The sequence below is a fragment of the Amblyomma mixtum genome, chromosome 3 (assembly GCF_055824585.1).
Source record: "Amblyomma mixtum isolate Tamu chromosome 3, ASM5582458v1, whole genome shotgun sequence".
Taxonomy (NCBI): domain Eukaryota; kingdom Metazoa; phylum Arthropoda; class Arachnida; order Ixodida; family Ixodidae; genus Amblyomma; species Amblyomma mixtum.
The window spans coordinates 50289918-50434096 of NC_143014.1; the positions used below are offsets into that span (position 1 = coordinate 50289918).

Genomic DNA, 144179 nt, shown 5'->3' on the forward strand with positions numbered 1-144179 from the left:
ATGAGAGAGAGAGTAGTGCACAGTAATGGGACGACATCCCGCCAGTAACAGAATATGAAATAAAGAAAGCTTTAGGAGCAATGCAAAGAGGGAAAGCAGCAGGTGAGGATCAGGTAACAGCAGATTTGTTGAAAAACGGAGGGGAGATTGTGCTAGAAAAACTAGCCACCCTGTACATGCAATATGTTATGGCCTCGAGCGTACCAGAAGCTTGGAAGAACGCTAACATTATCTTAATTCATAAGAGACATCAACGGCTTAAAAAATTACAGACCGACCAGCTCACTGTTCATTGCGTAAGGGGCATTTACTAAGGTAATCGCTAACAGATTCAGGACAATTCAGTCAACCATATGATGAGTTAGGCAGGCTTTCGTAAAGGATACTCAACAATAGACCATATTAACACTATCAGTCAGGGGATAGAGAAATGCGGAGCATATTGCCCACCCCTACTGTGATTACGGGACATTTGACTCAGCGGAAACCTCAGCAGTCATTTCGGAATCAGGGTGTAGAAGAGCCTTCCCAGAAAATGCACAGACGTCCTGAGTATGACCTCAGGATGCTCAGACGTCCTCAGGTTGTCTCTAACTGGTCCTCAAGCAGTCTAAGTGGGATCCATTTGTCCATCCGTCGCGCATGCTCAGGATCCATCGTATTAAAAACCAGGCTAACAAACACAGACAGAGGACGAGATGACACAAACGAAAGGCGCTGAACTTACAACTGAATTTTAATTCGAAAGTAAGCAGTCATTACCCTTACACACACTTGCGTAAAGACGCCTTGTCAAACTCAGGTGCACTGCAACCACCCACATGCGATAAAACCGATAAAAACTGAAGAAGAAAGAAGGAACAGGAAAACCCGTTCCAAGGCACGCGCAATTACCTCAACCCCGCTACCCACAGTGAAGCATGCTCATTTCCCTGCATGACAAGTAAATCGAGGTTTTGCTCTCGCATCCCTCGCCCTTTCCAATAATGTGGAATGCTTCAGCAATCTCTCTTGTGCGCTGGTTAGCATGTACAAAAAGCACTGTGGTGTCAACAAGAAACGGAGAACAGTTACACGCGAGGCAGTGTTGTGCTACATTTCTATTTTCTTTGCTGCTGACGGAGTTGGCATGCTCTGCGAGGCGAACATTGATACATCGCCCGGTCTGTCCGATGTATATACGCCCGCAAGACAGAGGGATAAGATACACAATGCCCTTCCTTCTTACAGGCAACATATTTGTTCCCATGCTTACTATTGCATAGCTTCTTACTATTCTTCCCCTCGCGTTTCCTCTGTACTGCAGCCCCTACCCTTCCCAGTTTATTGAGAGCAGAAAAAAGCAAGCTTACCCCGTATCGGGCCCCTACTCTTTTAAGCCAGTGAGAAAGGGCGGGAATGTACGGCATAACCGCCAACTTCCTTTCTTTTGGACCAGAACAAAGTTCTGGGGGGAGTCCGGACGTTTTGGACATTTTTTCCGCACAGGACACGATAAGAGCCTCCGGGTAACCTGCACCCTTGCACCTGCTGACCTGTGCGAGGAGGCTGGCTCCCATCCTATGAGGGCGAGATTTCTTCACGGCGGCTCTTAACAATACCAGTTTTTACAAGTTCATAATGAAAAGAACTGTAGTCGAGCAAAGGTTGCTCGCTCCGAGGGGAGTACTCCCAACAGACGTACGTGCTTAGGTTCAAGGGTTAGTTTCAAATCCAGAAACTGCAAGAATCCTCGATGAGGAACTTCATGCGTAAACTCTTGCCCCGACCCATTGCGGGCAAAAATATTAAGAACGTGAGAAATAATTCCTGGGCACGGAGACCTGCCTAGTATCAAAAAATCGTGGACATAGCGGAAAATGCGAGTGTTGCTTCCGGCCAGCTCTTCCCCCACTAGTCTGTCAACCCTGCCTGGAAAAATTTTACTAAGAATGGGGGCTACTCTGGAACCTATGCAGATCCCAGATATTTGCAAGAAAACCTGACCATCCCATACTGCATACGTATTGTTAAGGTAAAAAACCAACAGTTCCAGGAAGGACGCAGTATTAATTCCACAACCGTTTTGAAAACTGCATTCATCATAGTCATCTGTGATGCACTCCTGAACATACCGCATAAGTTGAACATGTGGAAGCGAATAACTATTGGCAGATGATTGGTTTCACCTTTCTTTCCAAGCACCTATCGGCCCCTAAGGTTAATGACCCGTTCCTTATTCCCAACTCGGAAACCTTTGCAAACCTTCTCCTGAAAGAGAATCCTGCCTCATGCCTGGGTTCTAGCATTGATGTATGTTGATTTGTTCAATTTGCATCCACATGTTCAACTTATGCTGTATGTTCAGGAGTGCATCACAGATGACAATGATGAATGCAATTTTCAAAACAGTTGTGGGATTAGTACTGCGTCCTTCCTGGAACTGTTGGTTTTTTACCTTAACAACACGTTTATAGTGTGGGATGGTCAGGTTTGTTTGCAAAGATCTGGGATCTGCATAGGTTCCAGAGTAGCCCCCATTCTTAGTAAAATTTTTCCAGGCAGGGTTGACAGACTAGTGGGGGAAGAGCTGGCCGGAAGCAACACTCGCATTTTCCGCTATGTCCACGATTTTTTGATACTAGGCAGGTCTCCGTGCCCAGGAATTATTTCTCACGTTCTTAATATTTTTGCCCGCAATGGGTCGGGGCCAGAGTTTACGCATGAAGTTCCTCATCGAGGATTCTTGCAGTTTCTGGATTTGAAACTAACCCTTGAACCTAAGCACGTCTGTTGGGAGTACTCCCCTCGGAGCGAGCAACCTTTGCTCGACTACAGTTCTTTTCATTATGAACTTGTAAAAACTGGTATTGTTAAGAGCCGCCGTGAAGAAATCTCGCCCTCATAGGATGGGAGCCAGCCTCCTCGCACAGGTCAGCAGGTGCAAGGGTGCAAGTTACCCGGAGGCTCTTATCGTGTCCTGTGCGGAAAAAATGTCCAAAACGTCCGGACTCCCCCCAGAACTTTGTTCTGGTCCAAAAGAAAGGAAGTTGGCGGTTATGCCGTACATTCCCGCCCTTTCTCACTGGCTTAAAAGAGTAGGGGCCCGATACGGGGTAAGCTTGCTTTTTTCTGCTCCCAATAAACTGGGAAGGGTAGAAGCTGCAGTACAGAGGAAACGCGAGGGGAAGGATAGTAAGAAGCTATGCAATATTAAGCATGGGAACAAATATATTGCCTGTAAGAAGGAAGGGCATTGTGTATCTTATCCCTCTGTCTTGCGGGCGTACATCGGACAGAGCGGGCGATGTATCAATGTTCGCCTCGCAGAGCATGCCAATTCCGTGGAAGGGGGGTTTTCCTGTTCCTCCTTTCTTCATCAGTTTTTTTTTCGGTTTTATCGCATGCGGGTGGTTGCAGTACATCTGAGTTTGACAAGACGCCTTTAAGCGTGTCTAAGTGCACAGAATAACTGCTTACTTTCTAATTAAAATGAAGTTGTAAGTTCAGCGCCTTCAGTTTGTGTCCTCTCGTGATTTGTCTGTGTTTGTTGGAGCTGGTTTTTAATACGATGGATCACCACCAATTCGCTCAATCCTCAGTTCTTCATACTCAGGATGTCTTGAGGATATGTTTAAGGAAGTTTTCAGTACTACTTCAGGATATGTATCAAAACCTTTCTTTTTTTTCTTCATGGGAGTGCCGTACTCAAAGCTAATGTAAGCGAAGGTAAGCAGAATAAGCAAGAAGAACGGGTTTACCAAGGGCTACAGATCTAGAGGAGCTCAAGAGTTGAATTCTACTTCGTAAATGGAAAAGGTGAGTAGCCCAAAAATCTAAACAGTCCAACCCCATCAGAAGCACGTGATGCATAAGAACAGGTGCAAAAGCAAAAATATCTTAAGATATTTCCTCAAGACATATAATATTTGGGGTCACAACAGTTACCTTCATTAGATCACTATTGTAAACAGATATCGTTCAATAAACCAGCAATTTTTAATAATGAGAGCCGAGTGCGAGAGATAAAGCTGGCTTGATCTCAGTTCCGTTCTACAGTACTCCTGCGATAGGACGACTGCAGTACATTTGAGAAATTTTCATCCTCGAGCCCTTCAGCGCACGCCGAGCACACGCTCTCGGCCACCTGCTCTGCTTCCGGTTTTTCTTTATTGTATCCACCGCCGTTGCCTTGGCCGCTTTTCATGCTAAGCGAAAATAACCATAGCTAAAGAACGCATTTAGTTTGCAGAATGCCTCATTACTTGTGTTTATGTGCAGTAGCAAGGTGGTTGTTGCTCTCTAAACACAATATCTAACAGAGGACAAAGAAATAGGAAGTTGACTTTGTTATTAAGAACACGCGCAATTTAGGGCGTCTTCAGGGCGACAAAGAAGACCGGAGAAACGCTTTTGATCGTGCGAACGTGCGAACGCGCAACTGCAACGCGCTGCGCAATACCATTGTTTCAGTTTCAGTATTCTTCGTCTCCGCAAGGTGGCTGTCGGGCTTTTCCGGTTCCGTCGATCTGTCAGGAGCACTGTTCGCTTCGAGAAGCGTTTGTATGTTATGGCGAGGAAACTAGGAGGTAAGCCGAGAAAGCTTTGTTTTCATGCAGTCGTTGGGATTCGTCGTCAAAATATGACTAATTACCGCCTTGTTGCTGTGCGCAAAAGTCTGCCTTGCTGTAACGCTGCGATCCTTTGCCTATGTTGCGAAGACTAGGCCTAGGGTTCTAGCAACTTCGATCCACGTTTTTTCAGTGGAATCTCCTTGCGCTTTTTCTTGGCCCCTCTGGTTGTATGTGCGCAGTTGTACCAGTGTTCTCTGCGCTACGCAAAAGTTAGGATTGCAACGCGGAACTGCAGCTTCGTTTAATTCGAAGGTTTCGGTTTCGCGGAGTTTACGATACAGTGTGGGCGTTGACCTCATGTGCGAAGCAATCACAGAAAGCGAATGCGACTGACGCTGCTCAACAACTTTCACTTATCGCGTTTGAGAAATGTCGCTGCTCCAGCTCGTTCGCGAAAACAATGCACCGCGATATTACCGTGCGCAGCATCGATTATTACTTTCTGCGCAGGAACGGCACAGATCGTTTATATTTATTTTAGCGGCGTTTAAACATTGACTAGTTCGAAAACCCAGTTGCTACAAGTGTGCCTCGGTTTTCACGCTCTTTTAAGTAACTGTTCGTGTTCGTTCGCTAGGCGGAAGCAGGTGGCTTTTGGAGAAGAGGGCTGAGGAAAGCTGTGTTTTGCCGGGCCCATTCGCTGCTCAAGGCCGGACGTGGAGAAGGGCCGAAAATAAAAGTAAATCACGTTATCTTAAATTTTGTAAATTGTGCTGTGTGATTAATCCAGTGTCTAACGCAGCCGTCTGAAAGCCCTGTGCGGGTGCATCATCCCTATCGAGCCAAAGTGCAGTGAATTTCGCCTGAGCGGAGGCATGAACGTATTCATGTCGTCAAGAATGCTGCCGGCCTGGTTTACGGCACTTGGACTGGAGTGCTAGAGCACTGCTTGTTCTTGCGATAAAAGGGATGTTTGGAACAAACACATCCGATTTGTAAGCGCTGCCTTGGAATGTATAATCCACTATGCTTTATTGTCTTGTGTAAGGGGGCAAGTTCAGTGTGCAGGAGCGCCTGCAGTTCTCATATTTATTTTTTCGAATAAGTCCTGCCTGTGCCGCCGCGGTGGCTCTGTGGTTATGGTGCTTGGCTGCTGACGCGGAAGACTTCGGTTCGGTCCTGGCCGCAGCGGTCGCATTTCGATGGAGGCGAAATGCTAGAGCCCTGCGTGCTATGTGATGTTGGTGCCCCAGGTGGTAGAAATTATCCGGAGCCCTCCACTACGGCACCCCACGTAGCCAGAGTCGCTTTGGGACGTTAAATCCCATAAAACCAAACTATAATAAATCCTGTAGGACACAGTGACAGCCGTCTGAGACATGGTTTAAATGTTTTCATGCTGTGCATGTGTCGTGGTAAATGTAGTGACAATTGTGAAGCTAGACCGGGTGGTCAGGTGACTTGTTAACCATAGTTGTGCTTGAAAAATTATTATTTAATTGTAAAAAAAAAGGAAACTCAAGGATATGACAGGGCAGTGCTACAGTACAAGGCCCCACAGTGCAGAGAAATTTAGTGTAGCACTGTCATTTTTGCATGCATGTGGAAAGCATGGGAATAGAAAAAAAAAATAGAGAAAGTTGGAAGAGTGTTTGAAATCAAGTTATTTACATTGTCATTGCAAACAATTGCTTGAATGATGAGTGTATCTTCTCATCATCCAAGTAATTTGTGCACCATATTGATATGCATGCCTGCTCCCCGTAGTCTGGCATCTGCTCTTTGTTGGCTGAAACAGCCTGATGTTGAGTATTTTAACTACTATACATATGCTTATCAAGCTTGGTGTTCTGTGTTTGTTTTGCATAGTTTGAGAACATGAACCCTCACTTAACCATGACGCATATACCATAGCTTGAGAAAATAATGCACACCTTACCAATAAACATTTTTGCTTGTGATGCTAACCTGTACGTTCATAGGCTCCTAGCGCCACTTACCTCAATGGTGCTGCATCTTTTTTAGGTCATCATGTGACGGCTATCTGTAAGGACTAGTTGTGGGCATATTCGATATGACATGTGTCAACGCTGCATCTGGGCATTTCAACTCCCTCCATGGGTTGTGGGTGTTGATGAATCAGAGCAGGCTGCAGGAGTCTGTTACTGACTTGCATGAATTTTGTAATTTTTTTATGACCATACATTCAACTTCGTTTTCAAAATGTGAAATGACGTGCTGCAGTGGTCCAGTAGCTGTAGTGTGCTGCTCTTGAGCATGAATTTCTGGGTTCAATCATAGCTGCTGTGACTGCATTTAGGTGCAGGCAGAATGCAAAAGAGCTTGTGCACTGAGGTTTAATTTAACATTTAGAAACTGCAGGTAGTCAAAATTAAACCAGAGCCCTCCACAGTGTTGTGTCTCATAGCCTGGACAGCTCTGACAGCCAATCATCCATTAATTTGAATCAAATATCAAAGCCTTCAAAATATTTGCTATAGGAAACTTGTTTGGAGTGTGGTACAATGGAGCATGGCTGCTGTTGGTTGTTGACAGTGGCCATACTCTCTACTTGAAAGGTACATACTATTGGTGGCCAGTCATGCCTGCCATTTGAACTTCAGCTGCATTTATGCTCAGATGTTGGGATAGGTGACCAGATGGTGCTACATCTGGTTGTTAAAATGGAGTGAGATTGTGGTGAATAATGGCATTGCCTTTGTTGGAGGCGGACATTTTGAGTTAGTGTTTCCTCCCAAGCGTTCATATTGATGTTTATGAAAACATTATTTGTTGACGAAGTTTAGGACAGCAGTGTTTCTACCGTGAGGTTTGATGTCTTGTGCTTGTGGAAATGTGAGCCACTTGCTGTTCTGTACAGTGGTGACCAACCTCTACATTTTTCATGCCTTTACAGTGCGCTCAATTTATGACACACACAACAATGTCGCTCTTGCTGATGGTGAACAACATGGTCCTGAAGACCTCAAAGAGAAAGTAAGTCTCTGAATCCACAGAATCAGCTGTTCTGCTGCTCGAAGGTATTCAGGCTCTGTGGAACTCGCCTCAGTTGATTCAGCTTAGGTCAGTTCCCAAAAAGTGTAAACAGACAGCTGTTAATAAGAAGCGTGATAGTTTAGTATGAAGGTGTTGAAATGCCTCCCATGGTTGTAAGTAGTGAAAAATGTTGCTTTTCAACATAATTGTTGAAAATGTAGCAATATGATGATGTCCTTGAAACCTTGCTTGTTATTTACTTTATCAGTATTTTCTGGAATGCAATATTAGCCACACATGCCAATGGTGAATGACAGACCTGCAGCTGATGGTAGGCTGTAAACAGTCAAATTTTATTCTGACTGCAAGTAGGGCTGATGTCTTGGGTCGTACAAGATCACCCCTACTTGGGCAATGTTTTCAGACTGGCAAGCATGGTGAACTATTTACAGAATTGCATTTTAGTCCTGCTGTTGTAGCGAAGAAAGGTGTTTATGGTCTCTCAATGTCAGTATGATGTCTGTGCGTAATCTTTGCTTGAAAATGAATGGGAGTAAGTAAGCTTTTTGAAGCTCCCTTTCCAAATGGGCTTTGTTTATTTGCAATCTACTGTTATCAGTTTAGAGAACAAAGGAGTCTTCTTTTTGCTTTCAGCTCAGCAAAGTCAGGGAAGTGGTCCCAAGCATGAGCAAGGACCAGATATGCATGGCCCTGAGGACTTATGACTATGATGTCAATGCTACTATAACTGCAATATCTGAAAGTACGTATTTTGTTGTCATGCTTGATGCTTGCCTGTTGAGAAGAGCTGATTGATTTTATGTGAAAATTGTTGTCTTATACATGTGCATGAATTTAAATGTATGAATTCGACGAAAGGGAATATTGATAATATTGGAAATAAGTGTGTATGTTTGATATCATTCATTGAATTGAAATTGTTTAGTGCGGTGAAAATTGTGCTGCCTTGCAGCATCCGTATGGTGATATGGTTAATTCCGCCATGGTTAAAAAAAAAAAAGACATATAACACCTTTGTTTTCTCTAACTTTATTATGGGACATTGGTGTGGGGCACAGCAAGCAAATCTAACTACTGCAGATTATTAATCGTACAAAAACGCTTTTTGAGTTTGTATCCAAATTATCAAGATCCCCATGCAAATTTAACGGCTCCACTTTTTCAGCACTATACTGTACTGCGGGCCAACCAGGTTTACTGCGGGCCAACCAGGTTTACTGCAAGAAATTTCTACAGGTTATACAACAGGAAAAAATGTGCATTCAGCAGGATGACATAAATGGTAGTGCGTATAATTTCAGATGTACGACGCAACCAACACCTAAAATAGGAGCAAATTATGAAAATGAATTGTGTCTACCAGTCAGTAGATACACTTAATAAATTTACAGAAATTGTTAACAATGTCTGTTTAAAAAGGCATTCAAAAAACAGATAGAGGAAATATTGTTTACACTATCTTAACGTGCTAATCGTTTTTTGTACATGCCAAGTGCTTGTATTCAACTTTCAGTAGTGTCTACTGTGCATTTAACTCTGCTTTGTGTGCATATCTGTGTACTTATTGTGCAAGTTGCTCCCTCAATATATTTTTTGTGTGGTATAGGTTGGTGACTATGAACGTGATAAATGTGGAGTTTATGCTATTGATTTCGTGCAAGGGGCTGGGACCTCAGTCAGGCATCCGTATGCCTTTAGTCCCAGGCGCTCCTCGTACCTCAACGATGAAGGAAATAAATGTTCAAATATTCAAAAAGAAAGCTCCTTCTTTAAATGTACAGTAGCGTGGTAGCGTGGCTTTTTGGTCTTGTTCTTTGGGCTTGTTCTTTAAATGATTAGTTAAATCTATTGATGTGTGTTATTTTAATTGAGCATGCTCTTTCGTATGATTTTGTAATATATTTGTAATGAGTGAAGCTTTACTGTCAGTGACTGGTAAATTTACCATTCATTATCTATATATATAAAAAAAAAACATTGTCATAGTAACATTAAGCGGTGTTCTGTTTGGCGCCATCTAGCGTGTGCATGCCGTGGTGGCTCAGTAGTTTTGTCGTGCGGCTGCTGATCCCAAGGTCGTGGGATTGAATCTCGGCCGTGGCGGTTGCAGTTTGATGGTGGTGAAAATGCAAGAACACTCACGTACTGGGAAAATGTGAGTGCACACATGAAAAAATCCCAGGCAGTCTAAATTAATCTAGAGCCCTCCGCTGCAACATCCCTCATTGCCCATGCGTTTCCCCTGGACATTAAACCTCACATAGCACCACCAGCGCTATTCAGTATAAAAGGTACGAGGCCTGCCTGAACAACCATGAAGTCAGCTATAAGTGAAGAAAGCAATAACTTAGTTGTATGGGTTTGATTTGCTTTGCACATGCCTATATGGCTGCTGTTTGGTTGAACTCGTGCCAGTTTTTCAGCTACTGCAGTGCACGCATAACTTTGCTTTCACTTATAATACAAATGGTCGCCACAAGACAGTACTGACAGGGTCAAAGGCCACACTTCTAATAGCTGTGAGGTCTTGTTGCCTTTGTCTAAAGTATGCAGGCTGCTTTGCAAGTGGTTTGAGAATTTTCCAAGCTATGCTTCAGGGCTTTTTGATGTTTCATACCTCTGGGCAGTGAGAAAGACTGTGCCTCTCACTTTTTACATTCCCAAAGTGGGAACAGCATCACAGAAGGTTGACAGTAAAACTAGAAAATTGTGCCAGTAAATCATGAAGGGGTCTGCAAATCCTCCACAGAGGTTACTGCAAAGTCCCCTATATTTAGGGTATATGCCTTGAACTGAGTTGAAGGTGTATGCCCTGTATACTCCTTTATCTCCTGTATTTAGGGTATGTGCCTTGAACTGAGTTGAAGGTGTATGCCCTTTATACTCCTTTAGTGCACAATGTGGGCTAACTGTCAGAAAAAAAAATGCATTAGTACTGCAATTGCTCTGATGCTGACTCTGAAGTAGATAAGATGGTGCCTATAAGAAGTGTATAATTGTTTTCCACCACTTTCAACGTGCAGTTGCATTTTTGCGCAGGACATTTGCTGAATATCAGCACTAAAGAGTTGAACGCTACACTCAAGATGAGTTCTGAATACTTTCTGGGAGGAATATCTGGAGCACAGATGGATTTAGAGGGTGCACTCTGCTAGTGGATAGAATCTTTTGAGAAGTCTTAGGTTTTCTGTGACTGCAAAACATGGCGGTTGCTTAACAAATTTTTGCAGAACCTTGCAGCATCTCCTCTATCCTTTCTGTGCTTGGGAGAATGCTTTTCAAGGCCATTGGGTGCGCGCTTTGCTACCGCCTGCAGCTGCCGCAATGAGGTTCTGTGTGCAGAGGATTCGGGAGGCTGGTGCCTGACCGGCCGCGCTGCCAGTGCAAAGCCTGTTATTGGTGCAGCAGGCTCTATTCCTGTTTTTCTCTAGCTTTCCCAAGCGTGTTTCTCGTACTTCAGAATATCAGTGCTGTGCACCATTATGCAAGTCCAAAGAAAAGGAGAAGCTTATCGGACTCTCCTTTCACGAAATACCCATGACCCGACACTGAGAGAGTTGGCTTTTCGGTATTAGATGGGAGCTTCAAGGACAGGCTCGAGCTCATGCACCCCATATCGGTTCGTTTTCTGAGATCAGTTCTCTTTAATTAAGTGCTACGGACAAGCATGACACATACAATCCTTTCACAGAAATGCCGCAAAATAATGCGTGGAACTTCAGGGTGGCTTGCTTCACTGAGGTGTGAAAATTGGCCTTTACAATGGGCTAATTTTTTCACTTATAACAGATTCGAGCCATAGTCAACGCTGGCCAACCTGAAAATGAACCTTTTATTTATTTGTAATGGTGTAATGTAACGTGGTAACGGTGTAACGGTTGTAACGGTGTAATGCACAATCTGCAGATTGTGCACCGTTTACACATTTGATACCACTGATAGTGGGGTGCAATTTTCAAGCATTTGCTTGTGTTTAAAGCCAGAATTGTAACTTTATTTTTTAGCAGTGACGTCTGTACCCTGCGTGCCATTGTCACAGTAAGCTCTCGGCCGAATGTTTTTCTGTACTCACAGTTTCCTGACACTGAAAAGTAATAGCTATGTCCAGCGATTAAAGGGCTCAGTGATCAAATGATATTGCTCGTAAGAATGGTTTGTGACAGCCTTGCACCCATTGTTTTATAAGTCTTGGCACTGTGGCTTAGAACAGCGAAAGAGCTGTTTTTCACATACCATTATGTGCGAATTGGTGAACAGGGGATTGCGTGTTGCTCTGGACATCCTGTTCAGAAGGGCACTTAAGGGAAAAGTATATAACAGCTGTATCTTAACGGTTCTCACCTACGGGGCAGAAACGGGGAGGCTAACGAAAAGGGTTCAGCTTAAGTTAAGGTCAACGCAGCGAGCTGTGGAAAGAAAAATGATCGGTGTAACGTTAAGAGACCACAAGTGACAGAGTGGGTGAGGGAACAAACATGGAATAACGACATCCTGGTTGGAATCAAGAGGAAGAAATGGGCTTGGGCAGGGCATGTAATGTGAAAGCAAGATAATCGCTAGTCCTTAAGTGTAACGGAGTGGATCCCAAGAGAAGGCAATTGTAGCAGGGGGCGCCAGAAAGTTAGGTGAACGGATGAGATTAAGTAGTTTGCGGGGATACGGTGGCTGCAGATTGGAGACGCATGGGAGAGGCCTTTGCTCTGCAGTGGGCGTAGTCGGGCTGATGATGATGTTAAAGAGGAATCTGAACTCATCTTCTTACCGCGGGAACTCGATTTGCACGTTCCGAGCATTCTTAGAAACTTCAAAGTATTGCCTTATGCGGCCGATTCCCCAATTTTAAATCTAAACGTCCCGGCTCCCGCCTTTTTTTGAACTCATCGCTGAACTCATCAACTAACGTGTGGAGCGCCTTTCAGGCAGTTGCGTAGCGACTTCGCTTTTGCTTTTATTTTGTTTTTTAGGTTTCCATGAATAAATATATCCAGTCAAAGATAGCACAGCTGCAAATTAGGCCTACGGAAATAAAAATATGCGTGGACTGTTTGGTTTTGCCGATCGCTATATATCACTCTGCCTATGGCAGAGCGGCAAGCCGACATGGGACTGGCTGAAAGTCACTGCATGCATTGGCTGACTTAGCCTACCGTCAGTGGTGAGGTCAAAAGGCGGGAGCCGGGACCTTTAATCCGATTTAAATTAGGGAAATCGGCCGCACAGGACAATAATTCGAAGTTTGTAAGGATGCTTGTAATGTTTAGGTTGAGTTCCCGTGGTAAAAAGACAAGTTCAGATTCCTCTTTAGTGCACCTTTATGACTTCAGTACTTACGTGCTTTGAATGCGAAAACGTCTTTTTCCTCGTTTTGCTAAAATGTTTTTAAACACATTTAAACATTTTTTTCCGCTTCCTTTCTGATGACACTCCTACCTATTAGCATACAGTTGTAGGGCAGTGGATATACTCAGTCCACCTTTGTTCACCAAAAAGCAGAGTAGTTTTGTGGCTGATGGGTTGCATGTTCGCCTCACATTCTGAAAGTCCTGGCTTCAGTATTCCGCGCCTTCAGAAGGAATTTTATTTCTTTGCCTAGTCACATGGGTTTTGGGATGCCCCTTTTTCTGGACATCTGGTTTCATTGCCTGAGAGGTATAATGCTTTTGCATTAATAACAGCTTTATGTGCTATTTTGCATGTGAACTCCAAGCTAGCGCATCATCTGCTACACTGGTAACCGGTAGCGTTGCACCCTATTACCTGGGTTTTAGTCCAGATAAAATAAATAAACAATTATGCCCTTAGTAGCATGCTTATTCATTCTTGCTCATTGACGTGCCTTAATTTTATCGCTGAAACCGCACTGGATAGAGTACTCCGGTGCACTTTCAGATAAAACAGACGCGGCAGTGAGTGCAAACGGATAAGCAAACTGATTAATGGCATCTGTTTTTATTCTATTTTCTTTTATTATTTTTTTTATAAACAATAAAACCTGGTGAAGTAGGTGTAATCGCTGCACCCTGTGGTCCACTTAATAGGACGCCAAAACATTCAGCATTAGCACCTAGCTGGCAAGCGATATGTGCAGGTGAAGGCTGCTTTCAAAGAAGAGCTTGTAAGCTAACAGACAGAATGCTACCAGAACATATCATATGCCTTGGATCTGTCCAGCAGGAGCTTTCTTGGCTGTTAGCTGCCGTGGTGGCTCAGTGGTTATGGCGCTCGGCTGCTGATCCGAAAGACGTGGATTCGATCCCGGCCACAGCGGTCGAATTTCGATGAAGGCGAAATTCTAGAGGCCTGTGTACTGTGCGATGTCAGTGCATGCTAAAGAACCCCAGGTGGTCGAAATTTCCGGAGCCCTTCACTACGGCGTACATCATAGCCTGAGTCGCTTTGGGACGTTAAACCCCATAAACCATAAACCTTTGTTGACTGTTGGCACAGCAGACGACATGTGCAAGTTGCGCAGCTAGAAGTGATAGCAGCGAGCTACTACACATGCTGCTTGACTGGTTTGGGTACTCGGGGAGATATGTGCCACCGAGTTTCCTATCATAACGCTTGTGATTGCACATTAGAGAGCATAAAACAGGTTTGAACAACCGAGTGGCTCCTAATGCAGCCGCGGCCTGCATTTTTGCGAGGGGCAACGTCGGGTGGTTGTACTGGCTCCTGTGGCCAGCACCCTTTGGTTCCTCTCCCCTTTTCCCAAGCACTGAAAGCATAGAGCAGGTACTGAACCTTGTCAACATCTTGATCATGTTTCATACTGCTGTGCAGGGTTAGTCAAAAGATTCTTTTATGTCATTTACGAGAAGTACCTTACTCGTGTTTCCTGTATTCTTGGATCATAGAGTTATAAATTGCAGAGTTTTATGACCTAAAGCTACTCACGGGCTCTGAGAGACACCTTAGCGGAAGGCTTCAGATTAATTTAGACCACCTGGGTTTCTTTTAGCGTGTGCTGAAATTGCACATCACTTAAGTGTTTTCGTTGGAATCCAGTTTCACGATTTAGCAACCAGTAGCCGAATGCCAAAACCACTGAACCACCGTGGCAGGTCTCTTTTGGATCATGGATATACATTGTATTTCTCTGTTTGGATGCCTCATTTTTGAGTTACCCATGAACTAAGCTGTGTGCTTAGCTGTATGCATGTCATTTTGGAAGAAACTTTCTGGCACAAATGGTAATTAGTGGCTGACAGTAGTTTCTGTGCATTGCTTCATGCAGATGCATTGCTGGCTATGGCACATTTGTGTTGCTACCATGCTGCTTTCAGAGCAGGCTGTTTGGCTACACACCTGCTTTAAATTTAATTTTAGTGCAGTTTCTATGTGCAGTATCTGTATTTCAGAAAATGTTATTGTGCATTGTTGAAGTGGTAAGCCGGGAATTTAGGAGATAAAATTTGATGCAGTTTGATTCTAGAACTGGAATAGACAAAACCAAATATATAGCCAACCCTGATTACGTGTCTTTACGAAGAGATCATCCACTTAAAGTTAAAGAATACAGATGCCGGACTGACCTTTTTAAAATGTCTTTTTTCCCTAAAACGGTTTCGGAATGGAACAAGCTGCCTGAGGAAGTAGTGTCCATATTATCAAATGATTCATTTTCTTCCATGCTGTGACATTTTTTATGTATAATAATTCCGTGTTCTTTCTATCTCATTGTTATCTTTTTTTGTAACCACCTGCATGAGATAGCATTTGTGTACTTTTTGTTCAACCCCCCCCACTGTAATGCCAGACAATGGCGCTGTGGGTATGATGATAAATGAAAAAATAAATGATGCACGTGGGCTGCCTTTCTTGCAGTATGCACCTTGTTTTCAATTATGCCTAGTCTGCCCCAAACTTAGGCATTTGTAAAAAAAGAAAGAAAACCTGACACCTTTGAATGTTTTCACCAGATGGACCTGAGGAGGCGTTGCGCGAATGGAACTGTGCTGGAAACAAGGTTAAGGTAATTACTTTGCATAGTGAATCTAGGTTGATATATGGCATGACCTGTGCATGCTACACTAGAGTAATTTTGCCTATGCTAGTTTCTAATCTATCGCACATCTATAGTTGCTGTGACTTGCACATTGTTTTGCCCAGACTGGTAGGGAGAATTTTTGCGAGGCTTACATTTTTTGTAGCTTTCAAGTCCTGGTTATGCCTTCCTTATTTGTTTTCTGATGTGCTTATAAAGGCCAGTATAGCAGCAGTTTTGTGTCTTTTTCTTTTCTGCTTCTAAATGTGCTTCCTGATGGAAAAAGGTTCTTTCTTTTGGTTTTCAAACCTTGGAAATGTTCGTGTGCTGTTGTGCTTTTCAGGAAGCACCGTGTCTAGCATGGGGCTGTGTCTGTGAGTGCATGTTGCAAGTGCTGGTATTAATGGCTTTGAATGTCTCCCCTTTTGAAGCTGGCCAACAAGAATAGGAAGCGGAAGAAGAAGCCCAAGAAGGAACCAGCTGCTGGGTCTGTGGTAGAAAACCAGGATGCCATTGCTGCTGGGGACAGCAAAGATGTGACCTTGGGAAAGCTGGAAGAAGAGAAAGAGCACCTGGAAGAGCAGCTTTCTTGCACCTCCCCTGAGGGTAGGTAGCCTGGCTGAGTCACCTAGTCTTGTTTCTTGAAAAAAGTGGTTGTTGAGGGTCTGACAGGATTAAAAATTGACTCAAGTAAAACAAGAGTTTGAACTAAAAACCGGCCTGACGCACATGGTAGCCACATAAGAAATATGCAGTTAGTAAGCCGCGCTGGCATCAGCTACATAAGAGCAGCAAAATTTTGCCCGTGCATAGCAGATATTATAAGCCTCCCATACAAGAAAGAGTATGGAATGGGCATTCCAGCATACTGGCTTGCTCTATGCAAAGCTGGAAATTTTCCGCGTCGAGTGCAAGCTGCTGCATGTGGCTACCTTGTGTTCATTCATAAATGTACTGTGTTCTTGCATGTCCTCCTGCCTAGCTGTGTTATTACCCTTACGGATAGTATACCGTATTTACTCGCGTAATTTGTACTTTTTTTCCCTGAAATTGCGGCTTCAAAAAGGGAGTGTGCAAATTACGCGGAGATTTCGTGAACACGTCCTAAAAATTCAACAAAAGTCGTAATGCGGAAAGTATACGGTATATTGCCACGAATGAGTCGACCCCGCAAATCACACCCCTCGCTGGCCAGAAAAATAGTTGACTCCAAACATAAGTTGATGCATACCCACGACCCCTGCCTGCACCCACCCCAGGCCTACGACTTAGTTGCTCAAGTTGTCCTAATTGCCACATGATGGCATGACGGTGCGTGCATAGCACAAAGCGGGCAGAGTGGGTGTGGGAACAAACGCTAGTTAATGACATCCTAGTCGAAATCAAGAGGAAGAAGTGGCCTTGGACAGGGCATTGTGAAGGCAGGACCAACTGCTGGTCCTTAAAGGTAACTGAGTGGATTCCAAGAGAAGGCAAGCGTAGCATGCAGTTGGCAGAAAGTTAGGTGTGCGGATGAGATTAAACAATTTGACGGGATGTTGTGGCTGCAGCTGGCAAAGGACAGGGTTAATTGGAGAGACATGGGAGAGAGAGGCCTTTGCCCTGCTGTGGGCATAGTCAGGCTGATGATGGTGATGCTTGTGCTTTTTGTATTGGCTGCTTTGGTGGGTTTTTTGTGTCTGTGTGTATGAACTGAATACTGTAAAGACATCATACCGTGTTGAGAATGAAGAGCTTTTTCTTTGATTTTAAAGTTTTGAAGGCTGTAAATTTGCTGCTACTCTGAGAGACTGCAACAAAAGTAATGCTTGTAGAAGGCTTGCTGAGCAGAACAGCATTCCTGCTTCTTATAGTTTTGTTGCCATTAAATAAATGGCAAAGCCAGTGCATCTTGTTTCTTCCCTTTTGATCTTTTGCATTTGGAAGAGGTAACAACATTACTTTACTTCTCGGCCTACTTTCAGATGTGCCTGTGGGCTCTTTTAAGCAAAACGGTAGCGAAGTGGAGAAGTACTCTGGAGTGTCCTATGGCTGGGGTGACGAGCCACCACCAGAGCCGTTTCAGGAAGATGAGGCCAAACATGAAGTTGCAGAGATTGAATCCAAGAGCAGGTGTGTTTGTAGTGGGTGCTCCTTGTTGCTGGATTGAGTAAGAAGCTCTAATGTGGTTTTACATGACAGCGCATGTAGCTCGTTCGGTCGAAAAGCCGTCAGCATTGTAGTAGTCGGCACCACGTGTCGGAAATAATTGATGGCTGCATAAAAAAAAAAATCGTATCATAGTAATTTTTGGTTCTAGTGATTGATGATTGGTGTTTGACAGCGATGACGACCTAATGAAATAATTGTAATTAATTGATTAATTAAAGAAATGAAAAAAATTGGAAAAAGTGGGTTCAAAGGTTTCAAAATGCTCAGAATGAAAAGCCAATGCTTGATGATGGTAATTAAGAGAATCTAAAGGGTGTAATTGATAAAGTAATTAATTGAAACAATTGGAAAAAATGGAAAATGTGTTCATTTACACCACCAATACGTGCAACATGCTGTTGCGTTCCACTCTTAAAGGTGAAGCTTAAGCGTCCTCGAATTTATTTATTTTTTGCATTTCTTTGCTTGTGAATTTTTAAGTTCTTGCCATAGTTTCTGAATGAAGTTTTTTTTTACACTGAGCTACATATATTTATTCACAGGAAGACTTGTTTATCGCTGACATCTCCAGCAGTTGTCTGGTTACTTTGGATGTACAAATGAAGAGGGAACAGGGCAGCAGAATGAATGCAGAAATTGAAAGGTCATGATTGGTTAAGCATAAATGCTCACCGTGATGTGGCAGTGGCTGTGTGGTGTTCAGCCATTGCATGAGATTGTGAGTTACAGCTGCATGGCATCGAGTTCCATCATGCTGCAGTGCATGGAAAATGAAATTTAGTGCAATACAATATGTGCAATGATATTGGACCCATAGCTAGGAATTAGTTCCGGGTTCATCACAATATAATACAATACAACATAATTGCAGCACACAGAGACGAACACTTCTGTTCTTAAAATGAAAATCAGAAATTTGCGACATTTTCCGGGAAAGTGCAGTAATAAAAACAAAACAAAACTTGCGAAACATTTTCATCTTCACAAAAGTTCACACCATAAATGCACATATTCATCAAGAACATTTTGAGGGATTGTATGAAGTTTATTTGTGTTTTGACATCATTAGGAATGCCATTCCGGATTAAAGGTCCATTCAGCTGTACTAATCTTTGCTCATAATTAGGGAACCCGCGCATGCAGAGACCATGACTGTACTCTTGCACCAGTGTACTCTGCTGGCAGTGGACAGCCCGTGTGGCACTCCAAATTATTCTGTGGGGACCTGTACACCTTGACAAACCGTGCTATGTGCATCGGCATTATTGCAGGAGCTTAGAAGTGCGTAATAATGCTGGCAGCATTTTATGTCTTCTTTATATTCGTTGTGTACATTCATTATATTAGGGGGTAAATTGATTCATCATTGCCTTTTTTGGACTTATCATTAACGTTGGGTTTTGTTTGGCGGCAAGAATCTTTCGCATGTGGTCAGGATGAAGTGTTATTTTGTGTGGTTGATGAAGAGCTTCTGCAGAAACTATCATGATTTCATGATGAACAAAAATAATTTCTGCTAGCTTGTGAAATTTAATTCCTACAAATCGTCCTGAAATCTCAGCATGAAATGTGATTGCAAGAAATCAAGTTGTAGCATGTTTGAAGCATGTAGGTCTTCACTTCCAGGATGCAGTAATCATTTTTCATAAGGGACAGTTATAGTTTAATTCACTTCCGTGGAGTGAAATACCTCTGCTTCTGCATTCTGTATACTTTCTTATGTATCTTTAATTTGCCTATATAAATTTGCTTCCGATACTGTAAGGTAGCTTCATTTGTCATGTGCATTTGCTTACTGTTGACATGCTTTATGATTTTTTGCAGAGTATTAATTTAAGTGCAAATGTTTAAATGTTCAAGCTTCTATATTCGTGTGTTCTTTTTTTTTTTTACCTACAGCAGGCCATTGCATTCGCATGGCAGTGGCCGTTCTAAGAGTAGCCCTGATGTCAAATATGGGGATGGTTATGAAGTAAGCGCTGCTCCTTCAGGCAGTAGCAGTACCCTTCCCAAGAAAACATGTAAGTGAAGCCAACACATTATACATTAGGTGCAGTGTTGTGTTGCTCCATGAAATGGTTTCATTTCTGTATATTGTATTTAGAATGGTGTTTATGCTCAAATGGTTAAATTTGATGTGTGGTCCTTAGTGTGTGATTGCTTGTAGAAATAGAAGCATATTCTCATATAAAAGACAATATTTTGCATATTCCTAAGCCAGTACATGAGATATTGGGATGTCCCACTTGTTTAGGATAATTATTTCGTGCATAGTAAATGCTTGTGAATGTTACGTTTCTCAGAGCTAAGACAGCTATTGCTTTGTTGTTTTCTACAAATATGATAGGTATGCACAAGACTCGCGGTGCCCGTCAACTAATTTTTTGGTGAAAGTCTGAACTGGCCTGTGACCCGTTTGAATTCATCTAAATTATTAAAATATTGTGCATTTGTGTAAACGGAATATTGTTCCAAGTTTTAAGTTTTATTCTTACTGGAATGTATGGTTGTTCCTCCAGTTCTGAGTTCAGCTGTTAGCACTTCATAAACCGTAAAGGTCGTGTACTTGTGGCTTCCAGCTCGAAATTTAGAGAATGATTTGGCCAGCAGGATAGGTGTGCAGCGAGGTGAAACACTACCAACAGGACAGTAGGATGATTGGCTGGTCCTTATATTTAACCAAAATTGCTCATGTTTCCTGCCATATTGTTCATTGAAACTGTGCTTTGCATTCAGCACATGAAAACCTTACACTGTGAACTGAACCTGGAGGATCCAAAAGAGAATTTTTATGCTAATTTTGCCGTGTCATACTAGCGTTTCTTTTTGTGCCTGCTCCTTGTGCTTACAAGGCTTGATGAAGGGCCCAAGTGCTTGTGTAGGTATGTGTGCATGTGGGCTGTTGTGTATTATTTGGTTAATATCTGTTTTCTTTACTTCTGCACACAAGCTATCCAGGATGGACTCGGTACGACGCTTTTCAGCTTGTGTTTCTGCTCAGGACTCGGGAAGGACCAAGTGCCTAACTCTTCTGCCGTTGCATGCACTGTCTGTTTTGTAGGCCTTGAGAAATCCCTGAAGGATCTTTCTCGCCAGACTGTAGCACTTCAGAGGGTGCAAGTTCTTCTGGAAGAACAACTCACGAAAGCTGAAAAAGCAATCAAAGCTGCGTTTTCGGAAGTACAAAAAGCGTGAGTGTTGTCTCCAAGCATCTTGTTAGATGAATGACATAGATGTTCAAGTGTTCAGTTGCCAAGATATCTTGCGTGTCAACATTAGGATATAAAAATAACAAAGGAACACAATATTTTCTTTCTTTCTTTACTTGTAGTGGTAGGGAGCAAATAAGAAATTGCTGTGAGGTGCGCAAAGAAATACTGAATATATAGATGGTAGTAGCAAAAGGCGCAAATATGTAATAACTACTGCCTTCCTATGTGGTGTGTGTCCTTTTTTTGAAACCGTATTTAGTAGGGGTGTGCGAATATTCGAAATTTTCGAATATAGTTCGAATATTACATTTTTAGTATTTGTATTCGATTCGAAAACCAAGTATTTGTGTTGTTTCGATTATTCGACCCGACTCGAATACTCGTATCTAGCCGAATATTCTATTGCGAGCACGGGAGTTCATTTCGGTCCGCAAGTCCTATCGACAGAGATATAACAGCATGGTGGCGCCCAGAGCAATGCGTAACGTTGGGCCATGACGTAGCTGACTGCGCTGGTGAGCTTCTTTGTGGCTATACCTTCGAAGCTGGTGTAGTCAGCGCTGTGCACGAAATACCTCGCAATACGTGCCAGTTCAGTGCCAAGTGAGAAGGCATTTTTTGTGGCTGGAGGAGTCGTTTCAGTTAGAAGGGAACTACTTCTGCCTGACCATGTGGAGCAGCCGGCTTTCCTTCACGACCACCTTTTATGTTTATTCCAGCAACGCGTTTTTGTGCTTATGACAAGCTAGCCTTAATCAATGCTGTGTACTAGCCATCTTCTCTGATATTTCCACTCTTCTAAGAATAATGTTCGAGACTTTGCTACTTTTTGTGTAGCCACACACACCTTTTGCCTTAATTTCATCACTGATAGTTGAACTCTGATGTTCTTGGGTGCTCAAATAATGTTTTGTGGTGGTTAAATGCGTCTGTCCTTGATTATTCGATATTCGATTCGATATTCGGAACCAAGTATTCGTATTCGATTCGTATTCGAAAAATTTGATATTCGCACACCCCTAGTATTTAGTAATGAATAACTTGGTGCATGTAGAAATTAGTTATGTTGGAAGTATTGACGTGGCTGATAGCATGTGGCAGTAACAGATGTAAAATTAGACGTTTTAGCGCACTCTGATGAAACCTGAATCTTCGCAAAAATTCCATAATTCTGGAAGATTTTTGAAAAGTCAAAGAGATAGAGAAAGGCATTTTATGGATGCATGCATTATCAACCTTCATATCTGTGCTGCAAGGCAATGGAATGTCATTAACACTCTGTAGGACAGGGGACAAATGCTGTCCCACTTTCTTCAAGGGCCGGCAAACGGACAGCAGTGCACCTGCGTACCATATATTTGTGTGTTAAATACCACCGAACTATCAAGCAAACCATTCGGCATGTTTTTATCTTTTGCTAATTGCCTTCCTTGGTATTCTGTGTGTTTTACAAGCACGGGTGTACAGTTCGATGTTGCTTATTCTGGCAGGAAAAACAAAGAACTTGAAAAATTGTTCAGCGTTAGAGCTTTTCTCATCTGTCAACTGCATCGTAATACTTCTTGAAGCAATTTTCAATTCAAATGGAAGTTTTCTTATACGTCAATAAGACTGAGGTATGGGTACACATTTTTACAAAGTCATAGGCACAAATGTGTACCCGTTTTTTCTATAAAACCAGTGGTCGAAATGGCTTAAAAGTGATGTCACTCAATTTGTAGAGTCATTCTGAGTGCAGTTTTACCATTTGTATGCATGTGAGACTTGCAGACAGCTTGTGCCTTATAAATAAAGTGTTAAAGCCCTTAATTCTCGAATTAAAAAAATTGGAGGAGACACTTAAGCTCTGTCTTAAGGGTATGACATGACAACGTAATGGGTTCATTGCCATATTTGCAGAAGTTCATTCTCTACTTTACATTCATACATCCCTGGCAATCCTCATACCCCTCCTGCAGGGCGCAGTGGTGCAGTGGTTAAACGATGCGCCACTGCCCTGCGATGGCAGGTGCTCCCAGCAGTGGACGTTGTGTGTCCCAGGTTGCTTTTCCCCAGCGACCAATCATTAATTTAACTGCGATCTGCCACGGTGGGCAGTTTGCTCACTGTCCGATGCACAGGTTGTGATGACACCGCAAGGTCACGTGGCCTAGGTCGCCCGCCTGCCTCGTAGGTTGCTCTATGGGGACCACCTCTTTTAACGCTTGTTATTCATGATGCGGCTTAATTTGAAGATAACTTCTTAAAATCCATTTTTAAGGCGCGAGGCCAAAACACAGGCATGGACTGGGCATCGTATTGTCATTATAGCATCAAGTGCTACCCAGGCTCACGAAGTCCTGCTTCGTTAGCCTGTCTCTAAGAGAGCTCTTGCACGTTGCTAAACAGTTGCTTTGTTTAAAATTTTTTGGCCACAGACATGGAATTGCTGCTCAGTAGATGGCAATAATATATATATATATATATATATATATATATATATATATATACATTTGCAACAAAATGATTTTAGTAAGAAAAAAAGTCTCATTTGGTAGTGCATGTTCAGTTGCTGTAATGTTTAAAAAATAATGAGCAAGAAGTTTAGCATTTTATCTCTTGCACAAAAACGAGTGCTTATATATGTATTGTCTTTTCCATTTAAAAAATGACAAAAAAAAAACAATGAGATTTTTGGCTGAGTAATCTGATCTGTACCCAATTTGAGCTCAAAAAGTGTTGCCCAATTTTAACCCCTCAGATTTCAAAAAAATTAAAACCCGAAACCAAGGGCCTTTAACCTTTTAGCATGCAGTGTGCAAATTTAGTGTTCATAATGAAATTAGATTTGCGGAATTATCTGTAGTGTTGCCATTAGCATGAAAATTGTATTAGCATGAATTTGCAGATTGGATGACACTGTTCTGAGTGCCTCGAAGGTAGCAAGTGGTAACATTCCCAATTCATATTTGTGCAGCTTGAGTGACCGGCAAGCGCAGCTTGAGGACGAGATGGAAAAAGTGCGGACCGATGCTCGTAAGTATTTTGGCATGACTTTTACTGTTGTGCAAAGTTTCTTTCAGGGGGGGGCATCTGGCCTTAGCACCATATAAGTTTTGATTGACAGACATCTTGCCGTAATAACCAAGCAAGCATCAACATGTGTAATGTAAGAGACTTGCTCCGATGTTTTCAGTACTAAATATACAGTCGAAACCCACTGCAATGAAATTTACTGGACCTCCGAAAAATTTTGCTCGAGTGGAAATTTCGTTTTCGTGAAGTTAGCCGGTAACAGCGACAATTAAATTACAATAGATAGTTTGGAAATAACATTTATTGCTATGGCCCAGTCAGCTATGGTAGCTTTCACCTATTCGGGCCAATTTTCGCAGTTCTGTGATGCATCCCGACCTTGTCTCGCAGTTTATCTCCGACTAATCTTTCAAGCCCTACTGGGATTATTCAAGCATCCTAAGATAGAGCGGAAAAGAAACAAAGTTTAACTTCTCAATTGGTCAACAGTTGTCCTCATGCTTCCGCATGATCACATCACTCCGGATATTGGCCAGTGCTATGCCGTCACTGTATGGCTGCACGTACTGCTGTATGGTCACAGATGAGTGCACGTGATCGGACAAGGCCTGATGGGAAGACGCAACATGCCATGGCAGGAAGTGCACAGCACCTGCTGCACGACGAACCCAAAAAGTGAAGGAGCAGATGGTGAAAAAGATGAGGCAGAGATATCGGCATACCTGCAGCAAGCACTCCACAAAGGCCTCTCCCATATCTCTCTAACCCTGTCCTGTGCCAGCTGCGGCTGCCACCTTATCCACGCAAACTTCCTAAGCTCATCCACCGACTTGACTGACTGCCGCCCCCTCCTATGTTTGCCTTCTCTTGGAATCCACTTCGTTACTTTTAACAGTAATCGGTTATATTGCCTTCGCATTACATGCCTTGTCCATGCCCATTTTTTTTTTTTCTTTCTTGATTTCGATTGAGATGTCATCTCGCGTTTCTTCTCTTACCCACTCTGCTGTCTTCCTGGTACATCTATCATTTGCCTTTCCATGGCTTGCTTCATTGTCCTCAGTATAAGGTCAAGCCTTTTTGTTAATCTCCATATTTCTGCCCCATAGGGGGGGTACCGGTAAGGTACAGCTTATATGTACTTTCCTCCTGAGGGATACTGGTAAACTGCAGTTCATGATCTGAGAGTACCTCTTATATGCACTCCATTCCATTGTTATGGTGAATTCGACTGGTCGATCCAGAGCAGCTTTTCTTTCTCCATGGTGGCAGATGTGTGTTCCACTGGTCAATCTGGATTGTGTTCGAGAGTTCTACTGGTCATTTCAGAGCAACTCATTCCACGATAGAACGCTGTTCTTTGATCCGCTTAGCCGTTTTTTTTTTTTTCATTTTTTTTTCTGTTGTATGATGCCATAATCACTGGTATTCATTTATGTATTTTTTCCTCTCCTGCTTGGACATACAAAATGTCCAAATATGCTACATTCTTAATGCCCACACCAATGGCATTCATCCTCTCGCATTAGTAATGTTTCTTATAACGACATGTCTTGCTTTCAATGTATTATAGCTAGATGTTCTGTTATTGCAAAGCAATCAGCAATTCTATGTTAGTCTATTTTGTAAGTATTTATGTGTTCATGCATGGCGAAAATCTATGTGACCAAAGATTGTGTGCTCTTTACCTGCTCGCTGAACGTCATCCGGAGCGAAAGCCTTTGTCAGGCACTGCAGCCTTTAGCTTTTGCTCCGGCTTTCTGTAACAGAAAGGAACAAATAAAGAGAAAGATAACACTCCTAGTGTGAGGTCTGTCATCTTGTTCTGGTCAACTATGATGTCTGGGAAAGCCTGTGACTTACAGAACTTTGCATGAGGCTCCTGAAGGGGCGAGTCGGGGCGCAGCAGCAGGGCAAGCGGTCGTGCAAAAATCGTGCCTATTGCATGGTGCATTGTAACCTGTGCACTTCTTAATGGGCATAATGGCCAGCGTGACAACAATCGGAGGGCCCCTGTCGTTAGGCCAAAAAATAGCCTGGCCACATAGTTTCGGTCTCTAAGCTTCACTGCTCGCCCGTGGTAATGGCAGCTTTCGGCCCGCTCATTCGCTGGTAGTCCAATTTGAGCTCCGCGTGTCTTACGGGCACTGACTAGCCCGTCACTGGTAATTTGTTTTCCTTTTTAGAAGCAATCTCACTGTTCTGATGCCAGTGTGCATTTCCCCCCTCACTTACGTTCGCATTGTTTTTCTGGGCACTCGTCACAGGCTTGTACCATCGGCTTATAGGTGATCGCGCTATGGAGCCACCTTCTAAGGCTTTAGCGCATTTTCGCATTTTCAGATGTTTTTTTCGGGGGCCACAGAGCGTTTTATAATTCGATCTTCAGGTAATCCGGGCATTTCTCTCATTCCCTTGAACTTCGTATTCATGAGGTTTTAATAACCATCATGTTATTTTTTGTTGCCAGTCTTGTCATTTTATGGATTTCATTTTGCATGACCACATTACAGGTTGGATACCGTTGTACTGTCTAATCAAGTAGTATACATTTCTGTGCACATCATGTTTTTTTATACACTGCTGAGTCAGTCCAGTTTTGTTTCAGTTGCAAAAACCATACACTATTTAAGAAAAGATAAGGGCAACAACATTTGTGTGTTTATCATCTTCTGAAATAATTTTTTTTTTTTGTGCTGAACAGGTATTTGATTCATTATTCAAAGCCATTTTTTCCTCATGTTCGTCTTTGATTTGTATTCGAAAATTTCAGTATTCGCATACCTCTACTTGTACATTGTAGTGTGTGTCTTTGTACAATGCAGCTTAGGCAGAGCTTATTTATGGTGTCGGCACTGCTCGCAGGTGCTATGCTTCAGCAACGCCAGAAGTTGGCTGCTGAACTGAAGGCCCGCAGTGAAACGGCCTCCACTCTGTCTGAGCAAAGTCTGACTGAGTTACGTGATGACATCAAGGTAAGAGCTAGAGCTTGCTTATCTAATAGTGTGTCCAAGTTGTCTTGTGCATTTAAAAGGCATATAATTGCACAACAGCTCCATTCTTTCTGTGTCTGTGCATGCATGCTTCTGTGTGCGCGCACACACACGCATGTGAAGGAAGGAAGCCAACAGTCACCGAAACTAAGGAGCATAGGGGAATGTTATTTTTTTAATTTGTTTTGTTGATCAATTGGAAATTAATAGTGTAATGATTTTATTGCTGAAAGATAATTGATTGGAAAGTAGAAGAAAAAAAACAACTTGCCCCAGTGGGATGCGAATCCGCAACTTCAAAATTTCGCATCCGGTGTTCTGCCAACTGACCTATGGCAGCGGCTGTCCAGTCTTCTACATTCAGGGGTATTTATGTTGTGTATAATCTAACCTTAAGAGTGTGTGCCAGCACCATCCTCGTCCACAGTGGCGGATGTATGATGTCCTGTGTGTGTGCATGCATGTGTGTGTGCGTGCATGCGTGCTAATAGGTTGCGCCTTTAGTGTTCTGCACTAAATAATTAAGCTAGACAGACATGGGATTGTATACGTAGAAAAAGGATGAATAATTGTGTGCACTACAAGTTCGTTGCACCAATGCCATTTATGGCACTGTCTCGTGCCTCAGATGTGCAGGGGTAATTTAATGGTAATAAGTTCCTAAGTCATGATATTATAATATTGCTATGAAGTGGGCAGCAGTTATGCATACTTTCGATGGAGCCGAAATTCTAGAGACTTGTGTACTGTGCGATGTCAGTGCACGTTAAAGAACCGCAGGTGGACGAAATTTCCGGAGCCCTTCACTACGGCGTCTCTCACAGCCTGAGTCACTTCGGGACATTAAATCCCCATAAACTAACTAGTCATGCAAACAGTGGGTACCACGGTTGAAAAGCGTGGTGAGTAGGCAGTGCAAGTGTAGACTAGAAGGTGGCTACGGATATGAAAAGAAGGCGGTGTGAGTCTTTAAGATAGAGAAAACACTGGAAGAGCTGAGTGGAGTAAAGAGTACAAAGAAGGGCAAACGGGCACAGGACTGAGAAGCTTGGAACACCGAGCAGTGGTGGAACGATGGTGACAGCAGCTGCCGTTGCGGCGTGCAAGGCTTCATGTATTAAAGTATCGGAGGCTTGGCTTCGCTCGATTTTGGGGCAAGCATCTAAAGCGGTACCTCTTAAATGACGTTGATGATCCGCTGCTTCTATATTTTAGCATGCCAGCTGCATTTTTTTCGAAGGGGGGCCCTTTGCAGTGGTTGACCTGAACTATGTGAGATTGCATTATAATTTTAATCCGAATATTTCTTATAAAATTCTCCCGAGTTCCTTCCTCTCATGCTATATTCCTGCAAATAAGATAAAATAGTCATTTTTCCATCAGGCTGTTGTTCCCGCTGATGTCCTTAACAATAACCTAAAAAAAAATATGGCTGCTTAGGACAACTCCACAAAAAATGCTTAAATCCACAGTTTTTTTGTGGAACTGTGTTACAGGCATAACTTATTTTCTGTGCAAAAATTATTTTTGTGTGCTAAATGATTTTTGTGATGCTGAAGTGCTGCTAGCTGGCTATCCTCATTGTTTCACATTGCAGTTACCTTGCACCTCATTGGAGTAAAATGCTGTTAAATGTCAACTTTTTTTACAGCATTTTGTAGTTGAGCGTAAGTATGATGAGGAGCTTGGCAAAACTGCAAGATTTGTGTGCTCAAAGGAGAAGATTGAAAAGGTGAGAAACAGCTCTCTTAGGGGCACACCTGTACATGAATTTTTCGAGGTAGCTATGATAAGTCTCTCATACCATTAGCTGTCTCTAATTAAAGCAGGTGAATCCAGTGGGACGTTAAGAGTGGGATGCATGAAATTTCTTGATTTTTACAAGTGGGTTATACCTAGCAAATCTGTGTACTCAAAGCAGCACAAGAAAAAAAATGTGTGGGAACAGATAGCCGAGTGTTGTCGTTTATTGGCATCCTGGAATTGTGCTATTCAGGGCTTGTTTTCCGTAAGCAGTAATATTTTGCTTACTTCAGTCAAGGTGTAAATTTCATTTCTTTTTGTGCACGGTTTGTTAAGGGGTACAAAAAGTTTAGTGCTGGATGTTAGTGCTTCCTGTGGTGGCTTAGCATTGTCTGAAGCCGTGGGCTTTTATTACATCAGAATCATGCGTTGTATGGCACATGGTGTTTGACGCATGAGTGCGGTGTCATTCAGTTCCTACTGTGGCAACAATGGGTCGCCTGGAGCAGTAATCTCAAATATCACTGTGAACGTGAGCGCCAGCGATGATTAGGTGAACATCCGGAGTTGCGTGCTTGTAAAGCGGGGTGAAAACGTCAACAACTAGAGGATCTTGACAAGCAAGCTCACGGTGCCTAGATCAGATACTGATGCTAGGATTGGGAAGTGTGCCCCCGCGAAGCGAAGGTCACCAGATGTAAGAGAGGCAAACCATAATGGTGCCACTTGTGTCTTTTCAACGTCAGTTCAGCAGTGACCCATTCATGTCAGCAACAAACTTCCAAAAGTGTTATGGATTTCAGTGGTAGCCGTGCACATGGCCACCTCATTTATCAGGGACATCTTAGAGATCCAGGTTAAGCAACTAGCTGGCATTGCAATTCGTGGCATCTTTGATGGTTTCTTGGTAATTTTCTTTTTTTTTATGTTGAAGCTGTTGCCTTGAAAGCACAGTAATCATGGAAATATACTCAGAAAGTTTGACAGACACGGAGTCGCAATTTTTATTCTTTATGTCAATATCAGTACAGCTGAAAATGTGTCACTTGCTGGCCAGTATTAAAAATATTAGACGACGTTCCACTAAGTGGCTGCCGTCGAAACTTGCTGAGTGGCATCCCTATATGCTGTGGAGACAAATTAGTTTCTTTGTTGGTCATTTAAATTTTATTTCAATTCCACATTATTGTTTTCTTGTGCTTTGCAGTTAAGAGTGTCAAAGTTCATTCTATATGTAATGACAAGCTCATGGTCAGCATGAAATTGGGTAGTGGGGATTGTTGTGTGCTGGTTTTCAAAGGCGTTTTTTTTTTCCTTTTGCTCTTTTTTTTGTGTGTGTGCTGATATATGGAGTTAACATGTCCTTTTTCACTTTTTTTAACACTCTGTCTGGTATCTTGCCCACTGAGGGCATTGGCATTGCATTTAACCAGAAGAAAGGCTGTGAAGAAATTAAGGGGTATGGTGTAGCCATACCTGCTATGGTAATTCGAAAAGTACCTGCATAATGTGAAAGCTAAACCTCAGTTTTATGAAATCTTCCTAAGCAGTTCTTCTGATCTTATAAATCTGTTGATTTTCTTCAGGCACAAATGAAGTTATGGATTGGCCACCGCAGTAGCTCAGTGGTTATGGTGCTCGGCTGATGACCAGAAAGACGTGGGTTCGATCGCGGCCGCGGCAGTTGAATTTCTTTGGAGGAGAAATTCTAGAGGCCCGTGTACTGTACAATGTCAATGCACGTTAAAGAACCCCTGGTGGTCGAAATTTTCGGAGCCCTCCACTACGGCATCTCTCATAGGCTGAGTTGCTTTGGGACGTTAAACCCCATAAACCAAACCAACCAAAGTTATGGATTGCTAATAGAACATGTTTTTTTTTGTTGGCTGATCTCTGGCTTGTGTAGAGTTGGTCTAAGTTTGACTGTAATAAAGAATTCTTTTGGCGTGCTAACTTCCCGCGTCTATAGTAATGTCACATGCAGTGTGGTGGTATTGCTGTGAGGTGGAGCTCATGAATGAAGATGTTGTTTTGACAGCTTATAATTTTTTTTTTTTCCAGGAAATTAAGGACTTTGGTCAAGGCAAGTAGCTCTTCCTCACAAATTTATCGTCATTTCAAATGGGTTCGTGTGCTCATGAATAGCTCTCTCTGTGCAGTGGTTCATGTGCGAGATCCTTACACATCGCGGCGGCTGTCACTGTCTTCTGTGGCAAGTTCAACCTACCATGATTCTGGATACCACCCGTCTGTCACGTCCAGCCCAGTTTACAGGAGCCAGTATTGTAAGTGGCATTTTAGTGTCACTAGGGCCCATAGTGTGTCATCCTAATCAGGTCCGCAGCACTGGTGTCTTCTAGCATGTAAATACTGCGCTTCTGTGGTTATTGCATAAGTTTACAAAGAAAGGGCTTGTTATTTTGCCACTGTGGGATGACTATTATTTGGTTTCTTTCTTTCAAGTGAAGTCTCCTAGGTTCAAAAAATGTCATCCTGCTTTAGGGCCAGAGCCCAGCACTGCCATTGTTGTAAGGCACTTACCGTATTTTCCGGTGTATAAGACGCACCTGCCATATATGGAGGCTGTCATTGGTATATAAGACGCACCCGTGTATAAGACGCACCCCAATTTAACCGGTTAGGCTAGTGAGAATGAAACACGCTTGCGCGACCATCGCGAAATTGGCAACACTCACGTTATACCCGCCCACGTTTTAGAAAAAAGAAAAAACGAAAGTGCTCTGCATTATGTCCATAACAACATTTTATTTCTACTTAAAACCTATGAAGTCTTCATCTGCGTATACGCTATCAAAAAGTTCGCCCATTTCTGGCGGCAACGAGGCTGAAACATTCTCTTCGTACTACGTACACGGAGCAAAGTTGCAAATGGTGGCTAAAAAAGAACACCAGCTTGTCTTGACTTGTCTTGACAGTGGAGAGAAGCGCGATTGCCTTCATCTTTTGGCATTTCACATTACTTTTGCTTGGGGCCTCCGAAACGGTTGCATGTTTGTGATCCTGGAAGTCATCATCTGAGCTGTTTCATGATAAAGTTCACCTAAAAAAAGCTGCGCACGGCGGTCCCCGTATTGAAGTATTAACCGCGTTACAACCGCATCATTGGTAGTGATATTTTTTCGATGAAAAAAGCTTGAACATGAACCTGAGTAACTTCTGAACTCGCAAAAAAAAAATGCGAAAAATTAGCGTATAAGACGCACCCTTGTATAGGACGCACCAGCAAGATTTCTGAAAAAAAGCCACGTCTTATACACCAGAAAATACGGTACTTTTACTTCGTTTCTTACGGCAGGTGTAACGCTGTGAAAGGTATGGAAGGTAATATGAGGCATGAAAAAACTTGTATAATCGCTGCTTTATCGTTTTAATACACTACAATGCTAAAGCCAGCCTGCCTTAAGAGACCGAATGACAAAGAATGTAGACGCAGCAATTAGATTGCAGTTTTGTCGTGTCTAACATGAGCTATAAGCGCACATTAACGTTGTCATCATTCAGCTGTTGAAACTGAAGCTGAAACAGCATGACAGAAAAATTTGTTTATAAGTTATTTAGAGGTCGTAGGCAACTCCCACGTGGTGATTCATGCATAGTAATGTCTTCTGCATCATTGTAGAGAATAAAATATGCCACCAAAATTAGGTGTCTATACTCCGCTCAAGTTTATATTGCATGGGGGAAAAAAAAAAACTTGTTTGATTGCTAAAGGAGGGGGTGTATTCATTATGCGAGCGCATTAATTGCTCAAATAGATGCTGTATTTCCTTTGAGTGTGTGTCTGACTCACATTTCTTTGATTTTCTATTTTCTACAGACTCGTATGACACAATGAAAGAAGAGGAATATGGAGGAAGAAAGTTTGAGGTATATGAGCTTTGATTTTTGCATTTTTGTACTTTTCTTGCCCTTCTTTTGTATGTCATGAGTTGAAAAGATTGTGAACAACTTATACATGCTGTCTGTACATACATACTCGCAGAGGTTTCTTGCTAGTGGGGCTGAGACAAGGGCAATTTGCGCACGGTCTCTTACAACAGTAATCAGCGTTTTTCTGTGACCGCAAGATAATCTTCAATACTTAATCATGTCCCGGTCAGGCTTGCAGTGTGTTCTAAGACATTTCTTGATTGGTATGTCGTGATGAGATAGACAATTGCATTGAAATTTGAAACACTGCTAGCATCGTCACTTGTTTTCTGAGTTAAAAAAAATTTCTTTATCCTTAGCTCCAGTTAGAGTAAACCCAATGCTACCACCAAGCATGCTTCATGTCGAAGCCGCCACCATGGCCTAGTGATTATGGTGCTTGGCTGCTGACCTGAAAGACTTGGGTTCAGCCCCGGCCGCGGCAGTCGCATTTCTGTGGGGGCGAAATGCTAGAGGCCCGTGTACTGTGCGATGTCAATGCACGTTTAAGAACCCCAGGTGTTCGATATTTCCGGAGCCCTCCACCATGGCGTCTCTCATAGCCCCCGTCACATTGGGATGTTAAACTTCATAAAACCAAACCAAACCATGCTTCGTGTCCTTTCAAAGAAGAAATGGGACATTCATAAACTATAAGGTGCGAGTTCTGCATGACAACTGACTTTAACCTTTGATGGTCGAATTTTTTTCGAAAAGAATTTTTCCCAGATGGTCAAATTATTTTATTGCAGATTTTGGGTAAACAAACTGAATAAAGTGGGGGGGAAAAGTTGAAAACCAATTACGTGCATTATATTTGTGCCAGCATCACTGACAACCGCAATAGTACTGAATAGTATTTAAAAATATGGTAGCCCTTGAAACATGGCTCTACGCACATGCGTGCGGCTGCCTTGGGCAGAGAGGTCTGGTAGCTCAGTAAACAAGGTGAGTGATAATAGCTCGCAATCGTCGGTAATAAACAAGCTAAGGACGCCCACCACCAATAAAGATGGAACTAACTTTTGCCATCCCCTGCAAGAGAGTGGCAATAAAGGTAACAAAATCAACTTTCGCACGCCTTCATTGTGAATGCTCAGAGAAACCGAAACCACTTCTGTGGTTTCAGTCGCTTACCGCGTGACACGCTAAGGTTGAAGTGAGTTCTTTTTCTCTTCAGCAAGATAGTATAAGCAGTTTCCTAACACATATTGTAAGTCTAGGCAGTGGCAGCACCTCCCATTGAGCATGTGTCATCAGTATGGCGCAAAATCAGATACAATGTCAAAACAGTTCCCGTACGGTAAAAACCCTGCGGCACAGAAATCTGCCACCATAAACGAGTGGCAGAAAGCATCAAAGGATTAACTTCAAGAATGAGTGGCGCAGTATTTATGAATGTTGTTGGCACTGTAGCTAGCGTACATTATTAATAGGAATGTAAAGATGCAGTTGTTGTGATTGAGCGTATCATGCATATTGAAAGAGCAGAGATACTACCAGGACGGCAGATGCGCAGCAACACTACACCATCATCATCATCATCATCATCAGCCTGACTACACCCACTGCAGGGCAAAGGCCTCTCCCATGTCTCTCCAATTAACCCTGTCCTTTGTCAGTTGCCGCCACTGTATCCCCGCAAACTTCTTAATCTCATCCGCCCACCTAACTTTCTGCCGTCCCCTGCTACGTTTGCTTTACTACACCAAACCAGGATTATAGAACAGTATGGAGTGTCACCCAAATGGAGGTCACCACTTGTGATGCGGATCACACTGCTGTAACTTTGTAGGCCGGTGTTGCTTGAGAAGTTCTGGTTATACACTGTGAGGGCTAAGGTTTCCTGTCCATTTTTGAGCAGAAATTTCACAAGATGTCTATGCTTCAAGCTCCTATACTTAATAAAAGAACTGAACCTATGTAGCATTAATTGTTATATCTGTAAATTTCCATCTTGTCACTGTCGAACGATGTACAGCCGGCCAAATCTTTAGCTGGCGTGTGTGATGGCCACGTTTTCTGTGCTCCTGTAGCTTATGACGGAGAAAACTTGCGAAAATATCAAATTTAAGCACAGGCTCACTAAGCCCGTGCTTAATATTGAGCTTTCCACAAGTTTGCTTCGTCCAAAAGTGCAGGAGCACGGAAAAAGCGGCCGTCGCGCACGCCAGCTAAACATTTGGCCGGCTGTACTTGTTTAGTTGCCAATTGCATTTGGATATCTGTGATGGGCTTATTAAACGAGGTAATATTTCTACTGTATTTGAGCAGAAAATTTTCAGATTGTTCGGTTTTTGAGCCCTCATAATAAATGGAAGGAATGCACCCAAGGGGTCATAATTGATGTAGCTCAGTCTAAGTTCAATTAAGTTCAGTCTAAGTTGCTAATTAAGTTGCTAACAAGTCACCAGCTTATAGTGTGCATGTGCAGTCTCTTGGCTACAGGTGCAAATGCAGCTGCGACCGCTTGCCTGCCACTTCGCATGTGTAGTTGACGCCCTGTGGAAGCGGGTTACGTCTGCGAACATTCATTTGCTTGTGTTTCTACAAGCTTTTTGCGTAGCGGCTGTGTTGTGTTCTCGCTCCATCCTGTGTTAGCGCTGTTCCTTTGTGGTGCCATGAGTGTGTAGCATATGTTCATGCAGTTCAAGTACAGCTTGAGACTGGGTGCTTCCAAAACAAATTATCGAGTACAGGCCTGGTTGTCTGCTAGCCTTGACATCACCACCCAATTACAGCCAGTTGCGTGCCTTTGACATCAGTGGTGTCTAAAATTCCGAACCACTGGAAGAATTTTGAAGCAGGATATCGCAATGAAGTGTTGCTATGAGCCAGCCCTAGAAAATAATCGTTTAACTTACAAAAAAATTTTTGCATGTATTACACACAGATGATTTACTTTTATGCAATGAAATGCTGCCTACAGGGCTTGAGTTGACTGCGTAGGTTTACAGTTCTGAAGTCGTGAACAGCTATCCACCTCCTCCTTTCGAGAACTGTCATCATTTCGTTAAGACTATGGTCATATCTTCTCAGACATACACATAGGCGCTGCTGTCTTGTTGCACCACCACTTCAGAGAGTCCAAGCCAGACGAGAACTATTGTTGTGCTGGGCAGGCACTTTGGCAAAACAAATATGGAAGTGCAGCTGATGTGGTGAGCTGCACTCCTTGAACTGGTTCAGCAAGTGCAGGCAAATTGAAGAAAGTTTTAAATATGCTGAATTACAGAATAAATAACAGGGACACATGTATTAGATCTTTTGTGTTGTAATTGCTTCTGTTACATCACAGGACCAATAAAAAAATGTTATATGGTCAGGGCTACACAAATGTTGGCAAGATACAGTTGAAAAATTGCACAAATGCTGCACACATTTTGTAGTCCTTTCTTCCATATTTAAACATTTTTTGCTCTTTATCTGTCCAATACTAGTATAGTGGTACTGACATAGGTAAGAATTATTTTAATCTATTTTAGCTTTTTACGCACTACTTTCTGCTCACTACACCATTTTCAGCTCTCTTTACTGGTATTGTAATGATGGACCAAAATTTTTTTTATGAATTAAACACATTCCTGCAGGCAGTAGGGAACGGAGCAATCTCCACTGTTCTTTATGTCCATACCAGCAAAAGTTAAGTGGTGTGTGGTGCTTATAGGTAACTGATTTAGCAATTCTGTTGCATGTGAACATCATGGCAACATGATGTTTGTTTTTGTCTGTGTGTATAGTATTTGGTACGTACTAAGAGGAGGGCCCATCTGCCTTGCAGGGTGCTGGCGGCTACAGTCGTTCATCGGACAGTCGTGGTCCAGACAGCCGTGCTTCCAAGGTGTACACCAACAGTCACCGCAATGCCTACCCTGGGTCCTCCCCGGGTGGTGCACGCTCTGGTGGCTACTCTCGTGTCGGGCGCAACCGTCGTCCAGATGACATGCGTTTCTCGGGCTCTGATCGGGGTGGTGGTGGTGGCCGGGGAGGCTATGGGGGCGGGGGCCGTCCTCATCGTTACTCCACCAGCACGGGCCGGGGTCGCTACCAAACTGAGACAGGCCGCCGCTCACGGGAAGATGAGGGCACTAGAAAGCCTTCACCATCTGGAGTGAATGGTCAAGCTTAGGCCGTCAAGTCGTCTTGGGGAGTCCAATTTCTTCCCCCAAGACACCATTGTCCCACTTCCCCTCTTGGATGTCCCAAATTTCTGGATTCTGTGGCAGTGCAATATCGTGTCCAGGCACCAGGAAGTGTCCACTTGTGCCCCCCTCCTTTCCTGCACTTGTTTGTGCCTGGTTCTTTATGGCTTGTGCCAAACGACAAAAAGGCATAACTTTGGGTTTCTCGTAGTGTGTGCCTTAAACACTGTTTGATGTGGGACCTCCTTTCTGTTCTGTAGGGGCTTGAAGTGTGCTGAGTCTGGTGGTTGATCTTGGCACAGTCTGAGCGTAGATGTGTGCCTAGTCTTGTAGGAGGTTTCTCTTCTTGAGTACACTGTAGCTGCCCCTGTCCCTTCCTGTGCCTGCCTTCAGCTCCCACTGTAGACTCTGCTACCCCCTTTTGAGTGTTTTCCTTCCCTTTTGAAGCTCTGCAGCAACCAGGCTTGTATTGGTTAGATGGTGGATGGAACCTGTGTTGCCTCATTCTGTAGAAGTTTTTTTTTGCTTTGTCGTCATCCAAAAAGAAAACTATTTTTTGACCTGTTTTTTTTTTTTTTTTTTGAGGAGATAAAATTTTGTAGTGTGTTAATTGGTCTTGTTTGAGTGATTCTTTCAGCCTTTGCTGTAGGAATTCCTTTTGTTAGACATATTTAATTCTTTTTGGCATGTACATCTATGTGTATATACATATTATACAAAGGTTGTGTACATAACTAAACTGGGAAGTACATGCACATGTCACACAAGTAACACTAACCCTTTATACCTAATATTAAACTTTAAATGATGTGTCTATTTTAAGCCTTGGTTGTAGCATGCATCTGCTATGAAGCTTTTGTATATTCAGCAATGTGTGGTGCAGACTTTGTCGTCATTGTGAAGTAGGCATGCACTAACTGCTTTTTAAGTTGCTTGTTTTAGTTCTGTCTTGAGCCATTGAACAGGACACTGGTTATGAATTTATACACTATGGAGTGCCTTTAGCAGCTTTTCTTTTTTTATGTTGTCATGTACTTTACATCCATTCCTTAATTGCTTTTTCAACAGGGCTCTTTACCATACCAGTTGTGAAATTTTCTATATATATATATATGGTGCTTTAAGGAGACATCTCATTTGGCCTGAAAGATTAAAGTTTGATGTGGTGCATATATAGTTTAGACGGGGTCATCATGTCACCTGTAAGCAAGTAAATGAAGTATAGTCGCGGACAGAATACAGACCATCCAGCTCTTTCCTCGAATTAGTGGAAGCAGAAAGGTTTGCTGCCTTTATGCACAAGTGTGCAAACAGTATTTACCTGCATAAGTATCAAACACCCATTTATTTTCGCTGGGTGTAACATATTGGAAATCTGAGCTTGGCCGCCATAGGGTGGTTTGTACTCTTTCCGCAACTGTTCAGATGGCCGGTGCGAGGCAGCACATCTGATTCTTCATGGCTCACAAGAGAGACTGATGTTGCTATGGGCCACTGGCATCTGGTGCGATGGCCTGGCCCATCACACCCCTGCTCCCCCTCCTCCGGTGCACCATCTCTCTTGTCCTCATGCTGCAGTGCTCCTTGTTTCACACGCTGCACCCAGAGCAGTTGGCACCCCCCTAGTGACGCCTCTGAAAGAGGCACAAACCTCTGCCCCTCAGAACAATCCTTTAAGACGCGACCAAATCTTGAATGGGAGGTTTTGCACCTGGTATGGTTGAGCTCTGGGGCTATCGATACTCATTTAGGTTACAAGTGGAGAAGAGGAGTTTTAGACGCCCTATTTTATTTTCTGTGTTACAAGCACTGAAGCATGCATTTCCACATTTCCTGTAAATGCACGTTATAGTTAATTTAATGTACCTCTGCCTAGAGTGTTGTATGTATATTGACATGGAAGGCATTTTCTTCCTTGCAAGCACTTGGTTCTTGCACTGCAGGGCAATAAATTTGCCCTGCCCAGCAAACAAAGTAAAGTGTCGCATTTTGGTACTCTGTCCACTGAACAAAATAAAAGTTGCTTGGTGCCTGATTCTGTCTATTCTTGCTCTGGGATTGTAGCTGCACATTTGTTGCTCTTTGTATGATCCAGTGTAATGGGAGTGAAAAAAAAGGTAATCGCAAATTTTAAACCCTACAATTCGCAGATGAGTGACGTAAAGATCCTGTTAAGTGGACCGCTGGTCGTATATTCGTTTAGTAATTTCTGTGTAAAAGGACTCAATGCGCCGCGTATATTTTGATCGCTGCTAGTAGCGCTTGTCACCCACTTCGAGCTCATTAGTCGCAATTCTGGTCCTGGAGGCTGGCGCTTGTGCATAGCGCGCAGCTTTAACTTCGTTTAGTTTCGCATACCGGCAAGTGCCGTTAAGAGGTACGCAAATACAGACTAACCGGAAACGCTTTCCCTTCCTTATTAAGGAAACTGAAGTGAATGTATCAATATTAGTTCTGCTTTTATGAGAATGTTTCACCAGCAAAGGCATGCAACATAATTCTAGATAGCCGTAATCAGTCCTGTGATGAGGGACTCTCTACTCTCGCGGAACCACTACGCGTCGCAGGCGCGCTGGGCGCAGGAACCTCTTGGCTCCTGGCTGGAGCTGGCTGCTTTTATGTTTTTGGTCACGTGTTCTAGGTTTGGTGTGCGATGGTTTCGTGACGCCATTTTTGGCTGAACGGAAACGGCAACGATAATCGACTTTTTCGAACATTCAGGCGCGACCTCAGGCTGTGCAGCCCTCACTCTGGTAAGCTGAAGCTGCCGTTTACCAGCTATTACTCCTGCGCACGTTCTTGTTGTGGTGTCTAAAGAAAGTTTTGATGCCGAAGTTCAGTACGTCCGGTAGGCTTATAATCGCCGCTCACTGGCTTCTTTCTTGTTCAACTTCGTGTGCCCAGCGGTTTTGGGCCGATCGGAGCGCATTACGAGTCATTCTTTTATTGCTCGTCGCAGTTTGCTTGTTTGCTTTGTATTTGTTGTAAACATGAAAAGCTCAACATTTGACAGTCGCCAGCAGTTCTGTTGCGGGCACAATTTTTTTTTTTTTTTTATCTGTTGCCCCTGTTTCACCTGTCTGAAATACTTTCGTTAGTATGTGTTCCTTGTTTTAAGCATGCGTTGTTGCCGTGGTCCTTACCGGATGTTAGTCATCTTTCTTCCCCTTACGTTCATTGTTTTCCTTTCATATTTTTTTCTCGCATTCCAACTTGGCGTGCCTGCCCGCCCGAAGACGCGGTTTAGTAGGTTGCTGTCATTTAACTTGCTGCGTTTAGTAGCTGTTATTATTTTTTGTTTAATGGTGATGGTAGTATGGTGTGGCGCAGTGCGTAAGTGGAGTATGAATAGTTTTGCATATTGAATGGCTGCTATTAAAAGCATGTCGAGAAGGCTCCTCCACTGCTTACGTGATTACGCATCCGCAATGTATCATTGTGGATTCGTGTTTATTGTGCGAGCTTAAAATATGAGCAGTGAGGATTAATTGGCTTATTCAAAACAGATAGTTTAACCAGTGTTAAACCACCTCTGTACGTTTTAGTGTTAAGAGGACTGTTTTTGCTCTGCTTGTTTCAGGCAAGAGCTGAACGACCGGAATGAGCTACCAAATGCAGTCGGGTGCACAGCCTGCTACCCGGTCAAGTGAGTTTGAAAACAAGACACTGAGGCGTTCCTGGGATGTCTCTTTTGCATGCCAGTCTAGCCGCTGTGGCTCAGTGGTTATGGCGCTCGGCCGCTGTCCCGAAAGACGCGGGTTCGATCCCGGCCGCGGCAGTCGAATTTCGATGGAGGCTAAATTCTAGAGGCCCATGTACTGTGCGACATCAGTGCACGTTAAAGAACCCTAGGTGGTCGAAATTTACCGGGCCTTTCCGGTACGGCATCCCGTATAGCCCGAGTCGCTTCGGGACGTTAAACCCCATAAAACCAAACCAAACCTTCTTTGCATGCCACTTGATTAGGGAAAGTGATTTTGGGGCAGTGTCGCATGACGTCATATAAGCTATTAGTCTGACGGGATTGGGTCAGTGAAACTGATTGAAGGGAGCATAAAAAATTCCTCACAGCACGTGGACATTTTTATTAATGCTTCTGTGTTGGGGTTTTATATACTTTGATTGAGAGGTGAAGTCTTTACTGTAAAGCTCATAGTTTAAAGACACTTAACTGCGTATCAGTGGCATGGGGATGCAAACTGTAGATCCTGCTGCTGCAAACTGTCTTGTGCCAGTGCTCTAGAAATACTTTGTCAATGCCAGGAATTGCCTTTCAGTGGTTCACAACATTTCTTTGCAGTGAGCCATGGCAATTACTCAAATCCTGGCGATGTGCCTGTCAACCCCAAAGAGCAGACCATTCTCTGGCAACAAGGAAATTATCTTGCGGACTCTGGAATTCACTCTGGTGTTACTACTCAGGTGAGAGTGCTGGCAGTTTGCTGAAATTGATGTCAAGCATTCAAACATCTTCACAGCAATGCTTTATTAGTGAAGTATTCCTGCTTTTACCAGTACATGTGTGTCCCAGACTGTAGCGCTCATGATCTTCAAATCTGATCGAAACAGGAAAATACTGAGTCAGCATAAATTGGTAGATTAGCACTCTGATAGCTACTATGTATTAGTGAGCCAGAAAATTGTTAGACATGTAACCATGCCTTGGGCATACTTGGAACTGTGCTTGGTCACATGTGGCTTCACCAGCCACTGTGGCTTCACCAGCCACAGTTGGTACTTTCTTTTTCCCTACCCTACTTTTTCATTGAACAGGTACTTTTGAAATACCTTCATTTGGTTGTTGAAACCAAAACCGAAACTAATGAGGTAGTATTAAATCCTGACTAATGGGGCTTGGGTAGATTTGATGTGGTAGTTCATTTGCTGTCTTGTGTATCACTACAAAAAAATGATGTGCAACCAAAGTTCAGTGACTGTACTCCTTTAATTTACTTTGTCTGATGCATTGCATGTTCAGTGGCATTGCATTCAAGCAAGACTTTATTGGATTGTGGGGGCATTATGTTATGAGCTCCTGATGTTGTTTTACCCCCTTTAAATGCTCTGAACAAGTGTGGCTCTTCAATGTAATTTGGCAAGTAGAACAATGCCATTCTGTTGGATTTTAACATGGCATAAGCTGTACTCGTGCCACTTTGGTGTAGTGAACCCACATGACGAGGAAGAAAGGTACAAATAAGCAGCTGCTTTTAGCTGTTTGTAAACCCTCTTACTTAAAGGATATCGGGTAACTATTTCTTTTTTTGTGTATCTTAGGAACAGGCATCTTGTGTAAAACATGTTCGGTGGTTGGTTACTTTTTGTTGTGTAACTTGTGCATGTATTTGCATGTGGGATCAAGCCAGCATCTGCAGCCAACTTTGTCTGGCGCTCCTTTGTCACTGGCTTCACATGCTGGCTTGAAGCTACCACAGCGGTTTGCCTATCAGTATATTTCTAGGATCCGTCTCACTTTTTGGTGCCAATATAAATTCTTACACAATGTTTTCAGATTCAGTGATCTTATTGCTTATTTGTGGCCCCTCTAAATGTGATCTATGTCTTTCTGATTTTTCACACAGACACCCTCCATAACTGGCAAGGAAGATGATTTGGGGGATGAGCAAATGGTTTTTGACTGGGAGCAGCCTGGCTTTGGCCAAGGATTTACACCTGACCAAGTAGATGGTGCGAACTGTTTGCATTTTACCTTTTATTTTTATTTTGTTTGCCACATACCATGCTGCGTGAGAAATATTGTAGTACTTGTAGGTCACAGTGGCAGAAAGCCACGCGAGACACTTGACATTGGATTGGTTTGGTGAAAATAATACAGAGCAATCTAGTCAGTGTTCTTAGCCATAATCTGTGTGTTGGCTGGGCAGGGGCATACGACTGTAGAGTATGCTCTGCTCCTTTCCATTGTTTACATTTCAAAATCAAAACATGCAGTTTGGACTGTTTGAAGCATGTACAACACACTAGGCAGCAACTTACTTCATGCTTGCCACCATGCTTACACAACAGTCCAAAGATTACTTTGAGCACTCTCCATAAACTGTTTTTGTAAGCGTTTGTAGACCGCACTCTCTAGGGCGTTGTCATAAGTGGGATGTAGTGGCACATAGCGTCTGGCCCAGTTATACATGTTGGTTGTGCCTTTGTCTGCAGCAGCACTTGGCTTCACAGTAGTTAAGCCAGGTGTTCTGCACTTTTGGTGTGTTGCTTGATAGTTATTTTCAGTTATTTTATCAAAAAACATGATTTCAGTGCGCTTATCATTTCTCTTGCCAAAGGTTATGTTGCCAGAGGGTATGTTCTGCTCTCTATACTCCTCATAAGTTCCTTGCAGCACTATGGAAGCCAGAGACCTCCTCAGCCAATCAGGAGTGTGCGTTAAACATGTTCCTTCGTGTCTCGTCTTCTGCTTGGTGTCCGCTTGTGCGTATGCAGATATAGTTGGAAAAGAGTATCAATACCAAACACTGAAGGCAGTTTTAGAGTAGTGTTTGTGTGCTTATGTGTGCTAAATGCAAGTATTATGTGGGATATTGCTTTGTTTGTCGCATCTGCAACCGGTAGAGCAATGATAAATCCATCCTAATGGTGCAATCTGGTTTTTAGAACGGAAATCATTTTTGTAAGCAAATCGACATTTTTAGGTCTCTTTGTGGCAGAATCATCTCAAAATAGAAATAAAGCAAAATTATCGCTGATGGATCTTGCTGTAGGTGTGGTGAGACAAAACGAAAGCCAGATGCCCCATTTATAACCTGTAAACATACTGAAAAACCTAGTAACAAAGACGAATTCACTCAGAAGCGAGAGGTCCTGATTACGAATCGTGCTGCCATGTTGGAAATGCTGTTTTAGCGTGCGCAAGAGCCATGCACTAAACTCTGGAAATAGCATATGCGAGCGTACATTATGGCCGAATTTTAAATAGCAACATGTGCACTTAAAAGCATGTTATCCCATACGTTCGCAGCATCAGAACATCACCTCTGCACTCATCGTAGCCTTGGTAATGCTACAAGGAACTACTGAGATGGAATATAGTGTTGCTTCATGCAAGCAGCGCAACTGTCTTTAATGTTTTTTAAAAAAGTCCAGGGCATGGCTTGCAAAGACAATGCTGCCTTGGCATTTTTTGCTTGCTGCTTTGGGAGTGAATAATATTTTGATGATTTGGAGAACAGCCTTGTCATAGTATGTTTATCTTAGCTGTCTTGCTTGTGATCAAAAATGCCTTGGGACATTTCCCTCTTAGTCACAGCCAGTTGTTCAGACCCTGCTGGTTTTCAGTGTGTGTGATGCTTGTGTCATGTTTGCCATCATGCATTAATCAGTATTCCAAAGACTTCGTGTACTCTTGTCTCAAGAGAAGCCTCAGACAGCAGGCAGGTCATTCTCTGTAAAAAAAAAGGGGGGGGGGGGGGGGGGGCATCATTTTTAGGGGGGGTATGTGGTGCTTTGTGGCATGGCAACAAAATGGAGTATTCATATCCGTTGTGGGTAATTCTGTAATCTACGAGGTTTAATGTGTTTAAATTTAGTGGCAAATTAACAGTTCGGGTATTAACATTAATCAAATTTCCTAATACCGTGAGTTGAGTGGAAAGTGTATGGTTGCAGGAAATAACTCTCAAGCTAGCACACTTAGTCTAAACAGATTACATTACATCTTTCTGCTGAACATAATTTATAGCATTGCAAATTTTTAATCTGGGTACATTAGAAAAGTTGTTCTTGTGACTTGAAAATATAGTGAAACCTCATTGATACTTTCCAGGTTTATACTCAGAATTGCAGGCAATAAAAATGTCTCATAGGGTTGCACTATTGTTCTTCTGTTTTAGCACCTTCCTGGATAACATTATTTCCCGACTGCTGCGTTCAAAATTTTGGCAAATCCAGGTTGTATAATACGTTTAGTGACCGCCGCCGCGGTGGATCAGTGGCTATGGTGCTCGGCTGCTGGCCCGAAAGACGCGGGTTCGATCCCGGCCGCGGCGGCTGAATTTCTTTGGAGGAGAAATTCGAGGCCCGTGTACTGTGCGATGTAAGTGCACGTTAAAGAACCCCAGGTGGTCGAAATTTCCGGAGCCCTCCACTACGGCGTCTCTCATAGCCTTAGTCGCTTTGGGACGTTAAACCCCATCAACCAACCAACCAACGTTTAGTGACCAATTGCAGGTGTGCAAATGTACGAGTGGGCCGAACCTGGGGGCTCAAGACATGGAATAACTGAAATGCAATGGAAGTCACCCACCATGGTGGCTTTTCTGTAGTGCATCTACATATGAGCGGGCCTTTCCTGCTTCTTCGGAGTGCTTTAGGGGAAGGGAGGTCAAGCATCTGAGAACTGCACGAATGCACTTACATACGAGTAGGTTGGTTCTAGGGGATCTGCAACAGCCAGCCATGCAGCAGCTTCCCCACAGTGCAGTCATGCAAGGGGGCGACGCATCCGTTAATGATAAAGAGACCTCTTAATTTACTTTTGATATTGCTGTAAACAGATCGGATGTGCTGTGAAGTAGTACACTGCCCGGGCCCGGCCCGCGGGTCGGGCCGGGACATGATTTGTTTTGCCGGGCCTGAAGTTGCGGGCCCGGGCCAGGCTCGGGCTTAAAGCTGTGGGCCCGAGCCGGGCTTGGGTCCGAACAGAAACGGCTGGTGTCCGACTTTTCATTCACTATTGCAGAGTGAATTACACAACTGCGGCATTGAAGCAGCGACGCGGCTGAGCTATGAGTTATAGTACGCGCTGAGAAAAAAACTAAGCTTTATTCATTTACTTATTTATTAAGGCGAAAGCCTTTAATGCCTCATACTGTCGTTAGTAGACTTGTCGGCAGCCGTGTCAACAGACGCGTCGGCAGGAGTGTCGACAGACGCGTCGGCAGGAGTGTCGACAGACTTGTCGGCAGGAGTGTTGACAGACGCGTCGGCAGGAGTGTCGACAGACGCGTCGGCAGATTTGTCCGCCTTTCGGCGTCACTGCTCGGAAAGAAACTGCTCCGAGGGTGGGAATCGAACCAGGGACTTTGGCATTTGAAGAGGAGACGCTACCACTCCGCCACGAAGGCTCAAGGTTCCAGCATGAATAAAGGCGCATCTAGTGAATGCATAGGTTTCATAAATAAAATAAAAGGAATAAAGTCAACAAAATCAAAGTAAAAATAAAAATAAGAAATTAAACAAAAATAAAATAAGATATGAAAATAACAATAAAAACAAGAAAAGGAGCAAAAATAAAAAATATGAAAAATAAAAAAGTAAATAAAACCAAACAGTGCGCCAGGAAACGCTTTTGCCTTGCAGCACTATAGAGAGCCAAAGTGCCCCCTGAATTTTTTTCTTATTTCCACACCGCGTTGCAGTAAGAGGAAAATTCAACCGGCCTTAATTGGCCATTGATGGTTCGTCATCCCAAAACATACCTATACACTATTAGAAATGCATTCGGGAAGAACATATTAGTTTAGGACGCTTATAGTCTTCAAACACATACCGTGAAATACTCAAGCCTCTTAGCTTGTCGTTTCTGCTGAACAGCGACCAGTTCGGCTGTGAGCTCAACCTGTGAGATCGCGCTCACAAAAAAAAAAGTCATCTTGCTGCTTGCTAGGCAGCTTTAATATTTATACTTCGCGGGCGGCAGAATATAACTGATTAAAATCATGGGGAGAGCAAAGTGGACTACTACACGTGTATGCGGCCCTTTTTATTTAGCAGTCGGAACTTCCCAGTTTATCGTTGCCCACCTACACGAGATCACTCTCCAAAATACGGGCCTGGTGAGCACTATACTCTTAATCACTTCCTTCTGGGATAAAAGAAACAACTTTCTGGATGCCAAACTGTGGTTTCAGAACCTTTGTCGGCCAATTCCTTATCGGTGTAGTAGCAGTCTACTTGCTCAGAGTGAGCAGTTTACCTCAAGCGTTACTGTGACACGGGCCGGGCCCGGGCTGGGCTTCACTCCGGGATTCACGGGCCGGGCCGGGCTTGCTAGAGCGATAATTTAGTGGGCCCGGGCCGGGCCCGGGCTTAAAACCGCGGGCCTGGGCCGGGCTCGGGCTTGAAGTCATGGGCCCTGGCCGGGCTCGGGCCTCAGATTGAGGCCTGTGCAGTGCTCTACTGTGAAGTTTCTTCTCTGCCAACAACACTTATGCAGACTGAATTCTGTGAGCACTAAAGAAGGAGCGGCTCAGACCTTGTGCCTAGGAATGCTGCGGACATTTGCATGAATTGAAAAATGTCAGTAAATGCCTTTATAGGAGGTGTTCACGTGGTGTCGGGGGCGCCAATTTGGTGCTCAACGCCCAGCTTCAACGGTGTAGGCTGCAGGAGTGGGGGATAAGCCCAATTAGGCATGCACCGTAGCCTTTCACTGTTGCATGGACGCCAAAATGGCGACCACTATGGCTTGAGTGAATTCTTCCTATACCTTATTCAGTGGCTACATTTTTCAAAATTGTGACATATCGACGTCTTTGGAATTCGTTTTGCGTTCCTCGCCGCTTTGTGGACAGCATTCGCAATTGCAGCAGCATTAACATCACAACTTGTGTTTGTGTTGCCCCTTCATGCAGTTTCGGTTGCCTCCACTAAAGTGTGCTCTAGCACCATGCTGTCTTGACCTCTGAGCAGCCCTCTGAAGGATATCTTCTCAAATTTTTGCCTGGTTCTTTTGTGCTTCAGAGATGAATCAACAGCTGAGCCAGACTCGATCGCAGAGGGTGCGCGCCGCAATGTTTCCCGAAACACTGGACGAAGGAATCGAGATACCGTCGACTCAGTATGACCCTGCACAGCCAACTGCTGTGCAGCGTCTGTCTGAGCCGTCGCAAATGTTGAAGCACGCTGTCGTGAACCTCATCAACTACCAGGTAAAATGCGGACGCTTTTATTGAGTGCCTCATCAACTTCACGCACACACAATTGACTTCTCTGCTGCCATTTCAGGATGATGCCGACTTGGCTACCCGAGCCATTCCAGAGCTAATAAAATTGCTGAACGATGAAGACCAAGTTGTTGTTAGTCAAGCAGCGATGATGGTCCACCAGCTGTCGAAGAAGGAGGCCTCTCGCCACGCTATCATGAACTCTCCGCAGATGGTAGCGGCCTTGGTAAGGGCCATGTCCACATCCAATGACCTGGAGACCACTCGGTGCGCTGCAGGGACCTTGCACAACTTGTCCCATCACCGCCAAGGTTTATTAGCCATCTTCAAATCTGGAGGGATACCGGCTCTGGTGAAATTGCTCAGGTGGGCTTGCTTCAGGGTGTTCCGTGGGGGCCTGAAATCGGTCACCATAAATGCATCAGCGTTAGAACAGATGGCTTACTTGTTGGATAGATAGTTGATCATACAGAACTGACTCGGTTGTTTAAAGTGCGAGGAACCTAAACGCCCGTATCTTCACTATTTCGAAAGGAGGATTCAGCAGCTTTACTAGCAGTTGTAGTGACTGGCATCATTTTTGTTCGTGAGTTTTTTTTTTTTTGAGACCTTGTTGCTTGGAAGGCTATAGCATGAACTTGCACCTCATTGAAAGTGGTACAAGGTTGTTTTCATGGCTTTACCTAGTTTATGTATGGATAAACTGGAAACTGCTGTATCATTTATGGATGAAGTGTAATTGATAATTATTCATCTGAAATAATTAGGCAGTAAGGTTTCTCGTTTCAACACCAGTAAAAAAAAAAATTCCTTAAGGGTTTTCTTGGTTTCAGTTACTGTTTGCTTCTTTTACCCATATATCAACGATTCCACATCCAATACCTTCTCTGCTCATTGTCCTTTGTCTAAGTGTTTTATATCCTTCCGGAAAATGGATGAACTTATATCAGCGTAGCACTTGTATGTATGTGTCCTTCCTAATTGTATTTTTCGTTTTTGCTGTTATTTTATGATACACCAATGCCTGGATGTAATGGACCTCCGTATAGTGAATTCTTGATATTGCAAAATTTCTGAATCTCAACGCCATCCTCATTAACCTATTTCTGAGCTCCCTGTAACGAAGATGTTGCGTCGGTTGACTTTGATATGAATCTGCGATGCCAGCTATAGTAGACTAGAGATAATTTACTTGGATAATGCATACTTTCGGCTAGTTCAAACAAATTTCAAGGTTTTGGTTGGCTGGCTATATTTAGAATGCATTTTAGAGCTGCTTATTTGTGCTGCGATTTCTTTTATAATCTGTTTTTGTCTTGCTGCAATGCTCCCGGCACACGAAAGAGCGGCAACCGAGGTCCGGTAAGTCCGGTTTGCGGTGCCGCATGAGCTGAAAATTCGGCCGCTCCAACCAGTTAGCTCAGATTGGTTCTGAAAGGAGGCTGTGCCTAATGAGTCACCCCGTCGTCGTGTGGGTTCATTTTTTTTTATGTACACCACCAGCTTACGATGATTGCTGCTGTCGGCCGTGTTTTGGTGAGCTAAACCCAGTTGTGAGCTAGTTCAGGCACTAATTGGTGCACCACTTTCCTTTTTTTTTTTCTTTTTAGAAGGCGTTACGTCCTTCTGATGCAAATGTCCTTTCCCCCACGCTTCTGTTCACGTGGACCTGTGCGTCGGTAATGTACACATATCACAAGCTGCTCGTTGTGTGGTGAAGCCTCCTTACATGGACACCACTGATTATGAAGAGGCCACGGAAGGCCTTACTTTTCAGGAGCAGTTCTGCTTTGATATTCCAGACAGTGGGCATGCAGTGCACCATGATGGAATTCCAAAAATTCGTCTTTGCCGCACAGATTGCACTTCAAAAGCAGACAACCACTGCCTATTCTTTGTTTATGAATTAAATTTGCCACTGTGCAAAACTATTTCTGAAAGGTTTTTTTTGTAGCCATTTGACTATTAGACCTTTGGATAATTCGGACCTTTTTTTTTTTTTTTTTTTCAGTCCCTTGAGGACTTATTGTGGTTTTACTCTGTTTTAGAACCAGGACAGTATTGATAACTTTTTTGAACTGCACTTGAGCAAGGAAATCACGTTTATTTTTGGATCAGAGTTAGGTGCATGACTGACAGTACAAACAAAAATCTCTGGTCCCTTGAAGTTCCAGTTAATGAGAGTCCACTGTATTAGCTAATGCTACGTTACTTAAAATTCAGTCAAACTAAGGGAGTTGCATGTTGAATAGCGATAAAGTATGGGCGGCCATGAGAATGTCCATGATCGCAGCAATTGACGAGGCGCAGCGCTTTGGCGCCGTTCTGCAGTAAACTCGGCAGTCTGCACAGATTTCACCTTTATGCCGTATCACCAGTAGCACCACAATTCATATCCAAATGCAGTGCAAAACACGCTCGATGCCAATACCGCTGGGTTCTTCGCGCGATTCCGGCGTCGACAGGAACCATTCCCCTGTGATGGCTGGCCTAGCTCTAGCTTCCCAGGGCAAGGATGGCCTGGTATACAGAGAGAGGGGACACATATGAGGTCCCCCCCCCCCGCGCGTGCACGCACACACACACACATCCCACAGGTAGCGGCATTACACGAGCCGTGGTGGAGTTGGGCGCTGTTGCCGCAGTCACGTCATCAATGCGATTGCATGTTCTTCATTGCTGCTCTGTCTTTTAATTACACTTTTAGGATAGCATTTACAGTCATCGCTTACTGCAGCTGCCAATGCTCATGTGCTGGCACCTGGCCTGTCAGCATCAGCTGTGCATGGGCATTGGTGGCTCACGGCAAGCGATGGTGGTACACACTACAGTTACACCTTGGTATAACGAAACCGGAAAAAGTCCCAAGATTGGTTTTCGTTACATGTGGTTCTCACGCAAAGACTCTAAAGGACAGTGCAGAGTGGAAACCAAAATAAGAAGCAAGTGTTGGTGAAGTCGCCTTGAAAATGTTTACAGTAGATCCCCTTTACTCAAAGTCCAAGGCAGAGAAACATTTTGCGATCACACTGATAGCGCAACTGCAGCAGCAGCTGCCACCACCTCTGCCGCCACTCCCGCAACACTGCTACAAGTGGGGTGGGAGAGGCGGGGCCACCACGGCCGAGCAAAAGGGCAGCCCGCATGGTCGTGCCACCGCTTCCTAGACTGACCGCAGAGGCGCCTGCTTCTTCCCTCTTTCCATCTACCCGCTGTTGCGCCAAGAAATAGACTCTTCACCTTGCATCATTGGCGCTCTCCGCTGTCCCCACTCCGATGCGCAAGAGCTATCAGCGCCATAATTACTCGAGCAACCGCGTGGCGTCTGTGGGCGTGCACTGCTTGTGCCGTGTTTTTTTTTTGCATGTGCTATTTTTCACTCCTTTTGAGCATGAACTGTTGTAGTGCCGCATTGTATGACGTTCTAAGAGCAAAAGCTGCAGAGATGCACCGACGGCGCTGTCGCACGCACGTTGTCATCTGCAGTCACTCGTGATCGTAGACATTCCTGTCATTTCAGTTTGTGCTCTATCATCATGGAACTTTTCTGCCAAAATTCGTAACTCAGCACAAGCTAACAGATAGCCAACGTAGCGAGTTTGTTATATCAAGGTCAACCTCCTCAAATACACGCACTTCAGTAGGGACGGTGTGGGGGAATTGCGAAATTTCGCAATATTGAGGAATTCACTCTATGGAGGTTTGTTACACCCAGGTTTAACTGTATGCTGAAAGTTCTCTAATACTGCTGGTTCCCATGGTGGAATTTGGTTGTAAACTAAAACTAGATGGAAGTCTTATTGTGGCAGTGCACAATTAGCGCTGAAAATTTCTGCACATCGCTTGTCTCAATGCGATTTAGCTCATAATTTGTGTTCGCGTGTCTGAGTAATGTGAATATACTGTGACTGTTTGCTAGGCAGTCACCTACATTTATTTCTCATTTTCCTCACTCTTATCCGTTTTTTTCGTCTAGCACTATTAGAGAGCTAAGCCTTTAAGTTGGTTCCACCTGTATTTTTTGCAGTAATTGTCTGGTGACATAGTTCATCTAGTAATCATTGCTAATGTTGCAAAATTCTTTCTGTTAACCACTGTCTTTTGTTTTTTACCTGCAGCTCTCCAGTTGAGTCTGTGCTGTTTTATGCGATCACCACTTTGCACAATTTGTTACTGCACCAAGAGGGCTCCAAGATGGCTGTGCGTCTTGCTGGTGGCCTTCAAAAAATGGTGTCCCTTCTTCAGAGGAACAATGTCAAGTTTCTGGCTATTGTCACAGACTGCTTGCAGATTCTTGCATATGGAAACCAAGAAAGCAAGGTAAGGTACTGCTTTGAAAATCTGCCTCTATCACCATTCAGGTTGCATTGTGTTCTGCACACACGAATGACAGTTAGTGTGGGGGGTTATGTGTGGTCTTAGGTCTTAAAAGTTTTAGCTGCCATTACAGTTTCCTGTGTTGAAAGGTGCACTGAAGAGGAATCTGAACTTGTCTTTTTGCCGCGGGAACTCGACCTACACGTTCCTAGCATTCTTAGAAACTGCGACTTATTGCCCTGTGTGGCCAATTTCCCTAATTAAATTGAATTAACGTCCGGCTCCCGCCCTTTTTTTTTTTAATTCTGCCTCGTACGGTGGGCGGAGTCTACCAACGCGTGGAGTGCCTTTCACCCAGTCCCGTGGCGGCTTGCCGCTCTGCCACCGGCGGAGTAATACGTAGTAGTCCGTAGTAGCAAATAGTCCGCACGTATTTTTATTTCTGTGGGCTTATTTTGCGGCTATATTATCTGCGAAAGAAACTATTTATTCATGGAAACCTAAAAACAAAATAAAGCGAAAGCAAAGCCTCCACGGAGCTGGCTGAAAGGAACTTCACGCGTTGGTCGACTCCGCCCATCGTACGAGGCAGAATTCAAAAAAGAAGGGCGGGAGCCGGACGTTAATTCGATTTAATTAGGGAAATCGGCCACAGAGGGCAATAAGTCGCAGTTTCTAAAAATGCTAGGAACGTGCAGATCGAGTTCCCGCGGCAAAAAGACAAGTTCAGAATCCTCTTCAGTGCACCTTTAAGCGTAGTTTAGGGCCAAGTTCTCATATCTCGTCTGCTTCATATGTGGTGGGAGGCATGGTATTTGAACCCCAGTGCTGGACTTGCTTCTAGGGGGGACGTGCTTGGGTAAAAGGTTCTTTGTTTATTTTTGCATGTGTAAGCATACTGTCTTGGCTTCATACCTGGTATGTCAAGTAATCTAGAAGGCTGAAACCACATGCAGCAGGAGTTCGCAGCAGGTGTTGCCCATGCTTGCTAATGCTCCCGCGCAAGCAGTTGCAGGTTTTCAGTGTTCCGTGGTCACTAGGCCTGCAATCACGTGGTGGGCAAAGCGCAGTTGTAGTTTAGGTATTTGTGATTGTGAAAAGCCGCAGTCGTGCTTTTCTGGTGCAGTGCTTCCTATATTCTTTCAGTGCCTGGCAAGAGAGAAAAAAAAAAAAAGAACGGCACTGAAAGTTTTCTATTGCTCATCGCATGCTTGCCCATATCACCTGCTTGTGAAGCCACGTTTTTGCAGTAAAAGCTGAAATTCTGCATACAGTAGACTCATTAATTCAAACTTCAAGGGGCCCGAGATCTTTGTTTGAATTATCAGAAGTGCACCTTAATATTGTTTCTGCTTATAATATAGCTCTGCTTTGATGCTTCATGCAGTGTGCACGCAATAAAGCATTGTTGGAAATAAGAAAAATAAATCATTGTCGGGCTGTTCCCATCTCAAAAGCAGGTGACCATTGTGCAGTCTTTAACCAATAAAATTTGCTGCAATGAAAGCAGTTGTCAGGTTTTTTTAAGTGATTCGGTAATTCATACTTTGGATAATTCTAACGTTTTTTCTGGTCTCTTCAAGTTCGAACGGACAAGCTTTTACTGTAGTGACTTCTGTGTTGGCACCTTGAAAAGCATCATGGAAAGGGTATGCATTCTTTTGCAGCTGATCATTCTGGCTAGTGGTGGGCCAGCAGAATTGGTTCGCATTATGCGTTCCTACACCTATGAAAAACTACTATGGACCACATCGAGGGTGCTCAAGGTGTTGTCCGTGTGTTCTAGCAACAAGCCGGCCATCGTTGAAGCAGGTAGGGAGACATTTGCTTTGTGCAGAGCTGCTGTGTCAGCTGTATCTGCTGGGGCAGGACTGTTGTGTGAGCTGCATCATTTTGGTGTTCTTTAACAGTTTCAGGTTTTCCAGGAGTGACACGCCTCCAGTGTTGTTGTTGTTTTTTTCTAGAATATCGGAACTAGCGCCCCAGCTTATTTTTAGTCATGTACCTCACAGAAGACAGTGAAGGTAACAGCAAATGTACATCTTAATGTCTGCCAAGGGTTGCTAATTTAAATACGATTAAACAGGGAGCACAACAAAAAGGCCACTGCTCTCAGTACTTACGGACACTGGGGTAGAGCTTTGGGACTTGTGTCCAGGCACCAATTTTCGTCCCATTCAGCGTACGTAACATGGGTGTCTTTTCTTCTACCGTCGGAATCTGAAGAGCTGCTGCCCACGTGCTGCTGCTGCATGCAGTCAGACTGCGGAGCAATCACGCGCACGGAAGGAACACTTTCGGCGGCCCGGACAGAGCGAAACTGAAAACGTACGAAAGGTAAAAGAGAGAGAGATGGAAGCAAGATGTAACTGCCTCACTTGCTGCTGATAGCAACTAGCGAGGCCATGGAGAAGGAGGGGCGTGCGCTTCCAAAACTTGATGCTACGTAGCAGACACAATGAGAGTGAAAAAAAAATATATACCTTCCACAAAGTTGCAGCTTATGGCAGACCCACACTAGTGAATGCTGTGCTTGAACTGAGAATTGCAAGTGTAGGGTTGTCCACACTGTGAGAAAACTAGTTTATGAAAATGCATCCGTGAAGCTAGCGCACAGTGGCCACGCCCCCACGTGCGGTCGCTCCGCTGCTTTCAACTGGCAAACCCAGTGCAAGATGATATGAGCTTCCAGAAAGATAAGACAGATGGTGGCGCCACCCCAGACATCTTGGTAGTAGCTTCAGCTCACTTCCTGCTGCAGCATGTTTGTGTTTACCTTTGGACTTTGTCCTATTGTGTGGGTTATTTTAAGGTGCACCTACCTGAAAGTGCAGCAGGAGCACTAGTGCTGACCATGATTTAAGCAGTACAGTGAAAGCTCGTTAATTCGACCCCCGTTAATCCGGAAAATCGGATAATTCGACGCGCACGCGAGGTCCCTACAATTTATACATAGGAGTCTATGGGGCGGAACTCTCGTTAATTCGAACAAATTTTGCCGTGCGTCGGTTAATTTGACTTTACTCCGCAGCCCGCCAAGCCGGTGTGCCGAGAGCAAAAAGAAAAAACACTGCCACGAGCGGCGCTACTGTACGGCTGATGGCCATCCATGTGGTCATCGTCGTCAGCAGCGTGAGCGAGGGCGAGGGTAGCAAGTTAGCGGCGGCCGAAGCGACTGGCGACTTTTTTTTGTGATTTGTTGTGTCTTAGCAGTCGTGTTGGTGTCATCCGCTCCAGGAGAGTCTCATTTTGGCATGTGTCGTCGTTTCCACGTGTTCTTGCTGCTACGATTGCAGTTATTTAACCATAAGGCGGCGCCTTTTTTGGTATTTGCGTGCTTTGTCAGCGAGTTTACTGCGCTGCTTGTTGTTGCTGTTTTGTTGCGACTGAGAGAAGGGTGAAAGGAAATTGCACGGGCCTGCCTACTGGCTCAGCCGAGCCACCACCACTCACTGCTGCCGCCTGCAGATAGAGGAGAGTTAAAAGATCAGAGGAAAGATAAAGAGAAAAGATAAGTTGCGCGTGCGTAGCAGCAACAATCCCATCCACCGAAGCGGAAGCTGGCTGAAAAAACAGATAAGCGGCCGAAGCCGCCCTCACTTCACCTCCTCCTCGCGCTGCTTTCGAGTGGGTAGCGCGCAGTGCCTGCGCGCCTCGCCTTTGTGTCCTGTCAGCTGACCGAGGATGAAATAATTGAAGTGACAGGCGCAGACAACGACGATTCGTCGGAAGGTGACGATTGTGAGCAGTTGTCCCAAATGCCGAAGTGCACGGTGAAAGAAGCCTTGTCCGTGCGGGAGGACTTCTGTGAACAAATCCCTGACGGTGCGTGTGCCGCGGAGCACCTGGCAGCTGTTAGAGCTATCGTAGTCGCTCAAATTCGCTCGAAAAAGCAGACGGTGATAACAGATTTCTTTGCCAAATAAAGGTACGTCCTGTTGCGGCAAACATTGTTTTTTGTTGTTTATTCGATAATTCGACATTCGGATAATTCGACAATTTTTCGCGGTCCCGTCAGTGTCGAATTAACGAGCTTTTAGTGTAGTATTCAAGGGCCCCAGAAATTATGCCATTCAAAATTCACAGTATCAGTGGAAACCAAAACGTGAACATGACGTGCAGCCACTAGGGCTCTTGCTCAGGCTCCAGGCTCAAGTGTGATTTGGAAGGCCTCGGAACAGGGAAGTGTACCAAGACTGCCATGACTTGGATGAAGTCATATTTACTCGAGTAATATGTGCACCCTTTTTCCTGAAATTAAGGGTTCAAAAATAGGGTGCACAAATAGCGTGCGAATTTCGCAAACGCATCCAAAAAACTGCAAATGTCATACTCGGAATGTATACGGTATAAGCTGACCCCATAACTAGCGCCCTTTGCTGGCCAAAACAAAAGTTGACTCCAAATATAAGTAGACGTTTGCGTCAAAAGCTTAGTAAATTGTGCTTAGCTTTTTGGCTAGTTCTTGACAGTGAGCAACAGCCCGCTGCCAAGTACTTAGCAGCAGACCGCTTTTACTTTATCGGCATTTGCCCACGGACAACAAGCCTTTTTACCATGAAGAGGAGCAGTTGAGGCTGCTGTGTGACAGTTTGACTTGGTGCCTAGGTGGAGTGCAGGCCACGTCGATGCACCTGGGGCATCAGAGCCAGCGGCTGGTGCTGAATTGCCTCTGGACCCTGCGCAACCTTTCGGACGCTGCGCTCAAGCAGGAGAGCCTGGAGCCCCTGCTGGCCAGCCTGGTCCAGCTGCTGGCAAGTGGTGACATCAACGTGGTGACCTGCGCTGCGGGCATCCTTTCCAACCTGACCTGCAACAACCACCGCAACAAAGTGACCCTGTGTCACGTAGGGGGCATTGAGGCCCTCGTGCGCACAGTTATCCAGGCAGGAGACAGGGAGGAGATCACTGAACCTGCTGTGAGTGCCCCTTGGTATTCAGCTAGTGGAGCTACATGTTCATAATACGCAGTAGTGTATGCAACACATTCACCTTTCAAAATTTCACCAGCGCTGCGACTAGGAACAAGAACAGAGAAGGAAGGACAAGGACAAGCGCTTGTCGTTGTCCTTCCTTCTCTGTTCTTGTTCCTAGCTGGTGAAATTTTGAAGATGTACCAACTAGCTCAAACCACGATTTTGCTACATTCACCTTTAGGGGTCAGCAAGCCAGAAATAATGCTTGTACGGTAAATGCTCGTTAATTCGACCCCTGCTAATCTGAAAACACTGATAACTGATCCTCTGGTTCAGTCCTGGCCTACACCCATGCGAGTCTCTGGCATCTCTTTAAATGGTGAAAATTTCATTAGGCTTATACAAATATTAAAAGTTTTTCCAAGCAGCATCTCCCCTTAAAATTTTCAAATACAAATTGAATAAGAAAGAAAAACAACTTCAAATATTGCATATCTGCTGAGTATAAAAAATTATTTCAGAAAATGATAAACAGGCAATTGCTGATGCTTTTTTTTTTTTTTTTCAAAACTATGTATGGTCTTTGCATATGGTCTTTGCAAGTGAAGTAAACAAAACTAGACTGACTCAGCGCCATGTAAAAGACTTGATGTGCGCAGAAATGTGTACTGCTTGATTAGACAGCATAACAGTGTCCAACCTGTAAAGTGGTTATGCAAAATATAAAACGGCACATGACTGGTGACTAAAAATCCATGGCAAGCGTGCAGTTTCAGTGTGCTGGCAGAACAGCGCAGACATAAATGAGGGGAACGCTCACTGTTGCCAGAAGGGTGAGACTGCTTTTAACTACTACTAAAAAGGAAAACGAAATGACCAGTGAAGCGCCAGTCGGTGTCTGGTTCAGCCAACTGATGAATGCGCAGGCCAACAGCCGCTGTTGCCAGGCTATTTTTTGGCCCAGCGACGGGCACTCCAGTCGTTGTTATGCCTGCTGTTAGGTGCATGGGCTACAGTGCACCATGTCATAGACAGAATTTTTACACGACTGCTTGCCCTGTCGTGACACCTTGACTTGCCTCTGCGAGAGCCCTGTCGAAAAATCTGTAAGTGGGCTTTCCCATGCCGTAGTTGACAAAAAAAAAAATTCAGACTATCTCGTCATCGAGAGTAGATATAAGTATGAAGTGCACTGCAGGAAAGTTGTAGTGTATTCTAAGATGGCTCGTAGACACTGATAGCTGCACTCAGAGTCTTGGGGAGCATCCCACGTCAGCAGATTTTCTTTCCTAAGCTTTCCTTCGCAAGCAACTGCGCGTTTGGCTTTCTTTGCCACTTTTTTATGCATGGTGACCTGCGCGACCAGAACTGGTTGCTGGCTGTGCTGCTGGATGGTGCCACAGGACCTCTCACCAGCGCTCGCATTACGTTAAGATGGCAAATCAGGCGGCTCTGTTGCATTGCGCATCAAAGTGCCACCGGGAATATGTGTGCGCCTCTAGGGCTGCAGGGCAGAACATGGGTTCCTTCGCGCCGCATGCTGGCGTTTACTAGCAAGGGACCGTGAAGGCGCTACTGTGGGCACTACTCCAGTGGCAGTGCAGCATGTAGGTACCATGGGTGGGTGAACTAAAAGTTTCACCAACGTTCAGCTCAGTGTTCTTTTCCGTTCTGGCGCCAAAATCACCTGCGGTGCGCTGACAGCGGGCGTTAATAGCATTTCATGCTTAAAATGAGATGGTGGAGCTACTGCTGGGGCAGTTATGAAGGGGACAGGATAAATGCCATGGGGGTTGGCATTGTAATACATAATGCAACACATTATGGAAAGATTAACCCTTTGAGGGTCGAATTATTTTGAAGAAAACTTTCCCAGGTGGTCAAATTACTTTATTGCGGATCTTGAATCTACAAAATGTATATAATCGAGAATAAATAGTAAAAAAAAATTAGGAACAGTACTTTGGTGACAGCATCACTCACAACTGGAAAATGTTCAATAGAATAGAATAGCAACGGTGATAAGCAAGCTAAGAGCAGCACCAATAAAGATAGAAATCAACTTTCGCCGCCTCTGCAAAACAGTGCCCACAAAGAGAAAACACGTTTCGCGCGACTCCGTTGCGATCCCGCGGCGGAATCGAAACCGCGTAGGCGCTTTGCCACAGAGGGCGAGAAAACCTCGCGAGCAACGGTGATAAGCAAGCTAAGAGCAGAGCCAATAAAGATAGAAATGAACTTCGGCAGCCCCTGCAAGATAGTGCTGAGAAAAAGAAAACTCAAATTTCGCGCGACTCCGTTGTGATCACGTGGCGAAACCAAAACTACAAAAGGGGTGTTGCCGCAGTCTGTGCCGCCGCGCTAAAGCTAGACATAAGTTCTGCTTATCTCCGTAAGAAGGCAGCACAAAATTCAAACACTTCTTGTAAGTCCTAAGAGGTGGCAGCACCCCCCAGTGAGCACGCATTGTTCTTTTGGCGCAAAATTTCAAACGGAAGATCGAAACCGTACCCGTACGGCAAAGACCTTGCGGGACAGAAAACCGCCGCCGTACATATACGGCAAAAACCTTCAAAGGGTTAAAGAAAAAAAGCAGCACACTTTCTGCCATGGTGATATGAAATGAGACCAAATGCTTTCACAGTGTTTAGATTGGCTAGGAGCAACGCAGTGCATTTTACTTGCCCTTCTTATCTCATTTTTCTAGTTTTGCATGGATGTTGCCTTTATATAGTTGTGTGCAAGGAGTCGGTTAAATGATTTGACTGAGGAGGGGGATGCCACTCACTGGGCTGGTTGCAGGTGTGCGCGTTGCGGCACTTGACGTGCAGGCATCCGGAGGCCGAGCTAGCGCAAAACTCTGTGCGGCTCAACTATGGCCTGCAAGTGATAGTGAAGCTGCTGCACCCCCCAAGCCGCTGGCCCCTGGTCAAGGCTGTCATTGGGCTGATCCGCAACCTGGCCCTTTGCCCGGCCAATCATGCACCGCTGCGCGAGCATGGGGCCATTCCCCGTCTTGTGCAGCTGTTGCACAAATCCTATCAGGACACTCAAAGGGTGAGTATGATTGTTTTTCTGCATGTGCACTTTATGCACACATACACACCTTTCTTGGGAAATGCTGGGGAGCCATACCCTTGACCTTGTCCATCCTGACATGCTGTAATACAATGGAACCTGAATAAATAAAAGCTTCTTATGAGATGCTTTAGCCTTATTGAAATGGCAAGTGCATGGAGATGCAGAAACCACTTGTCAAACATGTCAAGGTACTGACTGCTTGTAAATTTTTCAACAAAAGGGGCTTCACCGAGTTTCTTTCACTCATAGTGTTTTGTTTTGAAGTTACAATATCTAAACTACTCAAATTGAACTTCTTGCAAGCATTGCTGTGGTAGTGAAAGTCCACATTTGCTTAAAAGGACACTGAATCTAGAGATGTCTTGTTGCTTCCACGCGGTGTCTCAAATGAAAGAGGTCAAGGCCTTCTCTACTATTTATTGCCAATAATAGGAGAGTGATACAACATTCATTTAATGGTTGTCAGCCCCCTCCCCCCCCCCCCCCCCCCCCCAAAAAAAAATCTAAATCTAAATTGCCATGGCCACAACCCCTATAGTATAAGGAGCTACAGTAATGCAATAGAAGTGTTTTCGTTTCCTGCATGCAACCCTTTCTGTAAAATGTGCCATGTTTCTGAAACCATGCATGCACCATAGCTTGGGGAAAGCCATGTTTGTATGCTTCCCGGACCTTTTTCATGTCTCTCAGACTTTTCTATTAGTCGGGTACAACTCAAGAACGAAGCGGCTTTTCCCCGTCAAAGCACTCCCCTCCAGCCAATGGCGTCGGCCGATTCTCATTGTCCTGCTAGCATGGCAATGCGGGGAGTGGCAGATGAAAGGGGATAGTCCCCCGCTCCATAGTCTGGGATAGACCCCTCTCTCCATTGTGGCACCGCTCCCTCCATTGCCACGCTAGCAGGACAATGAGAATCGGCCGACGCCATTGGCTGGCGGGTGGTTCTTTGACGGGGAAAAGCCGCTTCGTTCTTAAGGGGCGAGCCTGGTCTTGAAAAGAAAATTTTATTAATCTAGTCATAGTTATGAAATTTTCAGGGCACATGCATTTTTGTGTGCTGACCCTAGACATGTCATTTAATTTCATGTAAAGCAATTCCTTGAGCACTTGTGCAAATTTTATGCAAGTATTTTGCGTAGAGTTTTGAAGAAAATTTGCTGCAGGAAACTCACTGAAATGCATGCCATTGGGTTCTCTTGATACCATGGAATGCAATAAGGGTAAAATTATCATCCTGGCTATCATTGAAGTTGAGTTATAGGGTACTGAAGCTGCCACTTCAGAAACAGGAATTCACACTTCTCATTTCTGGAGCGACAACTTCAAAACCCTATAATTTAAGTTCTATGATAGGCAGGAAGACAGTTTTAGCCTTATTGCATTCCTTGGTGTCAAGAGAACGCAATGGCATACATTTCAGCAAGTTTCCTGCAAGAAATTTTCTTCAAAGCTCTTCACAAAATACATGCATAAAAATTACATAAGTGCTCAAGGAATTGTTTTACATAAAATTAAATGGCATGTTTAGAATCTCCACACAATACATGTGCCCTGAAGATCTCTTAACTGAGTTCATTAATAAAAATTTTTTTTTCAAGACCAGGCTTCCCTCTTAAGTTGTATCCGACTATAGTACTTGCTTTTTTGAGATGGTCCAAAACATTTTTATAAGCAAGCCTATGGAGGTAACCCTCACAGCTTTAGCTTTCTACTATTTGTGCTGGATTTTTAATTCCAAGGGGCCTAAGTTGATGAAATTGTTTTGAATAACAGTTGTTTTGTTGTGCCAGCAAATTGGATATATGGGGCGTATTTAATGCAGCAACGTTCCAGTGTGGCTTCAAATGGCAGTCAGCAAGGAGCCTATTCAGATGGTGTGCGCATGGAAGAAATAGTGGAAGGCACGGTTGGTGCTCTGCACATCTTGGCGCGAGAAGCACACAACCGAGCCATCATCCGCGGCCTCAACGTCATTCCAGTGTTTGTGCAGGTGAGCCACTGTCCGTAATCTGCGGCTGACGGTGCATTTCAAGGCATAATCTTTGGAATGACATTTCCAGCTCCTGTACAGCGACATCGAGAACATACAGCGTGTTGCCGCTGGAGTCCTGTGTGAACTGGCAGCCGACAAAGAAGGTGCCGAGATGATTGAAGCAGACGGTGCTACTGCTCCACTCACCGATCTTCTGCATTCCAGAAACGAGGGAGTTGGTGAGCACCTCCCTTCCCTTACTGTGTCTTTTAAAATACAGTAGGCTGTCACTAATTCAAACTTCACCAAAGATTTTTGAGCGCAGCTCTTAGGTGCCCGTTCCTGTGTTGAGCGTCGGCCTCGGCGTAACTGAGTGAACGAGCCCATCAGACGGTAGAGAGTGAATGCAACGCACAGCAGAGGATTAGGGAGGGGGGGGACACTGGTCCTCTGTTTTCACCTATTTTTCGTATTTTTAGTCCAGTCCTAATGAAACTGTATCACTTCCTCAGTTTCTTATATTGATTTCAAATCCAAAGTTACCTTTTCTATAAATTGGTTCCTAAGGTAGTTATTTTTAATTATTTATTAGTACCTCTGTCCGGAAAGAACTGCTCAATAAAAATAATTTTCCTTCCATGGCTACGGAATATGGTGAGTAAAGAATGCAATAATCAAAGCAGTTTTGTTTTTTTGTTTTTTTTTTTTCATTTTGCCCTTATTAGTAATTTTACAGCACTTGAATAGCTAACTTTGCCCTAGCGCCATAGCATGCTTTTTTCTCTGCTTGATATTCGATTATGATGCAAGGGGTGGCTTTTGACTTCTGGTTTTTGTAAAAAAAAAAGTTGCAATGCAGTAAATACGGTACATAAAAATGGGAATCAGCAAGAGTGACCTGTACGTGCATGTATGAACTTTCTTCACTAGTCTCTACTGTTAGCCAGTCTTTGTATGCGGTTGGAGAGTTCGCACTTGTAAACACATTCCTGAAAGAGGGAGAGGAAAAGATAACATGTTTGCACGCAATTTCCTGAACATTGGGAGCAGTGCATGTGCAGCAACTGTATCAAGCAAGTGCATGGGCTTTGATCCTGGTGTGTGTGCTTGGGCTATACCTTTCAGCATGCTGGAAGTGCCAAGACTGGAGGGGTAGCTTTGGGCCAAAGAAACTTCACTTACTAAAGAAGTTGTTTCTTGGTCTCCTTAACCCTTTGAAGGTTTTTGCCGTATATGTACGGCGGCGGTTTTCTGTCCCGCAAGGTCTTTGCCGTACGGGTACGGTTTCGATCTTCCGTTTGAAATTTTTCGCCAAAAGAACAATGCGTACTCACTGGGGGGTGCTGCCACCTCTTAGGACTTACAAGAAGTGTTTGAATTTTGTGCTGCCTTCTTACGGAGATAAGCAGAACTTATGTCTAGCTTTAGCGCGGCGGCACAGACTGCATTGTAGTCTGTGCCCCTTTGTAGTTTTGGTTTCGCCGCGTGATCGCAACGGAGTCGCGTGAAATTTGAGTTTTCTTTTTGTCAGCACTATCTTGCAGGGGCTGCCGAAATTTATTTCTATCTTTATTGGCGCTGCTCTTAGCTTGCTTATCACCGTTGCTCGCGAGGTATTCTCGCCCTCTGTGGCAACGCGCCTATGCGGTTTCGATTCCGCCGCGGAATCGCAACGGAGTCGCGCGAAACGTGTTTTCTCTTTGTGGGCACTGTTTTGCAGAGGCGGCGAAAGTTGATTTCTATCTTTATTGGTGCTGCTCTTAGCTTGCTTATCACCATTGCTATTCTATTCTATTGAACATTTTCCAGTTGTGAGTGATGCTGTCACCAAAGTACTGTTCCTAATTTTTTTTTACTATTTATTCTCGATTATATACATTTTGTAGATTCAAGATCCGCAATAAAGTAATTTGACCACCTGGGAAAGTTTTCTTCAAAATAATTCGACCCTCAAAGGGTTAATATATGTGGTTAATGATCACTGTAATTTTGCTGCAAAGCAGCCCTGCTAGCTTTCATGCAGTTCAGGTGGTGGCATTTCTTCTTGCAGCCACGTATGCGGCTGCAGTCCTCTTCCGCATGTCAGAAGACAAGCCACAGGACTACAAGAAGCGGCTCTCGATGGAGCTGACCAATTCGCTGTTCCGCGAGGATGCCGGACCGTGGCCAGGCACTGTAAGTGCTTGCAACTTGTGAATGGCTATTGCTGCACTCGATGGGGGGGGGGGGAATTTGGTGCCTGTTGTGATGTTTACATTCGTGACTTGTTTACTGTAAAGTTGGCCTACATTGAGAAACCTGTATTGCTTGTCTTTGAACCTGGCTGTGAGGAACCTGCAGATGTTGTTGCAGAATCATAGCTTAAGGGTGAGGCTGGTCTTGAAAACGAAATTTTGTTAATGTAGTCACAATTATGAAATCTTCATGGAACATGTATTTTTGCGTGGTGATTCTAAGTACATCAATTAATTTCATGTGAAACAATTCCTTGAGCACTCATAATTGTTATGCAAGTTTTTCTTTAGGAGTTTTCAAGAAAATTTTCTGCAAGAAACTTGCTGAAATGTATGTTATGGGTTCTCTTGACATAAAAGAATGCAATTAAGGTAAAATTATCCTGCCTATCGTTGAGCTTGAGTTATGGGGCGTTGAAGCTGCTACTTCAGAAACAGGAATACAAACATTTCTTTGCATTTCTGAAGTGACTACTTCAAAACCCTACAACTCATTTTCTGTAATAGGCAGGAAGAAAATTTTACCCTTATTGCATTCCCTTATGTCAAGAGAACCCAAAACATACATTTCAGCAAATTCCCTGCAGAAAATTTTGTAAGTTCTTCACGAGAAGCTTCCATAACAATTACATAAGTGCTCAAGGAATTGCTTACATGGACTACATTAATATTTTTTTTTTTTCAAGACGAATTATCTAATGCTCCCTTTTCCCCCTAACTGTCAGGAACTGCTCGTGTGAAAGTAAAATTTATTTGGGGAAAACTTGAGCAATGGTCGTCTCCTTTTAAAACGAAAACTGCGCAACTACGGTGATTTTTCATCATTCCGTCTAATGCTTCAATTCATGCATGCTATCAGGAGTGTCAGAACCAAAACTGCTTTGTAATGGTAAGGGGATCTGCAGCTTCTTTCAGTGTGCGCCATGGTAGTGCTAGGGCTTCTTCACATGCCGTGTAGCATGTGAGACATCACTGCACAAACTGCTAATAGCACATGACAGAGAGTTTCGGCCCGGTGGAAGGTAAAACGCCTTTAAAGAAACAAAAAAAATATTTGCAACACAGCAGTCTTTGTTCTAAATGGCAGGCTTTGGCTGGCTGGTTGATACGCACAGCTGAAAGCTGCCATGACTGCAGGCTGGCAGCAAAGCTTTGAGAACAAATCTGCGTCCCCAAACTTGCTCTCAGCCCCACACACCTGCCGTTATGCGCACGTCAGAGGGGTGTGGGAAACAATGTAATGTGCAGTTCAGGCTTGAGGACGCGTATTTGGGCGATTGCTTGTCAAACAGACCATACCTGTAGTCGGATACAACTCAAGAATCAAGCGGCAGATGCCCCCCAAAGGAGGCCCTCCAAATAATGGCATCAGCCGATTTTCATGACACTGTGGTTAATCCGATGAAGGCGTGGTTATTTCCCATTCATCTGCCACCCCTTGCGATTTCATGCTAGCAGGTCCAAGGGGATCGTTCAAGGGGAGATGGAGAGAATGAATCGGCACCATTGACTGGAGGTGCTGGTGAAAATGACCAATTCGATGTATATGGGCATTAAACCATTTTCGCTATCGCGTTATACCCTTAAGGCAGAGCTTAAGTTCCCCTTCCAGTGAAAACTGGAGTACTAGTGCACCTAAATTCGCATTTGGCCTAACCGCACTAAATTGTCCTTTTTCTTTTTTTCATGACAATGAGTAGGCTAATCTTTATCAGCTAATCAGTGTTACTGGAAACTATGTTCCAGGTATTGGAGGTGTGAGGGGGAGCTCAGCTGGAAAGTGTCCTCATTACTATAAAACCTTGTTAAATTCGGACTTCGAGTAGGAGAAAATTGGTGGTAGTTTAGCATTGGTAAGCACGAAATATTGCGCGAAAGCAGTTTTTTGTAGGTGCACACGACAGCCATGTACCTGAAAACTCGATTGAGGTGTTCATTGTCCCAGGGCACCAATTATGTGCCTTTCCTTTTCTCAAAATCAACTGAGAGTACAGTGTTGTCAATGCCAATGATCCCAATGAACACTGGCTGCCTATTGCTCCAGTGTGCCACGTTCGGCAAAAACGTCGGCAACGCAAACGCAAGCAGCGCACATTTCTCTCTCACTACTACCACGTAGGTCAGATAGCATTTGAGGTGTCCACTGACCCAGGTAGCCAGTTATGAGTGTTTCCTTTCCTTTCGTGACTTTTGCGCATAGATGGAAATTGATGACGACGACGATGCACAGTGTGAGAGTGAGGCAGTTTAGCCCGTTGCAGTGGCCAGCGAAGCTGATCTTTTTGCGCTGCCGCAGGTTCGAAACCCAGTCATGGCAAAATTTATTTCATTTCTGCCGGTATCTGAGAGGCTTCAGAGAAGCATCGGCTTTTTTTGCGTGAAAGCAAATTATTTGGTGTAAACCTGGGTAATGGTTCTCTCCTTTTATGACAGAAACAGCGCGACAGCGGTGATTTTTTTTTTTGCTGTACTGTCAAATGCTTAATTTTGTGCATGCTGTTGAAAGTGGAGCCAGGACTGCTTCATAATGGGGAAGAGTATCTCGCTTTCTTGCAGCGTGTGACGTGATAGCACTGAAGCTTTTTTTGTGCGTGGCTTCGCATGTAAGGAGGCTTCACTGCACAAACTGGACAGCATGTGGCAAGCGCGGGGTTACACAAGACTCAATTTTTTTGCTGTTTTTTTTTTTCCCCTAATATACCGGCTGCCAAGTTGGGGCTGCGGCCCTTACACAAGTATAAACGGTATTTGTAGGATTTTTCCTGTACTGTGTATTGTGCCATGTGGAGCAAGCAGTGCGATTTCTTTCTTGCAGGGACCAGACATGGATATGAACCTTGATGCCTACCATGAACAAATGTACTCAGGCAGCCAAGGCCCTCCTAGTGGACGCCATAATCCCTACTCTCAGCAGGGTGAGGCCTTTGTGCTCAGCAACAACCTTTGAGGCCATGTGAAGGCCCAAGGTGACAATACGAGCTTGGCGGCTAGGTGCCCACAATTTCCTACGGACCTGATGTGTTTCTTTGCACTTGCTTCTCTGTCTGAGAGCTGAGCTTAGGTTTTCTTATATCTTGGATGTGATGGAGTGACTGAAGAATTGTTTCACCTCTTTTGACTGCTCATGGTTCTACAAGATATTTCTTGATTTTTTTATTCTTGGGAGCTAAATTAGCTTCTGCAAGAAGGTTTTATTTTGAAGTGTCCAAAGCAACATTGTTGCATCTTTGAGTACATCTATGAATGTTGTGCGTCTGCGGTTTAATAAGTTGTGTGAAAGAATGGAAGGGGTTTTTCTTATTTCTGTAGCATATACTTTTTCTGAATTTCACGAGCTTGGTTTTGAGACCATAGGGTTCAGGCTGGGCTCGGCGAGCAGGATCGATTTGAATGTGATGTGAAAGTCTCTTGTTTCAATGTGAGCGCAAACCCAGCCTTGAACAAACTTCAACGCGAAAACGCGGTCAAACTTGTGCTGCGCGTCACTCATCGCGCGATGTTTCGAATGCGAAAACGCATGCGTTTTGCTCCTAGCTCAGCGTTTATCAGCTTCTTTTCAACTAACCAAAGTTAACCACAGCTGTTTGGTCGTAACATCTGCGACATGGGTCTCAAGGCCAACGAAATCTTGCACACAGCCTGTGCGCTTAATGCAAAACCTTTTGTTGGAGCTGAAAAGGAGTTTTGTGTAAGCATCTGACACTGACCACTTGAAAACTTCTTTTTTTCTGAGCTGTCCTTAATCTGGAAGGAACATGCAGTGGTATGAACTTCCCTTCTTTAAGCACTCTGTACTCTGCATGCCTTGTCTGATCACATGTGCAACAAATGCGTCAGTGGGCATCTGATATGCATGCGACTCCTGTGTGTGTGTGTGCATGTAAATTCTTAGTCATGCCCACTTGGTTAAATTTACTGGCATCTTCATAACGCTAGTCACAACCCTTGGTATATTGGTAATTACTGTCAGATGGGGACCCAAAGACAATGACCCAAAAGACAGTGGTTTGATCCCAGCCGCAGCGGTCGTATTTCGATGGAGACGAAATGCTAGAGGCCCGTGTACGGTGCGATGTCAGTGCACTTTTAAAGAACCCCAGGTGGTTGAAATTATCTGCAGCCGATAATCTGAGTCACTTTGGTGCATTAAACCAACCAAACCAAACAAGGTTCAACTTGGGCAAGGTGCTGGCAGAGACTGAAGTCCCCAGTAGGCATGTTGCTATGTGGCAACAAGTTCATCATGCATCCACCATTTTCTTTCCAACTTGCTTGGTTTGGTGGCTGCATTCATGCCACTTGAATATCTTCAGGCAGCATTTACTCTGGCACTGGTGTCGGTGTGTTGCTTCATCTAGATGAGCACAGGAAGTTAGCAGCAGCATGAAGGTTAGGTTAGCATTATTTTGATTTTTTTTTTAACTTAGCAATGGACTTTAACAAGGCATGCTGCTCACTGAGTGTGACTGTGCACACCTACAGCATTCAATGTCATTGTTCTCATAATGCAGCCGGGTGGTTCTTGTAGCATTGGTGGCACTGATTCTGCTCTAGGTTTCATTGGTAGTCCAAATGAGGGGCACACAGCGTTTTGGGTAACATGCTACTTTGCACTTAGTGGATGGCAGAATGTTGGTTTTTCCTTTCTGCTACAAACCTCCAACACATTTAACACACTGTACTTCACTGTTCATCTGAGTCACCTAGAATGCTTACGTACAGGTTCGCACTGCTGTAATTAGAGGGCCCAACCTTGAGAAAGATACAAGGGTGTGTTTTGCTGTTCAGGCAGGATATTGTGCTACGTGATTTTTCTGGCTATTCCAAGTTGCATCATGCATTCAGTTCAAAATAACTGTTTGCCTGCAGTTCTTGCAGTGCTTGTTCATACTTGAAGGGGCTTGGTCACGGGAAATACGTAATGCTTGCTTTACAGATGCCCTTGGTCCACTGCACTTTCTAGTTGCAGAGCATGCGGTAGCTACTGCTTGTATAGACCTTGCATGTGTTGGTCTTCACTGGAATGCACTGCTGTGACACTGGCAGCTAGGGCAGTCAAAACAGGACATTTAGCAGTACACTGCAGTCTACTTTGGCATGCTGTCGCTTCTCTGCACTACGCTGTGTGCAGGATGAATATTTTGTTCTGTCTTGAAGAGTGCTTAGAGAGCGAAATTGGTATCCCAGACTGTGCTCTGTTTAGTAACTAATGGCAGTTCACTTCTGTTTATGCAGGTTATGATCAGCAAGTCCCCATAGACTCTATGCAAGGACTTGACTTGGGGCCATCACAAGGTGGACACAATTACACCCCGATGGACACAGGCATGGACCTTGACGCCCCTGGTGACCTTAATTTTGACCCTCTTGACCCTTCCCTTCCGGCACCAGCGCAGCAGGACAGCAGCGGCCAATTGGCTGCCTGGTATGACACTGATCTTTAGAGTGCCAGGGCTTGGTTTCAGAAAGCACCTACCCCCACCTTCTTAATTTTTTAACTTTCAGTTTCATTGGCAGTTAGTTGACTGGTGTTCTTCCTTTGAACCATGCGTTTGGGGCAAACAAAGATATTGATTCCTCTAGAAGTGGTGCACAATGAGGACAATTTTTGCGGAGAATCTTTGCTCCTAACGCTTTTGGTTCGGGAGGCACTTTGCAGAGGGAAAGAAATAGGCACATGCTGGCTGTGTCAAACATAAAGGCCACTGTTTCTAGCAAGGTCCCCAATCATCCTACCAATTCGCTTACGGGGTCTCCTCAGCAGTGGTTGGTGGCAGCTTTTTTCGTCGTCTGCCTCTTCCTACAGTTATTCGTGTTTTTAAGCAATGCCATTCATCCTTGTAATCTTTGTTTTGGCTTTGTTTAGTGCAGTCCATGGTGTGCCATTCTTTTTGTGCTTCTGTTGTTTCACTGGGCAGTGTAGGCTTAGTTTTGCGTGTATCATCGTTTTTAAGTACCATGTTTGGCAATTGTACTTTTCATATTAAATGTCCAGTAAGCTTCAGAATGGCAACTGCATTGACATTTGTTACTGTCCTGTCAAAGGCAGCTATGGTACTCCTTTTGTGTTCCTCATGCCACTTGTGATGTGGCTGTTCTGTTGCAATATCAAAATTTTGCCACTGGTTGTTTGTATTTCGGACATTTATATTGACCAGGTGATACATTTTTACTCTTCACCTACTGCATACCTGTATTTACTATCTAGTGTGTACCAGTAAAGTATCCACAGGAGAATAGAACAAGTTTTCTTTTGTATTAGGTGGCAAAAGGCAAAGTGGGAATATTTGACATGTCATTTTCTGTATTACGTGTCTGTGCATTGTACTCAAATAAAGTAGGCAGCATGCACTTCGTGTCTATTGTTTCTTGTGCTTCTGAAATAGCTTATTGTTTTAAAAGCCCGATGGGCTCCTTGTATTTCCCCTAGTTTTCTCTTTGGACGTTTCTTCAACTTGTAATATCGAGTGCAGTCAAACCCCACTACTGCGAACGTCAGGATAACAAAGTATTTCAGGTTCCTTGTCAGCAAACCTCATAAAATTATGCAGTCTCTCTTCACAATGAACTTTTTTCGGAGCAAGGATCCACTTCAGCGAAGTGTTTCCAAATTAAAAGTCAATTTGACAGTTTGTTCTGCAATGTAGGGGACATTAAAGAGGCACTGAAACTGTGTCCATTGAGGGTAAGGAAAGCTGAAATATTGTTGGATATTGAATCTCCTATCATCCTCCCGCAAAATTTTTTGATCCAGCTTATGTAGCACCAGAGAAATCAGCAATTGAAAACGGGCTCCGTGTTTTCCCTGTCAACTTGTATAACATCATGCCAAAATACATGCACTTCCGCAAAGCATGCAGGCCAAACAGCCTCCATTGCACGTAACTAGTTTATATAGCCAAATTTTGTCGACCCACAGGGCTGAGGGTTGTTGCATTTTCGAAATTCTAAAAACAAAACGCTCCATGGTGGCTCAGTGGTTAAGGCGCTCTTCTACTGAGCTAGAGTACCCGGGTTCGAACCCGATAATTTCGACCACTTGGGGATCTCTAACGGCGTCCACCGAGATAAGTGAGACAGTTACTGCGTCATTTCCTTTCCTCGAATCTGTCATTTGAAAACCAAACTAGTGTAACCTAATTAAGCTATCATTGAATGGCCTGCAACTGAACGTGAACAGGTTCAGCGCATATTGAAGATAACCAGTTCTTGCTGAACATTTGCCCTTGTGTAACAAGAAGAGTGATATGCCAAACTTTGACATGAGGCCACAGCCGAGGCGAATGTATGCACTGAAGGAATCTAAAATTATAAATTAATGTTGGTGGCATATTTTAAGTTAACAGCAGGAAATATGTTTCAACTCCGATGTCATCCAATTTAATGCTTAAACTTCTCCCTTTTATCAATATTTAGGAGATAGACTGCCTTTCGGTAAGCGCTGGAGTAGAAAGTGAAAATCGGTGTTTGAGGAAAGGAAATGACGCAGTAGCTGTCTCACATCTCGTGTACACCCGAACCACGCTAGAAGGGAAGGGTGAAGAAGGCGTTAAAGAAGAGAGGTGCCATAATGGAGGGCTCCGCTGGTGTAGATGCACTAAATTTTGGCTGTGTTTTCTCTAATTAGAATGATGTGCAACACATTATAAAACAGATAGCCTCATGGATTGCAGCAACAAGCAATAAATAATTCGTAATTGAATTTTTTTTCATCCTTTTTCGGTTTCGGTTCCAACAGCCAAGCGACGGCTGTGGTGCACACCTGGCAGCGCTACAACACATTGTCGCATTCCACTCCTAAAGGCGAAGCTTAATCGGCTAATTAGTATTTAGTCATTAACTGGTAATTAGCCATTAATTCTTAATTTATCATTACTTAGTAATTAGTCGTGTGTGACGTCATCCAGTGGTGACGTCACCAGTGCCACAGAGACAGTCAAAGTGCGGAAAACACTTTTGCCTCTACGCTATTTAGACTCGCGCCGCCGCGGTGGCTCAGCGGTTATGGTGCTCGGCTGCTGACCCAAAAGACGCGGGTTCAATCCCGGCCGCGGCGGCTAGAATTTCTTTGGGGGAGAAATTCTAGAGGCTCGTGTACTGTGCGTTGTCAGTGCACGTTAAAGAACCCCAGGTGGTCGAAATTTCCGGAGCCCTCCACTACGGCGTCTCTCATAGCCTTAGTCGCTTTGGGACGTTAAACCCCATAAACCAACCAACCTATTTAGACTCAAAGTGCCCCCTGAATTTTTATAGCTTTTCTGTCAAAACAGCAAATGGGTGTGCACAAAGATCTTTTTAAATAGTCTTCATATTTACGGAAAGGTGCAGGGAGGTTAACCACAAAAACTTAGACATAAAGCCCATGAGACATTAGGCCCATGAATGAACACGTGATGATGATGACATGGCCTTATGGTGATACATCACAATTCGAGTGAAGTCTGCACAGTTAGACAACACAAAAGGAAAATCGAGTGTAAGCCAATACTATTGAATTTGGAATTCAACACTGTTTTCTCCGCCACCCCACACGCACACTTTGGGGGCGAAAAACACCAGATGTCATTGTCAGAATACAGCACTAACAAACGTAGTGATATGTGTATCCGTAGCATGCCATGTTTTCATCACTATACCGCGGCAGGCAGCAACTAACTGCTGTCTCATAGTGCCTCCGCAGTGACTACCGTATTTACTCGCATAATGCTCCCACCCCCCACATTGCCTATCGAAAATTTGAATTTTTTTTTTCCTCGCATAATCATCGCATCCCCAACATCACTCGACAGAACTAAGGAAAAGTGCATGCACTATCAAAATATAGCATTACCAAACTAAGGCCAACACGCTTTTACGCCGGGTGGCAAGATAAAGAGGCCATCTGTGGAGCTGCTGTGCAGCTGGGTAGCAGATGCATGGAGCATGATTGGCGCTGACGTGGTCGTGAAGAGTTTCAAGAAAACTGGCATTTCCAACGCCCTGGACGCGACAGAAGACCACTTGGTGTGGGACGAAGATGAAGAGGGTGAAGCTGAGGAAGCCGACGAAGCAGCGACCAGGGATAGCGATGGCAATGTCGACGCGGACTCTGAGTGATGGTGATGTTGCGGGCGGCCAGCCTTCGCAAATAAAGTGTTTCTGCAGCTAGTGTTTGTCGTCTCTGTGGTTTTATTACAAACGTAAGTCCTGCTTGCAATTGAAGTTTTGGTTAAATTTACAATAGCTGGCTTGAGAACCCCGGTTCACAGCCTATTTACATTTGCTTTCAGCACTCCAAAGCATTGTTCAAAAATTTTCCCCGCGTAATTATCGCACCCCCTAACTTCGCACCGATTTTCTGGGAAAAAAAGTGCGAGGATTATGCGAGTAAATACGGTAATTTTATGGTGCGGTACGCCGGTCCTGCAGCTGTCAGTACAAAGGTACCGATCGAGGACGAAAAAAATATAGCAACATATTCTTGTCCCAAAGCTCCATGCTCACACTCGCAAAGGCACCGTGGCTTCACAGACAAACCAAGATCGATGTGTCCTCTGTGTGTAAAAAAAAAGATTGCCGACGACAAAGTTCCTAGTAGAACTTAAAAACTGACGTTTGCAGCAGCGCCTTCTTGACTCTATTTGCAAAAAAAATGCCTCCACCATCTGGAAGACGAAGTAACGAGCGTTAGCTGTTAGGTAGCGCCATCTATCATCCATGTGATGTATTGCCACGTGATTCGGCTACTTTTCCATAGCTTACGGCGAGCGGGCGCCTACCGCCTTGAGATCGGATATTTTTTACCAGTTTGGGCCGAATAAGTTTTTCGACTCTTTGGAGGGCCATTTTTCCTTACCTCAAGGCGGTAGGTGCCCGGTCACCATGAGGTATGAAATTGTGAGCTGCTTAGTGCTGAAGACATGGCCGCCATGTTAAGCCTAATGATAATAAATATTAACCTAATTAGACAATACTGGTGTCTAACATGTACTCATCAAGCCCGTTACGAAAATATCCATTACTTAGATCATGACTTTATCTGTTAGTTAATTATAAGCAATTAAATATAAGCATAACCATAACTAAATATTAACTTCATTAGTTAATTTTGGTGTCTAACCTGTTCTTCTCATAGATGATTCCAAATATCTAATCTGTTTTATGATGCCTCATGAATTACTGAGTTAAAAGCGATTAAACATAGTCATGTGACTAGTTAATTATGACGTCGCAAAATCAGTGACATCACCAATTCGATATACTAATGGCGTCGCCAATCAATCACCGGTTGGGTTGCTATATAGAATTACTATGGGGGCCGCCATCTTGAATTCCTCGGACAGAAAATTTCACGCCGAAGGTAGCAGACCCCAAGAAATCGAGAAAAGAGAAGAATAAGAGCTAAGGCTCTTAAAGGGCAACTGATTATCCTCTGGTTGAAAATATTTTCTACCTCTCTGGTAGCGAGGCATCGTCCCCGGAAGGCGCGGCCGCAAATATTTTGAAGCGAAAAGCTTCACTAGGCTCGTCAACACCGCGCTTCGCGTGAGCCACCCCTGGGCGCCGCCGTGGCGCGCCCTTCCTCCTCTTCGCCACCCCTTCTCTTCTCCTCGCCACCGGTTTACCCTTCGCCGCTGCCGCGCGGACTAAGCCGCCGTCCGAAGTGAGTGAAGAAACTTTATTTCCGCCAGAAGAAGGCCCGTGCCCCTCCGGGTCCGCACGCAGGCGTCCAGGGAGGGGCAGCGTCGCAGCTGGAAGACTAGCAACGATATAGTCGCGCAGCTTCTGCTGCCAGGTGGGTAGCGTATCGTTGTATGCTAAGGTCGGCACTTCTGAGTATGGTCTCCCATTCCTCTGCATTATTAATTCTGCCATATCCTGGGGCACTGGGTCATCTCCATAGTATGTGTTCGAGTGTAGCGGTATGCCTGCAGAACTCGCACACCTACGCATCCTCCCTCGTGTCACCTCCTGTCCAGCTCCTCCAGAGCGGGGATGCGAAGTTTCTAGCTTGGAGTCTTCTCCAGTCATAGGCCTCAGCCGAGCTAAGCGATCTATCCGGAGGAGGATAGATCCTTTTGTTTTTTCTGATTGTCTGTGATGCTATTACAGGTATTGGTTTCCTCTTTAGTGCTGAATTCGTATGAGGTGTCCACGGCTTCCCGGGGTAAAGAGGATTGGGCGAGCCTGTGGGCAGCCTCGTTTCCAACCAGACCTGAGTGGGCTGGGGTCCAGATGATTAGGATATTGTGGGCTGGGATAAAGTCTTTTAGATATTTAGCCGCCATTTCGTGGATGCGTCCCTTGCTGTAACTTTTAATTGCGGCTTTGCAGTCGCTTACTACGTATTTGGTACCTGGCTGAGTTAGAGCAATCGCTATTGCAACCTCCTCCGCCACAAGGGGTTTTAAGTCAAGGTGTCTTACAGCGCCTAACGTTCTGCCTGTGTCCCCGACGGCTACGGAGACTGTGTCTCCTAGCATGCCTACCGCGGCATCAGTGTAGGCCATGGTTCCCAGTGGCATCTTGCCTAGCTTAGCAGCCAGCTGTGCAACCCTGCTTTTCCTTCTGCCTTTGTCGTGGATGGGATGCATGTTTCTGGGTATGGGAGCGATAATAAGATGCTCTCTTATTTCTCTTCCCAGATCTGTTCTGGTGTTCACTGTGCTGTCTACGGTTACCCATTTCGCTAGCTCTAGGTATTTCCTTCCTGCGGGTGTGGATGTTAGCCTTTCGATTTGCGATGTTCTAACTGCTTCAGTAAGTTCTCTCCAATTGTTATGCAGGCCCATTTTCTCCATTATATCATTGGACGTGGAAATGGGCAGCCCTAGCGCTCGTTTGACACGTTTTCTGATGATTGTGTCTAATGCCTTTTCTTCGGTTTTGTTTATTTTCAGGAATGGGGTTGCGTAGCATATCCTGCTAACGATGAAGGCCTGCGCGAGTCTTAGTTTGCTGGACTCTGAGAGTCCTTCCCCCCTTCTAGATACCTTTCTGAAGGCTCTGACGACAAGTTCAGCTTGCGCTTTGAGCTTGTCTAGCGTACTTTTGTTTTTCCCTTTTCTGTTAATATACATGCCTAGGATTCTTATTTCCTCGACAATTAGTATCATTCTATTTTCAAGTGTAACCTCGATTGCCGGTATCCTTTGACTGCGCTTGCTCATTGCTACAAATAGCTCCGACTTTTGCGGAGAACAGCTGAGACCCACGCATTTCGCATGCTCGTTAATGATATCTGCTGCCTTCTGTAGATTTTCTTTCATTTCTGATTCGCCTCCTTTGTTTAGCCAGACATTTACAGCATCTGTGTAGAGGCTGATGTTTAAGCCTTCTATCTCTCTAAGCTTGCGGGAAGGTCCCTCATTACCAGATTAAAGAGAAATGGGGAGAGGACAGCCCCTTGTGGGGTTCCTCTACATCCCATGGGGAACTCATCGGATGTGATGCCCTGAAAGGTAATGATAGCAGTCTTGTCCCTTAGGAACGATCGGATGTAGTTGTAGGTGTTTTTCCCTACAGCTGTCTCATTTAGCCCATCAAGGATGGCGTCATGGCTGACATTGTCAAAGGCTTTCTTAAGATCTATACCTAAGATCGCCTTCAGGTTGCCGAGGTCCGAAGAGAAGGTTCTTCCGCCAGGCGTTGCGATAACGCGGGAGCGGCGGCGGCGGCCATAAAAGAGGCCGCGCGCCGCGGTGGGCGCTCCATCGCCACTTGTCCTCGCCACCGGTTTACCCCTTGCCGCTGCTGCGCGGTCTCCGCCGCCGTCCCAAGAGAAGGTTCTTTCGCAAGGCGTTGCGGGAACGCACGCGTGGGCGGCGGCCGTAGAAGAGGCGCAGACATTCGCCATGGAAGGAAGAAAAGAAGACGCAGAAGTGGTAGCGAGGGGGTTGGCTCAAAATCTACACCGCTGTCGTGGTGCTCCCAGTGCATTGTGCGCGAACTGCGAAAGCCATGACGTCAAACAAAGCATAACTGCAGCTTTTCGCTTGTATATTCAGACTTAACCAGAGCTAAGCCACTGCCAGTTTTTTTTTTTTAAGACTCATTAATAGCGTAGGTACAGCCATCACACTCAAGCTACTTCTCCATGCTCCTCTCCTTCCGTTCCCTCCTCGAGATTTTACTCTCGCGCGCCTCGTCGAGTAGGCTACGCTAAAGCCCCTAGATCAGCTTTAAAGCTCATAAAGGGACTTGAGGCTCCGCAAGGGAAAATCGCCCTTCCTCCTCGATGTTAGCGGGAGGCGTGGTGTCCGGTGGAGTGCGTCACATCTCTACGCCATGGCCCACATGGCCTCGCCTTGAAAAGAATTCTTTTCTTTGTGTTTGCTACCGGGTCTCCCAACACCCTCTCATTTTGCTCTTTCGGTCTCCTCGCGGTGTTTCGTCGCGTTTTTTTTTTCTTTGTCCTTCCGCTCCCCAGTTGCTGTTTTTTTTGTTTGCTTGAATAGTTTTTTTTCACCTTCTCCACTCCCTTCCCTGCCCTTCCTGGCTGGGTGTACAACAAAATTGCTTGACCCTTGTCTTTTACCGGACCGTGTTTGTCACCTGCTTCTCCATCGTCATTGCACATTGCTTTGAGCACGTGCCTTTGTGCACTGTGCTCACAATGTTTTTCCGCACTCTATACCTTCGGTGTTATCTTAGGCTGCTTGTCCATGGAGGCTTTTTTTTTTCGCGGCAGGCCTTAGAGGAGCCAATACGTGCGTGGTTTCTCCCTGCGCTTTTGGTATTTTTTTGTTTTGTTTTTTAGTTATTTTTGCTGCTTCTAGCATATCCTGTACAGTCTTGCCCTTTGTCGGGCTCTCTGTTTCCGCTCCTCGATCTACGAAATAGATGTCCAATGGAAGGCCAGCGCCGGCCAGGTCTGTCATTGTGTCCTGTCTTTCTCGCGCTGTTGTCTGAAGTTGTCAACGGACTCTTGTATGTCATTGGGATTCGAAAGTTCGCGATTGTCTTTGCATTTTCTCCGCACACTGAACAATCGAGAGGCGCGATCGGCTCGACCACCTGAACTTGTTAGCGAGCGCATCCTTTCATACAGCTCTTTGTCAACCCTAGTTAGCGAGCCTCCTTTTCATTACTTTTTTTCTTTTTTAGGCCTCCCCATCGTTTCAGGACCAGAGGGCCGGGAGTCGGTTTTGTTCGAAACACACTGCGAAGCGCGGACCCGGCAACCACCCATTTGCTTTTCTCCGTGTGTGTTTATGTGTTTGTGTCTTTTCGCCGCTCCTAAGCTAATGTCGTTCAACGGAGCCAAGGCGTAGACAAGATGCACTAACGATAAAGGCCGATTCACACTACGGTCCGTTCGCCCGCGGCCCGCGCACTACGTGTTCATGCGTCAGCACATTGAGAGGCGCGCTGTCGGCCGCCATCCATCCATCCAGCGCGCCTCTCAATGTGCTGACGCATGAACACGTAGTGGTCGGGCCGCGGGCGAACGGACCGTCGTGTGCGGAGCGGTCGAGTGTGCGAGCGAGGGAAAGGCTCTACTACACACGATACGGCCAGCGCCTCCTCTATTTTTACAATGCCAGCCGCATCGCCCGCTTCGCAATGGGAGCCGTTGGTACGCCTCACTTCAGATAGTTGCCGCGCTGCGGCGCTAGCCAGATGGTAGCACTGCTTACGTCATGGCTGCGTATGGGCGCGTGGTGGTGATAGCGCTGTCCTACTCCTACTCCTGGCGTCTGTCAGATTCTTGCTTCCTACCCCTTCTTGTGTACCCAAGCAACCACAGATATCCGTCGGACGTACGAGCTAGATCCGAACGTCCTTTTCCGAGATCGGACGTCCATCGGAAGTACGAACACAATCCGATTTCGGATATCTGTATTCGTACATCAGCCGGCCGTACGGACAGTGTCCATGTTTGTATATCCGCATGAGAGACGAGGTGTACGTCCGACTGATGTAAGGCCGAGTATTTTCCCAGGCGATGAGTATGGACGTTTTTTATTTCACAGAAAATTCCCGTCTTTCGTGTATGTATACCCAACAAACACAAAACCTCCTCAGAAACTCCAAAAAAGGATGGAATGTCCCAGTCCCAGTACAACGTTTATCAAACGTTTCCAGACCATAGAGGCACGACATAGAAACACAAGCAAAAAGGCAGTGCTCCCACTAAAGGTCTAGAAACGTTTTTTCTGGAGTGTTAAGCAGCAACAAAAGCGAGTTAATGCATTTTCGTCCCAGAAATGTAACTGGGCATAACGTTTTGGGACCAATGATTTTCAACAAGAAATAAAAATCGACTGCTCGCGCTCTCTTTTCTCTCTCCTTCGCGCCACAAGCTGCGGGGAGAGAAGGTTTTGCTCTTGCACTCGTCGTTTTGAGAGATGAAACGGCAGTTTCATTAGAACAGCTGAAGGAAGCGGTTAACCCCGCATCTCTCTCGGTGCATGCGTTTCTCGCACGTGGGCCGTCGGCTCCGTGCTGCAGGTAGGCGGCGGCGGTCTGCATTTTCATCGCGCCGCCGGCAGCGGCGGTCAACATCTTTCCCGTCTTCTAGCGTTTTCCCAGCTTGCGCCCAACTTCAAAATTGTGTGGTGGTCCCTCCAGGCGTCTCCGACTATCGGCACTCCTCGCTGCGCCGCTGTCTAGCAGAAGTGCGGTAATGGCCTCCCGTCGCTCGCCCGGCTTCCTCGCTGGACGGACGCCATTTTGCGCACGCTTATTCGCGCTGCCCCAGACGTTCGAGCACAAGCCCCAGCGCGCGGCAGTTCTTGCTCTCGTCACTGCGCCAACTGGGCTGTCGTGGACTTCGTAGCTACGGATTCACGGAAGTTTTCCCGCGCACCTCGGCGTGCCCACACCATTCCTTTTGGAACTGATGCCGCGGCTGCGCATCGCAAGTCCTTTGCGCAGCTCCACGGCCCTACTGATGCCGCTGTTCGAGGCGGCGTTCGTGGCAGCGGAGTTCGTGGTAATAGGTGACTCCTCGCACGCACCCTGCATTCCTCAGCGCCTCCGACGACTGCAGCACGTTGGTGGTGGCAGCGTGGCCGTCTACTACGGTCTGAGGCGGGAAGGACCTTCCGAGACCCGCCACTCTCTTTCTGCGAGTGCCCATGGATTAGCCTGCTCTACCAACTTCGCCACCGCGCAGCCATCCTGCCGCAGCGGTATAGTTTGTGCAGTGTTCGCGTGGTTATATTGACTCTCTCCCACTGGATTAATCGTGCCTTGATCTCGACTCCCACGCTGGACTGTGCCGCATGCGCGGTCTGCCGCACCATGGATGCAGCGCGCCACCGCACGTACCTGAGCACGTTCACCTTCCCGCCTGGCTCCAAGCAGTCTTATCCCCACACTTAGTCACAAAAAAATAAAACTCCCAGGATCGTTACGAGGGTGTAACGTGTAGTTTGAGCGCTCGCTGTGCTGTGAGAAGGCGCAGGACAGAAGCCTGCGTTTAATTGGTTTCAGCTGTTGCAGCCTTGTATTTCATCCCTGGGTTTCCGTAGGCAACGTCGTCAAGGTATGTTGGTTTATTTTAATTATTAATTTAATTTATTTATTTAAGCATACTGCAGGCCCTTTTCGCATTTTTTTTTTATTTTCGCCTAGTAGAACTAATATTTTTTTTCTGTTTTGATAACACGTCGCTGAAGCTTGCTCCGAGTCTCTAAGCGTGAGGGGGGTTTCAACTTGAAGAAAATCCGTGACCTGAAACTGCGTGTCTGCAGCGTACGCCCATCTCGTCTTTTCTTTTGTCACCGAAGTTGCTCTTTACATACGTTTGCTTTTGCATGTGCATATCTGCTTTTGAAGCCCTTAGAATGCTCGTTTAAGGTGCATCAACTTTCAGCCTGTATTATGTTTTACTTGCTTCATATTGCAGATTTCTCAGGGCTGGAGAAAAAAGTGGCCATCATATGCATGGCGCCGTCGTGTTATGTACACTGTGTATTAAATGGTGCATACGTTTGCGTCTGCTGTTTGTATTCATTCAGATTTGCGCCGTTGAACGTAAGTTTTTCGGCACGGACTTTCAATTCGGTCTGTATTGTTTTTCTTTGACTGAAACATGAATGCATTTTGATTGTGGTGGTGTATGGTGCGGTCGCCGGCATGGACGACAGGATGCAATTCGTGCTAAGAGCACACCTAGTAAACTAAAATTACTTCTGTATGGCGCTGCTATTTGCTCTTATATGAGCCAAATCGGGTGACTTTTTGAGTTCATATTTCCTTTGTGTGCAAAATGCTAGGACATTTCACGTAAACGGATAAGTACAGAACGGCCGAGCCAGCACGCATTCAGACGAGTGGAAAGGTGGATTACACCACCTGTAACGTAAGTATGCACCTGAAATTTGGCACATATGTGCGCTTGGATGCCTGCAGGCTGCACGAAAAATGAGGAATAATTTTATTGAACCAGAGCCGAGAAATCGAGCATTAACCTTTTGGGGCTTTCCATGGGACGCACAACTTTTTGGACATTGCTAGTTGTGGGGACGTTTTTTAGATGTGTTCGGGAAAAATGAGCACCTCCTGGGGAGATTGCAAATGTCCCGATGGGTCATTTTTGGGAGATTTTGAGGAGGTTTTGTGTTTGTTGGGTACTGTTTTATTTGCATCAGTTGGAGGGTTTGACGCGAAGATGTTTGTAAATTGATGCGATTCCACTCCTACCTGCAGTGCAAGAGCCGCCAACGAGCTAAATTTTTCTAAGAGGAGAAGCAGGGTGTTGCAGAATTTTGCAAGAACTCAATGACTAGTTTTATATTTATATAAAACTTCTCCAAATTAGTGGAGTTGTGCGACATGTCCATCGTTTGCCAGCTAAACTTGCCATTGGAACCATTCGTATCAAAACTCCTGTGCATTCTGCTATCATCATCATCATAGATGTCATTTCGCGGTCAGTCCAATCCAATCCACCAGTACGGCTCCGTAGGGCTGTAGCGCTGTTGTCGATTTATCGCGCAGTGTTGTCGCGCAGAGCTTTATAGCTCTGTTATTATAATGTGTGGCTTTGTTCGGTCTGTGGACGAAAGTAGTATGCAACTTAAGCAATTCGAAAGATATGGGAAGCGCCTGAAGCTCTTCTGGAACACCGGAATCCCGTACTGCGTCGACCTTGGTGTAAAGAAGGCTTAGTGCACATGTGATTGCCTACGAAGGTATGTATCCAGTACACTTCTTGGAACTTGCTTCTAGGACAATGCAGCATGCTCATATAACATTCGTTCACAGGACGGTGGGAGCAGTAAGCGCGAGGAGATGGCATCCACAAGTGTGTGCTCTTCTCACACTCCCGGGAGCCCTCAACTCGCGCGGCTAATTCCCACTCCTGTTCAAAGTTGCGGGACGGAGTATTTTCGCATCTCGTTAATTTTTAAGGCATCGCTAGGTTCACTGTGCCTATATAAAGAGTGACAACGCGCGAAAGGCAGACCATAGGAAGCACGTGTAGTTCGCAGTGATTCGCAACGGAAGCTTTGCGGCTTTCTGTGCACAGTCGCGTACAGTGCTGCGCAGGTTAGTGCCCTAAGGCCCATGAGAAGAAATAAAGAACAGATACATTGTCAAATATGGTGTGGAAAAGTGAGAGCTGTTATTGCCTTATACTTATTGAGGTGTTTGTTAAAGTGCATTATCTGTTATACTTGCAGCATTCAACACTTCTATTAATTGGTTCCAATGTTTTTACTTGGGCTGCTGCATTGTGCCATTTGTTTCACATGACTGATGTTTGCCGCGTTCTTTTTATTTCAGAAATCCTGTGGGTGGGAAGATTATGGATGTGTGTCCCAAGCTTGCCACATTTGAAGAGTCACATTTAAGAAATTTTCCGAATATAACCCATTGCTCTGCTGATGTATCATCAACCACAATAAAATATGCGTGCTATGCATCAAATTGTTTTTCGTTTCATAGCATCGCGCGGAGTGAAAAAAGCACGCATGCACCATATATGCGAATATTCGAGAAAGGTCCGCCAATGGACGTACTCAACTGGACGTCCGTCGGCGGGCGAACCGTATACCTTTGGCCACCTTTCGGGCGGCCGACAGACATCTAGCGGCTGTTTGCGGATGTTCAGCGGACGTACAGAACATCCGAAACAGACCTCTGTCGGCCGTCCGAAGGATATCGGTGGTTGCTTGGGTAGCTCTCGCTTCAACCGCGGCGTGGCGCTTTTTCGACAATCGGCTGGAGGGAGCGGTAGCTTCGCTCGCCGTTTGCAGAGATGGGCTGCGGCGTTCGCTCCACTTATCACTTGAGGATGGCAGCTGGCATACTTGAGGCGCTGCTTGAGGTCTTTGAGCCACTTATTGCTCTTCCTTGGCAGGCGAGTAGAGCGTAATAAGTTTTAAGGTTCGTTGGTTTCGTGGCACCATGGTTAACGAAAATTGTTTTGCGCGGTATTGTCCGCGACGCTGACAAGGTGTCCTCGGAGCAGCAGCAAAATGGTACTGGTTAATTATGTTCAGTACGGCTGCTGCTTTCAGTTTTTTGTGAAGTGTGGGAGATTTTATGCTCGTTAATGTGAAGCTGAGGAACTTCGCTGCACAAACTGTAGAAAAGAAAGGGGATGTTTACGTGCATTTATTCGCATATATAATTCCACCACTTTAGAGTAATAGTATACACAATAATTTGCATCTATCTGCGGCTATATACATTACAACTTTCTATTTATAGTCATTTACAGTTATAGAATTGGTATCTAGTTGGCTTGTATTTGTAGGTATTTACTGTCTTGAGAAGTTTGCATTGTAGTGCAACCACTTTTGTATGCGCGAGGAGGACAAAGCATCTCGTACGCGAGCGGAGCTCAACTACAATCAAAACACACCTAACGCCCGGGTGGAGACGCCATTTCGTACGCCCTCATGTGTTTGGTCGCCCTCTCTTGAGGCGACGAACGACAACGGCGATAGAAGAGACGCTGACGCGGCACCGAAGAAGCGCTGCCTTGTGGTTCGGCCTTTACGGTGACTGCCCTGAACACGCACTGAAGCGGTCTTGATTGAAATTTGTTTCAGTGCGTTGCGATGGTCGCGTACTTCGTCGGCAGTAAAATACCCGCTTCCGGCCACGCTTTGCTGTCTCGCCTGATGATGAGAAGCGAGCGATTCATCTTGGAGGATGACTCCATAGCGTCGCAACCTCACTCTCCGAAAGATCGAGGCCAACTGGCGGCAGTAGCAGGGAGTTTCCCTTTTGTATAGTGCCTAGAATACCCGTTGTGTAACCTCTAGCGCGTCCATGGCCACAGAGAACCTGCTCTTTATGGGAGTGCACAATTGGGACGAAATAGCGGAGGCAGTCAGAATTTCACAGCTCGAAAGATTAAGCCTGCAAACAGATAGGGGACTTCGAGTCAAATCGAGCATTCCGCAGGACTGCCGAGAAAATCTAATCATTCCCCCACTCCCTCGTAACATGCATCCCATATTCAACACTGAAAGGAGGGAGAAGAGAGCAGAAGCACTTCTCAGACGCTTCGATCTGGTGAACAGCAAGTCCGTTGCGTACGTGGACGCAGCAAGTGGCAAGTCGGGTGCGGCGGTCGCCTCAGTGGTCGACGGCCGTGGTGCCCCCGTATCGGCAGCCACCATTAGAAGCCGCAACGCGGAAACAGCTGAAGAAGTTGCGATAGCGCTTGCTTGCGTTGGAACAGAAGCCAATTTTATAATTAGCGATAGCAAAACGGCCATCTATAATTTTGGAAAGGGTAGGATCTCGCCGGAAGCGGCAAGGATTCTGGCCAGTAGACAGCTGAACAGAAAAGTTAGCCTAATTTGGACTCCCGCACATGCGTCCATTCCTGGCAACGACGCGGCCCACGAGTTAGCCCGAGTTCTCTACTTCCGGGTAGCTGTGGAGCCGCCCGACTGCCGGAACATGGACGAGCGTCTGCAAAATTATACGGAAATCGTTGAAAATTATAGGTTACAGAGGAGACTGGTGCCACCACCGGATAAAAGTCTAAACAATAGGGAGGCAATCGCATGGCGACGCCTCCAAGATGGGAACTTCGTAAACCCGGTCTGGACATATCATGTTCATAGAAATAACAAAGAAAACGATAAGTGCAAGCATTGTGGGGCGAGAGGGACCCTCGAACACATAATCTGGGAATGCGCTAGCTCCCCAGGGACTAACGAAAACATAAATTGTAGAGAAACCTGGGAAGCCCTGCTGCGGAGCGAGGCCCCTGCTTCACAGCAACAAGCCATCCGCCTGGCGGAAGAAGCCGCGAGGAATCAAGACCTCTTCGCCTGCTTCTAATCGCGGAGGTCCCGGCCCCTGTCACCAAGGCCTGCGTGCCGGGGACGGGGAGTAGGGGGCTACCTTATCTGGCGGAAAATAAAGTTGATATCATCATCATCATCAGCTGCGGCGCTGGGGCCACCGCAGCCTCCTCCGCTACGCGGGTGACTCAGAGGTGCCGCCGCCGCTGCGATTGCCGCGCCGTTGCTTCCGCATTCTACTCGGGACGGCTATTGGTCAAACCACAGCCAATTTTTTTCCCTGAAAGAAGATTAAAGCGGAAGAAAATAATCACATGCCGCCAGTATTACCTGAACCCACGATCACGGTGCAAGATATTCTTATACCGTGCCCACGATACTATTTCTAACAGCCAGCTACAAATCTTTACAGTTAGCGCCTAACAGAACTCAGCTATGCGGACAGGGGCAGCACAGTATGCAATGTCTCAACACGAACCGTGCCTGCTGTTGCGAGACAACGACTTGGTCGTCTTCCGAGAGCGTAAGAGCACACTCATGGATGCTGTCGTGTGGAGCTCTGAGCTGACTCGCTGTGTTCGCAGCAAACAACCAAGCCCACCATCAGCGAGGGAGGACTACCGACAAAAGGAGTCGCGGGCAGAGGGCAATGAACATGCTTAGAATTCCCAGTTATCAGTGCCATAAATATTTATTGTGCAAAAAGCGCACCCCATCTTCTCGTTAAATTGCGTCATTTATTTAACATACATAAGTCCCCGAACAAACAACAAAATATGTAAATATAGCGCTGGATACACATTTTCGCAGTCACATTCCATAGATGCGCCTCTCGAGCCGCAGCGGTCGAACCAGGCAGCATCGCCGAACCACGCCACGCATCCGTCATATTAAGGTGTTCCGACGGGTGAGAAACTCTGCGAACGTTCCGCTGTGGTCCGACTTGCTGAACACGCCGTCGAGGTCCCAGATGTGTCCACCACGCAAGGTTCCTAGGAGGCTTTGTACGGGGAACATACAAAAAAGGAACCCCAGAGGCAGTCCTGTGCAAGCAAAGGCTCCCACTTGTCGCAGTGCTCGAGCCCGACAGCATCGCTGAAGCACGCCCCGCATACGTCGTATGAACAGGGAAAGGTGTTCCCACGGGCGAGACGGAGCTCTGCGAACGTTCCGCTGTGGTCCGACTTGCTGAACACGCCGTCGAGGTCCCAGATGTGTCCACCACGCAAGGTTCCTAGGAGGCTTTGTACGGGGAACATACAAAAAAGGAACCCCAGAGGCAGTCCTGTGCAAGCAAAGGCTCCCACTTGTCGCAGTGCTCGAGCCCGACAGCATCGCTGAAGCACGCCCCGCATACGTCGTATGAACAGGGAAAGGTGTTCCGACGGGCGAGACGGAGCTCTGCGAACGTTCCGCTGAGGTCCGACTTTCTGAACACGCCGTCGAGGTCCCAGATGTGTCCACCACGCAAGGTTCCTAGGAGGCTTTGTACGGGGAACATACAAAAAAGGAACCCCAGAGGCAGTCCTGTGCAAGCAAAGGCTCCCACTTGTCGCAGTGCTCGAGCCCGACAGCATCGCTGAAGCACGCCCCGCATACGTCGTATGAACAGGGAAAGGTGTTCCGACGGGCGAGACGGAGCTCTGCGAACGTTCCGCTGTGGTCCGACTTGCTGAACACGCCGTCGAGGTCCCAGATGTGTCCACCACGCAAGGTTCCTAGGAGGCTTTGTACGGGGAACATACAAAAAAGGAACCCCAGAGGCAGTCCTGTGCAAGCAAAGGCTCCCACTTGTCGCAGTGCTCGAGCCCGACAGCATCGCTGAAGCACGCCCCGCATACGTCGTATGAACAGGGAAAGGTGTTCCGACGGGCGAGACGGAGCTCTGCGAACGTTCTGCTGTGGTCCGACTTGCTGAACACGCCGTCGAGGTCCCAGATGTGTCCACCACGCAAGGTTCCTAGGAGGCTTTGTACGGGGAACATACAAAAAAGGAACCCCAGAGGCAGTCCTGTGCAAGCAAAGGCTCCCACTTGTCGCAGTGCTCGAGCCCGACAGCATCGCTGAAGCACGCCCCGCATACGTCGTATGAACAGGGAAAGGTGTTCCGACGGGCGAGACGGAGCTCTGCGAACGTTCCGCTGGGGTCCGACTTGCTGAACACGCCGTCGAGGTCGCACTGTGTGTCCACCATATTCTCTCTCTGTAGGGCCTGTAGGGCCACGTAGTTTCTACGGCAGGTTGCATGGAAGACGTGAAGCGCATTCACAGCACTAGTGCTGGCGGTAGAACGTCGCAGCTGCTCTGCCCTTGGCAAATGGCGCAGGAACGCGAGCGAGCCTTCTCTGTTGTTGTTGTAGCCTTTGACAGAATGGCACATACCCACTCTGGGGGATCGGCCAAGAATCGGGAGGTAAAGGTTGGTATTCACCTGTACGTAGTAAAGGCAAAAGGAAAGCACACGGGAGAGGAACACCGGGGGAGTCTACCACAAGAAGGGCACGGAGAGGATGAAAAAATAAAAATTAAAGTAATAATAATAATTATAAATAATAATAATAATCATAAATATATATATATATATATATATATATATATATATATATATATATATATATATATATATATATATATATATATATATATATATATATATAAAGGAGTTTGGATTGGAGAGAGAGCGAAAGAGAGAATAATTCGAAAAATAATGAAGCATAAAAAGAAAATACTGAAAGCTTTAGCAAAGTAGTCGATGAGATTCCAGCAAGAAATTTTAAACAGCGTCACAAACAGACCTGTGGCTGAACCCAAGCGTGGTGGCACCAAATGATAGCAAGTGTGGGCTGCTCAAACTAAGGCCAAGTTGCTGTAAGGGCAACTCCAGCAGTCTTCTTCTCAGAGAGGTGAAACGACGACAATGGAGCCAAAAATGATCGATAGATTCAGGCTCACGGCAAAATGCACAGAGGGGAGATAACGCCAAACCAGATCTGTGCAGATAGAAATTTAGAGGGGGGATGCGGCAGCGCATCCTCGTCAGAGATACTTCTAGCTGCCGAGATGGACAAATTTTCCTGCTCCAGGAATATTTCAGATGCTGATATTCCGCCGATGTTAAAAGTGCTTTGTCTTGCGCACGCTTAATAACGCCCGTCGCCGAAACCTAGATGCTGTGATATACGCTGTAGCCGGGATGATGGGCAACACGGGGCCGCCTAGGGAAGCCTTTGCAAAGTTATCCGCGATCTCATTTACAGTCACGCTGCTGTGGCCGGGTACCCATATCAAGTGAACAAGGCTCAAATGCGAAGGAAGAAGCGATAAAAAAGTGCTTAAAGTGGGACAGTCAACATGCGATGCGAGGGACGAACACAAAGACAAAGAATCGGTAATGACTGCCACTGCAGAAATAGAAGGATCAAGCTTGCGCAGAGCAAGAACTACTGCCAGAAACTCAGCTTGGAAAATAGGGGTGAAATCCCGAAGGCGCAGCGAAAAGGACCAGTCTGAACTCGGACAGAAAATTCCCACCCCTGCCTTTTCGTTGCACTGAGAGGCATCGGTTGCTATTGCAATTTTTGTAGGTAGGGACCTTAAATTATCTTCTAATAGTCCATTTAAAATATGGGGTGGTAAAAGTTTCGCGTTTTGAGGAAAAATGTTGTCGAAAACAATGTGGACAGAGGACCCACTGCTTAGTGCTAGAAGGATGTTGTAAATCTGCACGTTTAAAGGCTCAAGCAGCCTTTGCACGAGCACAACCTATGGGGTATGAAAACGAGGCCAGTGGACACCAAAAAAGGAGGTCGGCTGGCAACAGAAAATGCTTTGCGAACGGTGAAAATGGGATTCAAAGATTTTGAGGAAAGTCTGCACAGTTAGAAAGTGAAATCGGGATAAGAGAGGGGGAATGCGGGCCTCAAGGTACAGCACATTGGTAGCCACGAATTTGGGGACGCCAAGGCACATCCGAAGCACCTCCCTCTCCAAAAGGATGAGAGGACAAAGTTTGTATGAAGCCGAGCCTGAAAACAGCACAGAGCCAAATTCTAAAATTGGCCTGACAAACAATATGTAAATCATTAGGAGCGCATACCGTACCTGTGACTGCATAACCTCCGCAACATGCCTGCGGCACGAGCCCCTTTCACAGCAACATGGTCAATGTGAGGCCGCCAGGTGAGTTGGTCGTCATAAATGACGCCCAGGTATTTTAGGGATTGAACTTGAGGTTGTGGGTTTCTAAGTGGACACAGGCCACCACCCACCGCGGGTTCGAGCTTCGCGCGAGCCAAGGGCCCCGATCAGCCGTCACCACACACACACTGGGACACCGATGCGGTGCTCTCAACCTCCGCTGGGAGGAGCGATTCGCCGCAAAGAAATAGGCCTCCAATCTCACAAAGGAGACGTTTATTCACGTCGTCCTCCAGCAGATACACACACACTCAATAGTCACCCCGTCCCGGGGGCGCGCGAGGAGCAAGGCTCCGCTGCGCGCACGAAGCGGCTCGAGCAATGCGCGCCGCTAGCACGCCGCTGCAGGAGAATGTCCCCGCGGCAGTGCTGTGATCTCCCTCTCGTGTCGACCGTTGTGCCGGTTGCGAGAGAGAGTGGGCAATAAACGCAAGGTACACCTGTCGGAGGTCGCTGGACGCCGCTGGACAGGCTCGAGCCGCTGCAGGTCAGAGGACACGTGCGGGCGAGCTCGAGTATATGCACTGGTCCGAGCGGGCAAAGCCGGCACGGACAAACAGTAGCGTACGCACCCTACGCTGTCTCGGAGGGATCTCTCTCTGGGCCCCGCTCGGACGGTCGCGCGGTGCGCGGCCGCCCAGCGGGTCCCGAATTCCCGCCAAAAGGCACCAATGGCAAAGGCCGTTTGGGAGCCGGGGCAGAGCTGTGGCCAAATGACAGTGATTAGTCACCCAGCCGCCTCTCCACCGCCTGAGGCGGGAGCAAGGGAAAGAGGAGAAACAACGCGGGAAGCCGGCACAGCCGCGCAAAGGCAACGGCGGAAAGCCAGGATTCCCACAAGGTATTGGTTGAAATTTGCATGAAAGAGAGACCACAACAGGATCCTGTAAAGGAAAAACAAGGACGGCACACTCGTTAACATTTAATGTGAGGTGTAAACTGCTCAACCAGTGCTCAAGAGAACTCAAATATGATTGCAATTGATCATAGAGGGAATGTATATCAGGCGCAGCCGCAAAAAATGCTATGTCGTCCGCATAGACGTAAGTGCGAACATGGTGGTGGAGAGGAATGGAGCTCAGAAGAATATTGAACAGCACAGGCGAAAGGACAGCTCCTTGCGGAACACCTCTCGTCTGTGTGTACCTCTCGGATTTTACCCCATTATGGACGCAGAAGAATTCCCTGTTATAGAGAAACGCAGATATCCAAGCAACTAAATATTCTGGAAACTGGAGGGACTGTAACCTGTGCATTAGGATGGAATTCTCTACACTGTCGTAAGCTTTAGAGACGTCGAACGTAACCAAAGCAGCATACCGGCGTTGACGACGAGCAAGAAGAATACGACTCTCAAGATCTACATGTGCATTCCATATCGAACATCGCGGCCGGAAGCCGAGTTGACACGGGCTGAGAATAGTTCTGTGGTCCACAAAGGCAGAAACCCGCATAAGTAACACCCTTTCTATTAATTTTACCACGTTTGATGTTAGAGAAATAGGCCTAATATTTTCCAATTCATAGCCTCCACTCTGGTTTTTAAGTAAAGGGATCACCTTGGACAGCTTCCACTCAGAAGGGATCCAAGCCTGTTTGATAGAATAGTTGACCAGGTGTAACAAGGGAGACTCCTCAAATAGAATCTTGAGCATCTTTGAAGTGACACCATCAGGACCGGGAGCAGAAGCTGGTAATCTCTGAACAACTTGAGAAAGCTCCGAAAGAGTGACTTTAGTGAAATAATTATTTGGCTTCCTTTGCGCAAACAACATGGGACGTAAAGGAAATAGAGACGAGAACCGCTTATGCAGGCCCGCGGCAATTGATTCAACCGCCTCGATAGCTTCCTTAGGTGACACAACTAATGACTGTAAATCACGAGAAGGCAGGACCTGTTTTCTGGACCGTAAAAAGCCAAATAATGCCCGTCGGTTGCCCGACTTTGAAAGAAAATGAAAATGTTCAGAGTCATATTTCTCTTTCGCACGAGAAACTGCGTTTAAAGGTGGCTGCTATGAATTTATAATCTTTCCAGTTATTTGGGCATTGGTTATAAAGAAGCTTTTTTCCATGCTGCCTTCCTCCGCCTGTAATCCCTCGTACAGTCCGCGTTCCACCAATGATTAGAGGAATTCCCATTTGAGGGCCGCACCAGGAACTCCGACTTTTTCCGGCAATCCTCTAAAGCCAGGCATATGCTTGTTGACTGGTGGTCTTCGGCGATGTTAGAAACTGACGCGAGGGCAGAGCGCAACATCGTCTCAAATTTGTCATAATTTACATGCGTCCGCAACGGACGAGCCGCAGGAGTTACACGACATATGATATCAAAACGAACAGGTATATGGTCACTTGAGGAGCCGCAATCAACAGTCGACCAATTCATTATGCCAATTCCAGGACTGGTGATTGTAAGATCTAAAACTGATTTAGACTGAGCGCAAAGGTAAGTGGCTGATCCAGAATTTGAACACGTAAGGCTGTTATCAGAAACCCAGTCCCAAAGGCGCTTCCCACATAGATTTGTGCGGTAGCCCCAAGAAACATGGTGTGAATTGAAATCGCCAGCCATGAGAACTGGGTTTCCACAGCTAGCGAGAAGCGAATCTAGCGGTCTAGTATCCTGGACTCCATAGGGGAAATAAACATTTACTAAGGAAAAAGGGGAGCACCCAGGAAGAACAAAGCCTAATGCCAAAATCTCACAGTCAGGGGACATTAGCTGAAAAGATACCTTAGCCTTGTGGCAAAGTTTTGAAGAAACTAACGTTAGCAAACCCCCTCCTCGTGACTGGCGATCTAGACGAAATGAACGATAATTTTTAAAGTGAAAATGTTTGTCGGCTGAAAGCCACGTTTCTTGAAGAATAATGACATCCGGATTAAGCTGGGAAGAAATACAGTGTAAATCTGTTGAAGCTGTAAGAATAGAGCGACAGTTCCACTGCAAAACTCGCAACGACGCTATGGTTTCGAAAGCAGAGCAGCAGCAACTGCCTGCTATAAAATGGTATCCTTCGGCATAGTGCCAAGCTGCTTCTTCTTTGATTTGGATTGTGAACGAGGAGAAGTAGACGAAGGAGATATCGGGGACCCGCTGCGCTTTAGGACCCGCACATCAGGCTCCATCATCTCGGAATCGGAGATAACTCCAGCGTCACTGGAAGTACCCGAAGTAAGAACAGTATTGGGTGCAGAAGTTTGTTCCTGGGGCTGAGATGTTGCAGATAGAGAAGAATGGACAAGAGCAGGGGTAATTAAATTCGATAGAGAAGCCAAACTGGCCTGCACAACATTAGTAAGCTGGGAAGCGAGGACGTTGGTGAGGCATTCCGAAACACTTGCAGCAATTTTCTCTACCATTTTTGTCATGGACGCCTCCACAGCAGACGCAACTGCCTGAGTCAGCGACGAATCTAATATTGTTCCCTGACGAGCGGTCACCCCCGCATACTCGTAGGCCCGTTCCTTAATTTCCAGTATAGCTTCTCGGCGCGAACACCGTCTCCTGTCTACAAGCTCCAAGAGATCTGAATCTCCTGCGCACGAGAGGGGCAGTTGGAAGAATTAGCAGCGTGGGCGCCACCGCAAAGGCAGCACTTCTCGTTCTGCTCAGAGCAAGTGCTCGTAGCATGACCTTCTCCACAGTTACAACAGCGCAAGGTGGATTTGCAACCGCCGGCGCTATGGCCATAGTGCCAGCAGTTGGTGCACTGTAGTGGCCTAGACGACAGCTGGTCAACCCGAAAAATTAGAGGCCAGGCCTTTATTTCACTGGGGCAAGACGTGCCGGCAAAGGTGGCAATTACCGACTCAGTGGGCACCCGCATGTTGCCAACATCTCGGTTACAGCGGTGCACAACAACACCTGCGGCGGACAGCAGATCAAGGGTCTCAACTGGAGACAGCGAAGCGTCGACGCCTCGGACAATGCCCTTCGTGCAAGCCAGATGTGGCGGGATAAAAGAGCTTACCCGGAGAGATGCGAAAGACGAGGTAGCTAGGAGATCTCTGACGCAGGCGAGGTCTGAGGACCTGCAGAGAATACCGCCGCGTCCAAACTGGCGGACCTCACTGATGGCTTCATAATGAGAAGTGGCTGACTGGAGCGCAGCCCGAACAATTCCAGGATTGGTCATCTTGATGGCGCCACCATCCTTAGGCACCAGCGCAACCGGGATGCAGCAGACGCCACTGCGCAAAAAAGCCTCCAAGGGCAAGACATCAGGGGAAAGGGATGCCGACCAGGAGGAGCTCCCCTGGCCGGGAGACTGGGTAGACATACCCCGGGCTTACGGCCCCACCGTGTGCTTGATGCCCACAAAACGATAAGGGCAAAGGCTCAGGGAGAAAAACAAAACCTCAAACAACCACCCGAAACTCAACCGATCGTTCCCCACGAAAAAATGCGTGTAAAATTAGAGATATTCATGCAGAAATTTTCGGTTGCCATACAAAAAATATTCGTTAAAGATCGATAAAAAAAAAACTTCTTATAGCAGCTAGCACCGGTCACGTGGCCCTCCATTTTAGAAAAAAATGCATGCAACTCATTATAAATCTGTTGCATATTTGAAAGTAAAATAATGAACATAGGCAATTTTCTGCAGTGATTAATATGCATTGTGAGCTCTGAAATGCTGCAGTCCAGCTTTCTTGAAGAAGGTGGCCGCCGTGGTGGACGCCGGAAAGTGTGATGGAAGGCGCGCACTTTCGCAAGGACTACTGGGAGCATTTGGTCACCGGCGCGGCCAAACGCTGGGCGCAGCGGCGTCGTCTGCGGCATTGTCTGATGCCATGGAGAAAGGAAAGAACTGCATGATATTTGCTGCGGATGCGCAAGCGCGCTGACACGACGGCCAAGAAGGGGGACGCAGCGGGAAGCCGGCTTCAAAAAATGGGACGCATAGGACGCAACCGCCTCTCCTGATATTGTATTCATTGATTTTAGTTTCGGTTTCGATTTTATGGATTTGCTATCTGCTTGTTTGTGCTTGTGTACTTGTGGATTGGCTCTTTGTGTCACGTGCTTTTTATCTATAAATACTTGCCTGCGTCGAGGGAATTCGCGCTCTCGTAACTATATGTAGATTGTGTCCACTCACATGTTTATATTGTAATCGCACAAAATCGAAGTTTATAAAGTGTAATCGGCTCATCAAGTACTTTTAGATAAGCTTCTGGCATGTTCTGCCATTAGTAGAAAGCGAAATTTTTCTTGTAAAGCCGATTTTAGCTTTTCTGCATCGTTTCATAGTGGCGCAATCCGCTCTCCTAAGAAGTCCCTGGCCCTGGAGTGCGCGGCGGATGCTGAAATTGTGAGTTGTGTCTCATCTACTTCAGTGTCATTGTATTTCGGTGGTGAAATTGCAGACAAGTGAGAAAAACTGTTTCGACGACATTTTCGTGTACGACTTTGAAGAAGATTGACGTCTACCATAAATTGGCTCTTTGTGTCACGTGCTTGTTATCTATAAATACTTGTGCGTGTCGAAGAAATTCTTTCTTTGGTAACTGTTGCACTGGCTCTATTGTGGCCGCATCGGCCGATAATACAATGGCAACGCGAGGATGGGTTAGATGACACGCAGTATGAGTCCGTAATGTAATCGGACAAAATCAATTTGTCCAAAGTGTAATCGGCTCTTCGCGTAGTTTCAGACAAGCTTGTGGCATGTTTTGCCATTAGTTGAAAGCGAGATTTTTCTTGTACAGCTGATTTTAGCTTTTCTGCGTCGTTTCATAGTGACCCAAGCCGCTCTCCTAAGAAGTCGCTGGTCCTGGGGTGCCCGGCGGATGCTGAAGTTGTGAGTTGTATCTCATCCACTTCTGTGTCATCGCATTTCGGTGGGGACATTGCAGACAAGTGACAAACTGTTTCGACTGCATTTTCGTGCATGACGTTGAAGGGTATACCGTATATGCGTGGTATATGGCAGCAGAAAAAGCAAACAAATAGGTAATACAAAAATTTCGTTTCCCCGTTTCGTTCGTGCTGCGACAGATTTTTGTATTATGTATCAACACCAACGAGCCCAAACTTAAGTACTTCTTCCAAACAAATAGGGTTGTGTGATCAAGCTTTTATTTATTTATTTGTTTGTTTATTTATTTAGTTATTCAAGGTACCTACAGCACCTTGAGAGGCATTATTGTAGGGGGGGTAAGTACATTAACAGTAAAATTCAATACAGCACAAGAGAACAAAACAAAGAAAAGTTACAGAAAAATGTTAAGAACTTCCAAAAAGATAAAAGCATTCTGATTGCACCAGACACGCAGAACCAACACTGACAACAGCATAATCAGTTTATTGCATGGTCAATTGCGGCCTGGAAATTCTTTCTCTCAAACACTTCATTAGGCAGCAGGTTCCAGTCACTTATTGTGTTGGGAAGAAATGAATATTTAAATGTATTAATCCGACAGTTATACCCTCTAATTTTCATGGTATTGTCCCTTCTACTCGAAACGTAGTGAGGTTGCCTTAAATAGAGGCTTTTATTAATTCCTGTTTTATTATTGTAAATGTCGTACAAAAACTTTATTCTAAAAACTTTTCTTCGGTGGGATAATAACTTCCAACCAAGAGCTTCCCGAAGTTCAGAACTTCCAACCTTAAAGTTATAATTCCCAGTTACGAACCTTGCTGCCCGCTCGTTCTAGCTCGTCTTTTAAAATATTTGTGAACGGGTCCCAACATACGCATCCATATTCGAGAATTGACCTGACATTCATAACGTACAATGTTTCTTTTAGGCGTGGAGTTGTATGTTTAAAGTTTCTTTTAAAAAGGTTGAGAACGCGGGAAGCTTTGGCAGTTATCGCGTCGACGTGTGCGGTTCAATCCAACTTCGCTGTAAATGTGATACCTAGATACTTTACTCGGTCCTTTGTCTGTACAACAGATTGATTTGTCAAAGCGACAACGGAAAGTGTTTTCACTCCTCATTGAGGGAGAAATTATTTCATTCGTTGCAAAAGCAAAATAGCGTGTGACGCTATTTGCTTAATTTCTCAGTTGAGCCCTACTGCGTCATGGATTTTTACTGCGTTTTATACAGGGTGTCCCAGCTAAATGTAACCAAGCTTTTAAAAAAGACGAAGTGCCCTAGCCCCAGTGAGACCAACTGAGGGTTGTTGCCAGTCGCGTGTCCTAGTCTGCAGAATCTTTTTATTTTGCAAACGTAATTTATTAGCTGATACTAATTAGCTAAGTTTTTATTATCAGGAAGAAAGTGTCAATGTCTTCAGGAAGAAAGTGTCAATGCAGGAATTGTAGATCCCATAGAAAAATAACCGGTTGCCATGTTTGCAACCAAGTACCACTGGTACAGTTTCTTTTACTTGCCTTAAAAGAAAGCCCGTGAAATACAAAAAGAACCACGTGATAGGGAAGCAGTTTGTATTTCGCGTACTTTCTTTTCAGGCAAATAAAAGCGGTATCAGTGGTACTTGGTTGCAAACGCGGCGAACGGTTATTTTCTATGGGATCTACAACGCATGCATTGTCACTTTCTTCCTGAAGGCAATCATTAAAAAGCTAGCTAATTAGTGTCTGCTAACTAGTTACTTTCGTGTAATGAAAATCTACCGCAGACTAGATGTGACTGTCAACAACCCTCGGTTGGTCTCACGGTGCTAGGGAACATCTTTTTTACAAGCTTGGTCACATTTAGCTGGGACACCCTGTATATGCAAGGGAGACACGTGCCCTCCATTGTGGCTTATTATGGCTTATTACCTGCCACCGTGACCATTTTTTGTTTTTAATTGAATTTTTGTATGTGATGGACAAATCTGTGGACAGAAAGTAATTAAGCTTCATTATGCAGTAATACTTTTGAACTTGAGTGTTTCCGGTGGAGCATCGACACGAGCTGAAAGTAAAAAATTACTGTTGATATACAACTTGGGCGATGAAGGCCGCAGAATCTACTTCACCAGAATTTCATCGCAGGAACAGGCAACTGCGTCACAGCCTTCCACTGGTGATGCGATACCAGAAAGCTACAAGCAAACACTTACTCCCCTGGAGAGAGAGTTTGCAGTTGAATGTCACTTGGTCATAGAAAGGCATCTATTTCAGAATCGCTGTCAGTAACCTGGTGAATCCGGGGCTGAGTATGCAGCTTCTTAGAGATTTAGTCAATATTTGCAGCTATCCTTCGCTATAAGTCATGTTGCGCGATTGTTTCGTTACAGGCCTCTTCCCAATCGGGGAAAACTTGCTATTGGACGGCCACGACGTATCTTTTGCGACTGCATCCCGAACTGCACATTTTATGACATGTCTGAACCCCGAATCCCTACTGAGACTCATCTGCCCACTTCACGGAGCGTAGTGAGTGATTATTTTTTCGAAGGGAATTCTGTGCCTTTGGTTGGCAGTGAGACACCTGACACAAGGGACTGTAGTCCTCTTTCAGCAGCATCTGCCTCAAGAATCCGCACTCCCCAAAAGAGCCCCTATTTGGTTCCAGGATGTCAACCTCCATCACCCTCTCAGCACCCCATTGACCTCGTAGGCCTAAAAGGGAGATTTGAATGCCCATATGGATGAAAGACTATGTGCCTAAATGATTCTCCTATTATTTATATATATATATATATATATATATATATATATATATATATATATATATATATATATATATATATATTTTGTTGACTGAGATTATTCTGAACAGTGATTTCCTGCGTACATGATATAGAAGAGGATCAGTGTGTTATCTCTGTCTTTAATGTCATTTTTAGTCATGATGTTTCTTCATGTGTTATCAGTGTGAAGTACATTCACAAGTGTATTATGTTGTCTATACAGCTTTGTTTCAAGTGCTAGAAGCCAATGGGGTGCAAATTTGTTTTTATTCCCTTGACCATGCACATGTATGGAACGTTATAGAAAGATAACACTATAGCTAAGTTTTTTCCGTGTTATCTTTTCTACTACACAACCAATTACTGCTTTCACTCTGTACTTAAAGCTGTTCTAACATTTTTTTAAGGTGCAAAATTATACTAGATATTGTCCTCCTCCCCATTATGTTGTATTGATTTGTTGTGCAGGTACTGCTTTCACTCTTAAGTACTTAAAGCTGTTCTAACGTTTTTTTAAATGCAAAATTATACTATATATTGTCCTCCTCACCATATTGTTGTACTGATTTGTTGTGCGGTATGCAGGATCGAGTTTTTGTTTCTTTAATTGCACCATTAAAAAGCACTGTGTGAATTTGTTGACAAAGGTGGATACAATGTTTATCGCACCTCGCCTTTATACATTTCCTTACAGGAAGGAGAGTAAATGAATGTGATGCAATGCCCGTACACATTTAATATCTTGAGTTTTGTGTCTGCTTAAAAAAAAATGTGCCTATTCTGTGTATATGATTTTCTGTATTTTTCTTATTTTGGGAATGTGAAAGCTGTGATTAATTGAATATTGGTTTTAGTTTGTTTCCATTTAATGGATTGACTATTTGCTTGTTTGTGTACCTGTGGATAAACTCTTCATGTCACGTGCTTGTTGTCTATAAATACCTGTGCGCGTTGAATTAATTCAGTCTTTGTTAACGGATGACGCGGAGGGTGTTTGTTCTCTATGTACGGCCGCCTCGGCCGATACTTGCATTTGCTGTGTTGTCCTGTTTTCACGATCATCGCACGGACTAATTCCTAATGACTGGCAGATAGCCAAAGTAATACCTATATTTAAATAAAGTGAGCGTTCCTCTCCGCTGGACTATCGACCCGTCTCGTTAACCAGCACGGTTTGCAAAATTCCTGAGCACAGCCAAGTCATTAACTGCCTTGAAGATCGTAACATTATTTTCAAATATCAGCACAGTTTCCGCAAGGGATTTTCAAGTGACACTCAACTAACTGGCTTTGTTAATGACTTACAATTATCACTTGATGCGGGCTTTCAGGTCGATGCAGTGTGTCTGGATTTTTCAAAAGCTTATGATCTTGTTCCCCATCACAGACTTCTGCTGAAACTAGTACAGCTTAACATTCACCCTAACGTGCTCGCTTGGATTTAAAGACTTTCTGTCATCTAGAACACAGTTCACCTCGGTTTATGATTCTAACTCTTCCTCTACTATGTGACATCTGGGGTACCACAAGGAAGCGTGCTCGTACCTTTGTTTTTTTCTAATCTATATTAATGATTTACCTGCCTGTGTAACATCTAGAGTTCGACTTTTCGCTGATGGCTGCGTAATTTACTGTAACATTACTAGTGACAGTGACTGCCAATCCCTATAATCTGACCTGAACGCAGTAAGCTTGTGGTGCCCGTCCTAGTTAATGACATTAAACGTTTCTGAAACAAAACACATCTTTCACTCGTCATACAGCATGCGTTCCAACCACTTATATTCTTGACAATACTGTAGAACTAACAACATACAAGTACCCGACACGCACCTTCAGTTTGACCTAACATGACATCACCATGTCGACCTCACCCTAGCATATGCTAAGCGCTCACTTGGTCTTAAACGTAACCTCAGCCGCCTCTATACACGTTAAAAAAATTGTAGAGCAGATTACACTCTCATGTAAGACTGATGACGCAGCGATGCTGTTGAGTTTGGTTTGACTAAGTTGACCGTGGTTATACTCATTTCTATCAGTGCAGGTAGGAAACAGGCAAACCATTAAATTACCAGCAGTACATACATATGCACTTATACTGCCTGTGCCACAGCAACTGGTCCATCAAAACAGAGATGGCAGGTGGTGCACTTTCCAAGGCGATTAAGCTGTCGCTCTTGGGAATGGATACCAAGAAATGCTGGGAGCAACTGCTGAAACTCTGTCTCATATGTGCACTTCATCAAAGCGTGTAGCAAGTCCCTTATTGTACTCCTGCAGTTCTTGTTTGGGACTGTATTCAGGCGCATGCTCCAGTTGTGTAGCACATGCCAGCTGCAAAGCAGTTGGCTCTTCAAGGGACCCATCACCTGCTCCCATGCATTGCCATAAATGGGCATAATCAGGAATAAATGCCTTACGAATTGGAAAAACAGCGCAATCGAAGACGAGACACAAGAGAAGGACAAAACACCAGCGCTGCCTTCTCTTGTGTCTCATCTTCGATTGCGCTGTTTTTCCAATTCGTAAAACATGTACCAACCAGCCCGTATTTGCCCTCTTCTGGAATAAATGCCTGACACTGTATTGTGTTTTTTTCTTTGATGGCCGTGAAGAACCTCACCATGGTGCCTATGTTGTCTATAGTACCCCCCCCCCCCCCCAAGATCAACGAAGAGGCATCGGTACGTACAAGTGTTTATTTTAGTACCACCCACTAGAGTTCCTGTATACAGTAACTCTACCACCCACTAGAGTTACTGTATGTGCTATATACAGGAACTCTACCACCTAGAGTTACTGTATGTGCTACCAAAGGTAGCACATACACCCTGCGGGAGCATATACAGGAACTCTACCACCCACTAACCACCCACCGACGCCTGACGCCCTCTGTCGAAGCGGTCAACTAATACAATAGTTGTCGTCCGCTCCGACAGGGGGCGTCAGTTCAGTTGAGATTAGATGTAAATCAGAGAGCTGTTGGAAGATTGGCACTGGGTGCCCACGGCAAAACCACAAACTAGGTAGTACAAGGAGATATGGGCTGGGCATCGTTCGAAGCACGGGAAGCTAAGAGTAAAATACTATATGAAGAACACCTGAGGGAATTGGACGATAACAGGTGGGCAGCTGAGGTATTTAAATATTTGTACAGGAAGAGCGTTGACTCGCAGTGGGGGAAGAGAACTAGAAAACTAACCAGTAATTATGCCGGTCATGAGGACGGGAGAAAGCATAAAACCACAGGTTAAAAACGCGGAAGGTAAAGGTTGGATTAATTCAATGGAAAAACAGTGTAGAACTATATCGATACTGGAAAAGGCAGATCAGGAAAATTTTTCTGTGATAACTCTAGAGGCAGTGCCCTACTTTTTGAAGCTAGGTCACGGTGTGTTAGAACGCGCAGCTACAAAAAGAAATTTAACGAAGAAGACACATGTGCAGTGTGTGGTCGATCTGTGGAAACAATTGAACACCTCATATTCAAATGTGATGGTATCCATCCGGATGTCGATGCAGGCACAGCCATTCTTCCGGAGGCCCTAGGGTTTAAAGATAACAATGGTCATGTAAATAAATCTGCAGTAGAAGTTAGCAAAAAGCGATTGGAGGATTGGTGGCTGAAAAGCAAAGATGTGGCATAAGGTTAGAAGTGTAGGAAACTGTAGGTAAAGAAGATGGCGAATCTTAGAATTGACAACACAGTTGAACAAAAATAAAGCTGAGCATGGTGGCAATTGCCACCACCCCGTTTCAAAGGGGGCGCTCCTATCCATCCATGTCGATGAATCTGCAGTGGAAGTTAGCAAAAAGCGATTGGAGGATTGGTGGCTGAAAAGCAGAGGTGACATCAGGTTAGAAGTGTAGGAAACCGTAGCGAAAGATGATGGCGAATCTTATTTGAACAAAAATAAGAGGTTTCAAAGGGGGCGCTCCCATCCATCCATTTATCCATGACCTCATTACTGCGAACACAGCAACCGCTGCGCACAACTAACGGAACAACCTACGGCTTAAGCAGCATTGCTGTTAGAAACTGGCTTATATAACTCTAATAGGCCCTAAAATCGAATATGCTAAGGCCATTTGGGACCCTGCACAAGCCTGGGGTGCGATACGAGTTTTTGTCTCAATTTTGAGACTGTGACGTCGAAATGACATCGTGAGACGCTGGCCGCGAAATCAACCAATCAGCAGCGAGGTTGTGGTGGCTGGTATAAGGGACCGTATGCTAACATTTTGCTGTAAACACGCCGTTAATAAAATAAACAATTTTTTATTTTCCCAACAAACTATGTTTCAAACTTAACAACGTGAAGCAAAACAAGAAGCGTCCTCAGTTTTGCAATTAAGTTTGCTCTTCAGTCACTTTTGCTGCCGCGTTGCCCCGCCGCGGTGGCTCAGTGGTTACGGCTCTCGGCTGCTGACCCGAAAGACGCGGGTTCGATCCCGGCCGCGGTGGCTGAATTTCTTGAAGGCGAAATTCTAGAGGCCCGTGCGCTGTGAGATGTCAGTGCACGTTAAAGAACCCCAGGTGGTCGAAATTTCCGGAGCCCTTCACTACGGCGTCTCTCATAGCCTCAGTCGCTTTGGGACGTTAAACCCTAACAAACCAAACCAAACTTTTGCTGCTGCGAGTGTGCGCTGACGCTGGAAAAGCGTCGGCTAGGTGGCGTGAGCTGCCGCCCGATTCAAAGGATTCAGCCTCATCCCTCCACCCACAGCATAGAGTTTCTTACTCTATGACCCACAGCCATCGCTAGTGCATCAATGTGACGTAGGAACAGAGAAGAAAACACAAGCAAGTCATTGCACAGTTTTCTGACGTACGGGACCAAGTTTTGCGGTTTCGCGGCCTAGCAACCTTGGTTACGAGTGCTCATGAGTCTTTTTTTTTTCTGCACGCTCGCGAGTGCGACGGTGCTTTACGCCCGGCGTTGCCGCAGGCGATGTCGTTGCCGAAAGATCCACTTTTGCACAGGCATATTGCCGGTGCTCTAATCTAGGAAGCATTCTCTGGTATCATGGATGTTATGTATTTTCTTGTGCGAACGTGAAGTACGCCGAGCATGCCGGCCGGCCGGCCAGCCTGGATCCCGTCTGCCGGCGTCATAAAAACGAGCTAAAGTGTGCTCTTGACGTAAATAATAAACCCTGGGATAAGAAATGTGAAAAATGTGTCATTTTTGAGGATCGCTGACCGATACTGAGCTTCTGGCAAAGGTAACGACTTTGATACGAGCAAACTTCTTGCCACAACCGCCTCGCAGCTGCCGCTGGCCCGACGTTGGGGTCCGGCTCGCCTGGCGCCCGCTCGCTTCGCTGCTGAAGGCGTCGCGGAGATTTACCATACTATTATTTTATTGTGACATGATGCTGTTGACAGTAAAGCGATGTGTAGAGTAGTCCTTTTATTATGGCGCAGGCGACTTCCGAAGCGCGACTTCCCGGCAGGAGAAGAGCTCGTCGCCCGGAGCACCCGCGAGCGATGCCGAAAGCTCGAAACATAAGCAGGCATCCTTTGTCGCTGCTCGAGCAGTCTTTCTGATAACAAGGCGATCTTGTCTTTTCTTATGAGATTTGTACACCATCCCAAGCACCGCTCAGGCACGGCCGCGAAGTGCGACACCGGTTGTGGGCGGAGCTTGGGTAGAGCGGCGCAGCGATGCTCACTGCTCCGTGTGTACCGTGCCCTGCTTGCAGTGGGGCGGCAGTTCGCAAGCGACGATCAGTGCGGCGCGTCGGCCAAGTGGCCATATAGCTTGATTAATGTTGCTGCGCGTGCATTATTTGTCTAAATAATGATTGCACTTCGCGCTTTGAGCTCGCTACTTGCTTTTGGTCGGCGAATGTTTCCGCTCGGCCACCGATCTGCCCAAGACACGTCGGCCGACGGGTCTCGTCGGCATCTTTGGTCGCCGGCGTTGTCACACTAGGACGACGCTTGGTCGTTGGGGCGTCGTCGTCGGTGCAGTGTGACTGGCTAGTCGGGGAACGACCAGCAGTGTGTCACACGGGTCGGCCGACGGCTGCTATCTCGGCGACACGACGGCGACGCGCTCGTCGGGCGACGACCGGCGCTCGGTCGGCGTCTGCGCAGTGTGACAGACGCGCCGACGGCACGAAAATCGCTGCCGCCGACCATCGCCAGACTGAAATCGGCCGATCGTCGACCTAGTGTGAACGCGCCTTTACCATTTGACGTTGCCTACACGCTCGGCGTTCGCTGGCACAATCTGAGCTGCGTCGGGCCTGACGCCTGCCTCCTCTTCGGAATCGCTGGCCAGCGGATCAAAAATGAAGTGGTTGTCGGGGTTCGAACCGCGGCGTCTTCTTCCTCGTCTGCGTCATCCCGCGATTGCTCATAATCGGTGTCTTCGCCGAAATAAAACTCTTCTTTCCGACTCGGAGCTGTTCTGCATTGCGACTTGCCCTCCGCCCGGCTCTGTTTACGCGCACCACGTGCGTGTCAAGCAGACGACATGCCTACAACGACGTCACGGCTTTCCGGACCCACGTGACAACGCATTGTCTGGTTTTTGACGTCATGTAAAAGCCTGGCAAAACCTGGCAACTACGAAACGAAACCGAAACTGCTGGGTACAAATGCGAGTTCATGCTTCTAAGATGGTGTTCCATGCTCACTGAATCGCCACGCATTATTTACAACCCAGAGGTACAACACAAAAATGTGGTGTCTCTACCCCTTTAAGGCACGTTCACAGTGGCGAGTCGCAAACGTCGCCGACCGATTTCTGTCAATTAGTTACGGTTTCCGAAGCACATGTAAAGCGGGGAGGGAGCGTAAAAAATCTATTTAAGCCTGCCGCGCGACCTCCGCGACTCGCCAGTGTGAACTCACCTAGCCTGCTATCGATGGCAAATGTGCTCTAAGGGCGATGCGTGGTTCTATTTATTTTTGTTCAGAAAATACCAGGCGACCATGAATAATCACACTGCAGAAACTGCTGACATACGGGAGCAGACTAGTGCAGCTGCTGGGAGCTTGCAATCTCACTGCGGGAATTAAGAGCCGGCACGCCCGGTCACTGCGGCAACAATCACTCTTCCGCCTCGTAACCAACTCATGCCGCCAGCTTCGGGTTAAGCACTTGATATTCGTGTTGGTGTTGTTGCCGTTCCGTTCGGATGATGCTCGGATGACGCCGCCGGGAATACTGCGGTGGCGAAAGTTTATGCGAAGGAAGCCCTCCTTCGCCGCCGCCTTGTCTTGGGGGTCTCGCCTGAAAGCGCGCACTGCGACTTAACTTTGACAGTGGTCTCCGCAACTCACTGCAAACACTTGCTCACAGTCGGTTGGGCTACGCCGACGTTTACTTCATTTCCTGTGGTGTCTTGAAACCCACCGGCGGCGAAGGCGCACGCAGCACTTGCCGCTCCACTGACCGCGCACTCACCCGCACTCCTCCAAGTTCAACGGCGAGTTCGTTGCACAGCCATTGTGCAGTCTCCTTCCTATGTCAAAACGTTGAAACAACTCGTCCCGCACGTCAAAACCGTCTTCATGCACCCTCCTACACCGTTACTCGCGCGGCTACCGGCGATGTAAACAACCGCCATTTTCTGTATCAAGCGGTTTGAGACCACTCGTTCCAGTCGCAAAAAATCGTTTCAATCGGCTCGCATAATTAGGTAAGCAACGTCAACACTTCTGGACGTTTATGACGTCGGCCGGTGACGCAAAAAATCAATATGGCCGCTGGTCACGGCCGACCAATAGGAACGGGGCAAATGAGACACTTTCAGATTGAGACGATTTTGAGCGACTCGTAATCGCGCCCCTGCATTATCGATAACATCGAATCCTTGCAGAACCGTGCTGTTCGCTTCATATTTTCAGACTACTCATCCTTCATAAGCGTTAGAGCATTAAAAAAACGTGCCGAACTGGAGGATTTGTCACATCGCCGTATGCTTGGTCGTTTAACACTTTTCCATAGGCTTTTATCACCACCCATCCCTTCGAAGTGATTTGTTTCAGTCACTTCATGCCATCTTTCCACGCCGTGATCACTCATACAAAATTAAACGCGTAAAGTGCCATTCATCGTCTTGCGCCAATTCAGTAATTCCCCGTACTGTCACTGAATGGAATAGTTTACCATCAGTCATCGCCACAGAGGGGGCCGGTGAGTGCGAACGCGCTACGCATCAGCTCCGTACAAATACGGCGATTTCTTCGAAGTACGAGCCCCGCAGTGCCCACCTCTTCACAGCACCGTTCGTAAAGGTGAGCACTACAATCAGGTCTACTTTGGCCCTACGTGGGCCCACGGGCCGCAAACCACCCCTAACCGACCAGCTGCCGCACTAGGCCTCGAGCCACCGTGCGTTCACCTACAACCTCACCCACAGCGAGAGCATGGAGGTCCAGGTACTCGGGAAGACCATCAACCCCAAGGACTATGATCCCAGGGACTGGACTCATATTCTGAACGTACCCGCCCGCAAAAAAAGATGCGCCGAAGATCCAGGACCAGGCGAACGCCAGCGCCGGCTCGCGACCGACACATTCCATACACCAAGCGTCCCAGCTGCGAGCGGCGCGTCTCGCGGCGCAAAGGTCGCAACGCCAGCCACCATTACCTGCGGGCGATTACAAGATTGTCTTTCGCTCGAACGGAGGCCTTTCTTTAACCGACCTTCAACCGCGCCAGCTTCGCCTCGCCCTGATAGCTGCGGCCAAGGAAATCCAAGACCCAGACGCCACCCAGTTGCGCATTCACCCCATAACACCTGTACCATGAGCACCCCTCACCAAGCCGACGCGCTTCGCCTGGTCACCATTCAACAACTCAAAATTCGAAACCAACCCTACGCTGTCAGTGCCTACATCGCCCCCCCGGATGGTGCAGTAAGGGGAGTTATTACCAACGCCTACTGGGAGGAAACCTCGACACAGGTTCTAGAAGACCTCATCGTGAGCAACCCTACGGCCCCCATCATTGATGCACGCCGCATGGGACAGACCCGTTCAATTCTTATTACTTTCCGGGGGGGGGGGGGGGGGGGTGCCCAGAACCATCTCCTACGGAGGCGGCCTTCACACCTGCACCCCCTACAGAGGACACCTCGACGCATGTACAAACTGCCGTCAACCAGGACACCGTGCGGACGTGTGCACCCTTCAGAGCACACACAACTGTCCCACACACAACTGTCTGCAATTGTCTGAGTAGGGTCAATAAGTGCACGATGCAGACGCCAGGTGTTGCGACCAGACATGTGGTTCGCAGCATTGTTACAATATGTGGCGGCACAACGCTTCGAAGTAGGAGCCAAAGGAGGAGGATACACACCTTGTCATTCACCACCGTACCTTGGCCAATCCCCACGCGTGGGTGTGTGCCATGTGTACTGAGGTAAGCAACAAATCTACTGAAGAGGTATGTCAACAGCTCGTTCACCTTGTTCAGCAGCTAGTCTATAAGCTCTTTATACCTGTAACTTAAGCTATAAAGAAGTTGTAAGAGAGTACAAAACAAACAGGCATATTCCAAGAAGTACACGGATCAGCGCAGAGCTGTCAAACCTCCTCCTTTACAAGTTGGTGACTGTATTAGAATCCGTCTACCCGTAGTTCGTCAAGGGAGACCACCAATTTTCTTGACCTAAAATGATTGTTGGCCAACAAGGCCCTTTTTCTTTTCGTTTAGATGATGGGAAGCTGTGGAATGCTTCCAAATTGACTAAACCTGTGAAACCAAAAGGTCATGGAGAGCACGAGGACCTCAACTTTTTGAGCATGTCATTTACATATGACTCTGGAAGATATACACGGGTCTTGAGCTCCACGCCAACAATCATGAGCCCGGAACATCCTGTACCTACATCATTCCAAGACGCCTGAACCCAGAACCTGTTTCAGTATTTCGCAATGACCAGTCGTTCATTCTCAACGGTCTTCATTTCGGGGCATCCCTGCTGGGACTCATCTGCCTACTTCACAAAGTGTTGAGTGATTCTTTTTTTCGAGGGCACACTGCGCCTTCTGGTTTGCAGTGCTCAGTGATTCCCAAGGACGACACACCTGACAGAAGGGACTACAGTAATCCGTTAGCAGCATCTACCTCAAGAATACATACTCCCCTACAGAGCCGCCAGTCGGTTCCATTATCTCTACCTCCATCACACTCTCAGTCAGCACCCCAACGACCTCCTAGGCCTGAAAGGGATATTCGTAGGCCTGTATGGTTGAAAGACTATGTGCCTAAATGATTCTCTTATACCGGGTGTTTTTTTTCAGAAGGTGCAAAATTAAAAAAAAAGGTAAATTGCTTTAGACTTATTTTAGCACTGGGGCTATACTGGAGGCTATGGCGGGCGCCAGGCAAGAGGAAAACTGCTTTAATTAGTTCGCTGATTAACTAAATGTGTTAATAAACTTTTCTAATTTTTATTTTAGGGGGTATGTTGTATTCGCAGAATTGGAGATCATCCTCCAAACAGTCCAACCGAGAAAAAACAACTTTAATAAAAAAATTTTCACGCACGTTACGAGGCGCGAAAAAGCCACCCTGGTAGGCATCTTCACACCGTAACTCAGCGGCGGTGAGCGCCTCTGACGTAGTTCGCTCCGCCCTCCGCTCTGCGTCAGCGTCCCGGACGGGCGGCCTGCGCTATCGCTGCTTATCTCGCTTCGTTCCGCGGCCTCACGGAATGCCGCGTTGGAACAAAAACGCACTGGGCGCATTTGTTTTTCAGTCCCGGACTGTCCGGGACTACTTGCGGACTCGAGTCCGGCATTTGTTTTTCTCGGGCAGCCCGAAAGCTCCGCCCACCTGCTTGCATCGCCATAGCAACGCGTTCGTTTTTAGCCTATGGCAGTCCGCGGGCTGCTTGGGGCTGCTGAGAAGGCAGCAGACGATAGCTGCGCGCCGCGCTGGCAGCCATATTAAGTTAGACTCCGTGTGCATTTTGAGTGCTTTTCGTGTCCCTGGAGGTCGATATCATGCGTTAAACCTTCACATGAGCTCCGTAGCTCCTCTCTGAGCCATCGCAAGACTTTTTGTTCTTGCATCTTCGTTTATTTTCTTGAAATCCACCGCACACGGACGCGCGTTCGGAGCTGCGAGCGCGTATTGTTTGCTCGTGTCGTCAAGAGGTTCTTGTTCGCTTGTTTTGCCACATGCTGTCTGTACGCTTACCTGAAAGGATCGCAGGTGAACCACTCGTATACTGGAGCAGCTATAGAGCTTGTTGTCAACATTTTTGCGGAGGCTTTCGTCTATCCGCCTTTCCGCAACGAGTTGGGCTACTTTGTGCGAACTTCGCCGCAAGCAGTAGCGGCGAGCATACCTCCGAAGCTGAGTTCTGTAATGCACCTACGCTAAGCTGACAGTACAGTCTTTAAATCGACTCAGCATCATGATCGAGCGCACGGCGTTGCTTCGGCGTCGTAGTGGCCGTGGCTTGCATCGTCTGCTAGCAGATGACAGCGTCCTTGTACGGTAACCGAGGGGGAGCCCGACTCTGGCGCCGTGTTCGAAAGCAGCCTATGGCAAGTAGGTCATGTGACCATGACGCTTTTCCTGTCCGAGCGGAAGCCGAGACCTGCCAGCAAGTAGTCCGGGACTGGAAAAACAAATGCGGCCACTGGCACAAAACGCAGGGCGGAGCGAACTACGTCACAGGCGCTCACAGACGCTGTGTTACAGGTGAAGCTGCCTACCAGGGTGTTTTTTTCTCGCTTCGTAACGCGCGCAAAAAATTTTTTCATGAAATTTTTTTTCTTGGCTGGACTGTTCGGAAGACGATCTCCAATTCCGCTAATACAACATATCCCCTAAAATAAAAACTATAAAAGTTAATTAACGTATTCAGTTAATCAGCGAATTAATTAAAGTAGTTTTCCTCTTACCTGCCTCCGCCATAGCCCTCAATACAGCCCCAGGGTTAAAATAAATCTAAAGGAATTTACCTTTCTTAAAAAATTTTGGACCTTCTAAAAAAACACCCTGTATACATATTAGCTGTGAACAGTGAAGTTCTCAGTAATTATTGCATACATTTTCAGATAACACACTGATCCTGATCCTCCTCTACACTAGGTATTCAAAATATCAGTGTTCACAGTCATCTCAGTCAGCATTTAATATATATATATATATATATATATATATATATATATATATATATATATATATATATATATATATATACATGTGTGTGTGTGTGTGTGTGTGTGTGTGTTATGCGAAAATGTCTTTAATAATTACTAAGAATTTCGCTGTAAACACCGAATTTATTGCGCGACTTTCTTAGTCCTATAACTATAGTATCTAGAAAAATAATCACCTCTCACTCGAGGTGCATGGACATTTTCAGACATGGTGTATCTATATGTGCAATCAGTGTTAAGTACATTGTTTTATTTGCAAAGGCATGATGTTGTCCATACAGCTTTATTTCAAGTACGAGAAGCCAATCGGTTGCAAATTTTTATTGCCTTATCCATGCAGATACATGGAACCTTATAGAAAGATACACTAGCTGACAGTTTTTTTTTTTGCTGTGTAATCCTTTCTAATAAGCAAACAATTACTAACTACTTTTGCTTTATGTACTTAAAGCGGTTCCAAATTTTTTTTTAATGCGGCATTATACTGATGGATATTGTCTTCCTCCTCATATTCATATGCAAGATCATGATTTTTTTTCTTCAGGGCATTGCACCATTAAAATCACGTTGCGAATTTATTAGCTAAGGTAGCTACAATGTTTATCGCACTTCGCCAGTATACATTTCCTTGCAGGAGGGAAAGTAAGTGAATGATATGCAATGTTCGCGCACATTTCATGTCTTGTGACATGTGTTCTTCAAATTAATGAGCCTATTCTATATAATTTTCTCTATTTTTTGTATTAAGCATGAAATGCTTTTAGCTCCCGTTGTCGGCAGTGTGGTGACGTCACGCCGAGACCGAGGGCCATCATCTAGGCACTGAAATCCACTAAATTCCAGTCATCCGGGCTCTGAAACGAGAACATCCGGGCACCGTACGAGACTTAACGAGATTTAACGAGACTCTTTAAGCCCTCCTACGCGACCGGCATGCAAGCGCCGGTTGGTCTCCAAACGAGTCACAAAAAATAACTGCTGCCAGTGCCTTCTCAATGTTTATCAAGATATCAGTCGAGCTGTGCGTTCGATAATACACGGAATTATAATTTCCGATTTCTAATAACGCGTGCAAAAAGCACATAAATGCCACGATACACTTCGTTGTCATACGTGATCTCTTAGGGGCTTCGCGCATCGAAGCAAAGCCGCGCAGGCGCACAGGGGCCCGGGGGAGAAACGCTGCGTTCAAAGGGCAAGGCATCGCGCCGAACGGGTGGTGGCGTTCCTCCCTTCCTTTACGGTGCGGTTCGGGCGTCCACCGAGATGGCAGAGAATTACTGCGCCATTTCCTTTCCTCAAGAAACCTTGCGTTCAAATGGCAAGGCATCGCGCTGAACGGGTGGTGGCGTTCCTCCCTTCCTGTACGGTGCGGTTCGGGTGTCCACCGAGATGACATTAGGCCCGTAAACATTTCATGCTTACTCTACTCTCGGTTACGGGAGAGGCAGAGCTTTTTTTACAATGTGATTGCTTGAATGTATAACAAAATTTTCTTATTTAATTGTATTAAAAGTTTACACATTTTTTTTTCTCAAAGGAAGGGAGTATGGTGAATCCATTTTGTTTTAGTTCCTGTTTCGAATCGATGGATTGGCTATTTGCTCGTTTATGTGTACTTGGTGATCGGCTGTTTGTGTCACGTGCTTGTTGTCTATAAATACTTGTGTGTGTCAAATAAATTGCGTCTGGGGTCAGTTTGCGTGGAGTGGGCTCTCTTCGTACGGTCGTCACGGTCGATACTACACGGCCACCTCCCCAGTTCGTCTTCCCGTCATTGATTGCTGGCTAGGCACGACGACGATGTTGACGCGCCAGCTGCAACTCGACTTCCTGATGCAGGCTCATCGCCACACCTCCGATGTCCCGCTGGCCATCACCGACAGCGGCCGCGGCGCCCGCTGTCTCCAGGTGGTGCACAAGTTAACGAAGAGGGCTAACGAAGAGGGTTCATCTTAAGCTAAGGATAACGCAGCGAGCTATGGAAAGAAAAATGACAGGTTAAGAGATCGGAAGCAGCGGAGTGGGTGAGGGAAAAAACGCGGGTTAGTGACATCCTAGTCAAAATCAAGAGGAAGAAATGGGTTCGGGCAGGGCACGTCAAGCGAAGGCAAGTAACCGCTGGTCCTTGAGGGTAACGGAGTGGATTCCAAGAAAGGAAAGCGTAGCAGTGGGCTGCAGAAAGTTAGGTGGGCGGATGAGAAGTTTGCAGGGATAGGGTGGCCGCAGCTGGCAAAGGATAGCGTTTATTGAAGAGGCATGGGAGAGGCCTTTGTCCTTGCAGTGTGCGTAGTCAGGCTGATGATGATGATGATGATGGCACCACGGAGGCCAGATGGTGAAAGCGCAACGGGAACACCATGAGCGGAGTCAGGTAAGACGGAGGAGTCGAGTAGCAGCCATGGCCAGCGGCAGGTTGACAGTTTCTTCCTCGCATCCGTTGACAGCATGGAGGCAGTGTGGCGCAAGCGCTCCAGGTGAATCATCTGTAGGGTCGATCGCGAGGCGGGAGGAGTTTCTAACAGCATCACGAACCAGACGTTGCAGGAGGTCCACGAATTTCGTGTAATCAATGACTTGATGGTGGCTGACGTAAGCGCATTGAACTCGTATGCACCAATGTTTGCCGTGAGGCAGAAAACTCCAACGCCATGCACAGTCTTCCAGCAGGCCGTCGAGGTCTTCCGCATATTAGACTTCCATGAGCCCAGTTGACGCAAGGGCATGACAGGAACAGGGCCTGTCGCTAGTAGGAAAAGACGAACGGTAGCGCAGTGGAGAGCCGGCAGCACGAGGTGGTCGTTTTTCAGAAGGCGAGGGAGTGAGCCATGCGCCCCGAGTAAAAACGTACCATGGACGTAGACAGCGATGACACTGGGGCCGGCGTCTGCTGCAGTCTGGAGCAGGGGTTCAGACTGATCGGAGTGCTCTTATCTCCGGGCACACGCTTTTCGTATTGGCAAGGATGGGTAAGATGGCTGTTCTGTGCGTGAAATTGCTGAGGGGCACCAGGGCCTGTGCCAAGCGCACAGCGTTCTCCCATGCTCCCATGAGTAGAGGTACACCTGCTCCATGTGAATGGCACGTCTTGATGCAGGCTATAAAGCACAAGTTTCTCGCTATCCGAGCAAAGAGGGAGAGGTTTGGGCCGCAGGGCGGCCGCGGCTGTTCCAGCTCTAACACGGCACGGTACTGCGCCATGGAAGCATGCAGCAGTAAGCAGCGGCGCACACCGTCGACGCTCTGCCGAGAACCGTGGACGCGCTTGCAGCGCCAAGTGGAAGCACCCTGTCGCCGTGCCAAGCGTTGACGTTTTGCTGTGTAAAACGCGCCGACGCATTCGGTTTCGGTTCCGAGCTCAGTGTCATCGCACAGCGAAGCAGGGCAGAAGCAAGGTTTGCGACTCTAGAGATGCTCAGCAGGCACGGCGCTTTCTCTATGGCGGCTGGTGCGGACCGCCACCCAGGGGCACGAAAGCGGTGAGAGGCGCCAAAGTTGTTGTTGTCCTCTAGAAGATAATGGCGCGTACGCACGGCGGGGTATTGACCGAGACACCGGCTGTGACTGACAGGTGCTCAAAACGCTATTGCGAAGGCAGCTGTCTTCATCTTTCTCTTCCTCGTGATTAGGCATAAAATGTTGCCCAGATGCCGGTCACGTGCATGGTTTGAATGCCACCGACGAGGACGACCGCCAACGACGCCGGATTTTCTGCAGAACGGGAGCCTTAACGCTTTCGCGTTAAAATGCGCTTCTCTCGGCCCCCTTTGAAGCGCGAAGCACGCCGAACGGGGAGAGCAGACAGCGGCACGGCCGTACTGGAGCAGCGACGGCGCAGTACTTGTCTAGTCCGTAAGCACAGACTGATGGACGTGTTGGTGTTGCATTGCAGACCACGTACGAGCGCGCACGAACAGGGACGAGAAAGACGCAGACAACACAAGCCCTCACTTCCAACTAATGGTTTATTGACACAAATGCACGATATACTCATTGCTTCGTGACGTCATAGACCTGAAAATGCCGACAACGGGTGGCCGCACTTAGAAAAGATGCCATTCTTTGACATTCAGTGAAATGGATGGTGCACTGATACATGGCGCACCAGCTTCTTTAATCAAATCTGCTTCAGTGATTTCCCTTGCATCCTCGCTCTTATGTCTGGCTCTTGTCTATAGTCCGGCCGTGCCAGCGGGAACCAGCTGCGGGACGTCAGCACTTGGCTCCTTTGTTTCCCCGTCTCCGCCAACCGCGCTCACTTCTGTCTGCCCTTCAGCTGAGCCCGGGATCGGACGGGATAGGCACCGCTGATCTCGGTTTTCTTGACTGAGCAGAGCAAGCCCAAATGAAACGGCGGGCTGATCAAGCCCGTGGACTCAACAGCCTTCCATTGTACGACCACTGGCGGCCGGGGTGACACAGTATTTCACTGCTACCCGCCAGGTAACAGGCTATAGCAGCGCAGTGTGTTGCGGCTTTGATGGGTGACAATTTCAAACTGTCGCGAAGAGTGCGCACCTCAGATCAATTCCGTGGGAATGATACTACCATGCTTACCTTCTAGACAATGCGTCCCCTGTGGTTATTAACTAAGTCAGCTATACGGGTGCACTGCTGGACGAATACTCGGCGTTGTTGTGTTTCTACCCCCCCCCCCCCCTTTAACTCCCTTTGTGTTATTTATTCACAAAGGAAAATTGGGTCACTGACCAAGTCAAGAAATGAAAAATGACGGTTCTCTTTGTGTGTTCCCGTCACACCTGTGTCCACTTCGGACCACGTGGGCCCGATCAAGCCGCTACCGTGAACAATCGCCAAGGTCGACAACCTCGCGACGACCATGGGAAGTGAGAAGCTTGGAATGCCCCTCCGAGCCTCAGCGGATTAGTGTGGCAGGGATGTCAAAGGCCATTGTCAGCCAAAACCCCAGCGAAATTCCTTGAACGGAGTGCAGCGGCGACGAAGGCAGGCGAGGCCCAGGAGCTATTGTCCGAGCAACCACCGTGAATGCGGAGGCGACCTGGCGGCGCCGTCACGCTGGCGGATAATTGAAGAATTCTGTGTCCCCGACTCGCGTTCTGGGCAATCGGCGGGGAGGCAAGTTCATTCCCCTGCTGAAAGACTTCAGGAGATTCCTTTCCCCGCGGGGCTGGATGAGTCAGCAATCTTCCCCTCTCTTCGACCCAGCTGCGACAGAGTGGACAAGCTCGCACCTGCCCAGCCGTGGGCGGTAACAAGGAGGTCCCCTTCGGTCCATCCGATTGGACAGTGCTCGTCGACCAATTTTCCCCAGCCAGGGATCTGGGGAAACCGGACGATATTTAACTCGGCCGTGAGTGTGGCCGAGAGAAGCCTGCTAGCTCCAGTCGACTACAGTTGACGAAGACGTTCCCCTTCCACTGAGAACCATTCTCAGTCCCGCTCTTTGTAAATAATGTAAATATGTGAATACAGTTTTTCCTTCACTTCCCCTACTCCCCGTCTCCGGCCCACGTTTCCTTCCTCCTTCGGCACTGCGGCGGTGCTCTTGGACCCGATGCCTGGTGGGACACGCTTCTAGCATCGACAAATATAGCAACTGGTTGGCAGCGGCGGGATCGTCCACGCTTGGTCCTGGCTTCAGCAGTGGTGAGCGCTTGACTTTCTTTGGGAATCTGCCAGGCTGATAACTCTGGAAATTTATCAGTACCTGTAGATTAATCTTCTGCACGTGCTCGCTAAAGCATTTCACGTAGCAGCTTATTGTTGAAAGTCCTCGTTCGGAAATTGCCATGGATTTGAGCAAGCTAAAGAAGCCAGAGTTGATGTTGCTGTGTGAAAAGCTGGGTATTGAGGCCAGGAAGAGTCACAGAAAGCCGCAGCTGATTGAGGCTATTAGGGAATGTGGTGCTAAGGAGGGAGACAAAATTTTGGAGACCTGGGAAGTCATTCAGGAGGGAATCAGGAACGCTAAGGAGGAGGCCGACAGGGTTGAAAGGGAACGCAAGGAGAAGGCTGACAGGATAGAAAAAGAACGCCTTTACCGCAGGGAAGCCGCTAAAAAGGAGGCTGACAGGATAGAAAAAGAATATCTTCGTCTCAAGGAAGCCGATGAAAGGCAACTTGCTTTAATGCGTTTGGAGTTGCAAAATTTACTGGCGAAGCGCGCCGAGAGGAATTCGACATTAAATCAGGAGGTTTCGGCGCGAAGTGAAATTAAAATCGTGAATGAAAACTGCGTGTCTTTGCCCACTGCCCGCGTCGCAAACGAGAGCCCGCTCGGGGTGCGTCTGACCGAGGCAGCCATCTCCCAAAACCTGCCTAAGCAGCATCACTCGATTTCCTCAAATCGCTCGGATATGCTGCCCAAAGAAAAGGGCCTTTGTTTTGGAGATAACGCTGCGAAGGTCCTTACCATTTCGAAGGCTCGTGAGGTCGCGGCGCCAGCAGAGCACGTGGTTGAAGAGGGCAAACCTGAACCTGTAAGCCCGAAGCCTATAAATTCTCACAGTGGTGAGCCAGAACCGGCTCTAGTAAAGACTGGCGATGAAACGAACGCCGGCGACTTAAGCTGTGACGGCTCCGCGCTACCTATTGACGAGCCAGCCCAGGACTTACTCACTTCTAGCACAGGGGTAAAGAGCACCGATAGTAGTGCAAGCTATAGTGAGTCTTCCGAATCAGGCACGAGTGATGAGCTGGGGCTAGGTGAGGAATTGAATACCAATCTAGCATTGCCCCACTCAGATGGCTTTCTCGAACTCCTTCGTGTGGACAGAGAAACGTTCACCGCTGAGCAAGAGAAAGACCAGACTCTACGCAACTTGAGTCACCAAAGTGACATAGGTATGTCACGGAAGAACATACCTTTCCAGCTCCGTCCTGGCCTGCTGTACCGCCAGTATAAGGATAGGAAAGGTATCCAACACGACCAACTTACTGTCCGCGTCGCGATCGAGAGCCCGCTCGAGCTGCGTCTGACCAAGGCAGCCGTCTCCCAAAACCTGCCTATGCAGTATCCCTCGATTTTATCAAATCGCTTGGATATGCTGCCCAAAGAAAAAGGCCTTTGTTTTGGAGATAATGCTGCGCAGGTCCTTACCAGTTCGAAGGCTCCAGAATTCGCAGAGCCAGCAGAGCACGCGGGTGAAGAGGGCAAACGTGGCCCTGTAAGCCTTATAAACTCTAACGGTAGTGAGCCAGAGCAGGCTGGATCACAAACTGACAATGAGGCGAACGCCGACGACTTAACCTGTGACGGTTCCGCGATGGCTAGTGACGCGCCCCGCAAACCAACAGCGAGGGTTTCCACAGAGCGGCGGCGTATAGAGGTGGCCAAACGGGGAATGTTAATGAAGAGGAAAGTGCGCCTCATGTTGACTGCTGCACAGAAAACCGGACAACCGGTTACCCGCCCCAATTTGGCACCTCAGCGCTCCAGAGTTAGCACGCGCCGCTTGAAGAGAACACAAGCTAAGGGGACGCGACGCGCGAACCCAATCCGAGAGAGGCAGATTCGCTGGCACGGCATTCGCACTCGTGCGCTCCCTTCTCGCATTCTGCTTTCTGAGCGTAAGCTAAACTTCAGAACCGCGAGACTTGGACGAAGAACAGTGCAGGGTCCCAAGCTGAAGTTCCTAGCCTTGTGTAATTTTGCACCTGCTAGAGTAGCTATCGGACCGCGGCCGCGCAGGGGGCGGCTGAAGAATAGGAAGCAGTAAATTCCTCTGATCGCAACGCCGTTTGCAGACGGATTCGAGGAATAATCCCGTCTTTTGTTTCTTTTTGTTCATATCACTCTCCTATGCGAAATGAGAGCGGAGTTTCGGAGCTTGGCATTGCGGGACTCAGTTCACATGCGTTGCCGAAAGGTGCGAGTAATGGCAACGCTGATGGCCTCAGCCGAAGCTTTCCCGTGTAATGCCCTTTCCTGACTCCCCAGACGTTATTCCGCTATGCAAATTTGTATTTTGTTTTTTGTTTTTTTGCTTTAGCGGGAATCATTTTTGTCTGTTTTGTATGTGTGTTCAGCAGCTCCACCTTCCCTTTGTGCTCTCACGGGCGGTGGCTTTCTGTGACATAAACCGTGCTACGGCACCCCCCCAAAATTTTAGAAAATTTTCCTCCCTTTTGGCTAAACAAGCTCTGTGTATTCTGGTTTGGTCAAACATGTCAACTTTCGGAGGAGGACGTAAATTTCACGCTACAGCTCATTTTCTCTAAAGAGATTTTGTTGACCGAAAACAGCTTGGCAGTTCTTGAAGTCAGTTTGGCGCTTTCTGCTTGTTGGGCTTTGGACTTTGCTGGTTGAGCTCGTTACAGCTGTCAACGAAGCAAGAAGAACCTTTGGGCCCAGCTGTGACCAAAGGCCGAACGGACACAACTCCAGGTCTCTGCGCGCAGCAGCGTTGGCTGCAACCACTACGAGACCTCTTCGGGCGGCGGACGTGCTGTTGTGTTTCTACCCCCCCCCCCCCCCTTTAACTCCCTTTGTGTTATTTATTCACAAAGGAAAATTGGGTCACTGACCAAGTCAAGAAATGAAAAATGACGGTTCTCTTTGTGTGTTCCCGTCACACCTGTGTCCACTTCGGACCACGTGGGCCCGATCAAGCCGCTACCGTGAACAATCGCCAAGGTCGACAACCTCGCGACGACCATGGGAAGTGAGAAGCTTGGAATGCCCCTCCGAGCCTCAGCGGATTAGTGTGGCAGGGATGTCAAAGGCCATTGTCAGCCAAAACCCCAGCGAAATTCCTTGAACGGAGTGCAGCGGCGACGAAGGCAGGCGAGGCCCAGGAGCTATTGTCCGAGCAACCACCGTGAATGCGGAGGCGACCTGGCGGCGCCGTCACGCTGGCGGATAATTGAAGAATTCTGTGTCCCCGACTCGCGTTCTGGGCAATCGGCGGGGAGGCAAGTTCATTCCCCTGCTGAAAGACTTCAGGAGATTCCTTTCCCCGCGGGGCTGGATGAGTCAGCAATCTTCCCCTCTCTTCGACCCAGCTGCGACAGAGTGGACAAGCTCGCACCTGCCCAGCCGTGGGCGGTAACAAGGAGGTCCCCTTCGGTCCATCCGATTGGACAGTGCTCGTCGACCAATTTTCCCCAGCCAGGGATCTGGGGAAACCGGACGATATTTAACTCGGCCGTGAGTGTGGCCGAGAGAAGCCTGCTAGCTCCAGTCGACTACAGTTGACGAAGACGTTCCCCTTCCACTGAGAACCATTCTCAGTCCCGCTCTTTGTAAATAATGTAAATATGTGAATACAGTTTTTCCTTCACTTCCCCTACTCCCCGTCTCCGGCCCACGTTTCCTTCCTCCTTCGGCATTGCGGCGGTGCTCCTGGACCCGATGCCTGGTGGGACGCGCTTCTAGCATCGACAAATATATCAGCGTGGAGCAAGTAGTCTCCGACTTCGCTTGGTCGTTGTCGGTGTAGCTGTCGTGGTACGTCGAAGGAGAAACCACGAAGACCCATACGCTTGTAAGGGCAGCGTCGCAGGATGTGGATGGCTTCCCAGCAGCTAAAGCACAATGAACATTCTTCTTGGGTTTTCCAGGAGACGCACTTCCTGGGGCTTGAGCGTGGACCGTAAACCGGAACTCCGGATCGTAACGGGGAACGTAAACTAGTGGACAGCGTTCTAGCACGGCTGGTTCATGTCGAAGAGGGCTTGGGGCGTCTCTTACCGGTCTACGATTGCTTACTGCAGCGGCGTAAATCATAGCTTGTCCGTTACAGTGAACGATGACGGGGGAGCCAAGAACATGGCGGACTTCCTCGCGGGTGATGTTCTTCAGTGTATCTACCTAAGGTCGGTGGGAAGACGGTAGCAGCCGATGGAGCTCGCGGATAACATTCCTTAGGTTGTTTCCTTTTGTAGGCGTGAGTAGCTTGAGGAGCTTTCTGAGAGCACTTGGACCGATAGGTTGTACTGGTGGGTAAGGCCTCCAGGGTCTCCTCGACGGTAGACACTCCTTCGGTGAATTCTTTGGCTGTTTTGGGCAGTTGGACCGGCAAAAAGTTGCCTTTTTACGCTGCACAATAGCAGGTTCACTTTCTTTTTCTCGCTCATGTCAGGGTCGGCGTGGCGAAAGAGACGCTTGATCTCTGCGACATAAGCGAGAACGCGGGCTTGTTTGGGAGTTGAATCCTTGTCTGATGGATGCGACTGAGTCACTGAGCTCTTTATTTTCGGACGGCAGTTGTAATAGCATTAAAAAGCTCCCTTTTGAGTACATCCAAAGTCGGCAAAGAAGCTTCATGATTTTCCTACCAGGTTCGGGCAGGTCCTTGAAGATTGAAGTAGAAACCTTGATTTCGCTGAGCCATTCCACGCGTTCAATGCTGCCACGCGGTCGAAGAGGTCTAACCATTCTTCCGCACGTTCATGAGGTAGTCCTTGGAAAATGGGCGGCTCACGGGGCTGTACGAAAAGTAGAGGCGGTGTCTGTGTGCGGCAGGCTCCATGTTCGGAAGCGTGGGGGGTTGTTGACGCAGCGCCTCCACCAAAGGTCATGTGATAGTGACGGGTCCGGCAGTGAGGAAGACGGCGAAAGGCTTCCAAAAGAAACTCTTTATTGGGCTGACTTGCGCGCGTAAGGAAATGGACCCGGCGGCGGCGATCGCAACTTGCTCGGCGGTCATCGAAGAACAGAATCCCTGCCGCTCTCGGCGACGCTCAATTAAATCTGACAAAGAACTTTCGAGATATAGTCTCGAACAACGTAGAAGTTCGCAGGGCTACAAACATTTAGATAAGTGTGACCGCATCTATCGTCCCAAACAATGTGACAAAGCCGCGTCCGATGGCTTTGAGCATTAACAAACATTGAAAAACTTCACCTTAGTATCATAATGCTACACGTGGTGACTCTTAACGATAACAACCTTGGCAGCATGTGCGCTTTTCTATGCTCTTTTGCAAAAGTGTGAAAAAGTTTCTTCTCCGATTTTTATTTTTTGTATAATTTAAACCTTATGTGACCCTTATTACTGTTTACCTTTTCTGTTGTTCTGCTGCTCATATATTGTTTTCTCCTAACCATGCATGCTGACTAGAAGGATACGACTTGTTCTGTAGTGTACACTTTGTCTGGCTTTTTTCCGCGATATGTTTGTCCTTTTTGTGCTTCCTAACTATAGTTGCATCTCTTATCGTACCCTGTAATTTGCCTCATATCCTGTCAAGCCCTCAAATTGAGGCGAACAGTTATAGTCTGCTTGAACCTTACCAAGTTCTATCTGTGATGATTTGGAAACAAAAACTGTGCAGGGGACTGTGCGTCTGCTTCTCTTCTGGGCCTCGCCCCTTGATCAGTTTTCATGTTTACGCATCATGCCATACCAGCTATAGCCTGTCATCGTACGCTCAACTATGATGCATGTTCGTAAACTTAACTTACAATTACTTAAACATCTGTCTCGACGTGCTGGACCGGAGTCTCGTGCTGCAACAAGGCAGTGCTCTCAGCGGCCGAGACACCGTCTAGCTTTTCGACCGCCACGTGCTTAAAACAAGTGTGTGCCTAATCGGGCTGAATCGGCTGGATTATTAAGACGAGCTCTGAGTCACCTCACGGGGCAGGTTAGCTTCTAAGTCTAAGCAGCCTTCGCCGTTTTCACTAAACTGCACCATCTTCCTCTCTGCCCCCTCTTCGAGTACATCACGAGACACTGCTCCACCACTCCGTCAAAAGATGATTCTGTTTCGGGCACTTCCTCGTGACGCATTGTTCAGGGCACGTGCGCAGCTGGATCGCTTCCTTCAACGTCCTCGCTCCTGTTCTCCGCGCTTCCGAAGCGCCCGTGGAGCGTCCTTCTTGCCTCTGCGGTCTTTCTGGCTCCTCGTGTTGCTACACGTAGTGATTGACGATGTACCCTAGCGAATAAGCCTTGTGGCGCATTCGCTCCCTCACGATGATGGATCGTGAAAATTGAGAACAGCTAGGGGAACGATATTGTGGCTCGAAAAGCCGACGCAGCCGAGAGGGCAACACTACAGAAAAACTGGTTTACAAAAATACTTGCTTCGCCATCCGAGTCGACATGCTTGTGCCCGCTTGTCGATCTGCTCCTCCTTTGGCTGCTGTTAGATTATTTTAATGTGTACACGACAAGAAAAATAATCAAGCGCGTCAGAAACTTCACAAGGAAATGCCGCTGGCGTCTACGGCATGCCTTTCCCATTACTGAAATTACTGTGGGAGAGGGGGTGAGTGAGTGAGAGGGAGTGAGGAATACATTGCTTTTGAACTCTAAACTTTTTTCCTTGGGGCTGCCTGTGCACTTGGCGCTAGCGCGTTGGAAGCGGCAGCGGAAGCGGTTTGCAAAGCCCAGGGCGGATGCGTTTCGACATCCTCCTCGCCCGATCTAAAAGTTTATAATTTCCACGCTTTAGACCTAATTTCCACGCTTTAGATCTGGTGGTTTGACGGCTGCGGTAGCTGCAGCATGACAGGTGTCACTGTGTGTCGTTCGGTCGTGATATCGCTAAGACGTACTGTCACTAAAGAGGAGTGAAGTTAAAGCCTGTCGATGCGGCAAGAAGGAGCGACACGCCAGAATCAGGTCGCCCTCCGCGAAAACCATAATATTCTTGCTGCGTCAGAAAGACGTTTGTTTCACCTGCGCCTCGTAACAAAGCTAAACCGGCTGTATCACCTAAGATGTTCTGCAGTCTTTGGAAATAGGCTTTTTGTGTTAGAAGGGTGCTTTTTTTTCGCATAGCATTGTCAGTGGTGTAGCGCATCAGGATAGGGCTAAGAAACGCTAAATAGTACGTTGGTAACTAATACTGAAGCTAACTTTTTAAGTATCACTCTTATTCTCCTATTTAATGAGAGGCGTGTAGCCCCTTGTTGACGCTGCCACCAGTTGTTGGCGATGATGGGTCGGTTCGGGGTCGTTGCTAGCTCTCTGCTGCTGCAGCTCGCTTGACGGAACAGTGGTCAAGCTTCGACACCCGTTCCCACCACCACCAGGACAGGAGTGCCGCCAAGGCAAAGAGTTAAGGTGATGGGAGGAAGATTACAAGAGTGTTTATTTACATCTTTTTACAAGCATAAGAAACTGAAGTGAGGCTCCAAAAGAGGCTTGAAGTGAGCTTATCTGCCGCATTCGTTCTCGACATTTATAGCCTTCTCGTTCCCCAAAGTCCCTAGGTTGAGGACGCCCACGCTGGAGTGGGAGGGGCCCAGATCACAAACAACACAAACTTGACCGCACAAACACACCACTGCACTTAGGGCCACGCCACCGTCACATGTAGAGTCTGAGGGAAAGAAGGTTGTCGTCGAGGTAGCGTTGACTGCGGTAGGTGATGGCCTCCGGCCAGTCGAAGGTTTCTGCGGGTCACCGACATCTGCTGATAATCAAAGACACCCGCCGCTCGAGGCCGGACGCGAGGTCACGAAAATGCCGAAAGTGGTTCCCCGTGCCTGGAGACGTTCGCGTGGGTCGGAGATGATGTCCGCCAGCTTGTCGCGGTGCTTGGCACGCCTCAGAGCCACAGAAAACGATGCCCTTTGTTCCCCGGCATGGCTACGGCAAATGGGGAAGATAACGTTCGTCTCCCCGAGGCGGCGGCGGCGTTCTACACGTGCAGGCACTTCAAAAAGGGGGTCTGGTTTTGGTCCTGCATTCCAACCGGGCAAACTCCGTAATTGAAGCCAGCTGTCACCTGGGTCCTCTCAGTGCGTGCGGTCCATGGCGGCAGGCCCGAAAGTAATCACGCTGAAGTCGCTCGCAGCCATATACAGTGGAAACAGGTGTGCTGGCTGGTTCCAAACGAGACCCGCTGGCGTCGATCTTAATAGCTCCTCCGCGGCCCGGAAAATCTCGAATGGCCAGCGTTCCCCACCGCTGGGCAGGAAGAGATGGGCTCGCGTCCACGTTGATATCTTGGCTTGCAACATCAACTCCCAAGGCAAACACAAAACACCAAACCACCAACAAAGGAAAGCACAGATGGGACGTTCCAAACAACAAAGCACCGCTCCACGCGCAAGCGCTTGGAATTCACTCAAGACCCACCAGGCTTCCTTTTAGTTCCAAACAAAATCCTGCTTCAGAATGCTGACCCCTCAATTTTGCACGAATTTAGGGTGAAAGCGAGAGTCCGCGTCACATCTGAGGTCGCCAAAGACAGACTGCCACGTTGTACGATAAGCGGTGGTGTGTCAAAGCCTACAAATTTTGAATAGAAACTCCATTCCTTATCAATCAAGCTCTGATCCCTAATACCACCCGAATATCGAAAGTCTGCTTAAAATTTGGCCCACGCTCAGTTTAATCCACTGGCTTTTCTCAAAGAAGCTTGATCGCTCGAGACTGAGAATCAACTGCTCCAGTTAAAGATGCGACTGCTCATCAGAATCCGTACTCATTCCAGTACTGACGCAAAACTTCTCTTAAACTCATTGTGTCAGGCACCATAACCTATACACAAGCTGCTACAGCTGTTCTCCACAAAATTCAGCACTTTCAGTTCATTCGGTTAATCTCCGAATACCGCAATCGGATAATAACCACGCGCCAGTAAACAAGAGTACGCAGATATGCACAACTATGCGCACTTTCTTTGCCTTCGCAAGGCATTAGCTACACTTCCGTTAATATAGCAACAACATCTTGGTATCTCAACCAAGTCTGACACGTCTGAGTCTAATATCGATACAAAAGAAACCTGTGCCAACCTTCAAACACAGCAAGACTTGAATGCTCTGAACAGTTCCAACTATGCAGACAGCACATAGTCTACTCACAAATCTTCGCTAAACTCCTTTAAGTGCCCTTATTTCTCTGTAGCATGGCAAATTGAACTCTTATTTCTAATTCAGACTTTAATCTTTCTCAGTTTTAAGAGAAAACGCAGTAACGTCCGATCACTCTAAATCTTTAGCTCAAAACAAAGTAGCCTTTCCATTTTTGATTTTGCACACACAAAAAAAGGAACAAATAACCAGCTACTTTGAATATCTACGCGGGGGTGAAAGCTGACTCACCTCCGCCGTGTCGAAGTGATTAGCCCTTCAGACGCGCCCTCTGGGGTCGCGCTTTGACTGATGACACTGCTGTCATTTCGCTACAAAAGGCCACTGAAAAAAGCCATCTACTACTCCCTCTGTCGTCTCCGCGCCCCCTCGACACGCTCAGAAAGCCTTGGTAGCGCCTGCAAAGTCGAGAACCGGCTCTTGGCGACGCACAGCGACCAGCGCGAGAAGCTGTTCTTTGTTCTCGCCCCCAGCACGAAGCTCGGCTACCCTTTCGCCCTGCGCGCTTCCCGGAATCCAGTGCCGCAAGTGAAGGACGCATCCTTCTTTTCAATTGCGCGCGGTGAACATGCCTGCGTGCGGGGTCTCTGTTTCTCAATCCCTGTGCTCGCATGCGCTGACGGTCGCGCAACCTAGCGCTTCCCGGTCTCTCGGGCCGCTTTGCCTTTTCCCTTTCCGCCTTCTTGTCAGGTACGGGTTGTCTGGGCTTTCCCGCAGGCCGATGCCCTTTGGAAAACCCCCCTCCTGCTCTGCTTGGAAGATGCGGTCTTCCCTTTCTGTTACTGCGGTCAGGTTTACAACAATCCACGCGTGTCGCCTGACCAGTAACTTTAGCCGCAAGCTTGCGAGCTCTAATGCGGGAAGGCTTCTCTTTCCCTTCTGCCGCATTTTCATCTGTGCTAACACTAGCACCTGTCCGCACACGTGAATTTAGGGCCTGACATTTCATCCGTTTCCTTTTTGTCCTTGCCCTTTTCCTTTTTCTCTTTGGACTTTCCGCGTGCACCGCCTGAACCAAGACTGTTTCCTCCAGCCCTTGACATGACTTGCCTGATCCTTCCTTAGGCGGCAAACTGACCTCTTTGCCTTCGCAACAGATGGTCATCTCCACAGAGCTGACAGACGGACCTTCAGCTGCCCTGGAAATGAGCAGTTCGCTCCCCTGAAGGTAGTCCTCTGTAGCTGGCTTATCGCTCTCAGTGCTTTCCTCGGAAACGCACTGCTCTTTTCGAATCGGGCTCTCTTCCTTTGTCTCAGCCTGGCTTTCAATACTGCGTTTTAACTCAACAGCACCTTCGCACTCTTGATACGCCAGCTTCGCCGAGATATCCACAACACTGGCTTGGTCACTCACGCTCTGAGTGGTTTCCTCTGAAACGCACTGCTCATATAGAATCGGGCTCTCGTCCTTTTTCTCAGCATGGCGTTCAATACTGCGTTTTAACCCAACAGCAGCTCCATACTCTTTATTCGCCAGCTTCGCCGAGGTAGCCACAACATTGGCTTGTTCACTGACGACGCAGTGACGCTTTAACTCACAGTTGCCACGATTCTCATTTCCTAAAGGGCTCCCCTTTGTTTCCCTTTTGAAACCTCTACCTTTGGGAAATTATCCCTTTCACACCCGTGCCGGTTAATCGCCTGTACAGGCCCCTTTCTAGCGTCCTCACGCTTAACCAAATCGGCCACGGTTTCTACTCTCACTGCACAGCCTCTCTTCGGAGCTCTCTCTATTCTAAACCGCGGGTGCCGGTTAGACTCCGTTTCTCGGCCCTTATTCGCAGGTTTGCGACTACCTGACTGGGCGACGGTCTGTTTAGCTAGCTTGGGAAGTCTCTCTTGGCTCGGCTTTGTCCGACGCCATCCATGCCCTCTCCACACGTTTTCTGAACGAGATCTAGCGGAGTTACACTTAGCTAACTCGGAGACGGTCTCTGTAGCCTCTCTATTTTGGCCGTGCTCTGTCGTGTGCCATCCATGCCGGTTTTGCGCCATTTCGCAATCCTGTATTATGGCGTCATGTCTCTGTAACTCGGCGATGGACTGGAACATTGAAGGCCATGTCTGGACGGAGATAGCGTCACTCATTGCTACTTCGTTCCCATTAAGACCACTGAGCATTGCGAGCCGCCTTTTCTCAGCCTCGAGTTTAAGCTCTTCTAGCTCCGCTGCTAGCTTCCCCATACGCTCCTGGTGCTGTGCCTCTCGCTCCTCTCTTTCCGCTTCCTCAGCTCTTTTACGCTCCTGTTCTTTTGCCCACCTGTGCGTATTATCCCAAGCAATTTCAAAATCTTCTTCTTCCGTTTCAAAACATTTGATTGCCTGGATAATATCCGCATCTTTCGCTCTTTCCTCCACATCCACACTTAACTCATCGCACAAGAACAACAGTTCTGTCCTCGACAACCTCGTCAGGTCCACGGTCGCTGCTTTTAAATATTGGTTTTGCTCGCTCATGGTGATTCTGTGCAACCACCCCTGTGCTACAGACATACAAACACCCGATCAACCAGCAGTTCAAATTATTAACCCAGAATTTGAAGCCTGGAGGATCCAAAGCAAAAACCAAACACTCACCCGCAGAAGCAGCACCATGTCACCAGGTTCATCACACCGCTGCCAACCAATTGTTGACGCTGCCACCAGTTGTTGGCGATGATGGGTCGGTTCGGGGTCGTTGCTAGCTCTCTGCTGCTGCTGCTCACTTGACGGAACCGTGGTCAAGCTTCGACACCCGTTCCCACCACCACCAGGACAGGAGTGCCGCCAAGGCAAAGAGTTAAGGTGATGGGAGGAAGATTACAAGAGTGTTTATTTACATCTTTTTACAAGCATAAGAAACTGAAGTGAGGCTCCAAAAGAGGCTTGAAGTGAGCTTATCTGCCGCATTCGTTCTCGACATTTATAGCCTTCTCGTTCCCCAAAGTCCCTAGGTTGAGGACGCCCACGCTGGAGTGGGAGGGGCCCAGATCACAAACAACACAAACTTGACCGCACAAACACACCACTGCACTTAGGGCCACGCCACCGTCACATGTGGAGTCTGAGGGAAAGAAGGTTGTCGTCGAGGTAGCGTTGACTGCGGTAGGTGATGGCCTCCGGCCAGTCGAAGGTTTCTGCGGGTCACCGACATCTGCTGATAATCAAAGACACCCGCCGCTCGAGGCCGGACGCGAGGTCACGAAAATGCCGAAAGTGGTTCCCCGTGCCTGGAGACGTTCGCGTGGGTCGGAGATGATGTCCGCCAGCTTGTCGCGGTGCTTGGCACGCCTCAGAGCCACAGAAAACGATGCCCTTTGTTCCCCGGCATGGCTACGGCAAATGGGGAAGATAACGTTCGTCTCCCCGAGGCGGCGGCGGCGTTCTACACGTGCAGGCACTTCAAAAAGGGGGTCTGGTTTTGGTCCTGCATTCCAACCGGGCAAACTCCGTAATTGAAGCCAGCTGTCACCTGGGTCCTCTCAGTGCGTGCGGTCCATGGCGGCAGGCCCGAAAGTAATCACGCTGAAGTCGCTCGCAGCCATATACAGTGGAAACAGGTGTGCTGGCTGGTTCCAAACGAGACCCGCTGGCGTCGATCTTAATACCCTATACACATCAGTTTTTAGAATTTCGAAAGTGCAGTTAAAGGCCCCCTGCCCACCCGCGGCCAGCAGACACTCTCTACCTCACTTTGAGCGAGCCTCCTCTCCTTCCATTCCCTCCTCGAAATTTTTCTCTCCCGCTCCTCGTCGAGTAGGCTCGGCAAGGCAAAATCACCCCTTCCTTCTCCGGTGTAAGCCGGAGGCGTGGTGTCTGTGGAGTGCGTCACAGGGCGACGTCATGGCCCCGCCTTCAATAGAATTCTTTTCTTGGTTTTTGCATTTTCTCCGCACACTGAGCGATCGAGAGGCGCGATCGGCTCGACCACCTAGACTTGTTAGCGAGCGCATCCTTTCATACATCTGTTTGTCATTCCCAGTTAACGAGCCACCTTTTCATTTTCTTTTAGGCCTCCCCACCGTTTCACGAGCGGAGGGGCGGAAGTCGGTTGTGTTCGAAACACACGGCGAAGCGCGGACCCGGCAACCGCCCGTTTGCTTTTCTCCATGCGTGTTTGTGTTCTGTGTGTTTGTGTCTTTTCTCCGCTCCAAAGCATATGTCATTCATTGGAGTCAAGGCGTACGCAAGATGCACGAAAGATAAGCGGTATGTGTGCGGAGCGGTAAAGTGGGCGAGCGAGGGAAAGGCTCTGCTGCACTACTAATTAAAACCTTGTTTTGGGGGGCTCGCATAGAAGAAAAGAAACTGAGAAGGGAGCGCGCACGCAGAGCGTCTCGTGACGGGATCACGGCGGGGGGGGGGGGGGGGGGGGGGGGCGAGCCAACTCCCTCAGTTTTACTGTTTTTTTACTTTTTATGGCTAGGGTTCAAGGCTGTCGCCGCACGCTCCCTCCGCAGTTTTTTTTTTTTTGTTCCTTCATGCGGGTTTGTAGGCATGAGCCAGAACAGAAGGCGCTGCGGAAAGCGTTGTGCAGACGACGCGACGCCAAGGCTACGCCCAACCTTCTCCCGTCAGTCAGAACGATGCACCAATGGAGTGCCTTTAGCGAAAGTAGCCCCCCTTGACGTCAGCGGGGTGCAGAGTAGTGGGCCGGGCCCGTTTTTGAAGGAAGGAAAGAACGAACGGGCTTTGATTTGAATTTTCGCAGCTTTTCGGGGCGCGCATGGCTCTAGTATTTTGCAGAGGTTATCTTCGATGCCTCATCTATGCAGTGGGCTTGTTTTTCAAAAATGTCCGGACCCTGGTCAGTGGCCCTTTAACATCGGTGCTGTGGCCCAACAAAACTTGGCTAATATTTGAAGCGTTACGTGCACTACGGGGGTTACTTTGCCTGCAAGCTTCTCGAGAGCGCATGTATTTTGGGGTGAATTTCAGTGCACACTGCTGGCTCCAGAGGAGCAGTGTTAAAACTTCCAAAGTAGAAATATCGGAGGGACCCGCGTATTGGACTCCAACCTTAGCTTGTTCTTGGGCATGACTGACATCAACGAACCTTGCGCCTGCATTCGCGTCTTTGAGCAGCCAGAAGTAGTTCATGCATGCTCGTCGTCCTCTGCAGCGCTCGCACTGCCTCCCAAAGATTTGACCCGTGTGACACCTCCTGGAAGACGATGGCCCCAGCCGTTACTTTTTGACTGCATTGGCACGCTGCGAGCAGCACACCTTCCGCCGACAGTTCCGTCATCTTTCGTTTAGATCAGGTCTGTGTTCTGTGCTTTGGCGCAGAAAGACTTGATGAGCTTGATGAGACTGATGCGCGCAAATGCTCTTCTGTCGCAGCGCTTTGAGCTTCACGCAGCCACTGTCGTGTGTAAGTCTGAATGTGTCATCCTTTAACAGAAGTGGACGGAAGATGCTTGGGCTAACCTGTTCGGAGAGTATGTCCTTTTCCTAGCTTCCTTCCCGCGAGCAGCTGTCATGGTTTCTCGCCGCCTGCAAACGGCGCTGTCCATTAGCATTCCTGCCCTGCAGTAGTGCTGTAGGAAGGGGATATACCTTCTTTCTATACTATCTTCGTCTGTTCTTCTGCAGAACTACCTACCCCCCCCCCCCCCCCCCCCCCAGAAAAAAAAAAGATTCCTTTGGAAAACCCTTCTCCTCTAAAAGACATATTTCGCTACTTTCGCACTCTTCCCAGCCGGCTTGAATTCACATTTAACACTGACGGGCTGGCCAGGTGCTTACCAGAATTTGAATGCATCGTACTGCAAAGCGCGAAGAAACCAAGGACTCGGATACAAAGGAACAACAGACGGGGACGACAAGACCACTTTTCCTTGTCTCTACTTTCGTTGACCTCGTGCCTGCTTCCTCCACGCGGTATACTGTAAAATGCAGCCCGTTGGACCCTGAGAACAGGGGGTTAGAAAACACAAAAATGACCGTTTTTTTTTGTTTTTTTTTTGCAAAACTCCGAAACTTCACGTCATGAAAACTGCAGGCGCCCGTACTTGCATAGAAGTAGCGTACGTGCGCCCGTGAGTGCTTGTGCGCATGTGCGTTCGGGAGAGTAATAGAGCAAGGTCGCACATCTTGGACTACGAGCGTCAGCTTTCTAGCCTGAATGTGGCAGGGGCCGCCAGACGCATTATTTATTTATTGCTCGGGGGGGGGGGGGGGGGGGGGTATTTTTTCCCAGCCATAATAAATACGGGCTCGGAATGCGCCCTACTTTTAATTATGTATAAGTTTTTATAACTTCTATAAACCTCAGCGAACTTCACCCCTACAATCGTTCCACTACGTCGCTTCTCTGCGTTTCCGCCACCAGTCCTCCAAGCTTTTTTTACTTACGTCCACAGCGGACACACTCACGTTGTCTTCACTATACTCAAACCGTAGTGCCTCAGATATGCTGACCTTGCTAGCATCGACATCTGGACGGATGCTGCGACATCCTTAGAATGTATGTCTCTTCAGACTTACTACGTGTTGCGCACAAATCGTCTTGTGCATATAGTACATACTCATGCCTAGGGTGCCTCGATGCAATGTTCCTCTCTTTCTCCAACAGCGCCACCTATAATGCAACGTCCCGTGTAACAAATATATCATACTGCTTGCGAGACATGAGGCAGGTTATCCTCTACATTGCAACGCATATGTTAGTGGGTAGGAAATTATGGACGACCACTTGAAATGTGCTGTCATCCATCGCAGCTGTAAGAAAAAACATCGATGCATTTTGATGAGGGAATTTCAAATTGTCCGCAATTCGGCAAGCAAGGTAACGCCTCCTACATCAAAGGCTCCAAGCATCGAGTTCTCTCAATCTACACTACCACTAACCCAGCTGTTTTTGGGCATTTTCACTCTGGAAGGCTTGCTCATAGCAATGTTCTATTGTCAAAGGACACGCTGGAAAGAAGACGCACACGGATGGCATATGCCAGGCAACAGAGGGAGGAGAGATAAAGGGAGAACAGCTGTGTGAGAACCAAGGGCGTCCGCAGAATTTTTTGCAGGGGGGGGGGCCCCATTGGTTGTCGGCGCCGGAGGGGGGGGGGGGGGGTATGTTCGTAGCATAAAGACACTATTTGCGGATTAAATTTATTTATTTATATATAACTAAAAAATAAGTGAAATACACACATGAAAAAAATACAAACAGCAAATTAAAGCACGTACGTAGAAAACAAGCGAAAAGGACGCATTCACAAGGAGGAGAAGTACACAGGACAACGCTGGAAACACAACTTAAAATTCTTTACTTGGTGGATCGCCAACATTAAAGCGTGGCTAGGAGAGATACATTGCTGTTTATCAACGAAGAAACATTTAAAATTAATAAAAAATGCAAAAAGATACGATTACTTCGTGGAGAAGAGTGCTCAGTCTTGCTGCATGCATACGGGTTCTCGACTCACCCGGATTGATGACCAGCACACAGCACAATATGTTCACAAACACGCAACTACAGTCACTCAGTCAGTCTTCCTTGAACAGCAACTGTAGGCGCCTCGGATTTTTCTGGGCGAATTGCGTGATTACACGGGTGATAAATTCATTTCTGTGCTTCATATTACACGCTCTCGGTGCACACTCATCATACACATATTGATTGGAAAAACGGTTGAACGCGTACATTGAAAACAAAAGGTGACTATATATACAACGAAAACTTATTTACAAGATAAATGCACGCTCGCAGCTTCATACACCTCGCTCCATCTTGCGCTCGCGCATCCGCACAGCCGAGCAACCGCACACACACTGCTCGCCGCTCGTCGTTTTCTCGTCCGCTGTCTTGGTTGTTCTCACCTTCGTTGACAACCGGCCACTAAAAACACCAAAGCACAGGCGCGTACACGTGCAAGGGCTTACTTGCCGCAATATCCCCGAATGCGCACTTTGGGGGTGAAAGGAACGCCGCGCGACTTCCGAGGGGAATTGACACTCGCCACTCCGGTCGGAAAATTTGTTTTTGTGTTTTTATGGGGTTCAGAGCCCCTAAACGACTCAGGCTATTAGGGACGGAGTAGTACAGAGTTCCGGATAATGTCGACCACCTGGGTCTCTTTACCATCTGACATCGCACAGTACATGGGCGCTGTTGTGATTTGAGGCCCAGCCAGAGGTGACAGGCGAGCCATGCAGGCGCCGTCGGGCTGCGTTGACCAAAGGCGCTGGTTTTCGGAGAAGACGCAAGGAACGCTGGTGTGGGGGCGCCCTGCGTCGCCGTGAACAAAAGCAGATAATCATCTTTGCCGAAGATTTTGAAAGCGGCGCTTCTACCGAACTGCGCTCTCCCGTGGATCGGAGGAGACAGCGAGCGGCGGCGGCGCCAACTCATCGCCCGCTTGCCCCTGCGCAGCCCGACAAAGCGGGGGTGGACACGGCTGATTTGTCTTTCCCTCCTGAAGAATTCATCGGTGGCCGGCGTACGAACGTATCCTGATTATAGCGAGCGACGAAGGCGAAAACAAGATGCCCTGTGCACTGTCTGCCTCCCTGTCGCTCTCTCTCTAGAGATCAAAGAAACAGACACCCATCTCAAGACTACTCGAAACACATGCTCGCCGGTGCCGCTGTACTTCTGCAACAGGTCGCCCTTTAGTAGAGCTAACGATGGCGTGGTTTGAAAACGGCGGAACGACGCGCTCCCGTACGCGGCGCGTTTCGCAGATGTGACCCAAAGCGTGGAAGAGGGGCTGCTTTTACCCTTTTGGCTGAGCGCACCACCGCCCCTGGCGTGCGGCCATCACTCACGGTTCGAGTGAGTGATTTTCCAGGGGGGTGCAGCCGCCCCCCCTTGCCCCCCCCCCTCCGGACGCCCATGGTGAGAACCACCATTCGAACATCCCTGCCAGCACAGTGCAACTGGCAGATGGCCCTGATATCAACTTCAGTCGATGAAGAACAGAACAGGACCGCCAGGACACGGCGTGTCAGTCATAAATAAAATAGATATAGGGCACCTCGATGTTCAGCAAATTCGGTTGTCACCAACCTAAACAGATCCGCTGGCACGGACGTTCCCAAATAGAAGAGGGGTAAATGGCGGCCTCTAGCTAAGCACTGCCGTGTAAGGTGGCTGTTTCAAACGAAGCCATCTAAGGTGCCTGGATGTCCGCTTGAGCGTGGAATGGTGGCAATCGTATTGAATTTATTTCAATTAATTCCATTGTCACGTGCCTCGTGCGGCAGGTAGCTCACCATCCGGTGGGCAGGCTGCCATGCGACATGGTGGTCAGGTTGTGATGACGTCGCAAGGTCACGTGACCTCTCTCGACGAATCATTAACTGCCACCTGCCACGGTGGGCAGTTTACTCGCATTCCGGTGGGCAGGCTGGGAGGACATATCGCAACGTCATGCAGGTCGACCTGTCTCGACCAGTCAGGGAACCTCGTGACAAGAAACGTACCGGAAATTTTTATGAGGCGACAACCTAAATGTAAAAAAAAAAAGAAGTTCCCTTTGCCCAGGAAATGATTTGGCCACCCTGGACTTTAGTCCGCCGCCATAGATGACTAGCCCGAATAACTCTTGGTTCCCAGTCTGCAGCGGCTGTGAAGCAGCTAACAAAGGCGGAGGTCAGATGTGTGATGCACGAGATGATACAAGCCGCCAATGGAAACTGAACCTGACAACGTTTAACACTAATCCTAGCCTAGTGAATCTCATCTGTGGATGTGCTGTTTGAAGAACAATAGGGCACAGAATGGGAAGACACGAAAACTGGGGAAGCATAGATTTAGACACCGGGCCCGCCCTCTGCTACCAGTGAAAAAAATGCCAGTCAAAGGGGTGTATGTACAGAGGGCAAAACGCTTATCTAGAACACGTTCTAGGCGTGTTTCGGTCTCATCATGTGATATCTAACAATATTATTTGGTTAAAAATGGTCTGGATGTAAGCATGTGCAGCTAGACTCATACGATTTCATCTTCATTTTTTGCTTTCCTGGTCGCAGCGGCTTTGGTATCTGCGGAACGCGCAGTTCGGTCGTTCTAGACATGAGTTTTGCCCTCTGTACACAGGCACAAAACCCCAATCATTATTCAACGCATGCCAACAAGATATATTCAGAGCGTTAATATGGGAAGAATTCAGTATGAAGACTAACGGGACTATTTTAGCAGCCTCCGATTCGGCGACGATGCCCTGGTAAGCAACTTGGAGGATGAATTATGGCGAATTATTGGCGGCTTCAAAGCGCAAAGTGTAGTGGCGGGACTAAACATTGGTATGACTACATTAAAGCGAAGGATCAACAATATGCAATCGATTATCACTTATAAGATACTGGAAGTATACTCAGGAGTACGGGCCTGTATGAGCGAAGTAATCACGTAGAAATCAGACCACGAGAGAGAAATCAGCACGAGAATAAGCATGGGGTGGAGTACATTCTGCTGCGACTCAAAAACTACGAGCAACAGTTTACCCATGCTCTTGAAAATTAAAATATTATATTTGACTGACATACTGTACCAGTACTAAGCCTATGGGGCAGGAATGTGGAGGCCAATCAAAGAGTTAGCAACTGGCCTAAGAACAGCACAGCCAGCATGGAAGAAGATAGGTGGTACGTCGAAGGACCTAAAGAGAGCAACATGGATTAGAAATCGAAGAACGAGTTCGGGGATGCTGAAGTAAAAAATTAGGAAACGGACGTGGGCAGGAAAATGCAATGCACAACACTGACAATTGGTGGCTGACTAGATAGACACAGCGGCCTCCAATGAAAGGAAGATGTACGTTGTCGAGGGGGGCGAAGAGTCATATGAAGAGACTAGCTAAAAAAATTTGCTAGGATAATGTGGCCGCGGCTGGCGAAAAACAGAAAGCATTGAATGTAACTGGAATGTCCGCGAATGGGCTCGATCAATGCTGCTTCTGATGATTCCGCTGGTGATGATGATATAGCCAACGCAGCATTAGAGGGTGCATATCCCTAAGCACAAAGGTTTCACACTTGCGCCGACTGCGTCGCGCAAAACCGTAGACGACACGGGAACTAAGCTGACAAATTCGTGCATAATTGGCGTAATTTAAGCTCATAAGTAAATTAAAAATAAAAATCGCCAGGCTGCGCAAGGCAGCTGAGCAATGCCGGAGGCGATAGAAGCTGATGCCACACGCTTCAACGTATCTACGCCCGTTTCGCCACCCTCGTGGTGTCTGCGGCTTCCCCGCGAGGCGACCACGCGCGTGACAGCATCCGGAAGAGCGCGGCTCGAGTGGACACACGGTGGCCGCCCGAGGGGGGACCATCAGCGCGCGGTTAAACACACAACCGCGCGGCGGCCGAGTGAAAAGAGGAACTGCCACTGCGGTGCCGGGGCAGGCAGGCAGTCCGCGAGGAGGCAATTATACACAGCGCGGGCTGCTGATTGCCGCCGGCCATTAGTGCGCGAGTCGTGCGAGCGGTCAGGTGAAAGCAGCGTCGCTCCACCGGGCATTGTATTTCGAATCGGGGAAAATGGAACAGAGCCAGCCGAGCGTCGTCTTCACCCGGAGCTGAGCGCGGCAAAACCGCCGGGCCGTCAGAAAACAAAGGCGGGGGGGACCCCGCGGGTCGCGCCGTTTCGTGACACGCATCTGCAGCGCCGTGCGAGGAGCGCTTTTCTTCATTTTCTCTCACTTCCGTATTTAGAGCTGCTCCGCATCCTAGCCAATCTCGAAACCCGGCTTCTCTGCCGCGAGGCTGCCATTGTGGCATTAAGGAAGAAAAGAACAAAATACCGGCTGCAAGGGGGGGGGGGGGGGGGGGGGGGTGCGTCGCAAGAGCGCGCGACTTTTCGCGAGCACGAGGAAGTCGCCCGCGAAGCTTGGCTTCTGGTTTCTAATCGTGACAACGTCCGCTGCCAAACGACGCCCCGCCAATAGACCGCGTGCTCGGCGACACGCCAGACAATGGGGGCGGGCAGGGGAGAAAAGGGCATCCAAGAAAGTCAGCCGGAGAACAAACTGCGGCGAGCGAAAGCGAAGAAAGGCGATTCGGCGGATCCGTCGAGTGGGCGATCGAGAAAAGCAAGGCGGACGACCGCAAACGCATGCCCGAAAGCGCCCGCCCGCGCGCGCAGCTATTTTCGAGATTTGAATACTTGCGGCAGGGAATTTGCGTGGAAACTGCTGCCCCCGCCGCTGCCAGCGGCGTACACCCGCGGCGAGCGCCATTTGCCGGTCAAAAACAGCGATACTGCGTATATGCACGCTGGCGACCGCTACACGCCCATTTCTAATCTAAAGAAAAAATCAGGCTGCCCACGATGGTTGCTGCGATGAAAGTCACCTGGAATGGTCCTGGTCGGTCCACCAGTATGCCTACTGCGCTTGAATGCAAGGAGGACATGATGGGGCCGTATATAGACAGGCCAATAAGAGCAAAAAATACATTCTCCTTTTTCCCATGCACAGATAATCCCAACCAAACTGCCGGATAATATTGCAAATAACTGCAAGCATATGCTCACACAACATGATGGCGTATGCGATCTTACTCGGGACCATTGGGATGATCCCCCCTCCCCTTTTCTATATTTTTTTTCTTGCCCAGAACAGATCATGAGCCCATGAGCCGTCGTTATACTCCTGGAGGCCGAGAGCTAAGAGAACAACGATTGTATATCTGTCTAAAGTTTTCTGGAACAATTAACGCGGCCAGGGCTGACGCAGAACAGAGATAATCGTAGGTCGCTGGAAGATATGCTTACGATCCTCAGTGGATCTACTTTGGCTGAGAAGGAAAACCGCACCAGCAAGACTCGTCACAAACCTCTGAGCGCCCAACAGCAAGAATGAGCCCACATACTACTGAAATTGATCAGCTGACGGAATTTAATGGCACTGAGCGGCGAAAGAACTTGGATGAAGCCTTTAAAGGTCTCAATCACGAGGTTGCTCGAAGAAAGAAAGCATTTTCTGCACTTTTGTTTGCTGGTCCAACTTCTTACTTGCGTGTGTTTGAATACTATAGCGAAAAAGTTTTTCTTGAGCGACATGCCAGCCTATACATTCATAAAACTTTTGATTTTGCAAGAGGCCTCGTAAAATTGCGCTCTAGCCTTAGAAGGCATGCCTAAACACGGCCTCGGGAGCTTAGTTTGTTTTATTATTATTACTATTTGTAGCGCGCATTACTACGTGTGCCCTCCCGAGAAAATAAACGGCGTACTGTTCCCTCTCTGTATCGAGCGTGGACCACCGTGTGGGACGCTCGGAAAAAACACGCCCACGACGAAAGATTGCGCCTAGGTATTTGCGTTACAGCGGTGCATGTCGTTGGCGATGAACGGCGCTCGACCAACGCAGAGCTACGAGATCGGGTCGTTGAGAGGACAGGGCGATCGCCCTTGCGGCCATCCCACGAGCGAGGGCCATTCGAAAAGCCTCCTACGGCTTGCCGCCCGAAGCACTGGCACAGGAAATGAAACAGAGCTGACCGATATAGATGCCAACATGAGGTCAAAACACCTGGATGAAAAGAAATCCCGGCAACGGCTATCGGGATACCAGTAATGTTGGATTCTGACCGCGCAAATCTAAACCGGAAAAGCAGTGAGGTCTATTTTTTAGCTTTTCACGTCTAGCGGACTGTCCCCCAGTGGCAAGTTGGTGCGTCCCTTTTTTCTCCGTTCCGAAAAACGCGTTTTGGACACTCTAGTCAAAGAAAGGGGCTGAGGGGACTCTACTCATTCTGCCGAAAATGGCGGCGGTACGGAAACGTGTGTTATGGTGTACTCTATGCGGCAATACAGTTGTGAGTGTGGTGAACTGCGGTGCGAACAGGGCGCAACTAATAAGAAAGCCATTCCGAAGCCTCCCTACCTCGTGTCTTCCATGACATAAAATCGAGCTGCCATATATAATTAACCCGCAGTTCGACCTATGGATCATTTAACCCGTTGTCCAAGGTGACAGTAGCCAAGACATAATATCCGTGCCTTTTAAACCTGTTCGTATACTGCCCACAACGTAGATAAAGAAAAAAAAAATGCCAGCAACAAATAAAAAACGAGATGCGCCAACAACAACTATTTATTTATACATTGAATGCATCTGCAGCGCTCAAAAGGGGCGTAATTGAAGGGGGTTAATTACATGAACAGGCAAAAAAAAAAAACAGAAAACTCGCAACGTAAAAAGACAAAAAATAGATTAAAATACAGTATTGACAGCAACCAACGTTGATACCTTTAAAAATCTCCAATCAAACTAAGGTTGACAAACATTCAGTATTGACTATAGAACAATAGTTTACGTCCACAGCTGGAAGACGGAACTCTGTACAGCCTAAGGAAAAAACCGGCCCAGTGGGGAGCTAAGACAACTGCTAACTGCTCAGAAAGAGACTAACGGGAAGGGAGGGGGTGAGGGGTTCACCACGTAACAGCGCACGAAAATCGCGCAAGAAAACATCGACTGCAATATCACCCTCCAAAGCAACATCTTCAAAAGCAGCAAAATTTCGAAATGAACGCTGCATCCCTAAGTAATGATTTCTATTGAAAAAAATGGAGACATGTAAAGAAAATAAAGGAAGTCAAGCTTGCAATAATATTTTCCCAACACTTGTTGTTGGGCTAGTTGGTAATGCATACTTCTGAAGGAACCAGCGCACACGTTGCATCTTTACTTGCACGTTGCATCTTTACTTCTGAAATAAAGTTGTAAGTTCAGCGCTCCTGTCCGTCGTGTACCGCCTTTTTCTTGTCCGTTGTGTTTTGTGCGCTGGTTCCTTCAGAAGTAAATATTTTCCCGCCACGGGGAAAGCAACCTCTATTAACCGCTGCGCCGCATGCGTCAGTAGTGGTTCGAGGACCCCCTGTGATCTATTAATGCGATTTCGAAGGTCGTGTCTTCATCAACTCCACGTGGCAACCACTGTACCAATCATAGGGCACCGCCAAATTTGAAAATCTGAGGACCTCCAAAATTCTGGAAGTAGGACCACTCCAGAATGGATTAACGTGGATTAGCGGAAATTGCTTGGTGGATTAAGACGTATTCCATAATCACATTAGTATAATTCCATGTGATAATCCGGTGGCAAGTACGCGAATATTCTTGAAGGTGGTCACTCATGCATGCCATACAAGTGCATCGGAACCGGCTCCAACCGGTGTTTTGGCAGGAAAATCGCAAGAAGAACATTATACACTCATTGGAGACACCACAGCGGGCATTTCAAATGCGATCGCATTTTCTTGTTGAAGAATGTGCTTAAGAAGGCCCTCAAGATATGCTGACTCTTTTTTTTTTTTGTTCTTCGCCGAGGAGCCTTTCTAGTGTGGTCGCGCTCTAACTGGCACGTCTTCCTTCCGGCTACCGGAGTTCTTCGCCGGAATGATGCAGCACCCCAGGTTTGCTTTCTATAGGTTACACTGTATCGAAGGGGCTGAGCGGTCTATCACCGCTGGATAGCAACAAATCAACGCCCCCCTCTCCCCTCACTCCCAAGCCTCGCGCACCGCGTCTCAAGCCCCAGCACTACCCCTGCCAGCAGGTGCGTCCACAAGTCGCACTGAGGAGGCTCGAACTCCAGCCAGGACCCACGGTCGGGCCTCCCGCGTTCCACACCTCCGGGTGCACGCAAAGGGAGAGCGCGCCATACGGGTTTTCTGGGAGCGGACTCTTCCTGGTCGGCGCGCATGTCGAGCTCGAAAAGGCCGATAAGACGAGTCCAGACTTGAAAGAGAGCCAGTCTCGCCTTTGTGGCCCGTTATCTCGGGCGCCGCGCGCGCTCAAAGGCGCTCGCACTCCTTTGTGCGCGCCGCGATATGTGCGTCTCCTATTCTCCGCGTGTCCGCGCGGACCATTCACGATAGTTGAACCGCAAATGAGGTCCTCTTCATTATACGTCGCTGGCTCGTTGCTCTAATATGCAGAGTGCGCGCCGGTCCGCCCCTTTTCCTCCCGAGTTTAAAGTGGCATTCTTCTCGTCGACAAGAGCCGCGCGAACGAGGCTGGCGGAGGCTGATGCGCATGCGCGGACGGCGATGCACTCTGCCGTTGCCAACCTCGGGACATCCGGCCAGCACGTGCCGTGTTGGGCTCATTGTGCCTGTTTGCTAACGCGTACATGACGATGGCATCGGCTTGCTTCCGCTGCTGGGACGGCGATGTCTCGTGAGCGTGTGCTCGCATTTCTGTGTAGCTGCGCCTAGCTGGGTCGTCTCGCGTTTCTTTTGGCTGAGATTGCAGGAGCGAGAGGAAATACTCTGCCTTAACAACAATAGCCGAAAGCGGCGTAGGTGTATACAGAGCCGTTTCGACATACATGCGAAATCTCCCCTGTCTTCAGTCATTTCCTTCCACATAGACCATAGCACCGTCTTTCGTATACAGCCTATGTCGTACACGAGAATCAAGCTTTCATGATTTACTTTCTTTAATCACCCGATAAAATGTCTGAGTTGAACGCAATATGCAGCCGGCAATAAAGTTTTGCGCAGTGCGCGTGCTCAGAAATAAATTTATTGCAGAGCTGCCTCGCGGCCCAGTCACCCGACATCCCGACATAGACACCAGCGGATGGAACATGCACTTCTCAGCACATTCGCAGTCATTTCAGGCGATCGGTTCGCTTGAAGGCACTGCAGTATATATATATATATACAAGGGCGTCCGCAGAATTTTTTACAGGGGGGGGCCCCATTGGTTGTTGGCGCCGGAAGGGGGGGGGGGGGGGCATGTTCGTAGCAAAAGGCACTATTTGCGGAGTAAATTTATTTATTTATATATAAATAAAAAATAAGTGAAATACACACATGAAAGAAAAATTACAAACAGCAAATTAAAGCGTGGCTAGGAGAGATACATTGGAGTTTATTAACGAAGAAACAATTAAAATTAATAAAAATGCAAAAAGATACTGTCACTTCGTGGAGAAGAGTGCTCAGTCTTGCTGCATACGGGTTCTCGACTCACCCGGATTGATGACCAGCACACAGCACAATATGTTCTCAAACACGCAACTACAGTCACTCAGTCAGTATTCCATGAACAGCAACTGTAGGCGCCTCGGATTTTTCTGGGCGAATTGCGTGATTACACGGGTGATAAATTCATTTCTGTGCTTCATTACACGTTCTCGGTGCACACTCATCACACACATTGATTGGAAAAACGGTTGAACGCGTAAGTTGAAAACAAAAGATGACTATATATACAACGAAAACTTGTTTACAAGATAAATGCACGCTCGCAACTTCATACACCTCGCTCCATCTTGCTCGCGCATCCGCACAGTCGAGCGACCGCACACACACTGCTCGCCGCTCGTCGTTTTCTCGTCCGCTGTCTTGGTTGTTCTCAGCTTCGTTGACAACCGGCTAATAAAAGCACCGAAGCACGAACACAGAGGCGCGCGCACGTGCAAGGGCTTACTAGCCGCTATATCCCCGAATGCGCACTTTGGGGGTGAAAGGAACGCCACGCGACTTCCGAGGGGAAGGGACACTCGCCACTCCGGTCGGAAAATTTGTTTTTGTGTTTTTTATGGGGTTCAGAGCCCCAAAACGACTCAGGCTATGAGGGACGGAGTAGTACAGAGTTCCGGATAATGTCGACCACCTGGGTGTCTTTACCATGCGCTGACATCGCACAGTACATGGGCGCTATTGTGATTTGAGGCCCAGCCAGAGGTGACAGGCGAGCCAGGCAGGCGCCATCGGGCTGCGTTGACCAAAGGCGCTGGTTTTCGGAGAAGACGCAAGGAACGCTGGTGTGGGGGCGCCTCTGGAGACTGCGTCGCCGTGAACAAAAGCAACTGCTAATCCCCTTTGCCGAAGATTCTGAAAGCGGCGCCTCTACCGAACTGCGCTCTCCCGTGGATCGCAGGAGACAGTGAGCGGCGGCGGCGCCAACTCATCGCCCGCTTGGCCCTGAACAGCCCGACAAAGCGGGGGTGGACACGGCTGATTTGTCCTTCCCTCCGTGTCGCTATCTCTCTAGAGATCAAAGAAACAGACACCCATCTCAAGACGGCTCGAAACACATGCTCGCCGGTGCCGCTCCTTCAGCGGAGCTAACGATGGCGTGGTTTGAAAACGGCGTAAAGACGCGTACCCGGACGCGGCATTTCGCAGATGTGACCCAAAGCGTGGAAGCGGGGCTGCTTTTACCCTTTTGGCTGAGCGCACCACCGCCCCTGGCGTGCGGCCATCACTCACGGTTCGAGTGAGTGATTTTCCAGGGGGGTGCTGCCGCCCCCCCTTGCCCCCCCCCCCTCCGGACGCCCATGTATATATATATATATATATATATATATATATGACAGAAGCCAACAGCCACAGAAACCAAGGGGCACAGGGGATTTTTTTTTTAATTTATTCATTTTGTGGTGTTGATCAATTTAGAATATTACTGAATATGTCATCGCTTAAAGCTAATTGATTAGAAAAGCGGAAGAAAAAACAACCACATGCCGCCGGTGGGATCCCAACCCACGATCTCCGAATTACGCGTCCGGTGCTCTACCTCTGAGCTACGGGGACGGTTGTCAAACCTCCTGCTTTCGGGGGTATTTATGCTTACAAGTAACCTAACCTTGAGAGTGTTCATCAGCGCCACCGACGTTCATAAGCGGCGGACGTAGAACGTCCTGATTTACCGCAAGTGTGACGTAGAACGTCATCGAACGGAGTGGGTGGAAGCTGTGTGAGAACCCTCTTATGCTTCCTATGGCATCAAGGCTGCCAGAATCGAGGCCCTCGCTAAGCAATTAAGCAAACAAGGAAGGGGAATGAGGGGCTCGTTGTAAATATGACAGAAGCCAACAGCCACAGAAACCAAGGGGCACAGGGGATTTTTTTTTTTATTTATTCATTTTGTGGTGTTGATCAATTTAGAATATTACTGAATATGTCATCGCTTAAAGCTAATTGATTAGAAAAGCGGAAGAAAGAACAACCACATGCCGCCGGTGGGATCCGAACCCACGACCTCCGAATTACGCGTCCGGTGCTCTACCTCTGAGCTACGGGGACGGTTGTCAAACCTTCTGCTTTCGGGGGTATTTATGCTTACAAGTAACCTAACCTTGAGAGTGTTCATCAGCGCCACCGACGTTCATAAGCGGCGGACAGCTTCCACCCACTCC

The 144179-nt window shown here is 46.9% G+C and overlaps 2 protein-coding genes and 1 long non-coding RNA gene across 5 annotated transcripts; all 3 read left to right on the forward strand.

Moving 5' to 3' along the window:
- The first annotated feature begins 4477 nt into the window (after positions 1 to 4477).
- On the forward strand, positions 4478 to 38779 carry LOC149350158 (spermatogenesis-associated serine-rich protein 2-like). 3 transcript variants are annotated; one of them, XM_089579122.1, is made up of 16 exons: positions 4478 to 4568; positions 5191 to 5292; positions 7471 to 7550; positions 8205 to 8313; positions 15494 to 15546; positions 15990 to 16164; positions 17523 to 17670; positions 19609 to 19730; positions 20771 to 20900; positions 23878 to 23936; positions 26802 to 26911; positions 28581 to 28661; positions 30734 to 30755; positions 30832 to 30957; positions 32511 to 32560; positions 36384 to 38779. In XM_089579122.1, the coding sequence occupies exons 1-16, from the start codon at positions 4550 to 4552 to the stop codon at positions 36729 to 36731; spliced, it is 1734 nt and encodes a 577-aa protein (XP_089435248.1). In that variant the 5' UTR covers positions 4478 to 4549; the 3' UTR covers positions 36732 to 38779. The 3 variants fall into 3 exon arrangements, with proteins under 3 accessions (XP_089435248.1, XP_089435249.1, XP_089435250.1); XM_089579123.1 differs by having other exon boundaries at positions 19612 to 19730; XM_089579124.1 differs by lacking the exon at positions 5191 to 5292 and having other exon boundaries at positions 4497 to 4568.
- Positions 38780 to 39343: 564 nt separating this feature from the next.
- Positions 39344 to 70528, forward strand: arm (armadillo). The gene is made up of 15 exons (XM_089579121.1): positions 39344 to 39497; positions 40325 to 40390; positions 41045 to 41166; positions 42327 to 42432; positions 47455 to 47642; positions 47719 to 48023; positions 51776 to 51977; positions 53642 to 53786; positions 56583 to 56893; positions 59693 to 59947; positions 61794 to 61961; positions 62032 to 62182; positions 63994 to 64118; positions 66993 to 67092; positions 69413 to 70528. The coding sequence occupies exons 2-15, from the start codon at positions 40345 to 40347 to the stop codon at positions 69619 to 69621; spliced, it is 2433 nt and encodes an 810-aa protein (XP_089435247.1). The 5' UTR covers positions 39344 to 39497; positions 40325 to 40344; the 3' UTR covers positions 69622 to 70528.
- Positions 70529 to 81746: 11218 nt separating this feature from the next.
- Positions 81747 to 83041, forward strand: LOC149350160 (uncharacterized). Its single transcript, XR_016289440.1, has 2 exons — positions 81747 to 82299; positions 82895 to 83041. It is a non-coding gene; the product is annotated as an uncharacterized LOC149350160 (long non-coding RNA).
- The last annotated feature ends 61138 nt before the right edge of the window (positions 83042 to 144179 follow it).

Excerpts from the sequence above, each read along its gene's own strand:
- LOC149350158 (XM_089579122.1), top strand. Across the intron at positions 16,165-17,522 it reads TTCTTGCACCTCCCCTGAGG|ATGTGCCTGTGGGCTCTTTT; the intron begins GTAGGTAGCCTG and ends GCCTACTTTCAG. Across the intron at positions 28,662-30,733 it reads CAAAGGAGAAGATTGAAAAG|GAAATTAAGGACTTTGGTCA; the intron begins GTGAGAAACAGC and ends TTTTTTTTCCAG.
- arm (XM_089579121.1), top strand. The coding sequence starts at position 40,345 with ATGAGCTACCAAATGCAGTCGGGTGCACAGCCTGCTACCCGGTCAA. Across the intron at positions 42,433-47,454 it reads TACACCTGACCAAGTAGATG|AGATGAATCAACAGCTGAGC; the intron begins GTGCGAACTGTT and ends TTTGTGCTTCAG. Across the intron at positions 47,643-47,718 it reads TGAACCTCATCAACTACCAG|GATGATGCCGACTTGGCTAC; the intron begins GTAAAATGCGGA and ends CTGCCATTTCAG.